A 108,292-nucleotide genomic window follows, 5' to 3' on the forward strand; every position below is an offset into this window, starting at 1 on the left:
AGAGAACCAGCCAAGTGACATCACAGGGGCAGGGAACCAGTCTCTGCAGCAGCTGCATGACCCCAGGCCGGCCTCACAGCCCTCTGCAGCGAGGGCAGCGATTTCTGCTCTCCATCCCTCCTTGAGCACAGACAGCACATCTATAAATTACGGGCAGTGATTTTAATTAGCAGGCTTCTCTGCTGCTGGTATTTTGCTGGCCACACTGCAGAAAGATTCACCTAAATGGCACACTGACAGGCTGCCTGTCACAAAATGCAGTAAAAATAGACACAAGGAAGACAAAGAAGGCCCGGAGAAAAGGAAATGGAAATGTTTTGGCAGCGAAACAAGATTATTAATGGACTGAGGGGGCAGATTGTTTTTTGCTGAAATCGCAGTCATATTTTGTATATAAATATTGGTGCTGTGCATGGTGTTGGGACAAGTAAAGAGCAAAGACAGGGTGCAGGGCGTGGAGGTTGCCATGCAGGTACCCAGTGGTTTCAGGTGCTTCTTGGCCTTCTGACACCCCTGCCAGCCGTGCTCCCGGGGACACACCAGCCCCAGTCAGCACTTTGGAGCTGGATGCCTCCATGTGGTCACAAGCCACACAGGTCCCACTCTCAGGGTGCACCCCTAGGACAGGAGCCAGGTGCAAGCAGGGCTAAAGGTGTGTCTGAAGCACACTCAGCTGGTGAATGGGAAATCAGGTCCCACCTCTTCATCACATACCAGAGAAGGCCTGAAAGCTGGAGGGATGAGGTGTCCAATGAGACAATCCCTGCAATCCCTGCAGCTCCTGTCCTCAGCTGATCTGACTCCTGCATTTTGTGGGCCAGGAGCTGGCTCAGTCACTTCTTTGTTCTGCAGCTTTGCTGTGGGTTTTGCTGCAGCATCCCTGGGCCTCCCAGCCTTGTCTTAAGCAAAATGATGAGTGACTGTCTCATGCTTGTTTCCTCCAACTCTCCCTGGGGAAAGGAGCCTGTGCAGCACTGACAGGTTTTTTAAGGCCTGTAGTGATTTTTTTGCCTTCTTATATGTGCGCACGTCACTCCATTTTTATGCAGAAGAATGAAAAGGAAAGTTCACTGTCTTGTGACTGCAGGTAAAGGAGTGCAGGGTATTCAGCAGTGTCACCTGGAGCAGGGTTTTCCCCTTTCTGACAGCACTTCACCAGGTTTCTCAGTAGGAATTTGGTTTTTGCTGCCCACCCTGGGCTTGTTGAAAGCCTGCTCCAGTGGAGGCAGGACTCTCTCTGCAGGGAGTACTCAGAGCTCTGCAGACCCAAGAGCCACATTTTCCTTCAGGAGAGGGAGAGGCTGCAAGCTGCCCCTCCTGCTCAGAGCTGCTGGGCACCATCATGGCTGAGCCTCACATGCCCTTCATGCAGAGAACCCCTGGTGAATATATTCTGTTGCAGAATGTCTTCAACAAGCCTTCACCATGGTGTGAATTATCTGAGTAGGCTGCAGAGCCGTGCTGTGGCTGTCACTGCGTGTGGAGAGGCGACAGATGGCTCTCACACATTTGCTCCTGGAAGTGCTTCCCCAGTGGCTGGATCCTCCCTTGCTGATCCACCCTCTCGGGGTCTTAATTGCTATTATGAATTAAATTTATTGTGTTATATTGATGCCATTTTCTGTACAAAGGAACTGGAAGACATTCTGCGCTGGGAAAATCTACTGTGAGAAGCCAATTTTCACTGAAGGACCCACAGCCTGAAAACTGGAGCCTGTGACATCTTATTCTGGTCTGCAGAGCCCCAAAGTTTGGTCCTGTACAGCTGATCAGAGGCTCTGGACTGACCTTCCAACGTGGTGAGAAAGTGAATTACTGAGCGAGCAGTGTCCTGTGGTCTGTCACACAACCATGGTCCCTGCACAGACACTCCTGGTGAGAGGTGCCCTGGTGTCACCCTGGGATCAGGGACAGAGCTCCTGCTCCTCACACCATGCCGTGACAGTTTCCTGCGTTTTTATGATGATTTTTCACTTTTTACCCATCTTCTCTTTGGCATTGGTCTCAGTGTGCAATGTCTTATTTCCCAGCCTGGGACAGAAATAAGGGGGCCACTTTAGTGTCTCACCAGAGCTAGTCTTAAATATCTGTTTGGACTTGCCAAATATTGGAAAGAGCTAGAAACCACCCAGGCCAAGCTGTAGAGTACTGCTAACTATGGACACTTGGAGTTACATCATTCAGCCCAGAGAGGAGTTATTTGATGCTTTCCCCTAGAAGATAGAGGTGTAAAAGCAGTAGAGCGTCGTAGACAGGTAGAAGAATTATAAAATAAAGGCATTATGAAATCAGGCCTTGCTCTGCTAAAATTGCCAAAGCTGGCCTGTCATTTCTTCTAAGTGCAGCTAAAAAGAAATTTGCAAGTTCCTGTGTGAAGCTATTTTGCAAGTGAGAAGTTCATTTGAATTGTCATTTAACACAACAATCTGTTCTGAGGGTGAAAAAAAAAAATGCACCTGTGTAAACAATGAAATTTGTCTCATGAGAAAGAAAAATATAAACATATCTAGAGAGAGAAAATTTGACAGACATATATGCTAACCCTTACCATCCAATGAACTGAGTTTCACTGTATTGCTGACCAATGGGGTTTAACACAGTGCCTTCTGATATCTCTTACAAATATGAGCTTGGTGAATAAAGCCTTGGCTTTCTGCGTGAAGAAAATGGAGTCTCGGCTGATTTATTCCAACAGGAGGTGTCCCCGAAGATGTGATCGACGCGAGACGAGTAGCCTGTCACAAAAGAAGGAGGTGAAGCGAGCCAAGCCGACCGCGGGATGGGATTTAGAGACGGAATACACAAAGATGTGAAAGGAGGATTGCGGCGAGACCGGGCACAGCACACGAACGCAGCCCTGGCCGCAGGACCAGCGCGGAGAGAAACCCCAGCAGCGAATGTGCAAAGCAGCGAAAGGAATTTACAGCGAAAGGAATTTACAAAGCAGCAAAAGGCCACGGCTACGGTCAGCAGCGGGGTCGGCGTGCAACAAGCAAAGACAGAGCCGGCGAAGCGGAGCCGGGCGGGCGCTGCACGGGGCTGCAGACGGCTCGGAAGGCACAGCAATGAACACAACAGCTGGGAGAGAGCGAGCAGCCGCTGGGAACAGAGCTGCGAGCGGCAAACGCCGTCCTGGAAGGCGGAGGATGCGCAGCCGAGAGAGCCGGGGAAGGTGAGGCATCGGAGGGGAGGCATCGGAGGAGCTGCCGGGAAAGAGGAGCGCGCAGCGAGTCCTGGGAACAGCAGTGACAGCAGCGGTGGGTGAGCGCTCAGCTGCTAAGGTGTGGGGAAACAAGGGGCAGGATGGAACCGTGAGGTGGCAATGGCACGGGGAAAAGTGCGCGTCACGGAGAGAAAGCCCAACTGAGTTAAAAGAGGCAAAGTGTTTTGGGAAAAGGAGAGATAAAATACCAAAAGTGCGTGCTGATGCCTTTGTTGCTGTGTTGTGTGGTCCAGGGGCTGGTCCCCGATTCGGCAAATGTTTTTAGTGGACCCTGAGGCTACACTCCGGTCCTGGGACAGTGCCTGTGTGTGTCTGTGTGTCTGTCTGTGTGTCCCTGCTGCGGATGCTCGGGAGCGCACGGTCCCGTGTCGCTCATTTTCCCTTCTACCCAGGAGCGGCCAGACTCAAACCGGGTGGAGAAACAACCAGCCAGGAGCTCGGAACCAGAACTTAGTTGCGTGCCCTTGCAAGATTTCCTCCGGCACGATTCAGTGACCCCCATCCCCGCTCCATGGGACGCGTGGCGACCGGCAGAGCGGCTCTCGTCCTCCTGCAGCGCTCGTAAACCGCAGAACCAGCGGGGCCGGACAGTGTTTTTGTAGCAAAGCTTCATTTCGGACCCAGCGGCTCCCCCGGGACTGGCCCCTCTGTGTGCGGGACCCGCTGGCTGCGGCACCGGAGAGCCGCGGGCGCTTGGTGCCTTTCCAGCATTTTCTATTCCCCCGCTAAGGTGTGCGGGTTTTAGGGTTTGTTTTTCATTGCCTTTTCTCTCCTCTTTTTCAGCCGCGAGTGCTTTAGGGGGAAGAGCAGAGGTGCAGCGGAGCCGTGGAGTTTCCCCTTCCCTTCCTGGGGCAGCACCTGCCCATCAATGGGAAACAGCTCATCTGTATTATCTGTATTTAACTGCTGTTCATCTAGGAGACCTGCTGTAGATATGGCTTGACCACTGCAGCTCTGTGTGGTTGTGATATTTTGTGAAAATCCCTTTGCTAGGATTTTCTTCTCCTGAGAAGCTGAAGGGCCTCAGCTTCAAGTGTAAACAATTTGTTATCTGCTGCTGTGGAATGCAGCAGGTGCTTCCTCCATTGGTCAGTGTGGGATGTTTCTACTTGGTGGCCAATCGAGGAGGCAGCAGCTCTGGGACTCTCTGGGAGTCACAGAACTTTGTTATTCATTCCTTTCTATTCCTGTCTCGCCTTCTGATGAATCTTTCTCTCTGTTCTTTGTAGTATAGTTATAGTGTGGTCTTTTTTAATATCATATATATCATAATATAATAAACCAACCTTCTGAAATAGAGTCAAGATCTCTCCTTCACTTCACCAAATCCTGATTACCCTAAAAACCCACAGTAACAGCTCTGTTCTTTTTATTTTTTAAAGTAAATCACGATTTATTAAAGGTGTAGGGGAAATACAACAACATGACAGCTCCTGGTTTAAGTATATAAAAATCAAAACAATTCAGAATACATTTAATGGTGCCTGTGATACATTGAAACACAATGTTTTAAGTCCACCCTACCTCCTCCTAGAACTTAAAGCAAGGAAAAGAAATTACAGAAACGCCCTTTTACCAACTCACAAAACTGCAACTAGCGGTGTCTACAGAAACAGCATCTCCAAAGTGTCTGGTTTGTAGTTTTTAACACCTGCTGCACAAGAATCCAGACAAGTCAGGATTAAGTCACTGAAACTCCTGCTGGATATTCTCTCTTGTTTCTTCCCCATGCTGCTGCTTGATTTGTGAAATTCCATTTTCTAGCTCTGACAGGGATATTCCACTGCAAAGCAATCAAGAAACAATATATTATTTTACAGTCATGAGACAGGCTTAACAAGTAAGAAGCTCTAGTAGTAGTTGTGTCAATTTTTGTCAACTATTTTTGTTCTGTATTGACACCTTCTGATGATTTCCTCTGACTAGTCAGTTTTACTGTTTCACAACTTTATGCATTAGTTGGTCAAATATACATATGTATATATATATGTGTGTATTACCTAGCCAAATAAATATAGGATTTCAGTCAGATTTCCTTCAAGAAGTTACAGAGTAGGTGTATGTATTTTATCTATACATGTTATATATGTGTGTATATGTGTGCCTATATTTGTATACATACACATTTACAAAACTCTACTAACTACTAGACTGCTCATGTCTGCTGAAAGAAGCTTTCACAAATTTCTTCTGAGTATTAAAAGGTTTTTTGCTGTTTTAGAGATGTGCAGAATGAACTGCCTAGAGAGTTGTAAACTACAGTGGGAAAAGCTTTGTGCACTGGAACGATGCCTCCTGTGATTACTGCCCAAGAAAAGAGGCCATGGGGTCATCAGGTCTCTGCCTTTTCATTCTGTAGGCCTCCATCTCCTCTTCTGTTGGCTCCCTGGCTTCATACTGGCTGTTGTATGGTCTCTTCCTCTCATCTAACTGCATGATTTTTTTGATGTGGAGAAGTCGAGCCTCTTCAGCATTTAGGGCCTTTTTTAGTTTTTCTTGCTTCCTTTTCTCTTCACCCTCACTGTCAGAACGTGAGCTCTTCTTGTGCTTCTTCTTTTTCTTCTCTTTCTGTTTCTCTTGGTGGATCTCCATCAGTGTTTTGGGTTTTGTCATGTGTTCTCCCTCCTTGGGCAGCTCTTCCATTAAACTTGCCTCTGTATTAGCGATTTCTTTCCCAGCTTCTCCTATACAGTAGGAGAACTTGACAAAGGAGTGACAGCACTTGTAACCCCACTTGCCTTTCCAGTACGAACCCCAAATGCTTGTGTGGTTGTTGATCTTCACATCCTCTTCATACTTAGAACGAGCAATAGCTTTCTGCTGTCCTTTGATGACTGTTCCATGCCTGGAATACTCCACATAATATTCTGTTTGAGCTAGCAGCAGTTCAGCTGGGGGGGCATCCAAATGTTCCTGTCCTCCATACTTCTCTAGGAGGCTTTCTTTCTGCTGGGCCTTGAAATCTTCTTTTTCTGCTTTGAAAGATTTATAAAGGAGCTCTAATTTGGTAGGGTCTGCTTGAAGATGAGCTTCAGAGCCTTTGTCATAAGCCTCCCAGGCGAAGAGCTGGGTCTGTGCCATTGATATGGCATCTCCTGTGTAGCGGACAAAGTTGTCACCAGCATAACCAACTTCATCTGGACTCTTGCCTGTGTTGGCATAAGGGTTCTCCCTCATTGATCTTGTTTTGGGATCATAATAAGCAGACTTTGGATTTAGGTTCCTCAAGTATTTAGCAATGTCTTCCCGAATACGTAAATTCCGGACTGTGATGCGTCTTTTGGAGTCAAAGTTCTGCCCAGGCATATCAATGTCATCTGTACATTTGTCTTCATCTTCACTGCTATGATCTCTTTCTGTCTGTGAATTTGATTCCTCTTCTCCCCCCTGGTATCTTGGGGAGCTCACTTGCTGCAGCTTCCCTGATGCCAACTCCTCCTGAAACTTCTTTGCTTTCAGTGCACATTTGGCCAGATTAACCTTGGCATATTCCTCAACAATTTTCATGTGCTCCTCTGGGTCATAACCATTCCACCGGTCTCGCTTCCCGTCGTAAGCAAACATCAGCTGAGGCTGCACGTGTTCATCTGGGGCAATATTCATGCCAGTGTATTTTGCTCCAACTCTCCTGGGTCTCTCCGTGCAGTCTTTCATTTTGTGTGTCAGCGCCCCGCAGTTCTCACAGGCTCCCTTGCGGTACCTCGTGGCCACGGCGTGCTCCCGGACTCCTCGTTTGTACCAATCTCCAGAGGAGTTATACTGCTTCTGCTTCTCTGCCTGAGGTCTCTGGTGCTTTAGTGTGGGTCTCTTCAAAGGATCTATGTACCACGGTACTGAGGAGACGTAATGAGGAATATGAGGGTTGATGTCTTTTCCTTCTTCATCCACTTCAGCAGGTGCATTTCCCAGTTTTCTCTGCTCTTCTAATTCTTTCTTTTTCCTCCAATCTTCCCTCGTCATCTTCTTTGGTTCCTCCAGGCTCACGTTTGCCCCTCCTGCACCTAAGAACATTTTGGGTTTTTTCCTGCCAGCACACAGCACCACCCCAAAACACCCCTCTCCCCTGTGCCTCTCTTCTCCTCCCAGGATTACTTACAGCAATTAATTTTAAGTTCTTAACTAAGTCCTATAGCCTTGAATTCTGTATGCAGCAGCTCTTTAAAGTTTAGAAGTAATGAGATCACAGTAAAAAACCTTTACTGCTGAAGCAAAGTCAGAATAGGACCTGACAGCCTGTGGGTCAGGGTGGTGGCAGCAGCCCCATTCAGTGGTGGCTGCAGCCCTCCTGCAGTGCCAGCTGTGCTTCTGCTGCAGCAGGGATCCTGGACAAGGGTGGAGTTTTCCTCTGAAGGTCCTGTGGAGGCGTAGGAAGGTCTGGTCTTCCTTAAGGGTCTGGTCTTCCTCTGGGAATCCAGTGGAAAAGGCTGCTGCGGTGTCCCAAGCTTCAGATTATATGCAGGTAGGAATGCTTGGCTCCTCCCCCTGGGCAGAGCATCTCCCAATGGGATGATGGAATTTTATCAGCCATGCAGGGACATTCAATAGCCCATTAACAGAAGATATCTCCCGGAGGGAGGACTGGAAGAGATAAAGAAAGCTGCCCCACCTGGTTGTAATAGCTGGACCATTAACAGAATCCACCCCCCCCCCAGAGTTATGAGGGAAGGTTCATGGAAGAGATAAGGAACATTCCCCCACCTGGATTTAACAGCTGGTGAGAGAATACATGCTCCTGGTTACATCTTGCATTGCAATCTAAGACAGTTAAATATCACTTTTCTGCATTGTAAGATGTACAGTTGTTTCCTTTTAAGAGATAACTCTGACTAAAACAGCTGTGGTGGAACACTGGCAAACACAGTGTTTCTGATATTGCCTACAAGTATGAGCTTTGTGAATAAAGAATTGGCTTTCTGCATGAAGAAAATGGAGTCTAGGCTGGTTTATTCCAACAGTAGAGATGCAGCAAAAGAATACAAGTCAGCAGCAATTAGGAAGGTTAAAAAAAGAAAGAGGAAAAAAAAAATCCCAGCCAAATCCCCTTTCATGTGTCCAGCCTGTTTACATTCTGGGCTAGAATAGTGCTGATCTGACTCACTGCTGGCATTAATGAAGTTTGCACCTCTGGGTGAGCAATTTAATTTATCTCAGCAAGCCAAAGCTCATTATAACAGTCCATAAATGCTATCAGATGAAAGCAGCATCCTTCAGCAATCTCAGGGATTAAAGCAAGGAGGCATTCAAGTGCCAAGGCTTCTGCTGGAAAGACTGCAGTCAGAGCATGTGTGCTGGAGGCTGAGGAAGCACAATGCCTCAATTACTGCTGCAGATTTCTCTGTGTGGAGACAGTGATCTGAGCCTCTGAAGCACTCCTCTGGAGCTGTGAAAAATGGGTATTTTATGATTGGCTTTTCACAAATATTAAAATGAATATTATATGTGTTATGTTAGAAAGTTATGCTGTATTAATTTTCTCAAGAAGTGTGTTAAATATAGTTTTAATTTATAACATAATGTTAAAATAGAAGCTATCATATGTAAGATACTTTTTTTAAAGAGAGGACTTGCACTGAGATAGCAGCCACAGGACACCTAAATCTTGCAGAGATTCCATTGTTCCATTATCAGAAGAAACAAACTTCTTCTCGCCTCGCTCAGCCCTGAAGACTGCACCAGGATTCAGAGGAAGAAGCTGACAATGACCAGACAGAATCCTTTGTTTGAATGGAATTTATGCCTCATGTATGAGGTGTGTGAATATGCAACAGGCTGCTGCTTTTAAGGTTTAATCCTCTGTTAACAAGGGTCCTTTTTTGGGCTTATTTTGCCCAGAAAAGGTACCTGGCCCATCCATAACTCTTTGTTTTTATTGTCTCGTATTGTCCAAATTTTTATTACTCCCATTATATTACAATTTTCATAACCATTTTATTACTATTAAACTTTTAAAACTCTAAAAAACAAGTGATCCAAGGCACAGCCACACTGCCCGGTCCTGCCTGCTGTACCCCAGGAAACCTCAGCACACAGAGGCAAGTCTGTGCATTTTCAGCGCGGTAAAACCCACTGACCAGATAATGAGGTTCTCATGGATGCACAGCGTGTGGATCTGCTAAGCCTGTGATTTTGGGACTATAATTGTCAGTAAATTATTGATGCTGTGGCATAAGGCTGAAGCTAAGGAGATTGATTCTCATTTCACACGATTTCTCCAAGGGCTGCAGTGGAGAAAGTGCCTCCTTCCAGAGGGGCAGACGGTGGGATGCTGTTCTGTGCACACCGGGAATCTGGCCCCATGCCATTCACTGGTGCTGCACATCCACAGCCTCTGCTGCTGGGGCTGTGTAGGGGAAGAGGCTGGAGAATTCCCACAGCCTTTGTGGGAATGATGCTCTGTGCTGGGAGGATTTCTGCAGTGAGCTGCCATCCACCGAGCTTCAGTCAGCACTTGACAACTGCCTCAATTTGTCTGTGATCAAAACAGCAGCGCAGGGAGCTGCAGCTGTGAGTGGCAGCTGTGTCTGAGGGCTTCTGTCAGATCTCTTCCACCTGCTGCTCTAGCTGTCAAATCTAAATGTCATTTACTGTGATTCAGGCACAGTAAGTGTCACCAGGAGGCACAGCACTCCTGGTACGTGTGATGCAGGCGGGACATCTTGTCTGTGTGTCCCTCTCAGCGCATCCTAACACGCTGCATGCAAGGGTGAAGAAAAGGCAGAGCAGAGGCAGGAGGAATCTTTCTCTGGAGTTCCCAACAACTGCAGGCAGATGGGTCGAGGTCAGCACTTGCTGTAGAGCCGGGATACCAAACTGCAGAGCCCTGAAAGGGTGAGTGTGGGTCTCAGCACCCCATGGGGGCTGACGGCAGCCCCACAGCTGCTTCCCAAGCCCAGCCCTTGCCCTGGCCTGCAGCTGGGGGCACAGGGAGCAGGGGGGCTCGAGCAGCGTGGGCAGCACCAGCAGAGCAGGAGAGGAGGATGGTGGCACCAGGTCAGGGCCAAAGCTGGGCTGGGGAACCCCAGGTTTAAGCACTCACCTGTGGGGTGGAGCCACCCCATGTCCAGCAGCCAGCCCCTGGCCACCACGGGGGTCTCAGGGAGCCCTGCTCTGCAAGGTGAGGCTTTTGTGGGCCTGAGCCTCTGGGGTTCTGTCCTGAGACAGCCCTGGGAGCTGGCACAGGCAGCTGCTTGCTGACAAGAAAACCGCTGCCAGTTGGGTTTTTTTTATCTTTTGCCTGGTCATTGTTCAAATGCCCTTGAGAGCAGAGGAGAGGGAGTGCTAGAGCCCTTCGTAGAAATAAAAGGACAAGGAACAAAGGGCCAGGCAGGGGAGCTGGCACTGCTCCTACTGTGGCACATCCTCCTCAACCCCTTTCAGGGAATCAGGGAGGACTGCAGGAGGAAACACAAAAAAGCAGGACAGCAGGAAAAAGCAGGACAGCAGCTTACAGGGAGGTGCAGGGCTGCTGGAAAGCTGAGTGTCTGGCAGACAGAGAATGAGAACAGCTACCTCGGGGGCCTGTGCCCACCTCTGGCTGTAAATCGCAAGTCAGCACCATTCAGAATGGCAGCAAAGCTCACATTTGGAGAGCTTGTTGGAAAATGGGCTAGAGCAGTGAGCAGCAATTCCATTGGGACAAATAGTTTTGTCTATCTAATGCTCCCTTGCTGTTGAGCAGCAGTGTCCTGTCCCCAGTGGACAGTGCCCTGATGTGCTGGGGGTCCCAGCTCAGGGTGTGCCAGCTGCACATGCCCAGCCCATGCCTGCACACCAGCACCTCCCTGCTGCTCCCCAAAACGGCCTCACTCACACCAACTCCAGAGCAGCAGCAAGCCAGGACTGACCTTCACCCTGCTGCTCCCATGCAGCGAGAAAATGGCCCCAACAGGGCACAAAGTGACATGGGTAAGGATTTACAGGGACAATGTTACTGACTGAGCTGATAAGGAAAAACTGACTCAGAAACATGAAAGAGACCAAGGCAGAGAGAGTCCTGCCCTGCCACAGGGACCTGCCATGTGCAGAAATGTCCCTGTCCTGTCCAGTCTGCCCAGAGCTTCACATATTTGGAGCAGTCTCAACTTCCCAAATCCACTGCCTTCACTGAGCGCTCAGTCTCTGGGGATCATCCCCTGAACTCTGGGCTGGACAGAGGCTCCCTTTGGTTTCATCCACCACAAGAGCCCTGACAGCAGTGAATAGAAATCACTGAAAGAAGGAAGGCTAGGAAAGCTCCTAGGAAGAGCAGTAGTAGATAGAGGATTGTTTTGACTGCTTCTGTCTAATCTGAGGTGTGGGACATGCCCACACATCAGGAAGGCACATCTGTATTTCCCAGGGCTGACCAACAGCAAACAAAGGGTGAAGCTGTACTGTGATCTTGCCATGCAACTGGGAATGATTTCCTGCTTGTCCCCACTGCAGCCACCCCAACACCCATAAATCTGCCACACACCATGTGCAGCCTGCCCCAGGCTCTATCCTCCTGCCTCCTTTCCTGTCTTTGTGCTCCTCTTCCTGAGCAGTCCCAGCGCTGCCAGGGTCAGGGCAGCCCAGCCTGGAGCGTGGTCCTGCAGGACACAGGCACAGCCGTGCAGAGCTCCTGCAGCCCAGCTCAGCAGGACACGCAGAGCTCCTGCAGCCCAGCTCAGCAGCTCACCCTGGGCCTCCTGCAGCCAGCAAAGGCCCTGGAGATGCCAGGGTTTGCTGATCCGTGGGCCAGCCAGAGCTGTCACAGTGCTGGCAGTGCCCTGTGCAGGGTTTTGCTTGGCTTGGGAATGACACAGAAATTTCCCAGTGCACTGATTATCCTCTAGGTGGTTTGTGTTTTCTTTTCGGGCATGGATATTTTTCTGTTTCGGGGCCTCTCTGATTTGCTCGCTTGAGCAGTCACCCTGCAGTGGCTGCGGCTTGTTAGGGATGGGCTCATCAAGATCAGATAAGTGAGGTGTGGATTCTGTTGTGCTCTGCACGCACAAAATGGCACCGGATCGGCATTCCCGATGGAATGGGAGTGTTCACACATTCCCGGTGATATCTGGGAGCCGAACTCCCGATGGAATGGGAGTGTTCACACATTCCCGGTGACATCTGGGAGCCGAACAGGGATCTGAGCAGTGAGCTCATGGAGGAGGCTGATGTCTGCTGGCAGAAAGGGAGGCTGGATCCAGCGATCTGTCTGCACACTGTGCCTGATTTATTTGTCTTTAGCTGCAGGATTAGAGCTCAGTTCCTCCCTCCGACCTCTGCGGAGCCCGCAGAGCCACGGCCGCCGAACTCCCCGCAAGTGTCAGGATTTCCGCACTATAAATTGTAGAAGTAACTCGGGGAAATGATGCTCCAGCAAAACTGCCGTTTCAACCATGTCCCCAGGAAGGACGGAAGGAGCAGCGTGTTTGCTCGAAAGGAATGATTTAGAAAAGAAAAGAAAAAAAAAATAGAAGATAAAAAAGGCGGCGTGGAGGAGAAGATGCTGCGCGGTGGCGGGGGCGGGAGGAGCGGGCCCCGGGGCTGACCGTGCCTCCGCCACGCCCGCCGCCGCCGCTCCGCGCTGCCCGCCCGAGCCGCTCCGCCCCCGCCGCGCCCCGGCCCTTCCCCGCCGCCGCCGCCGCGCCCGCAGCCGCTCTCCCGCTCCGCAGCGCCATGTCCGCCGAGCCGGCCCCGGCCTCCGCCGCCCCCGAGCCGGTCCCCGGCCCCGAGCCGCCGGCGGGCGGCGGGGGAGGCGGCGGAGCACCGGGCGCTGGTGCTGACGGGCTTCGGCGGCTACGACAAGCTGAAGGTGCAGGCGCGGCGCGGCGCGGAGCCGCGGCCCGGGGAGGTCTCGGTCAGCGTCCGCGCCTGCGGGCTCAACTTCGCCGACCTGATGGCGCGGCAGGGCCTGTACGACCGGCTGCCGCCGCCGCCCATCTGCCCCGGCATGGAGTGCGCCGGCACCGTCCGCGCCCTCGGCGACGGCGTCCGCGACCGACAGGTGAGGGCGGCCCGGCCCGAAGCGCCCCGCGGGTGCGGCCCCCGCCGACCCCCGGTGGGCCCCGGGCAGCGCTGGGCCCCCGCCAGGGACCCGGCCGACCCCACCCGCCGAGGCTTCGGCGGCGACCGGGCGGCGGACAAAGGCCAGGGACAAAGGGGCAGGGCGGGCCGGCATCCCCGGGAGAACGGGAGCGCTGCCGCCCGACGGGCCGGAGCCGGGGAGGCCGTGTGCCTTAGATTCGGGAGCTTTTCCTAAGTTTGGACGTGCGTTTTCCGTGATTGATGCTACTAAACGTTTCCCAAAGGCTCCTGCCTCTTGGCACGGTGATGGCAAGGAGCAGCAATAGTATTTTTTGATGTTCTGCTCCCAGCTTGGGCAAGGAGGGCAGGACGCGATCCTCATCCCTCTTGTGTTGTTGGGGATCAGGCATGGATCCAGTGGTTGGTTTGGGCTTCCACAGTTTGGGTTTGGTTAGCACTACAAAGCCAGAGCCTGGGCTGCCTGTGGTCTCTGGGGTTCCTGGTGTGTGCCCAGGTCTGTGGTGAGAGGTTCTGGGCTGCAGCTAAACCAGCTGTGGTCTCCTGCCCGAGTCCAGGGTGCTGCAGTCCCTGCAGACCTGTGCACGGAGAACATTGTGGATGCAGAAGCTCTGACATACCGAGAGCAAGGGTCTGATGTCTGCTGCTAGCCCTGGGGGCTTGTTTCAGACCACCTTGTCCTCTGATTTTAGGTTGGTGATAAGGTAATGGTCCTGGCCAGGTCAGGGCTCTGGCAAGAAGTGGTGAATGTGCCGGCCAGTCACACCTTCCCGATGCCTGAGGGGATGAGCTTCGAGGAAGCCGCTGCTCTTCTTGTTAACTACATCACTGCCTACATGATTCTGTTTGACTTTGGAAACCTGAGACCCAACCAGAGTGTCCTCATCCACATGGCTGCAGGTAAATAATCCTTGCCAGATCGTGCTGAGACTCTTGGTTTCACTGTGCAGCTTCTGAGTAAGTGACATGGGTGAGGAAATGATCAGAATGGGGCTGGACTGACAAAATGTCACCTGGCAGAGATGCAGGTTTCCTGCTGACCCCATTTCCCAGCAGCTGGGGTCAGTCTCTCCCAGTGTGTCCCGGGCACCAACCTCACCAGGCAGAGCCTCTGTTCCCCAGGCTGCTGTGCTGTGTGATTGGTCCAGGCAGGGATCATTTACTGAGTTAGTTTTTACATGAGGTTTTTTAATTTACATGAGGTTTTTCTGACTGCTGGGGCTGTTTGTTTCTGAATCTTTTTTACTGCTGATTTTCAGGTGGTGTGGGAACTGCTGCCATCCAGCTGTGCAAGACTGTAGAAAATGTCACCATTTTTGGCACAGCATCTGCCTCCAAGCACGAGTCCCTCAAGGAGAGTGGAGTTGCTCACCCCATTGACTACCGAACCATGGATTACGCAGAGGAGGTCCGGAAGATCTCTCCCAAAGGTATGATGTGGTGGAGGACTTCTGCAGCTGTCTTGCATTCCTTTCAATTGCAAAGAAACTTCTGTTTACTTCCAATTCCCTCTCTAGGTGTTGACATTGTCCTGGACCCTCTGGGAGGATCTGACACGTCCAAAGCTTTTAACCTCTTGAAGCCGATGGGCAAACTCATCACTTATGGTGAGTGTGAGCAAGGGGCCCAAAAAACCCAGGGGCTGTGTGATGGTGGAATGGGATCCACACAGAAATGCTCCATGTCTGGGTGCATGGCTGTCAGGGGGCTGTTCCTCACTGTACCCTGTGTTGCAGTTCTTTTATTTCATTAAGGTCTTCGGGATGCTTTGGCTCGGTGAGACACTGAGGGGAGTGAGATTGGTGCCTTGTCCCCAGAGCTGTGTTCAGCTGTGTTCACAGGTTGCAAGGCTCTTCCCTCCCATGGTGAAATCTCTCTTGGAGTAAAAGCTGGTGCTTGCAGAGGAAGCTGGAATGTCCTCAGGGAGGAATACTGGCATAGCTGCTTTGTCTAGGCTGAGTTAATGCACAGCCTTGCTTTTCTTTTAGAGGATGTGTGGGAGATGAGGTTTGAGGCTACTGAATACTTATCTCTCCATTCCCCAGCCCTGGAACACTGTGATTCTGTCCCACAGACAAAGCCCTCACACAACCCCCAGTGGGATTCCAGACACTTGCACCAGTGTGCTGCTTTGGTTGTCCCAGCCACTGCAGCTTGTGATTCCCCTGGAGGAGCAGGGCTGGAGGAGAAGGGGAGAGCTGTCCTGCCAGCCTGGATGTCACTTGTAACCCTTTCTTACCTCTGCCAGCCCTCCAGTCTAGCTGCACTGCTGCCTTGGGAGGGCCAAAGAGAGTAGTTGTTCTGCATTTTTGCCACGAGTGCTGATAATCCAAATTCTGCTTATCCTGAGGCTGAGGCAGGTGCCTGTTTCCACTGAGGGTCGACTGGGCAGGTTCTGCTGTGGTCAGTTCTCAGCTCTGTCCCTCCCTGTGCCTGGCCTGAGCTGTTCCATGGGATGCCCATTGGTTCTTGTGCTGTGTTCCAGCTTACCTGTGGCTTGCCTTCTTTTCAGGTGTAGCAAACCTGCTCACTGGGCAGAAGAAGAACCTCATGGCTATGGCTAAAACCTGGTGGAACCAGTTCAGCATCACTGCCTTGCAGCTCCTGCACCAGAACAAGGCTGTGTGCGGCTACCACCTTGGATATATGGATGAAGAAGTTGAGCTTCTCAGGAGTGTTGTAGCCAAGCTGGTTAACCTGTACAGCCAAGGCAAAATCAAGCCCAAAATAGACTCTGTATGGCCCTTTGATCAGGTGAGTCTGAGCTGACACACAGGCAGTGGTACAGAGGGAGCACCTTGTCCATGGGGCCTGAACTGTTGAAAATGTCTAATAACCATCTGTTCTCAGACATTCAGTGCCTTATTCCTTTTAAAATATTAAGGCTGAGTAGAGTGGCTGGGCTGTTGTGCTCCAATGCACAGGGCTGGGCAGTGCCAGACAGTGTCCCCGTGGAGCAGGGCAGGTGCTCAGCTGTGCTCCATGGGAGGGGGCTGGGTTACACATCAGACTGCAGCATGCCCTGAGTGCTCTGTGCCCCGTAATTAAGCAGACAGATGGGAAGGTTGTTGCTGCCCTTCCAAGAGTGCAAAAGAGCTCAGGCAGTGAAGCAGAATGAGGATATTAGAAGGGAACAGCAGGTTTTCCAGCAGCTCTGCTCTGCTCAGGGTTATTGCATTGATGTGTCCAGGCTCTTCCCTTGGGAATGCTGGGGCAGGACGTGCTGCAGGGGAGCAAAGAACTCAGTGATGATCAGTCAGTGTTCATACCTGAGAACTAGTCTGATGCAAAGGCTGAAGGAAAGCTTTGATTCCAAGCCAGGCCCAGGTGCTTAAAAATAATGATAAAAATGATAAAATTCTGTACATCTGTTGTTTTGTGTAGCTGGTGGAGGCTTTGTGCTGCTGGCAGGTGGCTGGATTCCTCCCGTTGGAGAGGAAGCTGTGGTGACTGGTGACACACACTGCACTTCCACATTTGTGTGGTCAGAGCCTCCTTGTGTGTGTTAAGGTTGTGTGAATTCGTGAGGATAGTTTCCTATAGGCCTGCTGGGGTAGTTGCCCAGGTCTGTCCAAAACACACCTTTGCAGAGGCACCTGCATGCTTGGGACATGCCTGAACTGCCAGGAAAGCTGCGCCCCAGTTATCAGGCTGCTCTGGGGGTGCTGAGGGGCCCAGGAAGGGCATGGATGCTCTCTGCAGTGGGTGGGGGTCTTACCAAACTCCTTTTGCCTCCAGGTGGCAGAGGCTATGAAGCAGATGCAAGAAAAGAAGAATGTTGGAAAAGTCATCCTGGTTCCTGAAGCACCCAAGGAAGAATCTAAAAAAGCAGAGAACTAAGGAGATGAATGCAGATTATGAATTCATGGTGTAACTCCCTGATCTCTTTGGGACCTGGAAATGGACAGATCAGTATCTCCCATCTTTCACCAGTACAAGAATATCATGGTTATCATTCAGACGAGGTTTGCATGCTTTTGTTGTGACTGACCCTTTGCCAGATATGCCTCCTGCTCTCTCTTTTGAAGCCTGTTTATTTCATACTGCTTTCTAACCACTTGTTTCTCCACTGAATTTCCAGACTAACCTTCTTTTTCTCTGGCAGTGAGGCTGAAACTTCCAAGCAGTTGGTGGCTAACAACTGCACAGCCTGTCACTGTAAAGTCAAGGCACAATGTACTGCAACAACTGCCAAGTGTGTCTGCAGAAACTGAGCCCTGCTGAAGCATTTGCACTGTCAGCTTTGGGAAGCCTGTTCAGCAGAGGATTGGCCAAATGTAGGATGTTTCCTCCACAGCCAAAGGAAAACCACAACTGGCCTAGTTTAATTCAAGCAGGGGTTTCTCTTCTGTTCTCTCTAACCCAGCTCTATTCCCTCTGCTTTTTGTAGGCCACTAACACAGCCAGATATTAACAGCACATGTTGGTTTTGCCTTGACCATCCTGGAAATCTGGAGTCTATGGCAGATCATACTCCATTTGCAGTCTGTAAATACCCTGACAGGCTGGGCTGGGCTATGTCTGACTACAGAAGAAAAGTTTCAATTAGATAACCTGATCCTGTCCATTTTCTATTTCCAAATTGTATAGAGAGATCTGAGCAGTGTCTGATTCTTAGAGACCATAAGGACTCAACTGTGTCTCAAATGACTGGAAGGATTGATGTTGGCTCTGTGCTTTATTCTGTTGGGCTCCAAGTTGGTATTGTTAGGGCTTCACCCTTGTCTTTGTATTTCCAAGGGCTGCGGTATTGAATTGGACTTCACTGAGATGGAAACAAAATAATCCCCTAGTAAAGCTTTGTGCAGTGCCCTGTGCACCGAGGAGGTGTTGCAGTTTGGGAAGGAACTTTCAAGAGCCACTCCTGTGGGCTGGTTGCCCAGCAGCCTGGGCTGGCTCTCCCAGTGGCACACTGGTTGGTAAAGCTGTTGCCAGGGTAGCAGTTAGATGCTAAACAGCCCAGCTGTGTGTCAAGCCTCTTGGTCTGCACATTCTGAGCAGTTTTCCATTGTGTCCTTGCTCATTTGCTGCAGCAGGGCTTGACTCTTCTCCCCTGAATCTGTGTCTTGGGGCTCCAGCACTGAGGGTTTAGCAGTGCCTGGGATGCTCCTCCTATACCAGAACTGTTTCCTCTTCTGCTTTTCTTTCCTTGTGTGCATTTGGAAACAAAGCTGTGGAGACCTAAGCCCCCAGGTCAGTGAGCACCTTGAGCCCTGGGTGATGCTGTCCTTCCCACTGGACCCTGCTTGCAGCTCTGGGCAACTCTGGTGCTGTCAGTGCTTACTTGGCCTGGGTTGTAGGTGTGGTGGGCTTTTGGGCTTCATTTTGGATTTGAAATGGTAAACCCAAGGGCACTAAGAGCTGCCCATCATGGAAGAACTTGTGCTTCAGAAGCAAAACCCTGAGACTAGAATCCTGCTTAACTAGCCCACAGGGAGGGCCCAGGGCCCAAGGAGGGCAGGTACCCGCTGGGCACAGAGCCCCGGCACCACCCAGGACAGCCCATGCCACACAGGGCTGGAGTTCCTCTCTGAATTCTCCCTCAGCCTGCTCAGTGGGACTCCTCTCTGCAAGTGCAGCTTGGGGTTCAGGTGCTTGGGCTCAGTCCAGAGTTCTTTAGAAATGCACTGGCACAGCTTCCAGGGGTTTTCCCCCCCTGGCTAACTTTAAATATTGCAACAATCCTGTTCCCTACAACCTCAGAGGAGTGCTGGAGTCCTCTCACAGATCCTTGTCAGTTCATCTCTTGAACTTCATAAACACAGGCTGACAGAACTCTCAAGCACAACTTTTTACCTTTCTGAATCCAAAATCTTGCTGCTTCTTTCAACCTGCCCTGTTGTGCTGATTAGGACTGAATCCAACAGTGTCTAATGCTGCTTTACCAGGTGTGAAAACAGAAGGACTGTCTAAATTGCTGAAATGGAAAGTCTGGACCTGTTCCTCTGAGAAACTGGACTTCACCTTGATGCCAGGGCAGCATGCTCAAAAGGCACACAGCCCTGCACATCTTCAGATTGTGAAAGGGAAAGCTGTCATGGTGTGTTTCATAGCAACATCCTCTCTCTCCCTGCTTTATCCTGAGCCAGTCTGGTGCTCAGTGCCTTACATGGATGGCCTTGGGTCAGGCAGTGTGGCAGGGCTCTCACAGCTCCCATCAGACCCCTCTGCCCTGCTGCCTCCTGTGTGCCACAGGAAACCGCATCTCGGTGCCTTCTGCTGCATCACTGGGATGTCACTGGGGCCTTTTCCATTCTGGCCTTTCAAAGTATTGCCAAAAACCACTGTTTTGACTCTTATTAGCTCTGTTTTGTGAACACTGGTGATGTTGTTGGACTTTCCATGAGTTAGCTGTTCTCTTCCCAGGTGTTCCAGCCTTTCTGGGGCTGACCTGGTGGTTCTGTACCCCCCAGTCCATAAGACCTGTTGTCTTTCCCAGGGCAGCTGTTTGGCTCCAGGGTGAGGCTTTATCAGCTGCTCCAGCCTTGGCTCTTTAGAAACAATCCTAGCTCCTGGCTCTTTTTGGGCTCACGTGTCTTCTGTAGAAATTCCTGAAGCCCTTATCAAGGCAGGAATGCCAAGCAGTTCCTGCCGGTTCAAGGTCAGCACTGAGTATTTTGTGTCTCTTGGTAGCAACAGTGTTTTCTACAGGAAGACCAAGATTAAATGTAACCTTGCAATCCTCCGCCCCTGCTCAAAGTTCTGCTCCAGGTGGGTGTGGTTGGTTGTGTTTTGGTTTTTTACTTTTCTTTTTTATGGGCCAGTAAGAATGGAACCTATGTAAAACAACTTCAAGTGTCTTAATGCAGTTAACCAGCCGGTTTGTAGACTAAGGACCAAAGCAAAAAAACCAAAACCAAACCCTAGGATAAAAATCATTCCATTCAATGTTGCTTGTTTAGGGCAAAGTTGTGCTACTGAGGAACTGGGAGATTCCTGTACTTAATCATGTGTGCCATTCCAGAAGTGCAATTTAATGTTTATTTTACTGATTGTCTTGACTCAAAGGTTGTGCCATGAGGAGTCCAAGTGGAAGTGTAAGGAGTTGATGAGTGGAGGAGGCACCCCCAGCCCTGCCTGCTGCAGGGGGCTCGGTGCCAGTGCCTCTCCTGTCATTGCTGTAGTGGCCTCCCAGCCTGGTGCTGCTGGTCTTGCACAAAATGCAACTCCTTTGCTATCACCAGGCAGCAGTTGCCACATTTTTGACTCTCTGAAGCTCACTTGTGTTGCAAGCTGACTGCAGGAGGAGAAGGGAGCAGAGGTGACAGAGGAGTATGGCACCTGCCAAGTGCTCTGGGAAGGAGTTCAGCTCTAGGTTTTGTTTCAGACACCTGTATTAAACTAGAATGATTGGCCAGGGAGAAGTAAGAAGCGCTGTGTGTGTGAGGCTTCAGCTGGTGCAGGATCCTGGCCTGCTGACAGCTGCTATCATAGGTGTTAAACCACTCAGGCTGCCTGAAGCCTCTGGTGTGCTGAGCCCTCGTGATGGCAAAGTGTTATTGGCAAGTAGTACATGAGCATGATGTGAAATGTGTTAGACTCTGAGTGAGCCTCTTGCAGCATATGGTCTGGTCTGTACTGTCTGAATTGTGTTGATTTGCAGATTTGTGATATGAGTGCTGCTCATCCTACAGACACATAGCAAATCTTTTGTTTGAAAAATATATTTCGCTTTGTGCGTGTAACCAAGTTGGACAGAAGACAAATGTGCCACTGCTGTTTACATGACTACAATGTGTACTGCTCCTCTGTCAAATGTTACCATATGCCTTATGTGTTTCAAATGTTAATTAAAAGCATAACAAAACCTTCCACAGTATGCTGCTCAGGTTTCTGTTGTCGTGAACCCTCTACCCACAGCAGCTTGAGTTGTCAAAGCGTAATGCTCCCAGCAGGAGATGCCTCTGCCCTCAGGGACAACTGTTAATTGTTGGCTTGAGTGTTGTTTCTGGAGGGCAGCCGTGGTGATTTTTGTTTGTGATGCCTTTGTCTGTGCTCTGCACTTCATATCTGGGTGTTTCAGTAGCCAGGTGGGACTGAAGTGGGTGCCTGGGCTGAGGGTAAGACAAGGCATGGACAGCCACCACTAAACATGAGAATAAATCCTGTTTATTTGTCAGTATAGAGACTGTCCCTGGGAAGCAGCTGCTGTGGGTGCTGAAAGCTATTAAATGTTCTCCTCAAGAGAGCACCAGGTCACCTGCTGGCCTCAGAGCAGGTGCTGGGAAGGGGCTGGAGCATGGAGCTGTCTGCTGAGGACAGCTCATCTCCGACCCCAGCTCTGGCAGCAGCTGAGCTGGAGCCTCTCTGTAGTGGCAGGAGGTGGAGGAGACTTCCAGAAGCTGGGGCTGGATGAGGTGCAGACTCCTGCCCAGGTTTGTGTGCTGCTGGAAGCCAAACAGGGCTCAGGCTGCAATCAGCTCTGTGATTTCAGGACATGCATCCAAGAGGAGCTGGACTTTCTGGGAAGCACTGATCGTGCTGAGGCCTGCATGGGGCAGGGACAGAGGTGCTGCTCTTTGCTAATGTGCAGAGTTCTGGCTACATCTGGGGAAAGCAGGAGCTCTTTCAACAAACATCTGCTTTTTCCTGAGCTGTCTGTTAAGCTGCAGTTTTCTCAGCAGGAAAAGAAGGTGAAGGGAAGCCACAGGCTGTGGCTGTGGGAGAATCACACAAGGCCCAGCTTATTGAGAACTGTGCCAACCTCCTGGAGGTACTGGGGGTCCGGGTAGCCATTCCTGTGGGGCAGAGAGGAAGCACTGTCAATCCTGCTGCTGTGTCAAAACCACAGCAGGAAGCAGCCCTTTATTTTTGCCCCACCCTTTCAGAGGGGCTGAGAGGGGAAGTCCTGCTCCTGGGATGTCCTGCTGCCTGCAGGCACAGTTTGTACCCAGCACGGGCATGGGGAAAGGCTGTAAGTGAACAGGGCCCACAGTTCTTGTCCACGGGGAATTACAGGTTTCCACATCACTTATGGATGTGGGATGGGCAAGGGCATTTGCTCCAGCTGGAGAGTGCCAGGGCTGGTCTGCCATGCCAGGGCTGGTCTGCAAGCTGAAGCAAAAAGGGAAGCACCAACTCTGCCACTGTGGGAGGGTGGAAGAGCCATCCCTGCCAGGATTTGTTTGAGCTGGAGCCCACAGTTCTCCTACTCCCATTGCTAAAAAACCCACAACCATAGCCAGAAGCTTAGGATGAGCTGGGCCATACCTGGCTTTGCCTCCATCCCAGGAGGTTTTGTGGGGGATAGGGCCCCATGTTACTCTTTCCTCTCCATTGGAGGACTTGATCTGGAATGTCAGCCCACATTGAAATGCTTGTTTCAGCAGCTTTGCTATCTTCACACCTTCCTTGTTCCCAGGCAGGAAGGCACAAAAATTCCCCCCTTTGTAAGGGTATCCTGGGTGAGGATCCCCAACCTTAGAACAGGAATAAGACATTTTAAACAATGGCTGGAGTGCTTGGCCTCTGAGGGGATTTCTAAGGTTTGTCTGGCTTGAAAACTACACTCCTGACCATGGTCCCCATGGGCTGATAGTCACTGTCAACTAAAACCAGAGGTCACACATGCTCTTGAGAAGCAGCAAGCTGCTCCAAAACCTGCTGTGGAGCTTTTTGCCTTTCACAGGTTAATACCTCAGCTGCTTTGCCTGTGGGGCAGGGAGCTGTGGCTGCTCTTTTCCCCCCCAGCCACCCTGACAGACCCTCCCTGGGTGGGCTGCAGTGGGATGGGAAGCTCTGTGGTGGTACCTACCCCCTGCATGCCATCAGGGATGTTGTAAGCAAGCTGAAGTGTTGTGTCCCCATAGTATCCAGGCAGGCTCTGAGACAGGGAGGAGATCTTCAGTGTCCCCAGCTTATTGCAGCTTGGGACACCTAAGGAGGACTCACAGCAAGCTGGCTGCATACTGTCTGCTGCAAAACATGTCCTGCACAAGGCGTGACCACAGGAGCCCTGGCAGGTCACACCTGAACCCTGGCAAGCATCACACTGGCCAAGAGGGATGGTGCTGCTTTCCTGTCCAAGGCTGGGGTCTCTTCTGTGCTGTGATGGGAGGTCAGGGTGCTCCTGCTCATTGCTCCTGCCCCCTGGGAGCTGGGCCCTTCCCTGATCTGTGGGCTCTGCTGCAGGTGCCACAGCTGGCTCAGCAGGCACGGCCCTGGGTAGCCAGGTGGGCAGAGAGTGAGGAGCTTCATCAGCTGCAGGGACTGGACAGAGCTGCTGTCCCATTGCTTCATTGTGGCCTCCTCTGCTCTTGTCTCTTGCAAACTGGAATCTGTCTGGCAAGATTTGTTTTAGCCGGGTGCTGTCAGGCTCCCCCAGAGACAGTTTTGTCTTCCGCTGTTCCTGGAACTCCCTCAGGCCAGGAGGGCTTGGCTTATCCCCTGTACCCAGGCTCAGAAGCATGCTTCCTCCTCTCCCAGCCCCAGAATCAATATAGCCCCTGGCCTCCTCCTGCCCCCAAGCCTGCTGGTACCTCCAAGGACTGGGGGACCTCTTTTCTTCATCCTCTGGCAACCAGGAAGCCCTGAGCATAGATGGAGAGTCTATTTCAGCGATGATGTTCAGGTGCTGTAGGGAATTCAGGCTGCCAAGAAGGGCTGCATCCAGCACTGGCTGCTGGCTTCTGCTTGGCTCAATGACGCTCCATTTCCCTGTACTCTCTGGTCCAGGAGATGGGGATGCAGACTTCAAGGCACAGAGCCTCCTGGAGGAAAACATGTGGAAGGCCTCAGTCACTCCTGGCAGCATCTCCTTGGGGCAGGCAAGATAGAGCTTGTACTTGTCTTTGCTGAGTCCAACCTGGAAGGATTTTCCTCGCAAGAGGCTGCACAGTTCACTCAGCTCACTGTCATCAGGACCACTGACAGCAAGCTCTGAGTAGCTCACACTATGACACACCAAGTCAGGGCACTTCTGCACAAGATCTTCCACCTTCCATTTAGCCTGGAGCAGCCCCTTCCTGTCTTCTGCCTGCAGCATCAGCACTGTGCAGTCCCCAGCGTGGCGCTCCGAGATGTGCACCCCTCCAGCCCTGCACAGCTCATCAATAGTGGCATGGCAGACATCTTTCAGGTAAAACCACTGCAGAGTGTCCAGGCTGATCTCCTCACTCACCCTGCTGATGTCTCCAGAGCTGCTTTCCTTTGACCTCGACAGGGAGAAGCTGTTGGAGCGTCGCAGCATAGGCGTGGATGCAGAGGGCTTGCAGCCTAAAGCAAAAGAGGTCCATGTCACATCACAGTTGCTGTAGATGCCAGCAAGAGAGTGGTACCCAATGGGACCTGAGACTTTAGAGTCCTTAGGATGCTGAAAAGTGCTGTTTTCTATGCCTGTAAAGGACAACAGCATCTTTTCTCCTGTGAGTCTGGCACCTCCTTCTACATGGCCCCTTTCTGTGGGGTCATTCTGCTGAGGCTCTGCTGCTGACCCCACAACTTTATCTGTCATACGGGTGGGAGGCTGACACTGCTGGGTCAGTGCCCTTGGGTCGCTCTGACCAGGAGCATCTGTCTCTGATGGATGTTTCCCAGAAAGCTGCTCCTGTCCCACTGGTGGACAGTCCTGATCCACCAAGAGGTCCTGGCCAGCCTGAGACCTGTCAGCTTTCGGGGTGCTAAAGTTGGCAGCTAGCCTGAACTCACCTTTCTGCTCTGGCTTGCTTGGGCTAAGTCTTGTGGCTGAAGAATGCACAGGAGATTTGGCCAGGCGTAGTGCAGCCTCTGTGGTGCCAGAGGGCTGGGAGCTGCTCAGCGTGTCAACTGTGCGTGCAGCACCTCTCCTGGTGACGGAATCCTCTAGGAACTGCTTGGCCTTGGACACATCGACAAGGTTTCCAACAAGATAAAGCTGCTTCACATCCTCATGGCAGAGCAGCTGGGGATACAGCTCCTGCAGCTCACATGTCAGAGCCCTGAGTGCCTGGCTGTCCATTCCCAGCCCTTCCTTGGCAATCTTCTCCTTGCGCAGGCTCTCCTCCAGCTGCTGGTAGAGCTGCTGCAGGGCCAGGCGGGCCTGTCTCAAGGCATCCGTGTCCCCAGACACACCTCCAGATGGCTGGAGGTACAACACAGCAATGCCGTCGCCACTGACATCCACCACATCCACGTGATGTTGGTGCAGCACACCCTGGTACTCAGCAGCACAGAACTTCTGCATGTACAGGTAAATGTCCGAGTCCATTGCGAGGGAAAAGTCCTCCAGCTTCCCCAAAAGCTTCACAGCTTCCTCACCTACTGGGCTCTGAGGTGATGGGACTTTAGCTGCCATTTCATGCACCTGGTCACAATCTGGCAGCTTTGCTGTCTCTTGTGCTGTCTCAGTGGAGTCAGGCACTTGCTGGTGATCAGGCATTCCCATCTCTTTGGCCCCGCAGCTGGAAGCTGGCAGGAGGATCTGGCCAGTGGCTTTGCTCTTGAGGTTCAGGCTGCCCAGCAGGTCTCTGCTGAAGGTCTGCAGCTCAGTGAATGGCCCCTGGACTATGCACTGCATATTCTTGGAGTCGAAGCTGAAGTGTACATTTCGGTAGTCTTTGTGCAAGTCCTTCAGGAGGGTTTTGCCCGTGGGCAGCTTGCCATAGTCAATTGTCATGCTCACATGTATGAAGATCTGCAAGTAGATAGCAAGGGAGTGAGAGAGCAAGGACCAAAACCAACCCCTTTCAAAGGCACAGAAGGCAAGCGGCCCCTGCATTGCTGTGACACACTCTTCCACCTCTCTCCCTCAGCATCCTGCTTTCAAGAGAGATGGGCCCTGACACAGACAGGACCAAAAGACCCAGACTAAGCAACTCCTTGACCTTGTGCACTTGTCAAAAAGCTTTCTGCAAACAAGAAATCAGAGGGGGAAATTGCACAGAGATAGGGCCACATTTATACACACTGGGAGCTCTTCAAAAAGCCCAAACCCAAGAGATCCACTATTGCTCCTGCATCTGAAATGCAGTTGCCCTCTTGCCTTTGCAGAGCTTCAGCTCCAGATCTTCAAGCAGTTTTGGCACCACAAGCTTGCATAAAGGTCTGCAAGGCCAGGCTAACTCCCATGCCCTTGATTTTGGGGCTCAGATATGAAAACACAAGACATGGCTACAGCCACGGTCTCTTGAGACTGGAGGAAGAGGCAAGAACTCTCCAGTGCTCCCTAGACACCAGCATGTCTGTATGCTAAGCTTTCCTGAGAAGGAAAGAGGAACAATACACTGTAAGTCCAGCTGATGACACGGCAGAGGCATTAACAGGATCCCCTGTGTGGCACCAGATGGACTGGGGAAAAGTGCCTGTTCTCTTCCAGCCTGACTACCCTTCATTTGACAGGCACAAATGCCAGATGACTGAGAGCACAGCCTGCCTGCCTGTCCCTGTGCTATTAGCACAGAAAAAAAAAAATCTTCATTTGAATATGGATGAAAATGGATTTAAGTGTAATTAAGATGAAAGGAGAGAGTGAGGTCTCCCTCTTCAAGCTGTCTGCCAGGCCCAGAGTCTGCGTGGGAGCAGCTGGGGCTGCCACATCCCCTCAATACCTCATTGGGGCTCAGCTCTGAAGCGTGGGGCGTCACCTCCAGCGGGTACTGCGTCTTTCCAATTGCCAGCACGTGGTTTTTCACCTTCAGGATCCTCTGGGCCACTGGTGGGAAAAGCCACCCAGACCTGCGTCAGCCCAGCCAAGGGACAGCAGTGGGGTGGGGGACTGTGGGACAGGGGATGGTAGGGCTGGGGACAGCGGGACAGGGACAGTAGGACAGAGAATGATGGGACAGGAGAGAGCAGGACAGGCAGTAGGACAGATGATGATGGGACAGGGGAGGGTGGGCGAGGCAGTGTCAGGGTTGGGAATGGTGGGATAGGAGACAGCAGGAGAGGTAATAGTGGGACTGGGGATGGTGGGACAGGGCGGGGGGGGCTGGGGGTGGTGGGACAGGGCAGAGTGGGACTGGGGATGGTGGGACAGGGCACAGAGGAGATGGGGATGGTGGGACAGGGCACAGAGGAGATGGGGGTGGTGGGACAGGGCAGAGTGGGACTGAGGATGGTGGGACAGGGCAGGGGGGGCTGGGGATGGTGGGACAGGGATGAGGGGCCTGGGGATGGTGGGACAGGGCAGGGGGGGGCTGGGGATGGTGGGACAGGGCAGGGGGGCCTGGGGATGGTGGGACAGGCCAGGCCCCCGAGGGTCCCGCGGGCGTTACCTTCCGGCGCCTCGAAGGTGATGAGGGCGCAGGGCAGGGAGCCGGGCAGCACCCGGACGTTGGCGATGTCGCCGCCGCCGTTGCGGGAGCGCAGGAAGTGAATGGTCAGCTTGTCGGCCGCCCTGTCGGGGGGCAGCTCGGCGGGGAAGCCCTGCACCCGCACCGTGCGGCCCGCCATGCCCGCGGGGGCGGCTGCCCGGGCCCCGCCACACCGGCGCGGCCTCCCGGGAGCCCGGCGGCGGCTGCCGCGCTTCACCACACCGGGCCCTCGCCGCCCGCTCCCACCGCTCCGGCCTCCGCCCCGGCCCCGCCGCCGCGAGGAAACGAAAGCGAAAGCGGGGCCGCTCCGTCCCGGGCCCGCGGGAGGGCGCGGCCCGGCCCCTCAGAGCGCGGTCGGGAAGGGCCCAGCGTCCCTCCGGCCCCTCAGAGCGCGGTCGGGAAGGGCCCAGCGTCCCTCCGGCCCCTCAGAGCGCGGTCGGGAAGGGCCCAGCGTCCCTCCGGCCCCTCAGAGCGCGGTCGGGAAGGGCCCAGCGTCCCTCCGGCCCCTCAGAGCGCGGTCGGGAAGGGCCCAGAGTCCCTCCGGCCCCTCACAGCACGGCGGGGAAGGGCTCAGCCTCCCCCCGGCCCTGCAGGCAGCGCCCGGCCCCAACTCAACAGACACGGTGGGTGCTCCCAACAGACACTTTTATTTCCCCCGTGCGGGTCAACGGACGCACGGAGCTCCTCGGGCTGACGGGGCCGGCCAGGACTAGCCCACAGCTGGCCAGGACTCGTCGGTGTCCTCCACGAACACGGCCATCGCTGTCCGTCCCGCTGGGACGTAGGCGAGCGCATCCACCTCGCCGCCGCCGCGGCTGGCCTTCTGGAAGTGGATCTCCAGGGCGTCTCTCATGGAGTCCACGCTCAGCACATCGGGGATGCCCAGGAGCAGGACGGTCCTGGGGCAGCGGGAGGGCTGGAGCTGGGCAGAGCAGGGGGTGAGCTGCGGAGCAGTGCAGGGAGAGGGGCTTCGGGAGCCCCCCAAGCTGTGCTGCCCCCACCCAGGCTGGTAGGTGCTGTTTGCACAGGGTTCCTGCCCTTACCTGCAGGTTAGAGATGTCTCCAGTCATGCATGGTGATATTCTGATTTTGTATTTCTCTTTCCCAATTGGCACCTGGATATATCCTTTTTCAATGAGCGGCTCTGCCACTGCATATGGAGAGAAAAGCCCTGAGCTGCCTAGGTCAGCTCCAGGGGAGGTTTTGTCCCTGGCACAGGCACCAAGGCTGACACTGCCCAGCTCACTGCTCAGTTCACCCACACCAGCACAGTTTTGGGGGAGGCAGGACAGCCTGGGGCTCACTGTCTCTTCCCTGTTCCTCAAACACAGCTTCATCTGCTCTCAGGAGATTTCCCCCCAGAGCAGGTCGGGCTGCTCCACCCTTGCCAGCCACCCAGGCTCAGCACACCCCACGCACCTCCATACTGTGTGAAGGTCAGCACCACCTGGTAAGAGTCCTCCAAGAACTCCCTGCTCTCCACCTCACTGCCCCCATTCTTTGTCTTGCTGAAGAAGAGCTCCAGCTTGTCCAGCAGTGCCTCCTTGGAGATGTCCAGCCTGGGCAAGTCAGACACAAGGATGCTTCTGCTGCTCTGAGTCAGCCTGATCTGTGGGTGGCACCGGCCAGTCAGTGCCAGGGCAGGACTGGCCCCAGAGCTCGGGGGAGCAGTGCTGGGTGTGCCCTGGTCGAGGCAGGCTCAGAAGGGGGAAGCAGCGTGCCCAGGGCAGCCCCATGGCATGGGCACCCTCGGGCCCTACCTCCAGGGCAGATGGCAGCAGGATGTCCATTGGCACTGCCTGCACTCGCACTCTGCACTGGTCGAGCTCCTCCAGCTCCCCACAGCTCAGCTCCACCGTGTGCTCCTTCATCTCTATGATCCTCTGGGCCACTGCGGGCAGGGAGAGCCCCCAGCACAGGGGAGTGACTGCCCACTCCCAGCGCTTTCCAGGACACGACACGGCACAGCAAAGGTGTTGGGGAGGAGGCACAGCCCCACACAAGGCAGAGAGAGGGGCAGTGCCAAACTCTGGCACAGGGAGGGGACACAGAGCAGGCCCCAAAATGACCGAGGACACCTGGCCAGAGCAGTGCTCCTCTCACACTTACCCTCTGCCTCCTCAAAGGTGATGAGAGCTGAGCCCCCTGGCAGAGGGCAGTGGATCAGTGGGGTGAGCATCAGCTTGTTCATGTCCTCCTTGTTTGCTGTGAGTCCCTTAAAGATCATTTTCTTTTCTGGCAAGGCAGACAGTATCTAGGTACAAATACAGACAGCACCTGGAGGAGACTGCCCCCTGCACAGGGCATGTCCCTGCCAATCCATGGACTAGAAATAAACTCATAGCTCAAATAAACTGCTGGAGAACCTCAGCAGAGTCTCTCCTAGTGTCTGGCTGTGCCTGGAATCCCAAAGCCATGACCAGAGCTCCTGGCCCTGGCAGAGGAGCTGTTCCAGTCATCACAGACTTCCCAGCTGCATTCACCTGCAGCTTCTCCAGCCAGGCTTGTGCCCTTGCCAGCAGACCCAAGTGCCCACACACACTCTGTTACCATCACAGGATCATTCCAGTGGGCCCTCTTCTTCAATTCTTCCAGTTTATTTTTCAGAGCCTGCTTCTCCTGCCTCAGTCTATTGTTCTCCTCCTTTATTGCAAAAATCTGGAAGGAAGGAAGGAAGGAAAGAGTGGGAAGTAGGGAACACCAGGACACAAAGGGCTGCAGTACTCTTCTGTTCTGAGCACAGCACTGTTCCTGGGCACACAGCTCCAGCCCATTCTCTGGCTCTTGACTGCCTGCAGCTCTGCCCTGGTTCCTCTCCTTTGAGGACAGCCCTCCCCTCACTGTGGCACTGCCTCATTTCTCAGCACAGGGCTTGTGTTTCCCATGAAACCTCCACTGGATCCCAGGCAAGTGATCTCAGAGCAGTGACCTGCATCATGCAGCTCCTGCCACCCTTCCAAACCTAAGACACATCCACTGAACACTGACCTGGTGGGCTCTTTCTTCATCTCCATTTAAAGGCAGTTGTTGCTCTAAAATTTTAAGAAGTTCTCCTTCTTTCTTCAGCTGTTGCGTCTTTTGCTGTGCATCTTCCTTGGCCTTTTGTAGCTTTGCAGAGTCTTGCTCCAGAGCACTGTAAAGTTCCTGTGAGAAGCACCATCAGACAGCAAGACACTGATGACATTACATCACCCCCACCAGCCACCCAGCCCCGGCACAGGCTGGGAATGAGCCCGGACCCTAGAACAGGCTCTCCTCTCAGGCTGGGAATGAGCCCGGACCCTAGAACAGGCTCTCCTCTCAGGCTGGGAATGAGCCCGGACCCTAGAACAGGCTCTCCGCTCAGGCTGGGAATGAGCCCGGACCCTAGAACAGGCTCTCCTCTCAGGCTGGGAATGAGCCTGGACCCTAGAACAGGCTCTCCTCTCAGGCTGGGAATGAGCCCGGACCCTAGAACAGGCTCTCCTCTCAGGCTGGGAATGAGCCCGGACCCTAGAACAGGTTCTCAGGCTGGGAATGAGCCCGGACCCTAGAACAGGCTCTCCTCTCCATGGGATTACTCCTCTCTGCCGCCTCTGACTCCTAGAGAAGACTCGAGCTCCTGGCCAGGGCCGAGCGGGCGGAACCCGGACAGTCGGGACGCGGCCGCCCCATCCCTCTCTGGCGCAGCCGGACCCACCTTGCATCGCTCGATCTCCTGCCGGAGCTGCTCGGGGCTCTTCAGGCTGTCCTCCTGCAGCCGGACGAAGGATTCCTAAAGACAGAAGAGGTCTCAGCCGCGCTGCGCCGCCCCCCGCCCGCCGGTCCCCGTGGCTCGGCTCCTCCTCACCTCCTCCGAATCCATCCCCGCGGCGCTGGCGGCAGCACAGCCCGGAGCCCCGGTCCCGCGGAGAGCCCTGCCCTGCCTGCCGGGACCGCTGCCCCTACTCCGTCCGTGCGACCGGGCTCCCCGTGTCCGCTCTCGCCTTTCGCTTTCGTTTTCGCGATCTCGCCCCGCCCCGGCCCCTCCGAGCGCAACCCCGACCCGCCCAGCCCCGTCCGGCACCTCCTCGCCTCCTCTCCCCCATCCCATCCCCGCCTGACTCGCCTTCCCTGAGCACCCGCCCGGCCTGCCAGGAACGGACCAGCTACTAAATACAGGAATAAACTGTTCTGAGCGGACCAGCTAGTAAATATAGGAATAAACTACTCCGAATGGACCAGCTACTAAATATAAACTATTCCGAATGGACCAGCTACTAAATATTAACTGGTCCATTCCTAACCCACTCTTGGATTTACAACTCGACCCAGCCCCTGCTCCCCTGGACTACAGCTTCCCCAGCTCTTGGAGACACAGAGGAAGCATGAGAGCACACCGCAAAGGCCACTGCTTGTTTGTTAAATAACAAAAAAATACATGGTTTTTAATAAACATTTATTGATGCAACCTCGTTACATCCTTAGAATCGCAGCTTCTGGAAGAACCACTTATTCTTGCCGGTTTTATACCTGAAAGAGAACACACAGGTTAAAGGATGTGTACCAGCAGGTAACAGCAGCAAACCTGCACCTGAGCTGTCCCAGCCAGACAGGATGTAGCACCTAATTTACCCAGAGGTAATTCACCTGGTGTCTATGGTCTGGGCTACAACTAAACCCACTTTAACTATTGAAATTCCAAGGGAAGCAAGTACCAGGTTCCAGATTTCTCATGAAGGACACTTGCACTGTGGCAGTTTCCACCCCAATGGGCACAAGCACAGGACACGGCCATCCCGCTGGACACCTTGTGTGGCAGGGGGAGATGCCCTTGGAGAACAGCTATGGGGCTGCCTGAGACAGTGTGTCCCACTGAGGCCACACAGCTCCTTCCTCTGAAGGAACTTCTGAACAGAAATCCATAAAGAAAGAGCAGAAACCCCAGCACTACCACACAAAGCAACAGCACTGCCCTGGCCCACGCAGTGATCAGAGAGAGGATGAACGGGCAGCATCTTGTCAGATCATCCTGTGGCACCTGAGAGGCCCTGCAGGTGCTGGCACACACACAGGTGAAAAGAACACGCTCAACACACACAGGTGCAAAAAAGCCGGGGTGGAAGTGCCGACTTGGAAATGCAGACTGCAGCACAGCGACACCGTCCCCTCACACGGGTAAACAGCACCAACAACAGGGAAGAGAGGAACTCCAGGACAGCGACACCGTCCCCTCACACCGGTAAGAGCACAAACAACACTGAAGAGACCACTCCAAGACAGCGACACCAACTCCTCACACCAGTAACAGCACAAACAACACTAAAGAGACAAGCTCCCAACTCACCTCTCCTCAAATTTCACCTTGGCCTCACGTCTTGCTTTGCGTTTCAGAGCGGGATCCCTGAACACGTCCTTATTGACCACTGTTTTGTCCAGGGGAATATCCACAGAATACCTACGAGAGAGCAGAACAGTTCAAACGGGGCACGGTACCTGGCACAGGGCTGAAAACCGAGCACAGCCAGGATCGGTCAAACACTCGTTCTCGTGTCCAGTCAAGGAGTTACAGCTCCCAAAGTCTCCTCAGCTCAGGAATCACCAAACCACTAAAGCAGTCTCAGTTCAGCCTATAAAGGAGCCACAACCTTTCTGAGGGGTATGCAGCTCTGTTCCATGGAGCTGCTCTGAGAGCCCTGAGACACAGTAAGAAATGGTTCTGCCAGCTTCAGACCCTCGGAGCTGTCTCAAACTGCTCACCTGCTGACACCCCCTGAGCAAAGGGAAAATTAGAGTGGCTGAAATAAGAGCCAGATGCCTAATCCCAAAATTTCATTAATATTTCCACTCAGCCTCAGACTCCAACTCCATTTTTGCAGAGCCTGAGCCTCACATTCTCTCAGCCATGGCATTAACAGCCCTGGTAACTCTCGGTGTCCAGCAGAGAACACAAGAACCACGAAAGCAGCCGAGACCCCTGCCGGTAGCAGCACTCACCGGGTGGGCATCAGGTGGTTGTAGTTGTAAACCTTCACGAAGGACTTGATCTTGGACCTTTTAGCGATCTTTTTCTTGCCCATGGCAGCAGTCACCTTACGCGGGTAGCGGTCGATGCCGGCCACCAAGGCATGGCTGTACGGCCGGTCCGAGGTGCCATCGTCGATGTTCTGAAACAAGCAGGCCGCGGCGGCGGCGATCGCACCGGGGAGCCGCGGCCCCGCAGGACCCGCGCCCGTGCCGGTCCCCGGGCTGCCGCTCGCCCCGGCGGGACGGGACGGACCCGCGCCCGTGGCGGCCCCCGGACAGCCGCTCGGCCCAGCGGGACGGGGCGGACCCGCGCCCGTGCCGGCCCCCGGGCTGCCGCTCGCCCCGGCGGGACGGGGCGGACCCGCGCCCGTGCCGGCCCCCGGGCTGCCGCTCGCCCCGGCGGGACGGGACGGACCCGCGCCCGTGCCGGCCCCCGGGCTGCCGCTCGCCCCGGCGGGACGGGACGGACCCGCGCTCGGCGCGACGCCGCCGGCCCAGCCCCACGCTCACCTTCACGATGACGGCCTTGCGCCCCGAGTAGCGGCCGGCCAGCACCAGCACCACCTTCCCCGGCTTCATGAACTTCCCCATCTCTGCGGAGAGAGCAGCCGGCAGTCAGACCGTGCCCGCCACCCTCGCCCGGGCCGCCACCCCCGCGGATGGCGGCGGATCCCGCACCCGCCCGCTCTCACCGAGGTTCCGCTGCAATGGCGCTTAGTAAGAAAAGAGAACGGGATGCTGGGCCGGGCTTAGCCTTCTGTGTGACTCACTTCCGCCCGTCACAGACCCTCCCCGCGCACGGCGCTGCTGGGTCCGCCTCAGCCCTCTTCCCCGCGCACGGCGGTGCCGGTGTCCGCCTCAGCCGCCCCTTTCCCGAGCACGGCGGTGCCGGTATCCGCCTCGCCCGCCCCCTCCCCGCGCACGGCGGTGCCGGTGTCCGCCTCGCCCGCCCCCTCCCCGCGCACGGCGGTGCCGGTGTCCGCTTCGCCCGCCCCCTCCCCGGGCACGGCGGTGCCGGTGTCTGCCTCAGCCGCCCCCTCCCCGCGCACGGCGGTGCCGGTGTCCGCCTCGCCCGCCCCCTCCCCGCGCACGGCAGCCGCCGTGTCACAGCCCCGGTAACGGACAGAGCACACGGGACGGCGGCGGGCTCGGCCCACAGGTGGTACAGCGGTATTTAATACACCCCGCGGGACAGCGGGCTGCGGTGACCCCCCACAAAAGCCCGGAACAAGGAGCTGGGTCCGTTGGACAATGCGCCCCGGCAGCCCAAGGGACACAGGCTGCAGAGCCGCTGCAGGAGCCCCCGGGCACCTCTGGCTCAGCCCCCATCTTCTCCTACCGGGGGAGGTCAATTCCCATGTGCCCCGGCAGCTCCCAAGGTGCCTCCACACCTGCCAGCTCTCTCCTACACGAGGGATCATGTGTGTGCAAGGTGCAGAGCAGAGACTGCAAGAAACAGCCACAAAGGAGCTCAGCTGCACATCCCACGGGCCTTCCCCCACCCACAGGCCCCCTGGCCAGGCCTTTGCCCCTCACTCCTGAACAGTCAGTGGCCACTGGGCAGGGCAGTTTGGCCCAAGAGCAGCAGAGAGTGGGCAGGGTGAGGTGCTGCTGCCCAGCCTGTGGCCTCCAGCCACTCTTTATCGGACAACACGCTGCCAACATCACGAGACCCTAAGATTTCCCTAAAAGCAAATATCAAAGAGACAAACTTGGTCTTACAAAAGCCAGGCTACTTGAGCCCAACAGCTGCCTACTAGTGGGAAAATAGATGAATGACAATAAAAACACATCAAAACGCATCTTTGATGTTTTTCAGCTGCCGAACAGCCAGGTCAACCGGGAGGTTGAACTTCAAGTTGCTCAGGCGGCTGAGGAGGGTGAGCGCGCTTTCGAAGCCGGTGTTGGCCATGTAGCTCCAGGGCTGGTAGTGAGACTGAACCAGAGCTCCAGACTTGCAGATGAGGTTGAGCCACGAGACCAGGCGCTGCTCGTTCAGCGCCATGCACACCAGCGCCTTCAGCTCCGAGTCCGCGCTGCGCTTGAAGGGGCCGTGCTCCGTGAGCACCGTGTGGATGGCTGCCAGCAGGCTCTGCTTCGGGGTGGCCACCACTGCTCCTGTCACGGGCAAGGCGAAGGACTGGGACAGCTTGCGAGCCGGCGATTCCACGAAGGCTCGGCCGTTCTTAGCGTTGTAATACTTGACAAAGAGTTCCCAGGGGTGCATGGTCTGCGGCGAGGGCGTGAAGGCGGGAATCAAGCACGCGATGGGGGCCAACACCAGGCTCATGCCTGGGGAAGAGGCGTAGAGCCCGTGGGCCAGCAGGTCCCGCAGGGCCACCGCCAGCTCCCTGCGCACAGCCAGAGTCAGCTCGTCTCTGCCTCCCAGGGGAACGTCCTGCAGCTCAGAGGAGCAGATAACATGCTCTGCCTGCTGGTGTTTCAGGGCTAGCTGCCTCACCCGCTCCACCGACAACTCCAGCTTCTCTATTAAGGGGGAGAAGTCCTGGTTGTCTTGGTCCTTCTGCCAGAGGGTGCGAGGGATCTGACCCGTGGCACAGCCAAACTGGCTGACAGCAAAGATCTGCAGCACGGCCAGCACGCGGCGCATGAGCTGCAGGCCCGTTTCTTGCATCCTTCTGGCATCTTCTGGGTTCACTGACCAGGGTAGAAAAAACAAAGACATAATCTCATTAGGGAGTCAACAACTCTGCTTGTTCATACACACAAAGGGAGTCCAAATATCTGAAAATTCCTTCAGGTTAGCATTCTGAGTAGCAGCAGATGCCTCATGCTACATTTTTGTATTTTCAGCAGGTTCAAGGGATAAGAAGGGAGGTCTCAAACTCTAAAGAACACTGGATCCCTCCCAGCTCACTGTACCTGCTCACAGAGCTTGGAGCCTGAAGAGCAGGAATTACAGTGTGTTTTACACCAAGTATCAGCAGTCTTTTCCTGACCCCCACTGAGGACTGGGCCCACCCTCCATGCCACATGCTCAGGCTCTGTGACTACTCTGGGGATCCCATGAAGGAGGGTAAAGGAACAGGACACAGGCCTTCAGCAGAGGGAGTGCCAAAGCACAGGAACCAGCTGCCAGGAAAAAGCACACAAGGACTGGTTTGTGCTCATCAAAGCTCCAGGGAGGAGCTGGAGCTTTGCTGACAGTGCTGAGCCCAGCAGTGCCCACCTCTGTTCCCAGAAGGCCGGGTGCTGGGTTTGTAGGAGCCTCCACAGTCACAATGGCCATCTTCTGCCTTGCCAGAGCTTCCAACTTCATCTACAAAAAGGATTTCATTATTTCACATTTGTGAATTTCAGCTGCATATCCCAAGGATTAAGGCCAACGTTCCTCAGACCCCTCTAAACCTCTTTTGTCACTCTATCAATACTTTTCCTCACCATCAGTTTAGAGAGATTTGTACTTTCCTGTGACCCAGAAGCTGTTCCTGCATCTCCCGACATTTGCGACTTTCCTCCTCATGACTGCGTCAGGGAACTACAAAACAATTCAGTCTGCTCATTCAAAAACTCATCACTGACCCTGAATGAAGTTGATGAACATTTCGAGGTCCCTTATCTGGGTCTTCAGCTGTTCCACCAGCTGCTCCTTCACCCTGGCTGGGTTCACAATCTGTGCTATGGCAGCATCCACCCGCTGCCGCAGTTCCTCAGGAGAGAGCGCTGCAAAATCTTCACTCAAGTCCATGTCCAGCTTCTTTATCAACTCATTTATAATCATCTGCAAAACACAAGTGAGCAGTGTGATTTCACCACGTGGCATTGCTCCCTGGGAGTTTTAAGACTCTTTCCCAGAGGTTCCCTCAGAAACAGGACACCTTTGCTGCATAGAAATAACTGCAAAAGACACATGACAGGTTCACACATGTAGACAAACTCCTGACACTCTATTATAGCTGCTGGTGAGAAATACAGACTGACGAGTGCCTACAGTATGTAAGACACTCAGAAGGGCTAGGAAATACAGCAGGAGGATTTGCGAGCCTTACCCGTTGTCTTTCCATAACCACAGACTGTGGCAGGGAATCATAGCTGCCCTCTTGGTAAGCAAAGGTCTCCAGGTCATCCAGCTGTGTCTTCAGCTGCAGGATCAGCTCTCTCTGTTTCTCCTTCTGGACCTCAATTTGCTCCTGCTTCTCTCGCTCACCCTGAAAAAAAAGTTATCAGTAAATAAATCTGAAGGCTTATTGTCATACCCAAGCCACAGAGAACAGGATTATGACACGACGAGTATCTCCTGCAGCTCATGTACTTCACTAGTCAGCACTGCAAACCAGTCTGAGAGAGAAATGTGTCTGAGCACCAAGCAGAGGTACCAGCTACATCACCTGATCCGATAAGGGAGGGGAAGCACCTCTCCAGACCGCTTGCACCCACGTCCTCTCCCACACAGCCAGGATCCAGGAAGAAAGAGGCCAAATAACACGCACATATCGCAAATCCTCTGAGTCAGCCGTGCTGTGCCAGGGCGTGGAGCGGTGACACACCGCTCAGGGCTCTAAGGCACATCCCTGCGAGCTGGCTCCGAGTCACCAGGAGCCTGTGCACGTCTCCTGCTGGGCTCCGCGCAAACCCGAGCACCGCGGGCGGCCCAGCCGCCGGGCCGCTGCCGGCAGCGGGATGGCAGCCGCCGCTCATGGCCCTCAGGCGGGGTTAACCCCGCACGCCCACCTCGGGGCTATGCCCAGCAAAGCGCGCCGGCACCGGCACTCACCGGAGCGGCGCCGAGACCGTGCGGCAGCGGCGCGGGGCAGCCGCGGAAGGCGAAGTCCTCGAGGTCGCGGAGCAGGCGCTGCTGCTCGGCCGGGCCGGCCCGGGCCACCTGCCGCAGCCGGAACTGCACCTGAGCGAAGTGCGAGGCGAGCGCCAGCAGCGCCCCGTGCAGCCGGCGCCGCTCGGCCCGCAGCCGCGGCACCGACTCCGGCGAATCTCCCCCCGTGGCCGCCGCCTCTTCGTCCTCCTCGTCCTCGTCCTCCTCCGCCGACACGGCGCCCACCGGCGCCCAGCGCTCGCCGGGGCCCAGCGAGCCGCCCTCTCCCTCCATAGCCGCCGCTACCGGCGCCGGGACGCCGCCGCCATCTTGGCGCTGCGGGGCGGAGGCGGGCGGGGCCACGGGCGGGGCCAGCGCGCCCCCTCGCGGCCCGGCGCGGCGGCGGCCCCGGGGACGCGCACCGGTGACGGGGCCGCGGGTTGGCTGCTCCGGTGCGCGCGCCCGCAGCCGCGCCCCCGGCCCGGAATAGCGCGGGGCGGGGTCGGCACCGCCATGGCGAGGTGAGCGCGGCCGGACGGGACGGGCGGCGCACCGAACCCGTGCACGGCGCCCGGTGCCCGGCGGAGGCACCGCCCGACGGGAGGCTCCGAGCTGGAGCAGCGGGGAGCGGCGCCGGGCCGGGCAGAGGGGAGCGGACACAGGCCGGCCGGGCCCCGCCGAGCGCCCGGCCAGGGGCGTGTGGGACGGCAGCGGGGAGAGTCACGGGGCCGGTGTCCGCTGCCCACCCCGGTCGGCACCCGCCCGGCTCTCTCTGCCCGTCCCGGGGCTCGGCACAGGCAGAGCCCGTGTCCGGGGCCCTTTCCTCGCCCCCGGCCCCCTGCGGGCCCTGCTGAGCTCTGCTGGGCACCGGGAAATGCCCGCTGGTGACAGCCGCTGGTGACAGCCGCTGGTGACAGCCGCTGCTCTGCTCTTGCCCAAGGCAACCCGCAAAGACACTGTGGTACGACCGGCCCCGGTACGTGTACCTGGAGTTCTGTGTCGAGGACAGCACGGACGTCAAGGTCGTCATCGAGGACCACCGGCTGGTGTTCAGGTGAGCTGCCGCTGCCCTGCCGGCCGGCACGGCCCTGCTCTGAGGGTGGTTCAGAGGAGCGGGAGGACTCTGTCAGAGGACAGCACGCGTAGCCTCAGCTCCCTCCTAAACCCGGTTGCAACAATGTTTTGGCAGTTGCAAAAATGCAGACGGTGTGGAGTTCTACAACGAGATCAACCTGTACGCCAGAGTCAACTCCAAGGTGAGGTTTCCCGCCAACAAACTGTTCTCTGACAGCCTCTGTCAGGCTCAGACTCAGAGCCAATCTGTGCAGTCTTGAGCAACACTGCTTAACACTGAATACTGCCCATTCTGAGAGCCCCAGCTGTTGAGCTGATACTCACACTGCTGCCTTGAGCCAGAAACAACCTGGCTCTGTGGGTCTGTGACCCTACAGCCTGCACAGGGCTGAGCAGAGAGGAGCCTGGCAGACCCTGAGGCACCCCGATCTCTTGGCAGGACTCCCGGGAGAAGCGCTCTGACCGCTCCATCACATGCTTTATGAGGAAGTGGAAGGAGAAAGTGGCTTGGCCGCGCATCACCAAGGAGAACATCAAGGTGTGCCTGGTGCCTCAGTGCATGTGCTATCCCCACTCAGCACCTCGTGGCTCTTAGGAACCAACCTGCCCCCAGGACAGACACAGAAGCCCCCACAGGGGATCCCAAGACAGAGCTCCCAAAAAGCCCTACCTGATAATCACCACTAGTGCACAGACCTCTGCCCTCCATGAAGGATGTTGCACCCCTTTTCCTTGACACACTCAGGATCAGGACCAATGCCTGCAAAGGGACACTTCTGCTTCCTGCCCCTGCCCTTCTCACAAGGCCCCTTGCCTGTGCAGGAGCTGCCCCTGGCCTGCAGGTCCCTGCAGTGCTGCTCCCCTCGCTCAGGGGATGCTCTCTGTGCCCACAGCCAGCCTGGCTCTCCGTGGACTTTGACAACTGGCGAGACTGGGAAGGGGACGAGGAGGTAGAGAGGGCCATGGTGGAACAGTATGCAGAGGTGAGCTGGGCCACCGGCCTCAGGATCGTGGGGCACATCGTATGGGTGTGTGGGATGGGGGGATGTTGGGCATTCGGGGATCCAGACATTTGTTTCCCATCCAGATGCTGGAGAAGGTGACAGACAAAGGCCCCCCGCCAGCCATGGATGACCTGGATGTAAGTACCACCTGCCAGCTGCTTCCTGATGCCCTGCCGAGCACAACCCAGCCTCAGCCTTCCACCGGCTCCGGGACACCGGCAGCACCTCCCGCTGCACCCCTCGGGCAGCCTGTCCTGGAGCCAGCGTGGAAACGCTCCCCGGGACAACCGGCTGGTGCCACCCGCTGCCACCGGAGCTGGTCCGGTCGCGGCCCAGTCGCCGGCACCTCGCTCGTCCTTCCCGCAGGATGACTGACGCCCAGGCCCCTGGGGACGCCGCGGCCGCAGGAGGCCAGCCGGTGCACCGGCAGCACGCACCGGGGAGCAGCGCGGGCAGGGCTTTCCGAGGAAGCGGAGCCGCCTCAGCTCGAGCGTCGCCGCGGGCAGCGCTCCCGACCCTGGGCGGCGGACGCGCTCCGGTCTCCCGTAGCCGGCTAACCTCGCGGGGCACGGGGCAATAAACGTGAACTGCCGCAGCCGTGTGCCGTGCGCTCGGGCCGCCGCCGCGCCGGGCACCGGGAGCCGCTCGCCCGCACCGGCCCCGGCAGCGCGCGCCGCCGGCGGGAGCGCGCCCGCGCGTCACCGTGCAGGCCCCGCCCCCTCGCGGCACGGCGGCCGCCACCGCCGGTCCCCGTCCCTGTCCCTCCGCGGCCGCCACCGCCGGTCCCCGTCCCTGTCCCTCCGCGGCCGCCACCGCCGGTCCCCGTCCCTGTCCCTCCGCGGCCGCCGCCAGTCCCGGCTCGCTTGCGCCGATCGGTCGCGATGGTGTTCCGGTGCCAGCGGGACAGCTGGGCCCGGCAGGTAGCGTCGGGCCGGGGCCGGGGCCGGGGCGCGGGGCAGGCCCGGGCGGGCCCTCACGGCGCCGCCGTCTCTGTCTCAGTTCACCACCAGGGTGGTGTCGTGCCGGGCGGCCGAGCTGCGGCCCGAGGGCGGCGGGGAGCCGGTGCGCGGGTTCCAGGTGGTGCTGGAGGACACCATCCTCTTCCCCGAGGGCGGCGGGCAGGTAACGGTAACGGGCCGGGCCGGGCGGGGGCCGGGCCGGGGCCGGCGGCGCTGATGTCCCGTGTCCGCAGCCGGACGATCGCGGCCTCATCGGGGACGTGCCGGTGCTGCGCGTGACGCGGCGGGGCCCCGAGGCCGTGCATTTCGTGCCGGCCGCGCTGGAACCGGGCGCCGAAGTGCTGCTGTCGCTGGACTGGGAGCGCCGCTTCGACCACATGCAGCAGCATTCAGGTCCGTCCGGTACCGGGGAGCGCGGTAACACCTCGCGGGGCGTGCCGGTGGGGCGGGGGGCGATCAGCGCCCAGCGTGTCCCCACCCTGGTCAGGGTAGGGAGAAATCCGACAGCTCTGTGTGCACAGTTTGTTCCCAGAACTACTGTGCTCCTCTGCGAGCTCTCCTTGGCTTGTGGACGCACCAAAAACAGGTTTGGAAGAGAAAGTTCAGCCTGCTTTGCAGCCCCAGCGTGTGCTGCAGTGCCAGGAGCCGAGGCTCATGAGGCCAGAGCTGTCTCCTTGCTGCTCCTGAGCACTGGCAGGAGCCCCTCAGTGCCCAGCACTCGCCTGTCGTGGAAAATGTCAACAGGAAAGACACAGCCTGACTGAAAATGCCAGTGGCACTCAAAGCTAGTGCTTGCACATCTCTTCCAGGGCAGCATCTTATCAGTGCCGTTGCAGAACAGATGTTTGGATTCAAGACCACTTCATGGTGAGCAGGATAAAGGTTCCTTTTGACCCGTTTGGCACGTGCCACCATGCTACCCTGCACAGAGCCTGAACACTGAAACACCAGAAGCAATTTGGACATTTCACTTGAGCTCAGACGTTGTGGGAGAGGTGACTGACCTGGAGAGAAGCTGTACAAAGTGTTTGCTCTGTCTTGTCCTCCTTAAGTGTTTGCTTTCCACCTGGTGCTTTGGACATAACAGGGAGGGGAGGGAAGTCTGTTTTGTTTCAGTCACCACATTGCCAGCAGTGGGACGCTGGTGCTGCACAAAGGGACCTCCCAGCTGGTCTCAGCTACAGGAGCAGATGCTCTTCCTTGGTGCAGGGAGCTGGGCCGTCAGCGCAGTGTCATTGAGCTGGACACCCCCTTGGTGACAGCAGAGCAGGTCGAGGCCCTGGAGAAGAGCGTGAACGAGAAAATCCGGGACAGGGTCCCTGTAACAGTGAGGGAGCTGGCTGCAGATGACCCTGAAGTTGAAACAGTGAGTGGTGGGAGAGAACTGATGGTATTCATGGGACTGGAAGAACTGAGCATAGATGTCACCTGCTTTGTCACTCTCCTCTGCCAGGTGAAGAGCCGGGGGCTGCCTGATGACCACGCAGGGCCGGTGCGCGTGGTGGACATCGAAGGCATCGACTCCAACCTGTGCTGTGGCACTCACGTCTCCAACCTGAGTGACCTCCAGGTGGGCTGCTGCAGCTGGGCTGCCTCTGGGAGCCACGCTCCACACAAAGAACAGCCAGAGTCCCTGGGATCCACAGGCTGCCCCAGACTGTGCTGATGGGGAAGGGGGTGGCAGCAGCCCCAGGAGGGTCACACAGGGCTGGGTGCCACAGGTGCTTTCGTTTCCTTGTTGCAGAGCTCAGCCCTGTGTGCAGCAGTGACGTTTTTGCACTGCCAGGGGTGTTGGCCATGTTCCCTCTGCTTAGAGCTCTGATAGTTTTGAGTGTTCATCATGGATGAGAAATCTTCTGTGCAGGAAAATGACGATGAAATCCTAGACCTGCCTTTGAGTATTTGTACTTTCTCAGTCATTGGTTGGAGTCTGTTTCCCAGCAGATACATCCAGATGCCCTGTAGAGTACATCCCATGGCTAGAAGATTGCATAAATTCCATTGTACCACCATCCCCCCCCCTTTTTTTTTTTATGTTGAACTTATGGCTGATTTTAATCTATTTATTTTCAGTAGCAGAGAGTCAAAATTCACTACAAGGCATAATCTGGCAGGAGCTGACCACCTATGTGAATTACCAAATGCTGTTCTGACCAGGTTAATTTTGTTTTTAAGGTTATTAAACTCCTTGGCGTGGAAAAAGGGAAAAAGAACAAAACCAACTTGGTGTTCTTGGTGGGAAACAGAGTGCTGAAGTCAATCGAACAAAGTCACAGTACTGAGAAGGCTCTAACCTCCCTGCTCAAGTAATGCCCTTTCCACTTCTGTTATTTCATCTTCACTCCTCCTCCTGAGAGATACCACATAAGCCTCGGGGTACATGTTGTGGGGCTGTGTATGATGCTGCCTGTTTTGCTCCTTTAGGAAATCCTTCCTTTGTCCTTCAGAGCAGTGATCCAAAGTCTCCCATTTCTTTCAGAAATGGACCAGGTGAGCACGTAGAGGCTGTGAAGAGACTGCAGAGCTCTGTGAAACTGCTCCAGAAGGTAGAAGAATGGCTGGGGAAAGTATTTCCTGTAGACCATTACTGGTGGTAACTGGGAGTCAAATCATTGGCTTCAGTTTTTGTGGATATTATGAAAAGTATAAACTCAAACCTCTGAGAGCACAACTGTGCTCACACTGACTTCTCCAGCTGCAGTACAGTTAATTTCCTTTTTTTTTCAGAATAACCTGAACCTGCTTAGAGACATTGCTGTTTTGATAGCCCGGGACTTCAAGAGCAAACCTGCTCCAAAGCAGCTGTTTGTACTGCACAGGTAGGGGGGAGCTCAGGGAAGAGGGGCCAACAGGATCCCACACGTTTTATGGCAGTTGGCTCTCTCACACCTTGTGAGAGCAGCTTGTTTCCTCAAGGAAGAATATAAACAAAGGAAATAGAATATTAAACTGCCTTGGCCTGGTGCAAACGTGTGCAGCTAAAGGAATCTGTAGTTCAGTCACTGAAGTCTTCTGGTGCTGTAGCTGAGAAATTACTGTGTCCATCTAATTCCTTCTGCACTTGGTATTTTCAAATAAAACCAGGGAGCTCTATTTCTTAAAGATAACACTTACAGAATTCCTAAAGGAGTGCTCAGCGAGGATTTACATATTTAGACAAATAAGAGCAAGAGGCCAAAATCCTGATCAGGCACTTGGTTTCTGATTGAGATTTTGTACTCTAGAGGGGGGTTTTGCTTCTTTCTGAAGTGTTTTTTTTAATCCATCCATACAGGAAAGAGGGTGATTCTGAATTTATGAACATCATTGCTAATGAGATTGGGACAGAGGTGAGTCACTGATTAAGACTAAGCTGACACCACTGTTTTTCCCCCCAGTTTTACACGGACAGAGGCTGGCCTGGCTGCTGTTCCTGCCACAGTCATCATCTGCAGATCTGGTTCCTTTGACAGGTACCTGAGGTTACCTGTCCCCAGCAGCCTCAGTCAGTAGGGCAGTCCTCAACAGTGAGAATTCAGAGCACTGGAGAAGAGCCCCCAAGAGCTGTACAGAGCCTCACTGGCTGAAATAGGTTAGGATAGGATTAGGTAGGAGCAGAATAGAAAGAACAGCAAGTTTCAGTCACAACCACCTAGTCCAGCTGCCAGCTGTATCCTTTTAATTTGGGATACCCCAAGCAGTCTCAGTCGACTTCCAAATTGTCAGTTTGTCATTTGTGTCCTGTGGCCAGTGTCTGTCCTCTTCTTGGACAAGGAGAGCACTGATTTATCTGGAGCAAAGCCCATCTCTGTCCACAGGAAACCCTGCTATTCCTGACTGTGGGAGATGAAAAAGAAGCAGGACTCTTCCTTCTAGCTGGACCTGTTGAAGCGGTTGAAAATTTAGGTCCCAGGTAACGTTTTGGGATTTGTTTAACTCGAGTAAGAATCCTGATGTTGCAGACTGAGCAGCTGCACAGATCCAGGCAGGGATCCGTGTGTGCTCTCTGGGGCAGCTTGGGCTCCAGCCTGTGGTGTTGCTGCTGCAGGGTGGCAGAGCTGCTGGGTGGGAAAGGAGCTGGGAAGCGCGGCCGCTTCCAGGGCAAGGCAGCCAAGATGAGCCGGCGAGGAGAAGTGCAAGCTCTGCTCCAGGAATTCATCAGCCATCAAAACCCTGGAGCATAAGAAACGATTCTCAAAGTAGGTTTGTCTTATATTTGTTTGCATAGGCTTCTCTACCAGAGAATAAAGACCTGAACCCAACAGCTGGTGTGCACATGCTCTGCGTGGGCTGCTCACAGAAATGGGGAGGGGATCTGCCATTGATGCTTTGCTGTGAGGGCTTATTTCTCAGGACAAATGGTGCAGGGATTAAAGTAGTCCTTAGTTAAATACTTTGTAGGGTTCCCAAACCCAGAAGGGGCCTCCTGCTGGCCGTACTTTGGGGCATTTTGCTTTGTGCCACTTGCTCAGGAGAAGTTGCTCGGCACAAATGCTCAAGCAAGAGGCAGCTGGTCCCCCGAGACACCTTGGGCTGGGCAAGGGCAGAGGGCAGCTGGAGGGGAGAGCAGGTACCCCACGAGAAGGAGATCATTCCTCACCATATACCAAGTCCTTTCCCTTGGTGGGGTGCAGTTGTTACTGGTCATTTTTTGACCATCGGTAGTTTTTTGAGCTGATGCAGCTGTAAACTCCCTCGGGATCAGGCAGAGCTGGTTCCCTCAGCTCACCTCTCCTGCCCAGGCAGGCTCTGGAGCTGCTGCAGTCTCCTCTGGAGGAACTAAAGGGCGCTGTGGAGCCACAACAGGGCTCAACAGGTAATTTGAGAATTTACCCTTCCCCTTCTTGCTAGAAATGGCCTGATAGGTTTACTCCAGATGCTGGTAATGAACAGAGAAACAGAATAAAAGAAACCTCCACCCTAAGGAAGTTTATCTGTCATGAACATAGGGATGGGAGCAGCCCCAGCAAATCGAGTTCCCAGCCATGGCTGCTGTGACTGCTGCATGCCCACAGCCTTGGCTGAGCTGTTGGAATGGCACCAGAACAGAGGGACCACCACTGAGGCCTGGGACTGCGTGTGGGGTCAGAGCTGCAGGGGCTGGTGCTTTGGGAGCGATCCTACACATGCACACAGAGTCTGGCAGGAAGTATCTGCACTTCTCTGTGTGTTTTGGACTATCTCAGACCGAGTGAGGATGTTTCCTGAGAAGGTTAATAGCTGGGCTGTACAGCTGCACAGCTTGGAGGGCAGCAGGTTGAGCCCACAGGACTTCCCGAGTGAGCACTGGGCTGGGGTACTGAGGTGAGAAAGGCATGACCCCAACCCCACACCATGGCAAAATGCCAGTTCTGTCCCCAACACCCTGGGGGCTCAGCACGGCCCCAGCTGAGCCAGTTGGTCCCAAAGCTGAGCTCGTTTCTGTAAGCAATGAGGTGACACAAGTTTGTCCCTGTTCCTGGCACAAAGTGCACCCAGAAACCTTGGATGAACAGCACAAAAAAAGCAGCTCATTGCCTCCACTGTGCTGTCGGTGTTCAGCTGCACCTCAGGGCAAAAGGTGAAGACCCAGGGCACTGGGCACTGCCCTTCCTATTGGCTTGAACATGTCTTGCAGCTGTTGAGGGTCTTCAGCCCCCAGGAGAAATGTCCTTCCTCTACCATCTGCAGGCCATGGCACAGCCCTGCGTCCAGGAGCTGATCCCCCATCCCACGGTGCTGGCCAGCAGGAGACTCAAACTCGCCAGCTAAACAACCTTCAGCTTTAATAAAACACCTCCTGTGCCCAGCCCCAGCCCCCCTGTGATGTGATGTGTGCACAGATCCATGTCACACATGTGCACACGTGGGCATGCGTGTCCCCCACACTGATCACAGAGGTGGACACCAAACGTCCCAGGCCTGGGTGTCCCCCACACTGGCACTTATCTCCACATCACAGTCTGTCCCTTCCTGTCACAGAGCTGCCTCTTCAGCAGACCCCAGACGCCCTGAGGTGAGAGCCCTGCTGCCAGTGGTGCTGTCCCCAGCCCTGCAGCACGGAGGTGGCCTGTCCCCACGAGCTGCAAGGGAGTGCAGGACCTCCCTCAGCTGCTGCTGGGTCCTGGGCAGGTGAACCCCACCTGTGGGTGCAGGAGGGACGGCAGGGGAGTCGTGGGCATGCAGGGCTCTCTGTGCCATCAGCCAGCCCCAGCCCAGCGGGACTGGCTCTGTGGGTCCGTATGGCGGGAGCCAGCCAGCAGCACCGCCGGCCCACCTCCACGGTCAGCTCCCAGGGCAGAATCAGCCCGTGCAGATCCGGTGCTGAGGTGCACCCAGGGCCTGGTAGCTGCCCCTGAGACACCCCTGGGGTTCCTGCCTGCCTTAGGCAGCCTTTTTGTGCTGTGTGGCCAGGAGCTGGGAGAGGCAGTAGGGGATGAGGCCGACGGTGGCCAGCGGCACGGCCGCGCTCTTGCAGAAGGAGAGGGCGTAGAAGAGCAGCTGCATGTGGGAGGGCGGCTTGAAGGCATCGAAGACGTGGAGGATGAGGAGGGAGGCAGCGATGCAGCCCAGGCGGAAGGGCAGCTGCTGGCCCTGCTTTAACCGGGAGCTCTCCTGGTACAGGTGGGAGTTGAGGGCCAGCCCCAGCCCGAAGAGGATGCCCAGGTTACGGAGGAGGCTGGCAAAGGGAGTGGTGTCAATGTGGACCCACTCGGGGTTGCTGCACCACTTCTGTGCCTTCTCCAGCGTCCAGAGCAGGTCCACGCCGAATGTCCAGAGCAGCAGGTAGAAACCCAGGGTGAAGCTGAAGAGGAAGAGGGTGATGCCCAGGTAGCGAAGGAAGCTGGCATGGTAGATGCAGCGGACATGCTGGAAGGTCTTGGCCACAGCCATCCCTGCCAGTAACAAAGTGGGAGCATTGGTCAGTGCTGCAGTGCTGCATTGGTCAGTGCTGCAGTCCAGCACAGTGGTGCTGCAGGGACAGGGCTGGGGGGTCTGATACACTCACCTGAGAAAACCCCTGCAATCACCTGGTGGGGGAAGTGAGCGGCAATGAAGACTCGGGACATGCAGACACAGACCTGAACTGCCCAGAACCCAATCCAAAGCACTGTCCACAGCACCCTGTGAGGGACAGGTGGCCATGTCGGTGCCAGGGCCAGCTTGCACTGCCCGTGGCACTGCCATCACGCACTCCAAACAATGCCTGGCTGTCACTGAGCCTGTCCCCACGCAGACCCCAGCTGCCAGCCCACAGCCTTGCACCTTGATGAGCTTGGCTGTGCCTGTCAGTGCTGGAGCCACCTCTGCCTGGCACAGGGGGTTTTGTCACTCAGCTTACCAGTATCCCAGTGTCCTTGACTGCTTCTCTCCCCCAGCAGCAGAGAGGAGGGCCGTCACCATGACGTAGTAGACGCCTGCTGCACCCATGGCATGGCCAGATGGGCTCCCTGGGCAAGAAGAGAGACCCAGGTCAGACTCTGCATGGGCCAGAGCTGAGCACCCACAGGGGTTTGTGCTGAACCACTGCAGCTTCACCAAGGGTCAAGGTCTGCTCCGTGCAGGGGCTGCCCTGCCTCCTTCCCCTGCAGGCACAGCCAGTGTCCCCAGCAGCACGGCAGCAAGGGCCCTCTCTCCAGAGCTGTCCAGGGGTGTGTGCTGCCTGCAGGCTGCCTCTTTGCCTGTTCAGGTCACCATGGGCAAGTACCCTCTGCCCCTGGCTGCAAGCCCCTCCCATGGCTCGGGCAACCCTACCAGGGCCAGTCTCGCAGGTGAGAGGGAACTGCTGGATCTCTGGTGCAGAGCTGTTGCCGTAATAGTCTGTGTCAAGGACCCACCAGTATGGCCTCTCCCCAAAGAGGATCCTGAAAAGAAAACAGAAGGGTTCTGGGGAGGTCCAGGGCACAACTGCAGCTTTAGATATGTCCTGGGGGATGGAAGAAGCAAAGGACCCACAAGTGATGCAGGGGATCCTGACAGACACAGCACCCAGCTGATGGCTTGGTTCTGACAGCTGACACTGCCTGTCCATGTCCCCATCCCCAGCCCTGAGGGAGAAGAGCAAGAACTTCCTGGAAGCAAGTCAACATTGCCTCCTGGGGCGAGGGGCTCTGTGAAGAGCCCCCCACTCAGCACCAGCCCTGGCTGATGGGAGGCTCTGTTTGCAGGAGGCTCCATGTCTGCTTGGAGCAGAGGGGGAGAGCTGTTGCTGCATGGCTTGGGAAAGAGCAACCATTGCCACTGCCCAGCTGGGGCTGAACTCTGTTTCTCTCCAGCCCTGGGGCTGAGAGCACCCATCTGGCCCGCATCAGTCCAGGTGTGCCAGCACAGGTGGGAGTGTTGGCTCGGGGCCACTCACCACTTGAAGACGAGGTTGAGCCAGTCTCCGATCACAGCCACCCAGATGAGCCTGATGCCCACTGCTTCACTGAAGTGGAACCAGATGGGGAAGAGGACAAAAAAAGCATTCCTGAGATCAGCAGCATAGGAGATGAAGAGGAACCAGTCCTGGGAGCCCTGGAAGCGCTGCTGCAGCCAGTGTGTGGTCTGGATGCCCAGGTCGTGCAGGAGGTTCATGTTGGCCTCCATCCTCCTCTGCTGCCCTCGGCGTGCCTCTGGCTGTCCCCTACTCCACCGTGCCACTGGGGTTTTATACTCTGCAGGGTCTCGTTTGCAGCAGGCAGGTCACTGTCCCAGCACTGATCTTTGGACCCAAACCCACTCTTTCCAAAGGTACATCACCAGGGGGTTGTAACAAACATGTTTGGAACAGCTTACGTAAAAGGGGAAAACAGGTTTCGAGGGCACGTGGAGCGCAGTGCTCCAACCCCAGTGCTGTCCCCTGCCCCTCACCATCCCTCACCCAGGGGCACCCTGCAGCACTGGCTCCTCCAGCTACCCTGCACAGTGGCTCAGCTGCTCTGACTGAGCCACAGCCCTTGCTCCGTTATCCCACACCCTGTGTCACCACGTGTGACAGTGCTGCAGAGCTGCCACGACCAGGGCTGACAATTGCTCTGGTGTCTCTGCCATCCCCCCATGAACCAACTCCAGAGCATGGCAAGGATGCCCAGGAGCATGCAGCAGCTGCACGGAGCAGAGGGCACGCTGCCCACCCCCCTCCTCATTCGCCAGGATAATTTAACTTTGCATAAAGGGAAACTTTCAAAGCCATTCCCGGAGGTCCCTGCAGTCCCAGGCAGCCAGGCCTGGGATGCTCCTGGCTGCCAGTCATGTTCTTCTGCTCTCTAGTGGGGGGCTAAAGGACCTTTGCAAACAGGGACTGCACTGCTCCTCCCAGCACTGCTCCCCTGGGTTAATCCCTCCTGCCCCATCAGACGCCAGCTGTGGGTACAGAGCCAAACACAGAGCTCATCCAGCGGTGCCCATGGCCATCCCCTCCACCCCAGCTGCACTCTGCTGTCCCTGCTAGCAGTGCTGGCACTGCAGCTTTGTCACCCCCAACTGCCAGTGCCTGGACACAGCCCCGTGGCAGCAGCACAGGGTGCCCAGCCAGCACCCGCCCCAGCTGAGCAGGCAGCAAGGCATTAATGATCAACAGCCGGTGAAATGCATCACTTATCTCCCTCCTGAGAAAATTCATGTCAGGATCCTTGAACCCCTGCCCTATGTTGTTTGTCTCTGGGAGAGCTGTGTCCAGTACTGAGTCCTGCTGACAAGCTGCAGCAGTTACAGGCCCCATCCTGCCCCTGTGCCCGTGCAGAGCCCAGGGAGCCATGGGTCTGACAGGCAAAACACCTGCAGACCTTGCTCCCTGGGATATGGGCATGGATGGAAGGGAGGAAAGCAGGCAAAGGCCACAGACGCAGACTCAGCCCTGCTGCAGGTGTGTCCCCTCCAGCCTGGCCGTGCTGCACCCAAGGAAGGTGGTCCCAGACCCTGGACTGAGCTCCTGACCTGCATAACATCCCAACAAAACAGAAGCATGCACAGGAACTGAATTACTCTTGCAAAACAAACTCCCCAACAGCTCATTCCAGGGTCTTCAACTGAGAGTGGCTTTGGCCAGCGTGAAGGAATGCAACAGACTTGGCTTCTGTTCCAAAAATATTTTGAAACCGTCAGCAATAAATTCTTCCCAGGAGATTTCACAGCGGAAAATGGGGCAAAAGGTGCTGGGGGATGGGGACTAGCACTCCAGTCCCCTAGGAAAAAGTCACTGCAGGAAAACTGGGGCCATAGTGGGGAGAGGCAGGAAGCAGGATGGAAGCAGCCACCTCCTCCCTCCCAGCACAGAGTGGCTCAGCCCAGTACCCCAGTGTGTTTGTGCAGGGCCAGGTGCACATGCCACTGGTCAGGACTGTGCCAGAGGTGCCAGGGTCCAGATGGTCCCAGCACTGCTCCATGCCCTGCCCTGTGGATAAAGCCCCAGCCCCAAAGTCCCTGCGTGGACCTGGGGCAGGGCAGGGCAGCAGGAGCTGCCTGGGCACTGCAGTATCTTGGGTGTGAAATAGACCTCCAAGAGCTTCTGAGACCCGGCTCGAGGAGGCTCCTACTTCACTGCAGGGTTCTGCATTCTGGCTGCTCTGACAATTGCTCAGGGTCCTGCTCATGCCCTGCACATACAGCCCTGCCAGCAGCACTGCTGGGGCCGTGCACTGTAAACTGGCTGGCTTTCCCAGGAAAGGACTGGGGCCAGGCTGGGGGAACCCAGTTTCTGCCCTGGGTCTGTGTGGCTGCAGTGGCAGCAGCTGGCTCTGGCACACGCTGCGCCCGTGCTCCCCAAGGCTCCAGATGCAGCTCTGGCCAGCTCAGCACCTGTGGGGGCTGAACGTGCCACGTGGAGTGCCCGTGTTTGGTCCAGAATGTTCCCTGACAGCTGCAAGGTCCAGGCTGGGCTGTGGTCACTGCGTCAGCACCGCACATGCGGGCACACAGCGGGCAGGGAGCTGGCTGGGCACGACCTTCCTCCTCTGGGCACAGCCCAGGGGCCACTGCAGCCTCACACTGAGCCATGGCCTGAGCTGCCCTCTCCTCCCCTGTGTGCTGCAGCAAGCTGAGCTGGCTCCCAGGGGCACATGCCACAGCTGCTCAAGCCCCTCTCAGCATTGTTCTGGACAGAGCCACCCTCTACAGCGAGGGCTCGGAGGGGATGGATACCCCCCGTGCCCCCAGGGACACTTTGGTGAGTGTTCAGCATCTGCAGCCGTGTGCCAGGGCTGGCACTGACCTCACCAAGCTTCTTGGTGTCCCCATGCCAGCCTGGCACGGTGGGGAGGGGCTCTCTGGGATCCTGCAGCCCAGAGCTGCACATGCAGCTGGGGGTGTGGAACCGAGGGTCCCCACACAGGGGGGCTGAGCAGGCTGGGCAGCAGCCAAGCCCAGAACTGATTAACACAGCTCGGAACAACTGTTAAACATTAACTCCCTTGTTTGCTCCATATTCCCTGGCAGGAGGCTCCTGCCAGCACTGGGGTCCAGGAGCAGCGCCAGGACAACTCACACAGCCGTGCCAGGCACTGTGCCAGGCTCTGGGGCAGCCCCACAGCCCCCGGAGCCCCGCAGAGCTGAGCCAGGGCCATCCCAACCAGGGCTTCAGCCGTGCCCCGGGAGACAGAGCAGCACCCGGGAGTTTGTTCAGGAAAAGCACTCGAGTGCCCGTTTATTGGGAAGGGCAGACACGGGGCAGCCCAGCCCGGGGAGTGCCCATCCAGAGACCCAGCCAAGAGCTCCTCCAGCAGCCTCCTAGCCAGCCCAGGGCAGCACCTCCCTCTGCAGAGCTGGCCCTCTGCTGCAATGGCTGCGAGGCTGGGCAGGGGGTTTGGGCATCCTGTGGCAGTTCCACAGCAACCCCACACCACTGACTCCTGCCACAGCAGGCAAAACCTCAGGTGGACGCAGCTCCGAGGGCAGCTGCAGCTTTGTGCCCTGGCCAGCACTGTCCCCCTGTGTGCACCAGGGATGGGAAGGCGGTGGAAGCCCCATCCCAGAGGAGGGGAGCGGCTGTGGGCACCGGGTGACATCCAGGGTGAGATAAAAAATCACACCCAGGGGGCTGCTTTTCACAGGCTTTGGGCCCTCCTTTGGCAGTGCTGAAACAAGAACTGAGCTTCTCGCAGCACAGGACAGCCTGGGCAGGGGGACAGCAGGTCTGGTGTGGGACAGAGACCCTCTGAGTAGGCACCCTGAGCCAGCAGCAGCCCCTGGCCCATCAGAGCCCGCCAAGAGGCGGCACCAGGCTGAGGTTGAGGAAGCCCCCGAAGTGGAAGGGGGGCAGGCGGGGGGCACAGGTGGCAGCAGAGGACAGGCAGGCAAGGGGATTGTCCCCACATGCCCCGACATCCTGTTCGCTGCTGAAGTACACACTGTCAGGTGAATCCACCGAGGGGTCCTCGTTGAAGTAGTTGTAGGGCCTCAGGAAAAAGCCAACACCATTCCCCACTGTCACTGTGTTGGGGATGTCTTCAGCACGAGGGACGTGCAGGAACCCCACTGTGATCCAGGCAACCAAGTCCTGGGAGAAGAGGAACGAGGCATCTGTCAGGCTGAGCAGGACTGCCAGCCCAGCAGCTGCTCTGTCTGGCTCTGGGACAGGTGCAGCTCCTGTCCAGGGCAGGAGCCAGGATGGCCCCACAAGGTTCAGCTTCTCTCCACCCCAGGGAGCCCAGCTTACCTGGTTGGTGATGGTCTCGTTGTTGATGAAGTCAGCAAAGGCCACAGTGGGCGTCCAGGGGTCGTTCTGGTTGTAGATGCTGGTGCTGGTGGGCTCCTGCTCCTTCCTCCGGGTGACAGCCAGCTGGTACCTGCCAGCACAGGGGTCACGGGGGCTTGTCCACGCCAGCCATGGCATTGCCAGCTGGGAGGCACTGCCAAACTGGGGCTGGGCATCCCCGGTCTGCCCTGGGGTGGGGAGGGAAAGGGCCAAGAGGGCAGTAATGGGCAGCAGCCCCAGCATCTCCAAGCTTTGTGGGGGATCCCTTGCTGCTGTGGCTTTTCCAGCATGCCTGGGGAACATGGATGGATCCAGGTGCAAATGCTGCCACTCAATGCCCAGCACACCGCCTTAGGCCCCAGCTGCTTCTGCCCCACACACACTTCCCCAGCAGCTCACCCTGGCAGTGAGACCGGTCTGCGCTTATCCCAAGCATTTTCCAAAAGGCATTCTGTCCTCATGGGAAGGCATCACAACCTGGCAATGGCAGTGCTCCCCTGAGGAATTCGTTCTGCAGCCTACTTCCCCTCAAAGGCAAAAACACACGGGGTTGCTCTAAATCAGTCTGACGCGGGGTCAGGCTCCTGCCTGTGAACTGCCATGAGCAGATGTTATTGAGCAACATCTCAAGGAAATTTCAGAGCCAAAAGCTATGCATGTTTGCTTTAACCCTTTGCTTAACCCTTCCCTGCTGCAGGCCTGCCCAGGGGTGAGAGCCTCCCTCCACCAGGAGCAGAAGCAGCTGAGGCCTCAGGCTGCACACCCACCTGCCCCAGCTGACAGAGCGTTCCATGGAGCTGTTGGTGGGCAGGTGCTTCCCAGCAAAGCTGATGATCTGGATCCTGTAGCTGCGTGGGTGCTCCCACTTGTTGGGATTGGGGCTGACAAAGGAGATGTAGCGGGGCATGGGGACATTGAGTGGGAACGCTGCCTCATCCTCCCTCTCCAGCCTTTCCCTGCGGAGGTATGGCCGCTCAATGGTGTTCTGTGCACTCCAGGGATCTCTGACAAACTCGTACTCCATATCCTGCGTCTCCAGGGAGTTCAGCTGCCCTGTGAAGCAGAAGAGAAAACCCTCTCAAGCTCTGCACCCCAGCAAACCACAGCCATGCACAAACGTGGCCAGACCTACCGTCAACATCCAGGTCCACCTTGTAGTGGATGTGGTGGAGGTGCATCGTCCCCAGCGTGTGGGGCCCAACCCTGTTGCCATAGTCAGTGCCTCGGCCGTGGAGGAAGGAGGAGCTGATGTAGCCTGTGGCGTGCACCCGGACCTCCACGGCCCCGCTGGCATGGAACATGAAGTCCCAGATGTAGTCGTAGTTGATGAGCGTGGAGATGGTGCGGATGACCAGCGTGTTTTTCCGCAGCCCGCCGTAGTAGAAGGACTGGGAGTCGGAGAAGTGGCGCCTCAGAGGGAGGGCAGAGTCGTGCTCAAAAATGCAGAGTGAGTTTTGGTTGGTTCTGGGAGTGTCTGACTCCGCCAGGTAGTGCCGGTGCACGTAGGTCGCCGTGTAGGGGCAGTCCAGGCCCTGCACCAGCTCATAGGCAAACCTGCCGATGCCAAAGCTGCCGTCCAGGTAGCGGGTGGACATGCCCCCGGGGCAGTTGGAGCCGTACAGGGCTAAGGCTTCCTGCAGGCTCAGCTCATAGGCAATCCTCTCCCCACGGTACCTGATGTCGAAGAGGCGCGGGCCGGTGTTGGGGTTCATGCCGAAGGCGATGCTCCAGCCCTGGAAGGTGACGCGGTTGTTCCTGACGCTGTAGCGGCGACCCTGCGGCTCAAACTGCAGCGGGCCCGGGGTCCCAGGCAGGCGCCGGGGCTTCATTGAGCCCAGCACTGCATCAGCCTGGGGCTGCTTCAGTCTCACCACCTCCAGCGTGCCCGCCACAAACTCCTGTTCCAGCTCCCCGGTGCTGGCAAAGTACCGGCCGTTGTAGAAGACTTTGCGCAGCTGCCACCGGGAGACCTGGAGGTCCCCATGATCCACCAGCACCTCCAGCCCCACTGGGGACAGGTAGTAGCCAGTGCCAGCCACATTGTGGAAAAGGACAAACCAGGTCACGCGGTCGCCGGACTCGAAGCCCCGTGGGGCTGTGGTGAGGGTGACCAGGTTGGTTCCGTCGGACTCGCAGCACGCGGCGAGGAAGCGCGGCGCCTTTTTCAGCTCCCTCTGAATGAGGGCGTTGATATCCGCGTACTCCCTGCCCGTGACGGGCCTGCGGTGGTAGGGCACCTTCCCCCCGTACTTGTGCGCCGTCACGTCCCGGTGGTACGCCGGCCTCGGCAGCGGCCCCACCACGTACTCGGTGATGTTGGGCTCCGGCTGCTTCCCAAAGTACAGCACAGCCAGAGCCTCCCGGGGGGGACGAGCCCCGCCGGCGTCCAGGAACCGCAGCACCTCTGCCTTGGCGGGCACCTGCAGATCCACCCAGGCGATGCAGTTCTCCGCGGGCTCGGCACGCGACGCGTCCACCAGCGGCACCCCGAGGTGTCCCTGCAGGTACCGCACCACCTGGGACATCTCCTCAGCTGTCAGGTCAGCAAACACCAGGCTCTGGCCATCCTCCGTGTCCTCCTGCTCCGGGGGCAGGTGCTGGCAGCTTCTGGGGCTCCTTTCTCTGGTCAGCAACACGCAGACCAAGGCGAAGATTGTGGCTAACGCCAGACCAAGGAGGATGAGCACTGTTTTCAGGCTCATGGCTGCTGGGGCACCGAGTGCTCTCACAGTCTGCCAGGACACGTTTCCAGCTGTGGAATCCTCACAGCAACTCACTAGGACAAGGGGCTGGGTTGGCTCGGGTTTATTTTCCTCCCCTGTTTCCTCAGCAGGAAACAGCCCCAAGGAACTCGTAGGGAGGGTGCAAGGGGACGTTCTCACACATTGCCAGGATTTGCTGGGAACCATAAAAGGCAACTCTGCTCTGCTTCCCTAGAGGGCCATAATTTTAAGTAAACTCAATGTTTGTACATCTGTCCTTCCCCTCTGGTCCCAGATCCTACACTGCAGAGCTTGGAGAGGATGGATGCAGTCCTTTAGGGGAAATAAGCACATTCTCCCTTCTCCCCTTTCTCTTAACCCCGCAGATGCTGGGCAGGCAGCAGTGGCTGCAGAGATAAACCTTCCCTGTGCAGAGCAGTGCTAAACACAGCACCACTGCCCCATCCTGACACAGCCCTGCCGTCACTGCTGCTGCCAACATCCCCACGGCGCTGCAGCCAGGAGGGAGGGGACAGCTTTGTCACCTTGCAAAGGTGCCCACTGATCCCGAGTTACAGGCTAGCACAGACGGGGCTGCGAGGAGGGGAGCACCAGAGCCCAGCCAGCAGCCTGGCAAACAGGCACTGGCCACGCTGCATCACCATCAGCTATGAAAGGTGAAACCATGAAAGCCATGAGATCCCTTCCTGCAAGGTCCTGTCCAGATCCCTCCCTTGTGCCCAGCACTGAGGGCCTGAAAGCCACAACCCACACAGGGCTGGCCATGACCCAGCCTCCCCCCAGCGGCCACAGGGCTTGGTGCCAGTGCCCACCTCCAGCCCAGCTTGTCCCTCCTGCCCTCCAGACATCCCCATGCCCTGACAACAGCCAGAGCCACGCTGGGCTGGTTTGTGGGCACAGGAAACATGGCAGAGAGCAGCACCACCCCCCAGGAGACGCTGCTGTAAGAATGAGACACTTGAGAGCTTTGGACCAGCACCATTTCATTATTTTAACCTGAGATACACACTACACAGCACTTGCTTCTACAGCAGAGGAACAGGATTTTCTCCTCCCTTTCCTCTGGCAATAGACTCAAATTCAGGAATCAACAGATAATGTAGACTTCCACCTCACATCATACTAGGAAAATCATGTTTCCCTTTTCAAGAGCACTATTTCAAAAGCAATGATAAAATGTGAAGTCACTGGACAACGGAAAATTGAGACAACTTCACTAAAAAGCTGAAAATTGGAGACAGAGCAGTCAGCCTGGTGTCTGTGACCACGTCTCCTCACCGTCCTGTAGCATTAAAGCCTGCTCATATTTCGAAAACCATCATAGGTGAATGGGGGAAAGTTTGGCAAACAAGAGGCAGTTTTGGGCAAGCAGGCGAGAGGGTTGATTTCACATGATGTAAAGTCCTGCTCACTGGTGAAAAACACACCATCAGGGGAGTATATAGAGGGGTCCAGGTCACAGTAGTTGTAGGGCCTCAGGAGAAAACCAACCGAGTTTCCCACGGTCACAGTGTTGGGAATATCCTCAGCGTGTGGAATGTGAAGGAAGCCAGCAGTTATCCAGGCAACCAGGTCCTAGGCAGGGAAGAGCCACAAGCCCAGGGTTACTTCAGAAGCTGCAGCAGCAGTGACCAAAATACACGTGGGGCAGTGGGGAGTGACAGAAGAGAAGGAGGGGGACCCTGATGGGCACCAGCCAGCTGCATTTCCACACACCGAGCTCCCCTCTCCTGGGAAAGAGCTCCTCCCTTCCCCAAAGACCTGCCACAGCCATGGCTGCAGCTATCCACCCTGTGGAAGGACCCTTGCTTTGACCTCCATGGCCTCACAGAGATTTTCATGATGTTTTGCCAGCATTTCTCCACAGGGAGAAACAAGCTTCTGCTCTGCACACCCTCTCTGTGTTCTCTGACCAAAGTACCAAGCAGACACACAGAGAAGGGGATGCTCAAACCCACTTTCCTGTGGGCTGCTGCTCTCAAAGCTGGGCCCATTGTCCCAGGGGTGGTGCTGGAGTCTCTCTGCTCCTTGGGGCTCCCGTTGAGCCTGGGCTGGGTGTTACATTCCACCCCAGGGAGCCCAGCTTACCTCGTTGGTGATGGTCTCGTTGTTGATGAAGTCAGCAAAGGCCACAGTGGGCGTCCAGGGGTCGTTCTGGTTGTAGATGCTGGTGCTGGTGGGCTCCTCCTCCTTCCTCCGGGTGACAGCCAGCTGGTACCTGAGGACAAGAAAAGAGAGGGGAGCAGCCCCCCGAGGCAGGGCAGAGCTAAATCACCTCCTGAAAGCCTGCAGAGCACAGGCCTGCACGCATGGAGCAAGCCCAGAGGAGTGCTTCCCTGTGCCTCCCATCAAGGGACATCCAGCAATGCCTTCCCAGCTGGCAGGGCTGAGAACCTGCCAAGCCAGCCAGAGCAGCCTGACCTTGCCCAGCTGATGGCCCTCTCCATGGAACTGGCCTCGGGGACGTGGTCCCCTGCAGAACTGGAGATCTGGATCCTGTAGCCACGCTGGTGGCCCCACTTGTTTTTGCTGTTGGATGCAAAGTAGATGTATCTGGGCATCTTGGACTGGAGCTGGAAGGCAGCCTGGTCTTCTGTGTCCAGGACCTTCTTGGTGAGTCGTGGCCGCTCTATCTGCTGCTCTGGGCTCCAGGGAGCCCGCGCCATCTCAAACGCCATGTCCTGGGCCACGAGGGAGTTTTTCACCCCTGTGAAGCCAAAACAAGTCTAATTTACTAGAGCACGAGCTTTGTTACTGCTCATCCTGCACAGTGGAGGCCCCTGGAGCAGCCTGGGTGCTGCACACATTTGCACATCACTGACAAGAGCAGTGTTGGGCTGCTCTCAGGCCCTGCCACAAAGAAGAGACAGGGGCCCAAGGTTTGGAGCAGCAGGAGCAAATTGATCTGGGGATGAGGTGGCAAAAGGCGGCTGAGAGCATTTGATGGCCAGTGCCTGTGCAGGTCTGGCAGAGGGGTTATTGCTCAGAACCTCCTGCCTGTCCCACCATGAAGCCCCTCTGTGTTCTGTCCCTTTAACATGTGAGTTCTCATCTTCCACAAAAGCCATTTCAGAGCTGAACCTGTGGCCATCTGTGAAGCTTTGAGCCCCACGGAGGAAGATCCATGCACAGCTGAGCTCTTTTCCTTTCTTTTTCTCACGTGAACAAAACTTCTAAGCCCACACTTCCCCTGGCAGTATTAACAGTGACAGTCTGATTTCATCTGCCTTCTCCCTGCTCCTGCAGTTCTGCCACCCCCTCACTGCAACACCACCCTGCCCCACAAGTGGAGAGGAAAACCTGTACAACCACCAGAAAAGTGGAGTTCCTTGAGAAGTATTTGGCGAGCACTTTTCAAAAGCAGAGACAAGATCCATTCCTACCTGCCACGTCCAAGTCCACCTCATAGCTGACAAAGTGGGTGTGTATGGTACCCAGGGTGTGCTCCCAAAGCCTATTGCCATATCTCAGGCCATCCCCATGGAGAAAGGATGAGCTTGGGTACCCCGTGGCCTGCACCTTGCCCTCCAGAGCCCCATTCTGGTAGAAGATGAAGTCCTACACGTAGTCGTAGTCGCCCATGGGTTGATGGAGCGAAGCACCAGAGCGGAGTTGAGCAGCTGAGGCTGAGCATCCCTGCGCTTCCAGGGTGGCTGCCAGCACTTCACTGTGAGCAGGGGGCTGCTCCTGGGCTCCAATAACCCTGTGCAGACATCCACTGCCAGACTGGGACTGCACACAGGAGCAGGGGACCTCGCTGGGTCGCTGCAGTGGCTTCACAACTCGGGATCCAACGCCCGGGTGCTCCCTCAAGAGAAGAAGGGGAGGGATCTGCAGGAGCTCAGCCCCACGGAGCACCAGGACAGCTGCCCTGCTTTACAGGGGGCAGAGAGACACCAGGAGGATCTTCCCAAGGGAGAAGGAGTGCCAGGAGCAGCACCAGGCTCTGTGAATGCAGGCTCACTCTGTCTGTGCTCAGACAGGGCCGACTCCCCGTCTGCCTGCCCGTGCCTATGGCAACACACACTGTGCCAGACGTGAGGCCTCAAGGAAACACAAACATTTTTCAGCTGCTACCCTTCATACTTTCCCTGAGCTGAACACAGAGCTCCCAGAAATTCTCACTGCTTTCCACTCAATGACCTTGACAGACTGCTTTATGTATTAAAAAATAATTTTGCAATGAAAGAAGAGGTTAGGAGAATAAAGAAGCAGAGTTCTGATGTCAGTTATTAGGGACTGTATAGACAAGGAGGCAAACCTCAAAGCTCTGGGGCTTAGCAGAACAATGGCAGACATTAAAAGAAGATCCATTCCTACCTGCCACGTCCAAGTCCACTTTGTAGTTGACAAAGTGGGTGTGTATGGTACCCAGGGTGTGCTCCCAAAGCCTATTGCCATATCTCAGGCCATCCCCATGGAGAAAGGATGAGCTTGGGTACCCCGTGGCCTGCACCTTGCCCTCCAGGGCCCCATTCTGGTAGAAGATGAAGTCCCACACGTAGTCGTAGTTGCCCACGGTGGCGATGGAGCGAAGCACCAGAGCGGAGTTGACCAGCCCCCCGTAGTAGAGCGACTGCAAGTTGGAGTAGTGGCGCCTCAGTGGGGAGCCCAGGTTCTGCTCAAAGATGCAAATTGAAGCCTTCCTCTTCTTGGGCCTCAGGCTGTCAGACAGAGAGTGTGTGTCCACATAGGTGGCCAGGTAGGGACAGTCCACCCCTGGCACCAGGGGCGAGGTGTAGCGCCCCAGGCCGAAGCTGCCGTCCATGTAGCGCGTGGACATCCCCGCCGGGCAGTTGGAGCCGTACACGGACAGCGCCTCCTGCACGCTGATCTCATAGGCAACCCTCTCCCCCTTGTGTCGGATGTCAAACAGCCGCAGGCCCGTGCTCACGCTCATGCCAAAGGCAAAGCTCCAGCCCTGGAAGAGCACCCGGTTGTTCCTGACGCTGTAGCGGGGACCCTGCGGCTCAAACTGCAGCGGGAACGGCGCGGCCGCGGCCGCTCGAGGCTTCATGGACGAGAAGTCCCCGTCCCACGGCGCCCTCCTCACCTTCTCCACGCTCATCCGGCCCTGCACGTAGGCGCTCTCCAGCTGCACCATGTCCCTGTAGTACTGCCCGTTGTAGAACACCCTGCTCACCGCCCACTGCGACGTGTCCAGGCTGCTGTGGTCCACCAGCACCTCCAGCCCCACCGGGTGCACAAAGAACCCGCTGACGTTCTGGAAGAGGACAAACCAGGTGAGCCGGTCCCCAGACTGGAATCCACGGGGAGCAGCTGTCACCGCAGCAAGGTTGGTTCCATCATACTCCATCACTTGCTGCATGAAAGCTGGAGCTGAGGGGAACACTTGGCTCTTCAGGAACCCTCCAATCTGCTTGTATTCAACAGCCAGCGTGGGCCTGCGGTGGTAGGGCACCTTCCCCCCGTACTTGTGCGCCGTCACGTCCCGGTGGTACGCCGGCCTCGGCAGCGGCCCCACCACGTACTCGGTGATGTTGGGCTCCGGCTGCTTCCCAAAGTACAGCACAGCCAGAGCCTCCCGGGGGGGACGAGCCCCGCCGGCGTCCAGGAACCGCAGCACCTCTGCCTTGGCGGGCACCTGCAGATCCACCCAGGCGATGCAGTTCTCCGAGGGCTCGGCACGCGACGCGTCCACCAGCGGCACCCCGAGGTGTCCCTGCAGGTACCGCACCACCTGCGACATCTCCTCAGCTGTCAGGTCAGCAAACACCAGGCTCTGGCCATCCTCCGTGTCCTCCTGCTCCGGGGGCAGGTGCTGGCAGCTCCTGGGGCTCCTTTCTCTGGTCAGCAACACGCAGACCAAGGCGAAGATCGTGGCTAACGCCAGACCAAGGAGGATGAGCACGGGTTTCAAGTTCATGCCTGTGGCTGGTCCAGCAGCATTCAGAGGCTTTCAGAGCAAGCTTTCCAGCTCCTGCCTCTGTCAGTGTATGCTGCACTGGATGGATTAACACACAAAGTACAAAAGACTGGGAGAGGCTAGGGGAGGAGATCTGAAACCCTTGGTGACCAGAAAGGGCAGATCTCCTCTCAGCTGCAGCCTCTTTGGTCCTCCTTCATGGCAGTCCCTGAAAGAACTTGTGGAGATGTAGGGTCAGTGACTCAGACAAGTTCCACATAATTCCGTTACTTTTTCAGTCCAGCCTGCTTTCCTGAGGCTGCCTGTAAAAACGGAGATTCTGCAGTCAGCCTGAGGTGGCTGTGACCACTGTGAGGCTCTGACAAGCTGGGAATTGTTGCCACACAATTTCACCTCTTTACAACTCACCGATTTTCCTTGTTTATCAGGCTGCTTCCTTGTAAACATTCTCCCTGGCAACACCATTCCGAGCTTGGAGTTACTTTTTACTTAATTTTTTTTCAGTCTTCTACATGGAAGTCTTTGCTGAAAACACATCCTTCTGTGTAGCAGTAGAAAAACTTTGGCAGGCATGGAGATGTAGCTCAGGGTGAGAATCAGGCCCCGACGCGCTGTGAACAACCAGCTCTCAGTTTGCATCTCAGAACAGCTCTGAGCCAATTAATCCCCAGCACTGCCCTGCCACAGGATCATCCAGCCTTTGTCTCTGCCTCCAACTCACAGATAAACTGAGGTGCAGCTTCCAATGGTTCCCTCAAGGACAGAAGGACCCTGAACCTGCACCTGGCAGTGCCTGCTCTCAGTGCTGCCAAGCCACAGCGCCCAGGCTGGGCAGCCACAGCTGCTCTGTGCCACCCCAACGACAGTCCCTGCCGGCCTGACAGTGCTGCTCACAGCCCTGGCACAGCCAGAAGGACTTGGTGCTCCCTCCTGCCACGCAGCAGATGCTCGGGGTAGACAAGACTCACCACCTTGGCTACGGTCCCGGAGCTGGTGCTGAGTAGGACAAGGCATCCAAGAGAACCATGGCTGGAGATTCAACCCAAAATTTCCACTTCTGCTGCCAGCCTTACCTCACCTCACCTCACCTCACCCTCGTCTTCTCTTCCTTGAGTCAGTTTCCTGATGGGAGACAGTGCCCACCAGCCCCAGGTTGTTCCTCTGCAGCAGATCCTGCCTGCAGCTCAGCCCCCCTGTGGTCCCCTGTGCTCAGACACCGGGCTGGGAGGCAGAAGGCCACGTCGCTGTGGGACACGCTCCATTATCCTCACCACCACTGGCAGCCTGAGCCTTCTCCAGGGCAGGCTGCAGCTGTGGGGCCAGGCACACTCCTCCTGTCTGTGCCAGCACACAGGGCTCTGCCTCCCCAGCCAGGAGAGCCCCAGAGCCACAGCTCTGCTCCAGCCCCAGAGCCACTGCTGCATGCAGGCACAGAGGCAGCCAAGGGGCTCAGCGCAGAACACAGCCTTGGGCAGGGACAGCAGGGAACAGAGCCACGGCTGAATGGGACACAGAAGCCACAGGTGGCAGAAATACCTGCTCTCATCAGCTCCCAGCAGCAGAATCAAACGCCTCTGAGTAACCCCAAACAAGGCAAACAGCACTGATTTCCTAGTCAGTCAGGTTTCAAGGATTACCTGGGGTTAGGCTTGGAAGAAAAATTCCCTTTTGGTTTTGGCCTGGAACATGGTGCCCATTTCACTTGGAGCACAGGAAACACTGCTTTCCTGGGTAAGGTCTGGAGCACAGAAACACTGCTGTCCTGGGTCAGGTCTGGAGCACAGAAAACACTGCTGTCCTGGGTCACATTTGGAGCACAGAGCAGCAGCTCTGCTGTCCTAGGTCAGGTCTGGAGCACAGAGCAGCAGCTCTGCTGTCCTGGGTCAGGTCTGGAGCACAGAGCAGCAGCTCTGCTCTCCTGGGTCACATTTGGAGCACAGAGCAGCAGCTCTGCTCTCCTGGGTCACATTTGGAGCACAGAGCAGCAGCTCTGCTGTCCTGGGTCAGGTCTGGAGCACAGAGCAGCAGCTCTGCTGTCCTGGGTCAGGTCTGGAGCACAGCCAAGACATACCTGCTGCCTCCCTGGAATGGGACAAGTGTTCTGCCACACACACCAGCACAGCCAAGGTGAGACTGCAGCAGAAGCTCCATGGCTGCAGGACAAAGCTCATGTGGACCTTTCCTTCAAGAAGCACACAAAGAGATTGTTCAGGTTTGACTTCACCCCTTGGGTTTGCATCTCCAGCTCCTCAAAGCCACGGCACAGGCTGCAATTACAGAAGGGCCCTTTCCAAGCAGCACAGCAGTAGTTTAGGAAAACTCCACAGGCCTTCCTGCCCCACAAATCACAACTCAGCCCTGCAGCTGGGCTGAGAGAGATCCAGAAATAGACTGTGGGAACACTCCTGGTTCTCTGCATGTTGGGGGCTTGGAAAGAAAGAGAAACCCTAATCTGTACTGACATCCCCATGACAAACCAACAACAGCACACACCCCAGGGCTGCTGGATAAGGATGGCAGCTTTGTGCACTGCCTCTGCCCCGCTGCAGAGCCTGTGCCATGGAGGCCTTGTCTGATAACAGCTTTTTCAGTACTGTCTGTTTCTGCTGGACTTTTCCAGCTCTGGTTTAGAGCCGTTTCAGAATAAACAAAACAGCCCTAAACCCACCTTCATCTTGCAGTAGGAATTTGAGGAAGCAGAGTAATTATCTAAGTCTGAAGAGCCAGAACCTGTGTCAATAGCTGCCTGATGAAAAGCAATGAGGGATCTTTGGGGGCCACACACACCATGGAATTGCTCTCCAAAAGGAGCCTGCAGCAGCTTAAAGCTAACCTAGAATTAAAAAAATTGCACGTCTCCGTAACCTGTAACTTGTTTATGACCTGCTCAGTGCACGTACTGCTTCCCACATGCCAGTCCCCAGTGTGATCAGCCCGTCACTGACCCACAACCCATACAGAGAACTCACATCCTACCCACATTTTATTTTGGCTACGTGGTTGCTTTCAGGCACTGCCCATCTTACATTTGCTAAATTGCCCACATTCCCCAAACATAGCAAGGGACACGGGAGTGCTGTTTTTCACGCACACAGAAAGGTAGAGGTGGCAAAAAATAGCATCTGAAATTTACTGAAACCCAAACCAGATGCAGACAGGTTTTGGCTTGGGGAAACTCGGAGACAGTAACTGTGACAGCTGGGGAAAGGGCACAGGAGGAAAACCCCTGCCAACACTCCTGAGCAAGGCCTGAGCGAGCCCCAAACCAGAGCTCAGACTTCAGAAAGCTCCCACTCCCAACGCCTCGCCTCATGGGGTCAGCTTTTGCAAAGCACAACAGCGGGACCTGCCTGACCCTTCCTCCATTCCAGCTGTGCTGCTGGCAGTGCCTGTGGCTGCACACAGCTGCCCAGCCATTCTTCTCCTCCCCTGCACTTGAGCTGGGATGTCCCGAGGGCTGGTGAAGCAGAGCCCTGACTGCACACTGCAACTGCTCCCACACAACAAACCCTCCCCTGCTCCCACAGATGAACCCCGCTCCCTGCCAGCACCTGCCAAGACGATTGTCCTGGATGCTCCATCCTTCCATGGGAGTGCTGGCACTGGCTCCCTGGCAGTTCAGATTTTTTAGCTGTGGTGAGGAGGAGCCCCTCATGCTGCACCACACCAAGTCCTGCCCGCAAGTCCTTCCTTTGGGCTCTGCTCCAGCTGCCTTGGCCCTGAGATCTGTGTGCAGCTCAGTGCCCCCTCCCTGCCTGGGTCAGGCACCTGCAGGGCTTTCCCACACCACAGGAACTGCCCTGCACAAGTGGCTGCTCCCGTTCCTGGGCAGCCAGAGGTGCCACAATCTGCAGGAGCTGCTCCCAGGGCCAGTCACACACTCTGCTGGGCAGCACCGTGACCAGGACAGCCACAACCCCAAACAGGCACCAAACCCTGCACCCTCTGCTGGCCCAGCCCTGCAGCTGGGGGCAGGACACTCAGGAAAGCCTCGAGTGCCCCTGGAGAGGGCTCCGTGCCCCAGCAGGCAGGGAAGTCAGGAGCAGGATAATCCCAAAGAGCAGAGGGCACTGTGGCTGGGGACAGCAGGGCAGCTGCCTCTCCTTGGGTACCACACACAGGGAGCAGCCAGGAGCAAGAGACGGTGCTCCACAGAGACACTGGGTGCTGCATCCAGGACAGCCAAGAGACACCTGGCCAGAGGACAGAGAAACCCTGGAGCAACTGCAGGCTCAGAGAAACACCACGTCTGTTTGAACTGGGACAGCACAAGTCCCACACTGGGCTGAGATGGGACAGATTCCATCAATCCTAAGCCCGTGGGTAAAATCATGCCCGACGTGAGGCATGCTGACGGAACAGAAACAACCCACATAGCAGATTAGTTTATAACAAAGAGGAGAATGAAGGGAAGGAACAACTGAATGTGAGAAAGGCAGAACCAGAACTGGCCACTAAAACTGCATGGCCTAAGAGCCCAGCATCACACACAGGGGGCTGCCTTGAAAGAATTCCAAGTACCTCATTTTAATTTCTTGACATGGTAAAAGTTTACATAGGTTCATCTGGCAAAGAAAGCTGAACAAATTAAAAGGAATCAATACAAAGAAACACAAGGGGAAGTGCTGCTCCCAGACAGCAGGTCAACGCAGTTGGTTTGTTACTGAATATTTATTAGCGGGAAGACTAAGAGTTGACTTACTACAAACAACAACAGAAGAGTCTATAGCAAGGGCCAGCAGCCCGCCACACTCTGGGCAAATCCCTGGGAAACCAGCAAGAGACAACATGGCTCTTAGATGTGGAAGCAGAGGAAAAAAAAAAAACAAACTAACTAAAAACAAAGTAAAAAAAAAAATAAGGGAAGAAAGTTCATTCCATTTGTCACTGTTGTTACAATGAGATTAACACAACTCTTAAGGCTACTGCACAATAAGAATATACAGGTGTAACAGCGAGACCTGGGAAACAGCAAGGTTCCTGAAACAAATGATTTAACGTTCCCTGATTAAGGGACTTAAGTAGAAATACTATAAATAAGAAAATTTTGAAGCCTGCAGCGTTATGGGCCCACTTGCCACACACAAAAACTGACGCAGTACAACCAGTCATTTCCAAAGGGGTTTGTAATGGACCACGAAATGTTCTGGCAGCTTAGAGGAGTCACGAGGCACGGGAGTGTGCCCTTTGCAGGGGAAATCTGCAAGGTCTGCAAGGTACCAGGTGGGTATCAGCCACCCTCACCGTCAAGCACCAGCTGTGGCAGCCAGCCTGCTCTGCCCAGGCACCAGGAAGCACTGCCAGGGACAGGGGGACTCAGTCTGATCACATGCAGAGATATTTTAGGACTTTAGCATCAGATCTCCAGCCCCTCCCTTCCCTCAGCCCAGGCAAAAGCAGCCCATGCTGAAGGGGCAACTGGGATGTATGTGAAAGAACATTGGTTTCAGCCAAGAAAGTGGCTCTAGTCAAATGGCAGAAGCCACCTGAGCTCAGCACAGCCAGGACAGCACCAGCTCTAGTTCCAAGCATTTGCCTCATGCTCTGCACTGATCCAGACAGAACTGGTGAGGCAGAGACCTGTGGGGCAGGCTCTGCTGAGCCAGGAGAGCGCCAGAAAGGGAGTGCAGATGGCTCAGTGGCACCAGAGCACAGCTGCCAAGGGGCAGGGTCCCTGGACAGTGCAGAGCTGGTGGCAGAGGGGCCTGGCCACAGCCAGCAGTGGGGAGAGAGCTCTCCTGCTGTGGCACTGCCAGGCTGCCCTTGTGCTGAGCTGCTGGCCCTGTTCCAGAGACCCCAGTGCAGCCACCAGACAAGAGATGGGACAGGACAAGGGCTTGGTCTACAGTGTTGTTCCCACTCAGGTAGGAAGCAAGGCATGAAGGAATGTCCCTGCCTGGCTGCAGCAGCCTCTGGGGCGTCCAGTGCAGCATGGCCTCTGCTACCAGTGACTAGAGGAAGAGGGAGAGCTCCTGAGACCTGAACAAAACCAATCACAAAACTAGGCAAGAATTTCTTTAGAGTTTAACTAAGAATGCAATACTATTTCCAGCCAGTTTCCCATCTCGATAGTCACGTAACAAACCAAGGCAATGACGGTCTTTAGTTGACTGAACAGTTCTCAAGTTCAAACGTTGACACTTAATAGAGGGTCTCAGCATTGCTGCTCCGAGGCCTCTTGATCTTCTCAATGTTTTTAAGGATCATGTCATGCAAAGTGACCTGCAAAAAGGAAGAACAGGATTCAGACAGGAAGCCAGCCGTCCAGCTTTCACCATAAGCACTGGTTACCACAGCAGCACCACTCCCCTTGGCACCACCTTGGTTAAGGGAAGGGCTTCCTTCAGCCAGACCTTACAGAAGCCACTACATGTAACACCAAAACCACTCATTCAGAAACCCTAGGATTAGCTTGTACTGCATGAAGAGCTGAGGATCAGATTCCCACAGAGGGAGCACGAATATTTTGCACTAGGGCCCAGTGAGCACTGCTGGAAACATCTGCACCTCCAGGAGAGGGTGGAGAAGCACTTCACTGGAGCCAAAGTGGGAAGCAGGCAGGCTTCCTCCAGGAGGGGCCGTGCTCAGGGGGAAAGGGGAGAGGAGCAGCAGCAGGAGCACAGTGTGAGCTGTGTGTTTTCACTCACATATTGATTCCTCAGCTCTGAAATGATGAGGCGCAGACTAATGTACTCCTTCTCGTCGATCTCCGTCACGGTGCGGCGATAATCCTCCTGCCAGGGGCACACGAGGCTCAGCCCAGCCTCCCACACTCTGCCCTCCACACACCACCCCCACCTTCAGCTCAGTCCCCCCCTCTTCCCCCAGCACCCCCAGCTCAGGAAGGACAGTGACAAAGCAGCTCACAGTCCCAGCATCGACATGTAAACCTCCACGTCCCGCTGACTCACCACATGAGGGTACTTGGCTATTTTGGAAACCAACTTTGCTCTTGTGATATAGTATCTGGCAGGAAAAGAGATTAAAGCTCAGATAAACAGCACCAGGATTATTTTCAGGCCCAAGCTGCCCTGTAAGAACAGCTGGAGGATCTTCCCCAAAAAAATTTCTCTTCCAAAGAGACCCCAAAAAGGAATTCTGTTCTTGCATGCCTACCTAGAAATCTGGTCCAGGTAAGATGCTGCCTCACTCTCCACAGTCCGAAGCTCAGCAACTGTTTCTTCCTGCAGGGGAGACAAGGAAGCTGTTACCTGCAGTAGGCTGCAGCTGGCCTTCAGGGCTCAGGAAGCACTGTCTCAGCAGCACCACATCAAGTTCAGGTTTGGGTTTTAAAATCTAAGCCAACCCCATGACTGCAGCTGCTGGATATCACGAACTGGAAGATTCAGAGGAGCCCCAGAGAGCCCTGGAGCACAGAGCAGTGCCTTACCTGAATAGAAACACCAAAGTTGTTCCCATCCTCTATCCTGGGAATGAGAAGCTGCACCCACATTTTGACCTGCAGTGGAGAGATCACAGCACTGACCAATGCCACCATCTGCACTAAGACTGCTCTCAGCAATGTCAGCAAAAGCTCCCAGGACCCTGCCTTGCAACACAGCTCATGAGGAACTGCTGCAGGGTCCTTGTGCACCTATAACACTTCCCAGATCACTTCCCACCCGGCTGGGATGCCATGCAAGCCAGCACAGGCCCAGCTTCCCATGGAAAGCTCTCCTCACCATGCCACAGCAGCTCCTGGCAGGAGTCTGTGCCTGGGCAAAAGAAAGGCAAGGCAAAGCCTCATGAGGCCTGATAACAGACATCCTTCTGCTCCAGGCGAACCACAGAGCTCCCCAAGGGGTTCACCTGCCTCCCAGCCCCTGTCAGACAGGACAAAGCCCTGCCTTTCCTCATCTGCAGCACAGAGGGACCTGCTCCTCCCACAGCTCCACCTTTCCAGGAGCAAAACCACCCCGCTGCCTCCCCCTGCTCCAGGCTCACACCCACCGTATTGCACTTCTCAATGAGCAGCCTGATCTCTGGTTTCACTTTCTCAATGATGTCCACCAGCTGCTGGTTGCTCTTCAGCATCCCATTGGGCATCACAAACACTTTGGTACCTGTGGCAGAGACAAACCCCAGTGTCAGGGACTCGCAGGAGCAGCTGCAGCAGGCTTGGACTGAGGGGCCACCTGAGCCTCACTCATCTCCCACCAAGGCCAGCAAGGGACTGAGCCAGGCTGTGGGCACCTGTAGGGAAGGGGAAAGGGACACGGGACAAGCAGTGACCACAAGGGAAGGAAAAGAGAAAACACAGAGCAGGATGAGACTGAAGAGCTGGAGGATGCTGAGCACAAAGGGTTTTCCTGGTGCACACAAGTTTGTCTCAGCTTAATGCAAAACCTGGAATCTTCTTCCAGACAAAGAGAGGAACTGCACAGAGCCACCAGGAGATCAGCTGCCTCTGTCAGCAGGCCAAGATCCAGCCAAGTACTACTTATGTCTATCAGAGAAGTACTAATTATGCTTCTAAGAGCTGGAACCTGACTCCTCCACATCAAAACATCTGTAGGTCAGGCTGTGGCCCACATGAGCAGCAGCTGCTGTCAGGGCAGGGCAACTGGAGCTTGCACAATTTGCATCTCCAAGGCTCAGTGCAGCAGTTCAGGGGGCAGGCAGCAATACAAGGGACTCGGGGATTCTTACCCTGAAAGGTCTCTTCGTGGTCTTCCAGCTTCCTCTTTTTCATATTTGGCTAAAATATACAAAATGTTTTACTCACAAACTAGTTGTAAGCTATGTAAGAAATGTTGCAAAGGGAAAAAAAAAGAGGAAAACTTAGAGCCCTGCCATGTTCCTGGTTTCTAAGCACTCTTCCTCAAATCCCAGGAAGAGCTGCAGAGCAGTGTTAGCTCCAGGCTCGAGAGATCAATCTCTAAAAGCCTCTGGGCCAAGGCCTGGTATTAAATAAGAACATCCTACCCCAGCACAGAGCAAACCATGCAGTTTTTACAGGAGCTGGGATCACAGCCAGCAGAGTAACCTTACCCCATCCAGTCCATCGTGGCTGTTGGTGAGAAGAATTGGGTCAGGCACTGGCAGGTTCATGTCCGAATGGATCTGAGTGAGATCATGAATATTCAGGATGGGCTCCTGCAAAGTAAAGCAGATTTGTTACCTGATCACGAGCTAACAAATTCCGCCACGCCAACCACAACAAGACAAAAGATTCAGGCCTCCTTCTTGTCCAAAATTAGGATGAATGAAGATAAAAGGTCTGGAAATAGACTGTGGACCCCCCACCCATGAGTGCCGGGCCATGGTGTCCCTGTGAGAGCCCGGCACTGCCAGGGACAGCCCACTGGGGAGAAAGATAAATGTGAGAGATCACACAAAGCAAACTGCACAAGGCAGCACCCCTCCAGAGCCAACAGCACTGCAGCTGCTGCCTTGTGTCCCTGCAGCAAGGTGAATTGCTCAGAAAACAGCCCTGGAGAGACCTGCCACAGTCCTTTCAAAATGTGGCTGAAAGTGGGAAAGGATACAGAGCACGAGGCACGCGCTACCTTAAGGAATCCATCGAGCTCTAACAGCTTCTTTGGAAAAAAGTTTGCTACGAGGTCTTCAGCCTAAGAAAGAAAGAACAAACAGTGATGTGCAAGAAGGCCACGTGGCTCCCACTAGCAGGCAAGAACACCAGGGAAATCATCTGTGCACGAGCAGGAAACAAAGAGAACCAAGCGCTTCCTGCTGCCAACACCAAACAAAGCCCAGGTGAGAAGAAAGCCACGAGGCTCAGGAGCCTCACCGCAGGGATGAGGGCATCGGTTGGGTGCCGCTAAGCTTCCAGGGCAGGCTCAACCCACAGTCGAGTGTGTCGGGAAGATAAGGCCAAAAAAACCCTCTGTCCTGCTCGCCCGCGGCACTCACCTCACTCGTGATGCGCTCCCTGAAGGAGTCAACCTACAGAACGAAACAGGGACGGGTCAGGGTCGCTGTGACCAGCGGGGCCCGGGGAGGCCGCGCTGAGCCCCGCACGACCCTCCCCGCACAGCCCCCGCTCTCCCGGGGGACCGGGAGGAGCCCGCCAACACCGAGCGGGAGCTGCCCGCAGCGGCTCCGTGCGCCCGGCCCCGGCCCCGGGCGCTGCGGGGAGCTGGAAACCGCGCGGCTCCCGGCGGGAGGGAGGATCCGCCGGGAGGGAAGACCCGCCGGGCCGCCCCCCCGGGGCACACGGGGCCCGGCTCGGGGCCGGCCGCAGCCCAGCCCCGGCCGCATCCCCGCCCCCCGGCGCTGCAGGGCCGGGCGGGGGTGGAGACACCGGGGGCTCGTCGGGGCGGGCGGGCCGCGCTCGGCGGCCGGGGTGGAACGACCGGGAGGCACCGTGGGGCGGCCCCGAGCCCGCCCCGCCCCGGGCCGGCGCCGGCAGAGCTCGGCGCGGGCCGGCGGGGCGGAGGGGGCCGCCGAGCGGGGCCGAAGCGGGCCGGGCGAGGCCGGGCGGGGCGGGGCGAGCGGCGGGGTCGGGCGCACCTTGAGCTTCACCTCCGGGTCCACCTTGAGCAGCGAGGCCATGGCGGCTCCGGTCTCGGGGCCGCTCCGCTTCCCCGGGGCCCGCACCGGAAATGACCTCACGCCGCGCGCCCGCCAATGCCGCGCGCGCCCGCCGCCCGCGTGACCGCCTCCCTCCCCGCGCACACGCACCGCGCGCGCGCGCGCGCACGCGCCGCCGGGCCCCGGCCGCTCGCGGCGCCGCCCGGGGCGGGGACGCGGAAAATGGCGCGCGCGGCCCCGCCTGCGTCACGTCCGGCGCGCGGCGATGGCGGGGCGCGCGCGGGCGGCGCGATGGAGGCAGCGCGGGCGGGCGGCGGCGGCGGCACCGCGCACGTCAGCTTCGTGTGCCAGCGCTGCTGCCAGCCGCTCAAGCTCGACACCTCCTTCAAGGTCCTCGACCGCCTCACCATCCAGGAGCTCACCGGTACCGAGCGCCCTGGGCTTGGGTGGGGCGCCGGGGCTCGGGCCTAGGCCCGGGCCCGGCTGACGCCGTCTCTCCCGCAGCCCCGCTGGTGACCGCCGCCCCGGCCAGGCCCGGCGACCTGCACGAAGAGGAGAGCGCCCTGACGGAGGTGCGGCCGGGCTCGGCGGCGGGGCGCGGCGGCGGCAGCTCCCCCGGGCCTTCCGGTAACGGTGTTTCCCTGCCTCCAGGAAGCTTTCGTGGAGAACCGGCAGGATGGCGTGTCCAGGAGGTTCATCCCGCCTGCCAGGTACAGCCGCAGTCCCGCCAGGCTGGGAGCCTGGCCTCTCCCTGCGGGCAGCTTGAGCCTGCGCTGGGGCAGCGCCTCAGAAACGTCCCCCCGTGCGGTGGGGCAGGCTGGATAGCTCCCGTGAGCCCCCAGAGCTTCCCCTGCAGGATCCCCGCGGCCCTCGGGCTCCTTGTCAGTTTGAACACACAGCTGCACGGTCCTTGGGGCGCTGCGGGTCAGCACAAACCCCACAGAGCCCCCGAAACACGGGGTGCCCCAGCCTCCCGCTCTCCCTTTTCCCTGAGGCAGCCCCAGATTCTGGTCTGGCGCTGGAGCTGCCTCCCCTCAGCACTTAGCACTCATGTCAGTCACGTTCTTTCCAAGAATGATGTCAACAGAAAGTGCCAACAGTTTCACGCTGATCGGAGAGGCCTCGGATGGCGGCACCATGGAAAACCTCAGCAGGAGACTGAAGGCAAGTGGGTCACGAGCTGGCAAACCCAGATCCTTGGGAACAGAGCATCTGTTTTTCCTGATGCTCTGCAAAACTGAAGTGCAAAGTTTCCCATAGCATTTGCTTTCCAGGGGCTTGGTTGGTGAGCAGCTGAGCAGAGACAGATTATTTTAGTCAGTATTTGGCCTGCAAAGAGGATTCCTGCTAACTGAAGCTGCTGAAAAGCAGCAGGCAGCTGCCTGTGGTTTCACTTGCACTGATGTGAGCCCTTCCTGCAGGTCACTGGTGACCTCTTTGACATCATGTCTGGGCAGACAGATGTAGATCACCCACTGTGTGAGGAATGCACAGACACTCTGCTGGACCAGCTGGACACACAGCTCAACATCACGGAGAACGAGTGCCAGAACTACAAGTGAGTGATGCAGGGCTGGCAGAGCTGCTGTGGCTTGAGGCACGGTCAGCGTGCAGAGCTGCGGGGGCTGCCAGTGCAGGACTCCCCAGCACACCTGTTCTGGTAATCCTGTTCCTCTCTAGGAGGTGTCTGGAGATACTGGAGCAGATGAACGAGGATGATAAAGAGAAGCTGCAGGCAGAGCTGAAGGAACTGGCCCTGGAGGAGGAGCGGCTGATTCAGGAGCTGGAGGATGTGGAGAAGAACCGCAAGATTGTGGCTGAGGACTTTGAGAAAGTCAGGGCAGAAGCAGAGCGGCTGGAGCAGGAGGAGGCTCAGTGAGTGAGCTGCTCCTGCAGCTTGTGGCAGGACTTGGGAGGCCAAAAATAAATGAGAAACATGTAAATGGTGACCTGAGAAACCTGTAAATGTGCCCACGTGCCAGTGGCTCGCTCTGTGCCGAAGGAAAGGTGGCGAGACCCAACTGGCCTGCAGAGCTGTCACTCTGAGGTAGAAGCCAGCACTCAGCACTTCTTGTCTTGTTTCTGCTCAAAGGTATCAGAAGGAATACTGTGAGTTCAAGAGGCAACAGCTGGAGCTGGATGATGAGCTGAAAAGTGTGGACAACCAAATGCGCTATGCCCAGATGCAGTTGGATAAATTAAAGAAAACCAACGTGTTCAATGCTACCTTCCACATCTGGTAACGTAGACACTGGAATATTACATCCATTTTCTTGGAATCTGCAGCGTGAAGCTGTTTAAGTCACTGCATTTGGTGGGAAAGGTACAAGGCAGCTCACAGTTACCTCCCAGCAAAGCGTGGCAGCTGTATAAAATGTGCCGGGCTGTGGGGCTGGGAAATGGCTCCTTCACCAGTCCCAGTAACACTTTGGGAACCCTTGTGCCAGCCAGCAGTGACACTGGCATTGGGGTTCACAGAGCAGGCAGCTTGGGGGGGCTGGCTAGGGATTTTTGTTGTGTTTTTATGACAAGAAGAGAACAAGTGTTTAGTGTTTGCACTTGTTAAGAATAGCCCCAAACCCTCCTTGTGCTTGGCTGGCACTGTGTGTGCTGTGCTGTTGGGACACAGCCCCTATTTGGTTATCAGGCCAGGAGCTTTTCCCAGCCTAGCACATTTATTTATATTTTTTCTTATCACAGGCACAGTGGGCAGTTTGGCACAATAAATAACTTCAGGCTTGGCCGCCTCCCCAGTGTTCCCGTGGAATGGAACGAGATCAACGCTGCCTGGGGGCAGACTGTGCTGCTGCTGCATGCCCTGGCCAACAAAATGGGCCTGAAGTTTCAGAGGTACCTGCAACACCACACACGGGTTGTTCATGGCCCAGAGGAAGACAGGCAGACTCAGGTGCCTGTGAATTCTGTCTCCTTTTTTCAGATACCGCCTTGTCCCCTATGGCAACCACTCCTATCTGGAGTCCCTCACGGACAAATCCAAGGTAAGAGATCCCATACAAATCATGGGACACTGATCTTGAGTGCCCTGGTCACACTGGGATGCAGGAAGCAAAGCTTGGTCTCTGTGGGTTTGGAGTCCAGGAGAGCTGGCTGCTCCAGCTCCTCCAACACGGTGACAATCTCACATCCTGTTTGAAGCCACTGGTGCTGCCAGCCAGCAGAACTGTTGAACGACACACCTGGCCAGATGCAGAGGCATGCTTTGGGGTGGTTGGCAGGCAGATGGCATGATTTGGGGTTGGTGGAAGTCAGGAAAATATGCCTGCACATGGTAGACACTTGCACAAAACCAGTCACACTTGCCCTGTGCCACAAGCCGTTTCTCAGCATCCCATGACAGATTGAAGCATCACATGAGGTTAAAGAGCTGCAGTGACCAGATCAAAAACAAGTGCTTGGTGTTCCTGATAGAAATCTCTTTTCCAGGAGCTTCCCCTGTACTGCTCTGGAGGCTTGAGGTTCTTCTGGGACAATAAGTTTGATCACGCCATGGTGGCATTCCTGGACTGTGTGCAGCAGTTCAAAGAGGAGGTGGAGAAAGGTGAAACTCGGTTCTGTTTGCCTTACAGGTGAGTGTTGCCACAAAACTGTCAAATTCAGCCCTGTGTGCTCCCCCTAGCACTGCTTGCTGTTTCAGCCCTGATTTTTCAGAAATCATCTGCACTTCTTTATGATGTGTTTGCTGCTTTCATTGAAACTTAAAACCATCCCCTTGGGTGGAGTCCTGAGGCTTGCTGAAATCCCTTTAAAAACAGGATAGTGTTATTGTCAGATTTAAAATGTAGTGCTTGGTGTCAGACTAAATGTTTGCAGTAGGAATACACTAATTAAAGCTTGTGTGTGATACAGGATGGACGTGGAGAAAGGAAAGATCGAAGACACAGGTGGCAGTGGTGGCTCTTATTCAATTAAAACACAATTTAACTCTGAAGAGCAGTGGACAAAAGCACTGAAATTCATGTTAACTAACCTGAAATGGGGCCTGGCCTGGGTCTCATCTCAATTCTATAACAAGTGACTGTGATCAGAACTCGGCCTGGCTGCCCTGGAGTGTCTGCATTGTGTTGGGAGAAAGGCAAATCAAGATGTCTCTTAATATTAACCAGTACAAAATGTTTACAATACCAAAAATCCACAAGACACTTTATTTAAAATGCCATTATTACAAGTAGTTTGTAGAAAAGCAATATGCAAAGTTGTATCATTGAGTTTAACAGAATAAAACCCAGGTATTAAATGGATTCTAAACTGTTATTTTGGGGGTTTGTGGCCATGCACATAAATCATTGTCAAATGAGCATCAGTTTGATGCTGCTCTGTTGCTGCTAATGCAAGCTTGGAAAAGCAGGACGTTACAAACACAGGGAATAATGTGGGAAAACTGCCAGAACTCTGCCTGGTCATTAAAGAATTTCAAATAAAGTATTTTCTAAGTCATATCAGCACTTCTTTGTGCTGCTGCACTTGAAAAGGTTTGATCCCATTACAGCCCTGGAATCCCTCCTGCAGGCTGCTCCTGTACAGGGCTCTGCTGAGGAAACAGTGAAACGATTCCAGGTGTTTCCAGCCAGCAGTGCCTGGCACAGCACAAACCCCTGGCACCGGCAGGGACACCCAGCCTGGGCACTGCTGTGGTGACAGTCACAGTGCTGGCACAGAGGGGACATCACAGGCAGCTGGGACAGGGGGTTTATAAAAGCAGCAGGAGGAGACAGAGCAGCCCCATTTGTGAGAGCTGATCCCACCAGGCATGGCAGCACCTTTCAAACACAACCACTCTGAGGGGTCTCTGATTAAAGGGAACTTAGATTCAAAACTTAAAAGATGCAGCTGTTACAATGAAGCCTTTAGGGCATTTCTAAACACTGTGGTGCTCTTGGGCCTCCTTTCAGAGCATGACTGTGATGCCTGACAGGACAAGCTTTGCTAATTAACACATGGCAGCCTTCAGGTAACCCTGAGCTGTGCTGGGTGCCTGGGCAGTGTCACAGAGGAGGGACAGTTGCCAGCAGCATGACAATTCCTGCTGCTGGGCCAGTGACTGGATGGCCGGGGTGGTTCTATTTGTGAGGAGGAATCCTGTCCTCGGGAGATTTGGTGCCACGGTGCTGCTCGGGTGTGGTGCTGCCGACGATGCGCCTCACCATGGCGTAGGAGAACTCCAGGATGCTCTGGGTAGTAATGCCAGTGATGCAGTTTAAATGCTCCACAACCTGGAAAAAAGAAAAGATACAGCACCTAAAGGCTGTGAGTTTACAGACTGACAAGAGTAACTGCTCCATGAGATTGCTGCTCTACCTGCCAGTGGGGTTTTGTTCTGGCTGTGAAGCACTAAAGGTGAGGACACTTGTAGGAATGTGCCCCCTGTTGAAGGAGTGACTAAATTACTCTGTCTGCTTAAAAAGGCAAAAAGCCCAGAAGTTTCTCTCCCAGTTTGGTACAAAAGACACCTTTGGGACTTCACCTCAGACCTGGAGCTGTCCAGCTGGACAGAGGCCAAGAGGTCCCGCCCAGGTAATTCACTAGAAAAGGAAGAGAACAGAGGAAATGATTGCTTTTGTGGGGTGTGTTAGCAGGAGCAGGAACCTCTTACCCCTAACTCAGTTCTTCTCTGTAAGAGCTTTGTTATTTTGCCTTTTACTAAACCTTTCTCTATTTCCAACACTACCTCAAAAGCCATCCCACTGATTTTACACCGTTCAAAGTAGCTAAGCCATCTCGAGTGTAATGAGTTTCTCTAAGAGCTCATGAGACCTAACTCAAAAAGCAACACATCAGACACTCCCCAGTGCCAGCACACAGCTCTGACAGAAACCCTCCTGCTTTGTGCTAAAAGACAGAGGTGTCCCTCCCAGTGCAGCCCAGCTGCTGTGCTGGAGCACAAAAACCACCTTGGCACCGTGTTCCCGTGGAGCCAACGCCTTCAGCAGTGACTGTACCTGCTCCCAGTGCCCGGGGCTCAGGATGAACACACCTGTACTGATGACTCCAACAGCCAGGAGCATGAAATCTTCCTTCACTGTTAAAAACTTGGCTCTGCAGGAGGAAGAGTGTGTTCGGGTGTGAAACGCTGCTTCAAAGTTCAAAAGCACCTGCTGCTGCAGCTGCCAGTGCCCAGGACGTGTGGGCTTACTCAGACCAGCCAAAGGCCACCACCAGAAGCTGGAACTGACAGTGCAAGGCTGGATTTTAACCAAATGAAACACCTTCCCTGCCCTTGAAGCAGCTGTGGGAAAGCATGTTGCTTTGAACTGGTGCATTTAGAAACAATGATGAATGCCACCCCAAACTATTTTTAAAAACATGGCATAATGAGAGTTACGCTGCTATTTATTAGGGTTTTCATTTCAAAGGGTTATTTTTATTATTTTAAATCATTGTCAGGTCTTACATCTGCAGTTTGCTTGGTGTGGCGTTCTCGATGGCAATCTTCAGCAGAGTGTCATAGATGGTCTCTCTGGTCAGGTAGCAGAAGTCCAGCAGCTGCACACACAGCTGGTGTAAGGGTTTGGCAGGAAGCAAGCAGCCATTGTATCCTGGCAGAGATCACACCATCAGTGCCACATTTTGGGTCATTACATTGAGTCTCAGGTACCATGGGAGAGGGAATGCTGAGGATTGCCCTGTCTCTGGATGCCACAGGATCCCTCAGCCTCAATGTGACTTCACTCTGAAATTCAGGCTGTCAGAACTGGGCCAAGAAAATGGTGAGTGATTGTAGAAAATGCAGCCTGGCACATTTGGGGGCTTTAAACTCTTAATATTTTACTGAGTCATGACTGGCTGTCCAACAACATTCTACAAAGGACAAAGTTCTCATCTAAAAAGGGAAGCTCTGGACAATCTGAACAGTTCCACGTGCAAAAATCTGTAATTTGAGACATTTCAGAGCAGCAACAGCTCTGTGACCCTACTAAAAACCTTCCTTCCCATTCTCCCTGACTGATGCTCTCACCTAGAACCTCCAGGAGCAACTCTACATAGGCCAAGGGAGTGGACACATTGATGTGGAAGTGCAGAGTGTTTAAAACAGCAAGCTCCGACTCCAGCAACTCCTGTTTAGTGTAGGAGTATTTTAAGGATTGCAGGAATGTTAAAGCTGTGTCACTGGTCACTCTCTGAAGAGGAAAAAAAAAAAAAGAGACAAAGTGTCTTCCAGGCAGAAAGGCAGGAACAAAGTGCTCTGTCACCTCTCTGCTCCTGCTGAGCACGAGTCCTTTGAGCTGGCATGCAAATCCAGCTCTGACCTTCCCCACAGGTTTCAGCCCAACAAACCATCCCCAGGCAGCTGTGAACCCCTGTGGACACACCAGTTTTGACAACCACAGGGCTGAGATTTTCCTGTGCTTTTTTTCCCCCCCCAGAACTGGGAACGCTTCCCAGCAAACTGTTCCTGGGTGAGCAGCAATTCACCTGCCCTAAAGGGAATGTCGTGTCCTTGGCATCTCATCAGCACTAGCGCCTTCCAAAAAGGAAATCTATTTTTAAGAGAGATTAATACACTGCAGATTTAACCAGGCTGCTAGAGCAAGGACAGGCTGAGCTGGCTTACACTGTAGTGCAGAGAGAGTTTGCTGGCAAGCTGAACACAGGACACGAGCCTCAGGACAAAGGTGTTGGTGATCTGATCCCTCAGAGAGCTCCAGCTGCTCCTCTGGCCCTGGCCACGGCCTCTAGTGCTCCCTCTGTCACCACACATCTGTTCTACCTGCTTGATCATGAACCTACAAAAGCCACAGCTGCTCAGAGAATGGTTCTGGCTGCTGAGAAAAAGGAACAAAGGCAATTCCACATACACGTGTATGTAATATATACATATATATGTGTATATATACGTATATATTATATTTTTTGGTTTTAAATATATTTTAATATATAATATATACATATATATTTATATATACCTATATATTTTGGTTTCAATATATTTTAATACAATATATATATGTATATCTACATATATATTTATTTCAATATATTTTAATATAATATATATGTATATATTATATTTTAGGGTTTTAATATATTTTAGTATATACATCTATATGTATATATACATATATATTATATTTTTTGGTTTAAAATATATTTTAATATATAATATATACATATATATTTATAAATACCTATATTTTTATTTTTAATATATTTTAATACAATATGTATGTATACATACACATGTATATTTATTTTAGTATATTTTAATATATGTATATATACATGTATATATTATATTTTAAGGTTTTAATATATACATATATATGTATATATACATGTATTTCATATTTTTGGGTTTTAATATATTTTAATATATAAATATATTTAATATATATTTTAATAATATATTTAATATATTATTTATATATTTAATATAAATAATATATATTTAATATAAATATATTTAATATATATTTAATATGTATCTATTACATATTACATATGTACATATATCTTATATATACATACATAAATATATACATATATCTTTTTTATTTTTAATATATTTTAACATATATATCTCTATATATTATATAGATATATGTGTGTGTATATGTATTAGAGTATATGCAGAGGTAATAATTTGGATGAAATGAAAGAGGAGACAAAGCTCATTAGTCATGTGTGGTTTTGGGGCAGACAGGGCTGGGCAGTACAACCCCACCAGGGGACGGGAGATGTGCTGGGTGTTCAGGACTCTCATTACCGTTCAAGTAACTCCACTGCCTGGTACCGTGTGGGCTGGTCCAAGTGCCATTTTTCAGACAAAAGGAATATAAATTCTGCAAAAAGCACAGCGGGCACTCATTTCAGGCTCCCGGAGCTCCCTGCCGGCTGCCCCGGGAGCGGCTGCGGCCGACTCTCACCCACGATCCGCGTCTCTTTGAAGCACCCAGCCTGCTCTGGCAGCTCGCTCAGGTGCTGCTCGTTCTCCGTGGCCAAGTGGATCAGTGTGTCCTCGATAATTTCAGCGGCAACCCCGCTGAACACCGGGCCCGAGTCACGGCCGCGGGCTGCCAGGGGCGCCGGAGACCCCATGGAGCGGGGCAGGGCCGCAGCCGCAACGACAGTGACCGCACCAGCGCCACAGGGAGACACCGGGACGGGGTCCGCCAACTCCTCCCGGCTCGGAGAACACCGGGACGGGACGGGCTTTGGGCAGGCCCCGGCCCCGTTCAGGCCCCGGCCCCGTTCAGGCCCCGGCCCCGTTCAGGCCCCGGCCCCGTTCAGGCCCCGGGTGTTTTCCATCACGTGACCCCGCTCCGCCAATCAGCAGCCGGCGACGCCGCAACCGGCACCAACCGCGCGCCGCTCGGGCCCTCCGATTGGCCAGCGCGCCCCCCGCCGGATGTGGCGTCACGTCGCCGCGCGGAGACGGCGGGGTAAGATGGCGGCGCCGGGGGAGCCGGGGGAGGCGGCGTTCGCGCGGCGCATCGACCCGGCCCGGGAGCCGGGGCTCAGCCCCGAGCAGCGCCGCCTCATGGCGCAGGTGGAGCACGCCCAGCGCCAGCGCGCCCTGCAGCGCCGGCTCCGCAGCCGCAACGTGCTGCTGGCGCTCGGCATCGGCGCGGTGACACTCGGCATCTGTATCCTCCGGGGAACGGTGGGGCCGGGGGGCTCCGCGGCCGCGCCCGCTGCTTTTCCTTAACTCCCCCCGCAGACGGTTACACCTTTTACTCGGTGTCGCAGGAGCGGTTCCTGGACGAGCTGGAGCAGGAGGCGGAGGAGGCGCGGGCGCGGGCCCGGGCGCGGAAGGAGGGCGCCGCCAGCTGAGCGGGGAGCGCCCGGCCCGGCCCGGTTCGGCCCGGGACTGACCTGCCGTCCGCGCCAGGCAGGATGGGCCTCGGGGTAGATGCCCCTGAGGGGTTCGGGCCTGCCCCGTGCTCTGGTTTGGCCCGGAGAAGGCCCCGAGGGCTCCCCGCAGGCAGGGCAGAGCCCGCCCCGGGGCCGTGCCCGCGGGAGGGACAGCGGAGCCCCGGTGCCGCCGCTCCCCGCAATAAATCCTCTCACTGGCCACCGCCTCAGTGCCCCGTGTCACGGATCTCTTGGGCTGAGCCCGGCTGAGGGGGATTTTCTGCTTTGCTCTTTATCGTCACGCAGCGAGGCAGGCAGCCGTACCCGACAGACACGCAGAGGCAGTTTGTATTCAATCCACGTTTATGAAAACGCTTTTCCAACGCCAGATCCTAACAAAGCGCTCCCGGATCGCGGTGCTGCAGCGGCAGGGCCGCCGGGAGCTGAAGGCGGCCGCAGGGCGGGCGGGGTCCGGGACGGGGCTGGGACGAGCCGGGGGTCCTCCGGGGGGCTCAGCTCCTTCCAGCCACCGAGGACGGCGACACCTCGCACGTGTCCTCCAGCTGGGGCGGGGGACAGCGGGCAGAGCCCCGTGGGACAGGGCTGGCACTGCCCGCCCCGGGCAGCAGGCACTTGGATGAGGTAGTTCATGGAGTCATTCTTGGCCGGCCAGCTACTGGGGAGAGAAGCGGCCGTGAACCGAGTGCCCCGGAGCGCCGGGATCCCCGCGGGCTCCGCCCTTGTCCCTTACCACGCGCCCGAGGTCGTCGGCGAAGGTGACGCCCTTGTTGAGGCGCTGCTCCTGCGAGCCCGTGCTGCTGCCGCTGAGCGAGTTGCGGCGCATGATGCCTGCGGGGACAGCGGCGGGTGAGGGCGCGGGGCCGTGCGGCTCACCCGGGGCCCTGCCCGCTGGGGAACGGGGAACGAGGAACGGGGAGCGGGGCCGCACCTGCGGGCGGCGCCAGCTCCAGGCGCTGCAGGCTGTTGCGGCGGGAGGGGTTGAAGCTGCCCTTGGAGAGGCGGCGCTGGCGGCCCGACAGCATGGCAGCGGGCGAGACGATGCCCAGCGGCGGCTGCTTCCCCATGCGCAGGTACAGCTCCTCGATCTCCTTCTTCTGGGCGCTCTGCAGCAGCTGCACCTCTGCCAGGTGCCTGGGGAGAGCACAGCGGCTGCAGCGGGGCCCTGGGGAAGGGACGGCGAGCTCCCCCCCGGGAGTGGGGGAACACGGGTCGCCTCCCAGGTGCAGCCCACCCCCGGCTCACTTCTGGCGCAGGTTCTGCAGCTCCTCCCAGATCTCCTCGTCCTCGCTCTCGGTGTCGTCGCTGCTCACGTAGGACAGGCTGCGGGAGTAGCTCATCCACACCTGGCTCAGCATGGCCTGCGGCACATTTTCCGTGCTCTCTTCCCCAGGGCCCTCCCCTGGGTCGCTCCCCGCCGGCGCGGCAGGCGCGCTGCCCCCCTCGGCTGCCACCTCCTCAGCCTTGGGCGCCTCCGGTGCCGCATCCGAGTCGCTGCTCGAGCTGGGGCCGGTGCCAGGCGCCGCGGGAGGCGGGGAGCCGCTCGCTGCCGGCTCCGTGCCCTGCTGCTCGCCGTCGCTGCTGCCCAGCCCCGCGGAGCTCACAGCCAGCTCCTTGGCTGGCACCACCTGGAACCGGCCCAGCACCTGGGGCTTGGCTTCTGCTGGGGACAGGGGCAGCTGCTGGGTCCAGGGCACAGGGGCTGGCCCGGGCATTGCGGTGCCCCGGCACAGCCTCGGCCCTGCCCCGCCTTACCTTCGTTGATGGGCGAGAGCTGGGCCTTGGGCACGCTGGGGGCTGGTGCCTCCGAGATGATCAGAGAGTGGCTGGGCTTGGGGGCACCGGGCAGCACCTGTGGGCACTGAGCACCGTCAGCAGCCCCACCCCACGTCCTGCAGCATCTGTCCTCCCCCCGTGCCCTGGGATCCGCCACCCGCTCAGCCCTCCCTGCATCCGCGTGGCTCCACGAGCCGTGAGGCTCCATCCCATCCCCGTGCAGCATCTGCAGCACCCACCCAGCCCTGCTGACACTGAGCTCCCCCTGGAGCAGCCCCGGGCAGCCCTCGTACACCTCACTCACCGTGCTGCCCTCTGCACTCCCAGATGTGGATGTGCTCAGCAGCTGCAGAGGGCTCCCCGCGGCCTCGCTGCCCGGGGGGCACGCTGGGGCTGGTGCCAAGGGAAGGGAGGATATGGGCACCCCAGCAGTGGGGACAGCAGCTCCCACTGACTCTGGGGTCCCGCTGCCAGGTGGGACGGGCTTGTCTGTGCTGGTGGGGTCAGGGTAGACAAAGCGTGGGGCACCCAGGGCAAGACTCTGCGGCCGTGGCAGCAGGGGTGGGTAGAGGTGCCCACCTGAGCTAGCAATGGAGGAGACAGTGTGGGCCACGGTCATCACTGCCAGGGAGAAGACATTGGCCAGGGACAAGAGGGGGGCAGTGGGGGACAAGGGTGTGCTGGTCACGGCGGGGCTCAGGGGACTGCTGGGCTCGCAGGGAACAGGGGGCGTAGGGACAGGCTGGGGGGACAGGAGGCCGTGGGGCAGGGCCGGGGGGACAGGCCCCCCTGGGGTCCCCTGGGGAGTCAGCGTTGGTGTCAGGGCTGGTGATGACGTGAGCCAGGAGGGAGTCATGGAGACGAGGGGCCAGGTCTGTGCTGAGCCTGCAGGGAGAGAAGCATCAGGAGCAGCCCCCAGGGCCACCTCCTGCCCCTGGCCAGGGGAGCAGCTGGCAGCCCCGGGGCAGTGAACACGCCCACACTGCCAGCACTGGTACCTGTGGGGGACCCCAGTGGCACCGGGGCTGCCAGAGGCTCCACGGGACTGGCCAGGTTGGTCTCGGATGGGGAGCGGCTCAGCAACGGCAGCACGGGGGACTGGACAGAGAGGCTGGGACTGGTGCAGCTCAGGTCTGCGGCAGAGGAGTGACAGCCAGGCTCAGCCAGGGCAGCACATGTCCTTTGAGACCCTCCGGGCTTGGCTGAGGCCATCAGCTGCCCTGCATGGGGCTTGGGGAGACAGGAAGGGCCTGCACAGGGGCACAGACGTACCACTGAGCGAGGAGGAGGAGGAGATGGAGCGCGAGAGCCCCTGCAGCTGCAGGTCCACCTGCGAGAAGGGTGAGCTGAGCCCAGCAGTGGGGCAGAGGCCCCAGCCAGGCTGTGCCAAGCCCCCACTGGGCCCCACCCTGGCCCCACCACCTGTGGAGACAGGAGCTGGAGTCTCTTCTGGGCTGGGGAGCACCTTGACTTGTCACAGGAGCGGGCAAGTGACCACAGGAGGACCCTGCACCCCAGCCCCCACCCCAGACTCCCTGGGGCCAGGCAGCATCCCAAGCCATGCTCAGCAGCAGCAGCAGCTTCCCCAGCGCTGGCAGGGCCAGGCTGGCACTCACGGGGCTGCCCAGAGCATTGTCAGCCTCGGGGCCCTTGGGCACCTCGGTGCCACCACGGCCATCCTTGCGGAGCAGGGTCTCCACGCGGTGGATGATGTCCCGGATACGGTTGATGAAACTCTCCCTCTCTGACTTGAGGATGAACTCATTGTGGACCTGAGGGTGGAGGGGTTGATCAGCACCCAGCCCGGCCAGGCAGACCCCCCCTTCACCCTCGCCCTGCTCTCACCATGGCAGCTGCAATTTCCTCCGGGTTGTCCCCATCCAGGTCGAACTTGAAGGTCACCATCTTGTTGTTGTAGGTCTGCAGCTGGCACTCCACCACTCGGTCGTTCTTGTCGGAGATCTGTGGGCAGCAGGGCTGGCTCAGCCCAGGAGAACCCACCTGGCCCCTGCCTGGCCCCTGCCTGGCCCCTGCCTGTCCCCTCTGGCACTCACGTTGGTGATGCGCAGCCTGGACCGGGCTCGGCGCCGCAGCAGCTTCCCCGTGGCTCTCTTGGGCGGCAGCTTGGTGCTCTGCTCGCTGGCCGACAGCCCCTCGTAGCCATCGCTCATGCCCGATGCCACATCCGAGGTGTAGCTGCAGGAAGCCCCAACTCCAGAGCATCAGCGTGGCCGTTCCCAAGCACCACACTCCCTGCCCGACCCCCCAGCCTCACCTGTCCACCGAGGAGGAGAAGCCACTGGCAGGGGGCAAATGTTCCGTGGGCAGCTGCACGGCGATGCTCTGCAGGGAGAGGAGGGGGTGAGCCGGTGCCACAGCTGCCCTGAGCTCCCCTCGCCCCGTGGGGCCGTGCTCACCGTGGGGAAGCAGCGCACGGGCCGGCTGGGGGGTGGGCTGGTGGGGTCCACTGCCACAAAGCTGCGGTGGGCCAGGTCTGGGGAGTCCAGGAAGCCCGAGGAGCTCAGGTACCCGTCGGTCTCACAGTCGGCTGAGGAGGAGAGCTGGCATGAACCAAAGCCAGTCCCTTCCCTGGCCGGGCAGCTGGGGAAGGGCTGGGGGCTGGGAGAAGCTGATGGACCCCCCACTCGCCTCCCACCCCAGCTCCTGTGCTGCCCACCCGGCTGTTGCCCCCTTGGTGCTACGCACAGGTGGCTGAGGAGTAGCTGGTGTGCCGGTAGGTAAAGTGCTGGTGCTGGTCAGCTTCGGGCTCCTCAGGCTCCAGGGGGAAGGTGCTGCTGAAGGCAGAGTCCCCAGAGCCGGGGGTGGCCGGGGCACACGTGGGGGCACCAGGAGGCAGCGGGGACTTGAGCTCCTCCAGGAGCTGCTCTGGCTCTGCGGGGGATGGAGCACCCTGGGCACGCTTCAGCTTCTCCCGCTTGCGCTTGATGGCCACCACACGGTCCCGCACTGCCTTGGCCACCAGCTTGTAGTCGGCCTCACAGACAAAGCCCAGGACCACCTGCACAGGAGGGAGCTTGTCACCTGTGTAGGGACCCCACGGCGCCCAGGGCTCCCCCATCTCTGTACCCACCATCTCCTGAGCCACCTCCTCTGCCACATCCTTGTAGAGCTCAAAGAGGAACTCGATGGCGTTGTTGTCCTTGTATTTGCCGTGCAGCTTCTTCGTGTCGTCCATGCGCAGCCAGAGCTTGAGCCCAGACTTGACTCCATCATCCTCCTCCGCCAGCTCCACGTGCACCCCTGTGTCCTCCTGGAAGAAGGAATGCTCCAGCAGGTCCTGGATGGTGTACCTGCAGAGGGCACAGCTCAGTGTGGGCTCGGGGCCAGGGGGGACCCTGCCACCCAGGCCCCGCTGTGCCCCCACCTCTCGTTCTTGTCCATGCGGATGCAGCCTTCGATGATCTCCTTCAGCTCGGGCACCTTCACCTTGTAGAAGCTGCTGGGCTTCAGGCCCTGGGGGCAATGAGAGTGAGCACCTCCTGTGCCAGCCCGCAGCCCGGGGCTCCCAGGGCCACACGAGCTCTGCAGTGGCCCCGGTGGCCAGGCCACGTGTGCCTGCACGGGCCAGGATGCCCCAGGGCTCAGAGTTTCCACCCCAACAGGCAGGAGCTGGCAGGAGCCGGCCGTGACCAGTCAGGGCAGCTGCAGTGCCCCAGGCCAGGGTGACCGAGCAGACCGCTCCCGTTCCACCCCATTAACAGGCTGGCAGTGGCTGGTGCAGAGCCAGGGATGTGGGGTCTGGCCAAGCTGTGCCCCACCACCACCACCCACAGCTCCACAGCCTGGCAGAGCAACCCCTCGCTATCTTTAGCCGCTCGCACCAGCCGCGCAGTGACACATTTTGTCAGCAGCAAGGCCTGACAGCTCCAGCTGCCCATGCCCCCGGCCTCCTGTGGGATCAGCCAGCAGCATCACCCCCAGCTGGGGCCAGGCCTCACCGAGGTGACCTTGCGGTAGATCTGGGCAGCGTTCTGGCACTCAGAGTAGGGGTACTCCGAGGTGGCCATCTCCAGCATGCACATCCCGAAGGCGTAGACATCCACTGCCTCGTCGTACTTCTCCTCGTACATCTCCGGCGCCATGAACTCGGGGGTGCCTGGGGGCAGCAGTGGAGCTCAGCACCCCCGGGATGCCCACCCCCCGCAGCCCCCGCAGCTGCCAGGAGCCCAGCCCCACCTATCACACTCTTGGCAAAGGAGGCTCGCTTGAGCGTGGCCAGGCCCAGGTCCCCGATCTTGACGGAGCCCGTGGGGCCCGTGATGAAGATGTTGTCGCACTTGAGGTCGCGGTGGATGATGGGGGGCGAGCGAGTGTGCAGGAAATGCAGACCCTTGAGGATCTGCCGGCTCCAGCGCTGCAGCACCTTCAGCTTCATCTCTTTGAAGCGCTTCAAATACCTGCCAGGGACCAACAGGGCTCAGACCTGTGGGGCCTGGACTCGTGCCCCAGCCTTGGCTCCAGCCCACCCTCCTCCCGTTGCCACCCGGACTCAGATGACCACACAACAAAGAGCAGGGACCCTGTTCCCTCCCCTGCATGCCCCAATCACGTTTTCAGGGTGCCGGACGTCATGAGTTCTGTGACCAGCACGATGCAGATCTGGCCTTTGATGGTTGACTTCCAGGAGTCGTAGAAGCGGACGATGTTGGGGTGCTGCAGCCCCTTCAGCATCTCCACCTCCTCGCTGAACCGCTGCCGCTCCGTCTTGGACAGCTTCCGTGTCTGTGGGAGCCAGTGGGAGTGTGAGGAGGGCACGGGGGGTCCTGCCGAGCACAGGGGGGTGCCCTGGCCACAAAAGACCCTCATGTCCCCATGAGGACGAAGCAAGGCAGAGGAGGCTTCTGTGGCCCCAGCACGGAGCTGCTGTCCCCCAGCCAAGTGGCACACGCATGGCTGGGGCCACCCTGGACTGTGGTCCCCCCACCAGCCCACCACCCTGGGTGGGTGCACGACAGACGGGGCACTGAGGAGCCTGTGCAGTTCCCCATCGCCCTGTGCTGGGGCCACCTGTCCCCACTCTCCTCACTCAGCTCCCAGCTGGAGCCCACCACGCTGCCTCGGGACAGGGAGCCCCAGGCTGCAGCTGGAGGGGACATGCGGGGGCTCTGCAGAAGCTGCTGCCATCCTGCCCTGTGCAGACACGATGGCCACGGCTCTTCTGCCCCCGGCGGGGCACCACCAGCACTAGGCTCTGTGTAGCCGGGTGCTGGGCCAGCCTCAATGAGGCCTTTGTTGGGGAAAGCAGGCGGGGGAGGCTCCAGCCCAGGTTTTTCCATGTTCCTCCTGCTCGAGTTAATTAAAGTGGAAACACAAGCCGAGGGTGCTGACTGCAGCTGGGGCAGGGGCCAGCAGAGGGAACAGCCCCTCATGCTGCAGGGACACAGCCCCGGGGTGCAGGGAGAGGGGAGCAGACTGGGCAGAGCTGGAGGAGCCAGGTCCAGCCCCGAGGGCAGCAGAGTGCTCAGCCCTGGGCAGGAGCAGGAGCAGCGACAACCCCACCTCAGCCTGGGGTCCTGCAGAGCTCGGCTGCTGCACAGCCTGGGGGCCTCCCAGCTGGGACCCCTGCCCAGCCCACGTTCAGAGGCCAAGGAAACTGGAGCTGCCCCAGAGCTCCCAGCACCAGTGCTGCCAGAGCTGTGTCGGCCCCTTGGCCAGTGGCCACCATCCATCAATCCCTCGGCTTTCGTAACATTTTCATTGCATCACAGGCGGCCCCATGGCTTGGCTGGAGCTGCTCCATAATCCCCCCACATTTAATGCGTGCTCAGGGACAGGCTCAGCCCAGAGGAGAACCTGAGCCTGCTGCAGCAGCATGAATGGGACCTTTCATAAGGAAGGAGGAAAACAGCACCCGAACCCCTGCAGGGCCAGCAGCACACACCGGCTTCCCTGCCCAGTGCCACGGCCACCACCACCCCTCTGGCCCCCTCCCACCCACTGAGAGGCGTCCAGAGGCTTCACTGCACCCCACAAACCTGCGAGGGCATGAGGAACCTGGCAGAGGCTGCGAACTGGGGAGTCACGGGTGGCCATGGCTCTCCCAGCTCAGCCAGAGTGGACCCCAACTGGAGCAGTTTTGCCACCATTGTGCCATGCCCGGCTCCAGGCAGAGCCCCGGCACAAGGCCACCTCTCCCACAGCGCCTGGAGTAAGGTGTGGGGGAGGCAGGCCTGTCCCCCGAGCTGTGCCAGGGCTGCTGGGCTCGCTGGGCATCGCTCCTTCCACATGACCCGAGTGGCAGCAGCTCCCAGCCCTGGGCTGATGCTCTCCCCGTTGAGTGTGGGCATCAAAGCCCAGCCTGGGCATGGCCTGGCTGGAGGAGCAGCAGGAGGGGCAGGGCAGACAGGGCTGCCAGCACAGACATGGCACACAGCACGGGCACACCATGTCCTCTCCTAAGAGCTCCCACACAGGGCGGAGGAGGACGCTGGGGGTGGTGGCATGGGGACCACGAGGAGCTGGGTGGCAGTGGTCCAGCCCATCCTGTGAGCCAGGAGCTGGCTGCTGAGGAGCCCAGCACAGCCAGCACCAGGAGCTGAGGCCAGTTGCAGGAGAAGGGAGGGTGGGGGTGGCTGTTGTCTCTGCAGCAGGAGGCTGTCCCCAGCCTGGCAGTGCTCAGGGCTCTCTGCAGCACTCACAGGGCTCTCCCGTCCCTGCTCTGCACTGGCATTTGCACTTTGGAGGGGCATTCAGAGCAACACCATGGTGGGGCACAGAGCCAGTGCTGGAAGGTGCCCAGCACTCTCCCTCCAGCCGTGGCCACAGCCACAGGGACTCCCAAGCCCCCCAGAGGAGCCAGCTCTCCGTCAGCAGTGGGTGCCAGCACCTCACTGCCCTCCCTGTGGATCTGCCCTGCCAAGCAGGAGCTCCTGTGTGCTCTCAGCCGTGTGGGCACACACACAAGGTGCCCTGGAGCCCCAGGGCTGCTGGCTGAGGTTACCTGGGTGCCAGAGCCAGGGGAGGCACAGCAGTGCTTGAATGCTCTTGCTCACTTGGGGAACCCCAAGGGGTTCCACAGGAAAATTGCACAGTCAGGTATTTACAGCCAGACCCCACTCTGGGCCTCTGGTTTCCTCCCCGCTTCCTCTTTCCCCACCGCCCGCAGCACCTAGGACAGAAATAGTGCCAGGCTAAAGCTGGAAAGCACAAACAGTGGGGCTGTGGACAGACAGACGCTGCGTTCAGGACAGGGGACAGGGATGGGCAGGTCCCCTGAGGGGTCTCAGGGAGACAGAAGACAGGCAAAACCAACCTCTGCCTCACCAGGCTCTGAGGAGGGAAGGTCAGGGCAAGGACAGCAGGGAGAGCTGGGGTTTGGGACTGGGATCCATCACAGCAGCTGAACCAGGTTCTCTGGTGCAGAACAGGTCAGGCCTGAGGTTAAGTACTCATTTGGAATTGAAAGGCAATAGAAGGAGAACTGTGAAGTGCACAGGACAAAGCTATTTTTAAAATGGCAGAACCACAACCATTTTTATTTGTGGTTCCAAATCCCGTATTTGTGTCACAGTGTCCAATTCTTTGCACGATTGCTGAAAAAAAACAAACTCCTAAATGTCTGTGTCTGTGCTCTCAGCCCCTCGTGGGACACGGATTTGGGTACAAGAGACACTGGATAAAGAGCAGTCAGTGGAATGGAGCCAAACACTGGGTGGGGAGGGGAGAGGGCAGGGGTGGGAGCAGGGACCTGTGGGAGGGTGCAGGACCAGAGGGGCCAGGTCTCCCCAGCACCATGGGATGCTCACAGGAGGGTCCCTGGCAGGGGACCCCAGCCTCTCCACCACCACCCCCAGGGGACAAGTGAGTGGTTCTGTCACTCCAGCCTGGCTGGCTCGCAGGACCAGCAATGGGGCCAGCATGTCCCTGCTGGACTGGGACACGGGAGCTTCCCAGCTCCCTGTTCCCCTCCACCTGAGAGGTGTGGGCTCATCCCCTCACAGCCCCTCCAGGACACCAGCACTGCCTGCACGCAGGGAGGAGCAGGAACAAGACCTGCTGCCAGCCCTGCTGTGTGTGCCAGGCCCCAGGGCAGGCAGAGGGCCACAGCTGTGACATGGGGCTGAGACCCACGGGGAAGGACACGGAGCCAGCTGAGGGACAGCTCACTCAGCCAGGGAAGGAAGGTCCTGGGCTCGCCAAGGACAGCCTGTTCCAGTCGGTGGTTGCCACCTGAAGGGACTCAAGAGAGCTCAGGGGCATTTGGACGGAGCTGTGGGGCTTTGTGAGGGCAGGAGAACTGAGCAGGCTCTGAACCGAACTGAACTGAACAACTGAAGCAATTGTGGAACCCATGGGGGTGGGGGCCAAATCTTCATCATCCTCACTAAGAGGCCATCATCAGCCCTCTAGAAACCACCCACCAGTCTCTCAGGATCTCTTCTTGGTCTGCTGGGCTGTAGCCACTCCAAGGACCCAGCCCAGGCAGCTACCTGCAACTGCACTGAGCTTTTAGGAACAAGACAACAAACTCGCAAGACACGTTTTTCTGTGTCAACAAGGACTTGGACCTTCCCACCACAGCAGCCATCCCACGGTCAGGAGCCTGAGGGAGACTTTGGACTTCACCAAAACTCCTCCCCAGGTGCTCCAAGGAGAAAAGGCAGCCCCACAGCACAGATCTCCCTGGGCACCTCCATGGACAAGATCAGGCCCATCAAAAGCACTTGAGGGGGCAAAGGCATTGTGGAGGCAACGCTATCACCACTGCTCTCAGCATCCTGCTGTCAGGCTGTAGGACAGCCAAGGAGATGGAGGAGTGTGGCAGCAGGGAGGAGATGGGGATGCTCCTCAGAGAGCTGGAACCACAGGCCCAGCTGCTTCCAGCAGAGAGCCCCTGGCAGCATCACAGAGAGCACTCACAGGTGACCGCGTACGCCACTTCAGCCAAGGTCAAGCAGGCAGAGAGCACCAAGGTCGTGTTGTACCCTGCTCCCAGCTGACAGCCAGCCCCAGCTCGCTGCAGGCCCGTGCCCCAAGAGCTATGGGAGCAAACTTTGGGGGCAGATCCAGCACAAGCACAGGCAGGCACGCAGAGAGGGCACCGCTGCCCTCGCTGTCCTCCTGGAGGGAAAGCTGCGAGCTGCTGAGCATCAGAAAGACACTGGGATGCTGAGCCCCAGAGCCACCTGTAAAGTGCCAGAGCAGGGACTGGCATCAAGAACGTGGGCACCCTGGCACGCTCCATAGTGCGGGCAGCAAGAAAGCAAATGGAAAACAGCACGTGATGAGCGGGAGAGCCAGGAGCGGCGGCACTAAGCAGGAGACTGGGGCCGGGCCAGCAGACCCACGAGGCACCGAGGCGCTGGCAGTGATGGGCACAGCGCAGGGCAGCGAGGGGAGCCCGCACCGTGCCCTGCCCTGCCGCTGTGGCCCGACTGCGGCGGGGCACCGCAGCGACCGGCAGAAGCGGCGGCTCGAGGGTGCCCGCCCTCGCCGGTACGGGCTCCAGCCCGGGGAGGCGCCCCGCGAGTCCCGCACAGCAGCCAGGCAGGGTCAGGGCCGGGGAGGGCTGCGCACGGCAGGGAAACCGCACGGAAGAGGGTCCGGGCGCCTCTCCGGAGCCCCTCGGCCCGGGCGGGGGGCTGCGGGTGCGGGCGGGCAGGGGCGGAGGCGCTGCCCGGGGCCGTACCTGCAGCTCGCACCAGGCCACCTCCACGGTGGTCTCCGTGTCCAGCCCCTTGTAGACGGTCTTGAAGGAGCCGCGGCCGATCTCGATGTCGAACTTGAGGAACCGGCCGTCGGGGGAGGTGGCGACCGCCCGCGTCTCCACCTCCTCGCTCTCCGTCTCCTCGGGTTCCCGGAGCCCGGCAGCGGCCGGCGGCGGCGGCGGCGACCCCCCGCGCTCTCCGTCCGGCGCCGGGTACCCGAGCAGCTCCAGCTCGGCCGAGCTCCGCCGGTTGAAGCGGGAGGAAGCACGTCGGGAATCGCGCCCCGAGGGCCGCCGGCTGCGGTTACGGTGCGGGGCCCGTCCGGTGAGCCCTGGACCCGGCTCCGGCTCCGGCGCGGAGCCGCTCTCCGCCCGCTCCGCCTCGGGATGGGACATGGCTCCGGTAGCGGCGGGCTCGGCCGCCAGCATCGGCTCCGGCCCGGTGGGAGCGGCCGCTCCCGCGCAGCTTCGCACCCGTGGCCTCCGCCACCCCGCAAGCAGGAGCGACCGCCGAGACCCGATCCGGACGGACACCGGCCCCGGCACCGCCGCCGCCCCGCCCGGCGGCACCGCCCCCGCCCCGCCCGGGCCCGCCCCCGTGCGACCGCCGCCCCCCGCCCGCGCTGCGCCACCGGGCAGGGGCTCCGCACCGGGCAGGGACACCGCACCGGGCAGGGGCTCCGCACCGGCACCGCACCGGGCAGGGGCACCGCACCGGCACCGCACCGGGCAGAGGCCCCGGGACGGCGTCCGGCGCTGCAGCTGTGGACACGGGTTGCGAGCAGCGGGCGAGCGCCCCGGCACCGCTCCCGGCCACCCCAGGGCTCCGGGATGTCCCTTCCCAGCCAGGGGACACCGCCCGGCGCCCACCCGCATCCAGGGGCTCCTCGCTGTCCCCTCCCCGCAGGACAGCCCCTTCCCTGCCGCCGCCCCCGAGGGGCTCCGGGGCTGCCGTGACTAACGCAGCCAGAGCAGGAACGTCCCCGCTTTTAACATTTCCTCGGAGTTTCTGCCTCTGGTTCCGGAGCAGCGTGTCCTGGAGCCGCCGGGACGCGAGTTCCCCCTCACGCTGCCCCGGAGAATCCCGCTCGGGGTCACTACGGTCCGAAATCCTGGAATTAGGGTCACGCAAATAGGAAGAGTCGAAGGTGTGTGTCAGCCCCGCGGGAGCCAACAGCCGGACAAGAGCGTGTTGTCTCTCCAGGCTGAAGGAGAAGGTTGTTCTGCCGGTGAGGCTGTTTACACAAAACACAAAGCAATCGAGGCCACCGCTGATTTCTTTTCCCTGAGGTCAGATTGTTTCTACTCAACGATACCGGAAACATTAAGGAGTGGATCGACAGGGGAGCGCAGTCATGGTCTCCTGAACGCCCGGCTGGCACCCGCAGGGCGATGCCGGGTGAGCGGAGCTGCTGACCCGCACTCCGGCTGCGGCCCCGTCCCGCACGGCTGCTCCCCACAAATCCCCGCTGGCAAGAGGGAGGGACAAGTATTTAATGAAATGTTCCTGGCCGACCGGCGTCTCGCCGCTGATCTCTGCTCTGCTACCCCCACCCGACCCACCTCTCCCTGCCCGAGGAGCCGGGCACCTCCTTCCCAACCAGGAGTTTGAGCGAAGCCTGCCTGGCAAGAGCTGCTCGAGCAGAACTGGCCGGTGAGCAGGGAGCAGCGACCACATCCCCACTCAGCCCTGCACCCCTTGGAGCACGAGAGGGGCTTGGTCCCGGCTGAACAAGCAGCACTGGCTGAACACCATGTGCAGCACCGGCCCCTGCAGGGCTCTGCCTGCCGCTGGGGCAGCGGGTGCCCGTGGCCACTGAGCCAAAAGGCCAGGACTGACAGGCCACCGGTGCAGAGCTTGCACTGGCCCTGCCATGGGTCACTCTTGGGTTGTGGGATGCAACACGGTTTGACTCAGCTCTGCTAAACAACGCTCTTTGTTCAGGCGAGCCTCACCCAGAACCTTCTCAGCGTGGCCAGAAAGGGGGGCATGTGCCCGAGGCCCTCTGGGTTGACTCTGGCTGCCCCCACACGGGGGTCCCTGCCAGGGCCCAGCACTGCCCAGGCTGGCAGGGAGCCCCAGCTCTCCAACAAGAGACACAGAGCCAGGTAGGGATCTCAGCTTGGTCCCTGGCAGGCTCATGTCTCCTTATCAAGGGTTTCCATCGTGAAACAAGATGCCTTGGAAGATCCCAGAGGAGCAGGGGAGTATCCCAGTCCAATGAGGCCCCTGCAGACAGGAGAGGAAATTAGGGGTGAAGTTTGCTCCAAGTGCTGCCCTCCCACACCTCCTTTGTGAGTGCTTTGAGAAATTCCCTAAATGATCTCCCCAAATGCCACGCCACACCAGAACTTTTTAGGGAGGTGGCAGCTCGGACAGGGGAACAGGTCCTCTCCTGAGCTGGCCAGGAACACCAATCTGCAGCCAGCTTGGCCTGAAACCAGAAGCTCATGTTCCACAATCAGGCGCCCACTGCAGCTCCCCAGCCTTATCAGGGTGACATTTCTGGGCTGCAGGTGCCAGTGCCAGGCTTCACTTTGAGGAACCGCCACAATCAGGGAACATAACCCATTTCTCGCCCGCATTTGGCTGCCAGAAAAGAGTACAGGGGACTGTGTAATCGCTCTCCTCAGAATTAGATCATGAATCAAAGCCCTGCTCAGCTCCAGGCTCCACCAAGCCCTGCCAGGAATTGTCCATTCTGATCCCAGAGCTTGGGGCAGGACCACAGAGGGGCCAGGATGGGTGTGGACAAAGGGGATGCACAGCTGGGGATGCACAGCACAGGATGCCTGTCCCAGGAGAGCTCCAGGGACACCCAGGGCTTGTTTCACTGTTGGCTTCACCACCCCACGCCCATGGGACCTGCTGTGAGTGCAGGGAGGCAGAGGTGGCACCCAAACCTCAGCTGTGGCTGTAACCCTGGGCAGATCACTGCAGAGGATTTCCTCAGCCCAGAGGCACAGACGGGACCCACCTGCACGTTCATCCCAGCATATAACGTTATCAAACTGAAACAGCTCTTGCTCCTAAGCAGCTGCATTAAGGAAAATCTTTCTCGGAATCTTTCCTCCTTCACCAGCGGGATCCGAGTGTGCCCAGCCTGATAGCGCCTTATCTTGGCACCAGCCCCTCTGAGCTCTGCCTCACCCTGGCCAGAGAGCCCTAATCACCACGGCCAGACGTGGCAAGGACCTCTGAGGGGCCACAGGCTGGAGGAGGGGGTTGTACAGCCCCCCCCAGCCCCCCAAAACCATCCTGAGCCACCTCCTCCAGCAAGCCCCTCCCCAGGGCTGCGTGGCTGGGCTGGACAGCACCTCCAGAGGGACATCTGCTCCTTCCAGGGTGGCAGCAGCAGCTGGCAGCAGCTCTGCCACTCCCAGGACCCATCCCACAGCCTCAGCAGTGGCACCTCCGTGCAGCAGCACTGCCCAGCCCAGGGAAGCTGGTCCCACAGGCTCTCACAGGCACTGCTGGATGTGGCCTCTGGTAACCAGCCCAGAGGGTGTGGAAAAGGAATTTTACACAATGTCCACTCCGCAGAGGGGACGTACTCTTCCTCCTCCTCCTCCTCTTCCCCCCCCCCCTCACTGAGTAAGCAACTAACTAGGAAGCTGAAAAAGAGAGGGGAATTGCTGCCAGGAGTGTCTTGGAATGAAAAGCTGGGTTTAGGCTTATCTAATGTCACATCAGCCATTTCCTAAGAAGGGAGCAAATTTAATTAAGAACACAGACTCCCTCAAGGACAGCCAGGTTACATACAGCACTCCCAGCCTGGAACACAGTGCTGGGAGGTCGGGACTGTGCACACAGGCAGCGAGAACAGACACTCCAGCCTGGCTGCTGAAGGGATCACATAGTCTGGGACCAAGTGCAGACACCTTCAGGCCCAGCACCCTGCTCTCTGCAGGGCTATAAGAGCAGCAGGGCACCCAGAGCAACCAGAGAGGGAAGGGGCAATGCAGGGGGCACGGGGAGGAAAGCAGAGGCAGATCCTGGACATGGAAACAAACCCAGGGCAGAGCGGGAGCACGAGAATCCTACACAGAGACTTTGGGGGCTGCAGACATAGAGGGATGGTCCCTGAGCAAGCAGAGGCTGTGCCAGCTGTGGGGATGCACTGCAGGGTTCATGGCACATGCCACGGCACAGCCTGGGCTGTGGGTTTGCTCAGCACCATCAGTGGCAGGACCCTGACAGAGCTCCTGGGGTGATGGTCCTCAGGAAGGACCCACACCAGCCCAGTGCCAGTGACCCACGAGCATTGCTGGTGCCTCTGTGCAGCACAGAGGTGCTGGCACTCAGGAATTCCTCCACAGCACACACGGAGGTGCTGGCACTCAGGAATTCCTCCATGGCACACACAGAGGTGCTGGCACTCAGGAATTCCTCCACAGCACACACAGAGGTGCTGGCACTCAGGAATTCCTCCACAGCACACACAGAGGTGCTGGCACTCAGGAATTCCTCCACAGCACACACGGAGGTGCTGGCACTCAGGAATTCCTCCACGGCACACACGGAGGTGCTGGCACTCAGGAATTCCTCCACGGCACACACGGAGGTGCTGGCACTCAGGAATTCCTCCACGGCACACACGGAGGTGCTGGCACTCAGGAATTCCTCCACGGCACACACGGAGGTGCTGGCACTCAGGAATTCCTCCACGGCACACACGGAGGTGCTGGCACTCAGGAATTCCTCCACGGCACACACGGAGGTGCTGGCACTCAGGAATTCCTCCACAGCACACACAGAGCTGCTGGCACTCAGGAATTCCTCCGTGGCACACACAGAGCTGCTGGCACTCAGGAATTCCTCCGTGGCACACACGGAGGTGCTGGCACTCAGGAATTCCTCCACGGCACACACAGAGGTGCTGGCACTCAGGAATTCCTCCACGGCACTGCTGAGCCTGGCACAGAGAGGAAGCCTGGGCTCCAGCCACAGCTCCAGAGCAACGTGCCCACTCCAGGGCAGCACATCCCACCAAGTCCAGCTCAATGGGCTCCTGCTACGAAACAAATTTTGACATTTCACAGCCCCCAGACTCCAGCATCTCACCTACACCGAGAACTCCTCAAAGCTGACATCAGCTGTCAGGAGCAGGTGAGCCAGTGCCACGTTGTCCCCAAGGGCAGGGAAGGCCAGACAGGGGCAGCCTGTGGGGTGCAAGTGCCATCTGCTCTGCTGCACCCCCAGATTGACCTGAGGTCATTCCAGCATTGTCCCCAACCTCTGCCAGTGGCACGCACACAGCCATCAGGGAGAGGTGACCCTGCCCCAGCACAGCCATCGGCCTCCCCAGGGCTCACAGGGCCAGCAACTGCACCTGGGCCACAATTTCTGACAAGCTGGGGACTTTGTTATCGCCTAGAGCTGAGTCATCCCTCTCCCAGCCACAGTGGCACAGAGCTTACCCCATCAGCTCTGCGCACACCCAGGGGCTTCCAGCAGGCTGCCCATGCTAATTTAAGGTAAATGTTGTCCCGAGAAGGGCAGGGAGGGTCCCCTTCTTTCTTCTTGAACAGTTTCCCACCCTGGAACCACTGCATTTCCCTGGGGCAGCGAGGAAATATGACTGAAGGGCAAAAATCTGGTACACTGCTCTGTTTTGACTCTGATGGAAAAATAAAGATAGATGAAAACAGCCAGGCTGCTCTATAAATACATCTCAATTTTAATCCCCTGAAATTAGCTCCCTGGCTTCCCCCAGCCTGCTTGGCAGCAAGAGCATTTCCTTCTGCCACTGAGGGCTTCCACAGGCAGCCCCCTGCTCCTGCCTCATCCCCTGGCACTGCAGCAGCACTGCAGGACCCAGGCACGTGGCTGGCAGGACACAGGGGAGCCCCTTGGAGGCCAAGCTTGAGCAGCCAGCGGGGGCTGCTTGGAGGCCATCACAGGCACAGGGACCAGCAGCAGTCCAGTTTCACTTCTGGGTGGTCCCTCCCAGAACTGCCTAGAGCAGCTTTAGCCTCTGGAACACATCAACAGGGAGAACAGACAGACAGAGGATCTCAGGATATTCCTAAGTCTTTGGAAGGGTTCTCAGACTCATCTTGCCCCGAGAAATCCCGAGATGCAGCTACTTGCAGTCACAGTTTGAGGCCAGGCCCAGAGAGGAAGGCTTGGCAGGGAGAGCCCAGACTGCAGCAGGGAAGGGGAGGAGGCTCCTCTCAGAAGAACTTGACTCCTCGGCCGTCATCCAGCGTGATAATCTCAGCCTTGTGCTCCTGCTGCAAGGCTTGCAGGGCACGGAGCAGCGTGGCCTCATCCAAGCCGTGAAACTCTAGGGAAGGACAAAGATCCCCATCAACAGGAAGAAAAAATGGCAATAATATAAACAAAAATATAAAAATAACAACAGGAAACCAACAGGCTTGTGAGGTGCAGGGACTGGGGGCAGCAGTGCTGAGGGCTCTCAGAGCACCACGGCACGACAGCAAATCCAGAGTGATGGATTCACTGACAGGTTCATCATCTCTGCTGAGGGAACACAGCCTAGAGGTCATCCTCAGCCCAGGATGAGTCACAGCAGCCTGCCAGGCAGGGCTGGGGCTTGGAAACAAAACACCCTCACCACACCAGATAAAATGCTAGGCACTGGGGAAGGGAAAATGCAATTCCAGAGGGGGATGTTCCTGCAAAGTGATAAAAGCCTTTGGAACAGCATGGGCCAGTGGTGGGAAAGGGTGAGTTTGCACCTGACATTTCAGAACATTTAATCTACAAAACTGCAATCTGACAATCCAATCAGCTGTTTGCATGCTCCAACCCAGTGTGCTCTGAGAACCTGCTGCACAGCACGAGCCCCAGGCTCACCTTCCTTCTCTGTGTCATCCCCACTGACCAGCTCATACAGCGTGAACACAGAGTTGGTCAGGCCATTCTTGGACACCTGCAAACACAAAGGCAACTCGGCAAATGTCATCCACGTGGCTGAAACCTCTCACGCACCCTGGGGCGTGTCAAACTGAGTGTGCACAGCACTTGGTAAGCACCCTGGGGCAGAGGGGTCAGGAGGTGCAGCCTGGGGGAGTGAGGACAGCCCTGCTCCTCCTGCCTGTGTGCTCCACAGTGAGGACCTGGGCCATGCAGAGGCCAGGCAGTGACACTGCCCTGTCCTCACCACAGGTGACAACACCACCCTCACGGCAAGTGACAGGCTGCTAATAACTCCTCACCTCTCTGCAACGCAGAGAAGGGCAAGGAGAGAGGTAAAAGCAGCCAGGAAGCAAGCAGTGCTCTTTCCCCAGTGGCAGCCAGGACCCCCCATGCTCACGGGCACATCCTGCCCTGGGTGTGCAGCCCCCGTGCTCTCACCCATTGATAGATGAGCTTGCCCCACTCTTCAGGTCTCTTCCACATGATCAGAAAGCTGGTTTTGTTCTTATCTAACCATTCCAGGTTCCCTAGAAGCAACAGGGAACAGGCAGAGCAGTCAGAAATAAGGACCAGTCACGCAGATTCCAGGCCATGTGCCAGACACAGAGCAGCCCTGCCCCACAAATGAACACTGCCGCGAACACAGCCCTGATGAGCACAGCCGTGATGAACAGTGCCGTGATGAGCACTGCAGCGATGAGCACTGCCGTGATGAGCACAGCCGTGATGAACAGTGCCGTGATGAGCACTGCCGCGTTTACTGACAGCGATTGCTCTGCCGAGCTCTCTCTTCCCTGCACAGCCCGCACCCACGGGACGCAGCTGCCCGGTGGCTGCTGCCCGCCCTGCCCTGCGGGCCGGGCACGGACGGACGGACGGACGGACGGACAGACGGACGGGGCACGCACCGTTCTTGCGGAGCTCCTCCAGCACCACCTGGATGGATTCCAGCGGCAGCTTCCCTGGGCGCGGGTTAAGGAGGCGTTGGCGGAGGCGGGGGCGGGGGCTCGGGGGGGCACGGGCGGCGGGGCCGCGGGCACCGGGAGCAAAGGATACGCTGGAGGCGGTGGTTGGCGAAGAGCGGCATGTCCTGGGCCTCCCGCACCGTCATGGCGGGCAGCCGGTGCTCCTGGCTGTAGGCGAGCGCCAGCGCGCACCAGGCCGACAGCTGCTTCTGCCGCGTCTCGCCGTTGGGCTGCAGCCTGCGGGGCCCGGGCAGCACGGGGCCGGGTGAGCACCGGCACCCCCGGTTCCCGGTTCCCGCGCTCCCCGCCCCGCCTCCCCCAGCCCCGGCCCCGGCCGTGCTCACGTGAAGAAGGGCGGGAAGCTGTACTGCCAGGGCCACACGAAGCTCATCGCCTCCGCCGCCGCCGCCGCCGCTACCGGAACCGCCGCCGCCGCTTCCCGCCCCGCCCCGCTTCCGGCCCGGCCGCGGGCCCCGCCCACCGCGCGGGGCCCCGCCCACCCAACGAGAGCCCGCCCCCGGAGAGTGACCACGCCCTCGCAGAGTGACCACGCCCTTCTTATAGCCCCGCCCCTCCCGCTCGGTTCTAGTGCCGGTTCTGGTGCCGGTTCCGGTGCCGGTGTTGTTCCCAGTGTCCCGCCGGAGCGTTCCCCACGGCAAGGAGCTGCCGGCAGGGCCGCGCCAGGAGGGCGCTGGCGGTGGGAGCTGGCCCGGGCCGGGCCGGGGAGGGATCGAGCGGCCGAAGAACCAGCGCCAGGCGTGGGGGGAGAAGCGTTTAATGCCGGGCCGCGGGGTGGGGAAGGCGCGGGAGGAACCGGCCGCCCCCGCAGCGCGGGTCGGTGGCCCCGAGAGCCCACCGGGCGGCCTCGCAGCCGGGGGTCCGTGCCCCGAGGCGGGCCGGGAGGGCAGCTCTAAGCCTGCGCCTTGCCGTCCTTGCTGCGCCAGATGACCAGGGTGACGAGGAAGGGGATGAGGCAGATGGGTGCCATGATCATGGCCAGGAGCACATCTTCGGGCGGGTCGAAGTACACCGGGTGCTCCAGGGTGCAGTTGTGGAAGTAGCGGTGGTGGCTCTGGAAGATGTACTGCTCGGCCAGCGCGTTGGGGTAGCTGTGGTTGAGGCGCTCTGCCCACTCCTCCAGGCAGCGCTGCAGCTCGCTGTAGGGCCTGGGGGAGAGCCGGGACAGCGGCACGGGATGGGACACCGGGGACACACAGCCGGGCACCAGCAGAGTGCGGAGTGCCCGGCCCTTGCCCCCTCTCTAGGGAGAAAGGTGCTGCTGCCCCGTACCTGCTGATGACTTTCCACTCGCACAGCTCCGACGGCATCACACTGCTCATCAGGTAGACGAAGTAATCCCAGCAGTGCTGCGTGATGACGGTGTAATTCCTCTCTGCGAGGAAAGGGGCTGAGCACGGGCAGCATGTCCCTGCCCCCAGTGCATCCCTGCCTGTCTCTGCTGCCAGGTGACACCTGGCATCTGGAGCCCTGCCCAGGCCGGTGGCAGAGACATCAGCACAGTGAGGGATGGACCCTACAGCAGCCCTGGGGCGCTGCCTGCAGCCTGCAGCAGCCCAGGGCAATGCCAGGAGCACAGAGGGAGGGCAGGCTGCTGCTGGCTGCCCCCACTGCGGGCAGTGGCAGGGACAGCTTCGTGGCACGGGACAGCTATTTTTGGGATGGCTAGGGGAAAGGAGTGGTCATTCTGTGGCACAGGGCCAGCCCGGGCCAGGGCACCACTTGTCCTACAGTGCTGCCCGGCGCTCGCTGAACCCCAACACTCACCCATGAGCTGGGCTGTCCTGTTGGACGGGGCCGTGGGTGGGCTTGTCCCAGTGTCCTGGCTGAAGCTCGTTGTCATGGCGTCCGTGTGACAAAGGCCTGTCCCCAGGAGCACTGCAGAGGGAGGGACACAGGGTGAGAGGGGACACAGGGTCTGGGGAGGGGAGGGGGTAAGAGTGCTGACAGGGCTGCATGTGCGGGAGCTGCCCTGGCAGAGGCTGGGGCTAGAGGAAATAACTGATTTTGGGTGTCCCTCAGGGGGCACTGGACCCGGCAGGTGGGGCACAGGGAGCCAGAGCCTGGCACATGCTGGGGCTAGGACGTCCAGCCCCCCGTAATGGCAGGGGCTGGCCAGGCTGCAGGCAGCTATCCAAAGGTTTGGAGGGGCCGTTTAGGGGCTACAAACCCTGGGCCATTGTCACAGCATGGGGGCAAATGGGACCCCCACCCACGGGGAGCCAGCGTGGTGCTGTGACAGCCGGACAGGGCTGGGGCGGAAGAGGAAGCACTGGCCACAGCACAGAGCCCTTCTGCCTGCCATCAGTTCCACACCCAGCGCAGCCTGCCAAGGGCGTGGGGCACGTCTCGCCTGGCCCACGGGAGCCCCGCGGCTCCAGGAAACTGCCCGATCCATCTTCCACCCTCGGCTGTGGTCCTGTACCGTGGGGCACTGATGCTGGCTCCGTGCTGAACTGCCGGACTGGGCCCTCCTTGGGCTGCTTGTGGGGAGCTCTGGCACAGCTGGGCACCAGCCACGGGGCGCTCCTGGGCTGGTACACTGGCTGTGCTAAGGGCAGCCCACCCTGTCCCAGTCTCTGTCCCATCCAGCCCCCCCTGCCTGGGCATGTGTAGCGCTACATCTCCTGTCCCAGCCGTGTTTTCACAAGGCTCCCTGCCAGATCGTGGCTGAGCGTGGTGGGAGCTCCCCGCAGCACCTGGAGCTCACCTGCCGTGCCCCCTGGCCGTGCCAGCCACGGCTGCCCCACCAACCCCAGCTGTGACAGCCTGGTCCCATTTCGGGGTGGGGCGATGGGGCGGGCTGAGTCAAGACCCTGGCCCCAGGCCCCACGAGTGGGAGGGCGGCCACGTGCGGGGTGGTTCGGGGTGCGGAGCCCCCGGGGCCGCGCCCCGCGCACTTACCGCAGAGCAGCAGGAGCCCTGGGGAGAGGCGGCCGGAGCTCATGTGCGTGCGCGGTGCCATCCTGCCAAAGCCTGCCGGCTAACGAGCGGGACAAGGATTTCAATGGAAATAACAGGAAGCAACTCCTTTCCTCTGACAGGGGCAGTTTGACTACAGGAGACGTGTGAAAAATGAGATTGCTCAGTGCTGCTCTGAAGCGGCTCTCCCGGCGGGACCCTGCGCTGTCCCCGTGCGGTGCCGGCCCCCGCGGGCATCGCTCCCGCACCCCGGCGCCCGGGACGCCCGCGCCTCACCCACCGGCCTGGAGGATCCACTCCCTGAACAGCACGTCCAGCGTTACGAGGCCGCGATTTGTTTACTTGTGTATTTCTCTTTAATCCTGTCTGGGCTGGGTTGTGAAATCCCTCGTCTCCTGCGTGGAGGGCAGGCAGCCCAGCAGCGGGGGGAGTGGACGGGAAAGCACAATGTCCCCGGCCGGGCGCTGCCGCCCGGCAATGGGGGCGGCAGGGGGACCCGCGGCCCCAAAACCGCAGTTTCTGGTTCACCCGGGCACCTGCCCCACAGGCGGCACTGCCGGGGCGGCCCCAGCCCTGCCCATGGCCAAGGAGGGAAGGCTGATGACACAATCTACCCCCAGGCACCAGGCCGAGGAGGTGGGGAGGGGGCAGACACTTGGCCGGCCCTGCCAGTCCTTGGCCCCAGTGCCTTCCTCTCGCACTGTCCAGCCTGGCGCCTGCTTGGCTGTGCCAGAGTTCCCCTTCCTGGAGCAGTTCCCGCCCAGGGGCCCGTGTCCCCCCCACCGCGGGTGACTTCAGCCCGCGGGTCGGTGGCATTCCTACACGGGACCTGTCACGGCTGGCCGGGGCAGAGCGCAGCCCAGAGCCTCCCCTTTAGCAGCCGCCTGCAGGCACGCAGAGCGGGGACAGGAGCGCAGTCCAGGGCAGCTCGGAGGGACCCTCCCGGCTGCGGATCGCGCTGCGCTTCAGCTCCCCAGCAAAGGTCCTGGCAGAGCTGTCTGATGCCTCCCGGGCTGCAGCAGCCACCTTCTGCGAGCGAGTGGCCACATCTGGAAGTCATCCCCGGCACCCCAGTGGCTGCAGGGCTGGAGCCACTGTCCCTCTTTCTGGTGGAGCCGGCGGAGCCTCCAGCCGGGTGGCAGGAGCCTCTGCCAGGGAGACACCCAATGATCTCAGCGCGGCCCCAGGGCTGGGACGGCCGCCCCCCTCCTGGCGCGTCCGGAGGGGATGGGCAGGGACAGGACGGTGGCTGCCTGCCAAGGGCCTGGGCTCCCCACCCAGCCTGGCACCCCCGGCGTTCCCTGCCAGCCCCCGCCTGGGTGCCGAGGAAGGGGATCAGCCCGTGCAGGGTCAGTTGCCTGGGACTCTTCTCCCGGTGTTCCCCCAGGCAGATGCAGGCATCTGGAGCCCCGTGCCCAGCCTCCCCTCGTGCCACGGGACCCACTCCATGCCCAGGGAATCCCAAGCTCCCCGTTCCTGCTCTATCCTGTCACCCTCACCCTCAGTCCTCTCCTCCCACTCATTAGCTGCCAGGACTGGGAGGGAAGGAGGCTGTCGTTGGCCCCTCAAAGACCTGGGGGCACACAGGAGATGGGCAACTTCTCCCTGGATTTGAGCTCCTTTCTGGGCTCCGCTGAATGGGAAAGCAGCTGCAAGGGGCACCAGGCAGCCGAGCCCCTTGGCCACACTGGGGAGCATGGCCTCTGTGCAGCTGGTAAAGTATTCAGCATGGACCCACAGAAAGAAGGTGTTGAGGACGGCCCCAGGCCAGGGCAGGAAAGCAGCTGGCCAGCAGCTGGGTGCCACTGGAGAGCTCGCTGTAGGTGCTGTGGAGGGGACAGCATGAGGTCAGCCTGCAGGGCTGGAGACACATCCCTGCAATGGCCCTGCTCCATCTGTGTATGTGGCACTGCTGGGCTGATGCTGACCCACCTGCTGATCTCATCCCAGTGGCAGCAGCTTCCTTTGGGGATGGCCATGAGGGTGGCATGGAAGGGGGCCCAGCAGTAGAGGGAGATCCAGCCCTGGTAGGTGTCCTGGCAGTGGGCTGGCACCACCAGCACCTCCAGAGGTCCTGCAGTGCATCAGACAGACCCTGGGATGTCACCCCACTCTCAGTTCTCCCCCCCTAATTGTGGTTTCAGGAGGGCTGTTTGGGGTCACCCCTGGACTCTGCCCAGGATGAGGCAGGCTCTCTGTTGTGCAGCTCAACACACAGCCCTAGAGGTCCCACATTAGGGCTGCCAGGGCTGCCTGTGGCTGTGGGGTATGGCCCCATGGGATCAGCCAAGGCAGGAGTGAGCCTCTGAGGCTCCTGCGAGCCCCAGCACAGATTGCACAGGTCTCACCCAGGTGGATGGGGAGGACATTCAGGATGGCAAGAGGACAGCTCTACTCACCATCCTCATCCAGTAGTCACCCAGAAGGACAGACTGTGCCATTGGTGGTGGTGGGACCTGTGGGACCACGTGAAGCCCAAGGGGTGCTGGACATTGCCCTGGAAGTGATAGAGCCCCCTACTACAGCACTGCTGCAGAAGCCAGGGCTGGAGCCACATGGGATATGGCATCTTCATCCTTGAGATCCCCGTGCTCAGTGTTCCCATGGCCTGCAGCAAAGAGACGCGGGATGCCAGGGCTGCACAGCCAGGAACAGCCCCAGTGCCAAGCTGCTGGTCCCAGTACATCAGAGACCCCTCCTCCTCCTCCTCCTCCTCCTCCTCCTCCCAGGCCGAGCTGAGCACAGGAGAGGTGAAGGGGCTGAGGGAGCAGAGGGCTCCTGGCTCTGCCTTGGCCCTTGCAGCCTGGAAGAGAAGTTTCTGAGCCAACACCAGCCCTGGGGGCAAACAAGTGCGTGGCAAACTCTGCTCAGGGATCCTCGGAAAGGCCAGGAGGGCCAGGCAAGCTGTCCCGCAGCACAGCCGCAATGGGACAGAGGAGACAAATAGGCTCTGTGGGGACTCGCTGTGTGCCAGACCCTGTCCCCAGCCCCCTGTGGCCTGCGTGCAGCACCCGCGGGAGCAGAGGCAGGAGCGGGCAGCAGAGCAGCCGTAGCCCGGGGAGCATCCTCGTCCTCCCGACAGCGGGATCCCTGCAGCCCCCTGGCTGGGGCTCCCCCGGGCACCTATCCCGGACCCCGGCCCGCCCGGCGCTGTCCGCCCGCTCCCGAGCCAGTGCCCGGCAGGGTCGGGGGGCGCCGGGCCCCCGCCCCACCGGACCCGGCGGAGCTCCCAGATGCGGGCGG

The 108,292-nt window shown here is 57.6% G+C and overlaps 17 protein-coding genes across 44 annotated transcripts; 5 read left to right on the forward strand and 12 right to left on the reverse strand.

The window, feature by feature from the left end:
* Nucleotides 1-2,554: 2,554 nt before the first annotated feature.
* LOC119712232 lies at nt 2,555-4,239 on the forward strand. Of its 5 annotated transcripts, none has more exons than XM_038163255.1 (2): nt 2,555-3,261; nt 3,616-4,239. In XM_038163255.1, exons 1-2 carry the CDS (start codon nt 2,780-2,782, stop codon nt 3,716-3,718), a joined length of 585 nt encoding a protein of 194 aa, XP_038019183.1. In that variant the 5' UTR covers nt 2,555-2,779; the 3' UTR covers nt 3,719-4,239. The 5 variants fall into 5 exon arrangements, with proteins under 5 accessions (XP_038019183.1, XP_038019181.1, XP_038019184.1 ...); XM_038163253.1 differs by having other exon boundaries at nt 4,007-4,239; XM_038163256.1 differs by having other exon boundaries at nt 2,555-3,257.
* A 1,285-nt stretch (nt 4,240-5,524) lies between these two features.
* On the reverse strand, nt 5,525-7,241 carry LOC119712215 (pre-mRNA-splicing factor SLU7-like). Its single transcript, XM_038163219.1, has one exon. It carries the CDS (start codon nt 7,232-7,234, stop codon nt 5,525-5,527), a length of 1,710 nt encoding a protein of 569 aa, XP_038019147.1. The 5' UTR covers nt 7,235-7,241.
* Nucleotides 7,242-12,865: 5,624 nt separating this feature from the next.
* VAT1 (vesicle amine transport 1) lies at nt 12,866-21,047 on the forward strand. The gene is given in 7 exon segments (XM_038163234.1): nt 12,866-12,930; nt 12,932-13,193; nt 13,924-14,131; nt 14,491-14,661; nt 14,749-14,838; nt 15,744-15,985; nt 16,970-21,047. Coding segments are annotated over 7 exon segments (1,140 nt in total). The 3' UTR covers nt 17,072-21,047.
* Nucleotides 19,956-27,950, reverse strand: LOC119712208. 4 transcript variants are annotated; one of them, XM_038163191.1, is made up of 5 exons: nt 27,421-27,950; nt 26,755-26,858; nt 24,878-25,841; nt 22,986-24,445; nt 19,956-22,650 (listed from the first exon to the last, which is right to left on the reverse strand). In XM_038163191.1, the coding sequence occupies exons 1-5, from the start codon at nt 27,596-27,598 to the stop codon at nt 21,994-21,996; spliced, it is 3,363 nt and encodes a 1,120-aa protein (XP_038019119.1). In that variant the 5' UTR covers nt 27,599-27,950; the 3' UTR covers nt 19,956-21,993. The 4 variants fall into 4 exon arrangements, with proteins under 4 accessions (XP_038019119.1, XP_038019118.1, XP_038019120.1 ...); XM_038163190.1 differs by having other exon boundaries at nt 19,956-21,969; nt 22,442-22,650; nt 22,986-25,841; XM_038163192.1 differs by having other exon boundaries at nt 19,956-21,969; nt 22,986-25,841.
* A 137-nt stretch (nt 27,951-28,087) lies between these two features.
* Nucleotides 28,088-31,449, reverse strand: LOC119712220 (interferon-induced 35 kDa protein-like). The gene is made up of 9 exons (XM_038163231.1): nt 31,289-31,449; nt 31,139-31,213; nt 30,448-30,603; nt 30,010-30,117; nt 29,569-29,713; nt 29,220-29,350; nt 28,879-29,068; nt 28,503-28,609; nt 28,088-28,381 (listed from the first exon to the last, which is right to left on the reverse strand). The coding sequence occupies exons 1-9, from the start codon at nt 31,301-31,303 to the stop codon at nt 28,169-28,171; spliced, it is 1,140 nt and encodes a 379-aa protein (XP_038019159.1). The 5' UTR covers nt 31,304-31,449; the 3' UTR covers nt 28,088-28,168.
* A 410-nt stretch (nt 31,450-31,859) lies between these two features.
* RPL27 (ribosomal protein L27) lies at nt 31,860-34,213 on the reverse strand. Of its 2 annotated transcripts, XM_038163265.1 has the most exons (5): nt 34,137-34,213; nt 33,955-34,037; nt 33,415-33,584; nt 32,765-32,875; nt 31,860-31,950 (listed from the first exon to the last, which is right to left on the reverse strand). In XM_038163265.1, the coding sequence occupies exons 2-5, from the start codon at nt 34,033-34,035 to the stop codon at nt 31,902-31,904; spliced, it is 411 nt and encodes a 136-aa protein (XP_038019193.1). In that variant the 5' UTR covers nt 34,036-34,037; nt 34,137-34,213; the 3' UTR covers nt 31,860-31,901. The 2 variants fall into 2 exon arrangements, with proteins under 2 accessions (XP_038019193.1, XP_038019194.1); XM_038163266.1 differs by lacking the exon at nt 34,137-34,213 and having other exon boundaries at nt 33,955-34,038.
* A 378-nt stretch (nt 34,214-34,591) lies between these two features.
* RUNDC1 (RUN domain containing 1) lies at nt 34,592-38,584 on the reverse strand. Its single transcript, XM_038163221.1, has 5 exons — nt 38,180-38,584; nt 37,455-37,613; nt 36,988-37,186; nt 36,635-36,724; nt 34,592-36,102 (listed from the first exon to the last, which is right to left on the reverse strand). Exons 1-5 carry the CDS (start codon nt 38,507-38,509, stop codon nt 35,237-35,239), a joined length of 1,644 nt encoding a protein of 547 aa, XP_038019149.1. The 5' UTR covers nt 38,510-38,584; the 3' UTR covers nt 34,592-35,236.
* Nucleotides 38,585-40,665: 2,081 nt separating this feature from the next.
* Nucleotides 40,666-45,493, forward strand: LOC119712222 (alanyl-tRNA editing protein Aarsd1-like). The gene is made up of 13 exons (XM_038163233.1): nt 40,666-41,091; nt 41,128-41,213; nt 41,293-41,415; nt 41,486-41,645; nt 42,062-42,119; nt 42,462-42,618; nt 42,706-42,822; nt 43,428-43,558; nt 43,732-43,798; nt 43,980-44,071; nt 44,527-44,581; nt 45,050-45,144; nt 45,280-45,493. The coding sequence occupies exons 2-13, from the start codon at nt 41,175-41,177 to the stop codon at nt 45,413-45,415; spliced, it is 1,230 nt and encodes a 409-aa protein (XP_038019161.1). The 5' UTR covers nt 40,666-41,091; nt 41,128-41,174; the 3' UTR covers nt 45,416-45,493.
* Nucleotides 45,494-46,134: 641 nt separating this feature from the next.
* On the reverse strand, nt 46,135-49,847 carry G6PC1 (glucose-6-phosphatase catalytic subunit 1). The gene is made up of 5 exons (XM_038163232.1): nt 49,570-49,847; nt 48,966-49,075; nt 48,553-48,661; nt 48,220-48,335; nt 46,135-48,106 (listed from the first exon to the last, which is right to left on the reverse strand). Exons 1-5 carry the CDS (start codon nt 49,797-49,799, stop codon nt 47,595-47,597), a joined length of 1,077 nt encoding a protein of 358 aa, XP_038019160.1. The 5' UTR covers nt 49,800-49,847; the 3' UTR covers nt 46,135-47,594.
* Nucleotides 49,848-52,807: 2,960 nt separating this feature from the next.
* AOC3 (amine oxidase copper containing 3) lies at nt 52,808-64,327 on the reverse strand. 9 transcript variants are annotated; one of them, XM_038163207.1, is made up of 6 exons: nt 62,902-63,900; nt 62,029-62,795; nt 55,016-56,120; nt 54,651-54,936; nt 53,845-53,974; nt 52,808-53,685 (listed from the first exon to the last, which is right to left on the reverse strand). In XM_038163207.1, the coding sequence occupies exons 2-6, from the start codon at nt 62,491-62,493 to the stop codon at nt 53,383-53,385; spliced, it is 2,289 nt and encodes a 762-aa protein (XP_038019135.1). In that variant the 5' UTR covers nt 62,494-62,795; nt 62,902-63,900; the 3' UTR covers nt 52,808-53,382. The 9 variants fall into 9 exon arrangements, with proteins under 9 accessions (XP_038019135.1, XP_038019136.1, XP_038019134.1 ...); XM_038163208.1 differs by having other exon boundaries at nt 55,016-56,103; nt 62,012-62,795; XM_038163210.1 differs by lacking the exons at nt 52,808-53,685; nt 53,845-53,974; nt 54,651-54,936; nt 55,016-56,120 and adding exons at nt 56,646-56,659; nt 58,098-58,181; nt 58,695-58,824; nt 59,028-59,313 and having other exon boundaries at nt 60,927-62,795.
* Nucleotides 64,328-67,145: 2,818 nt separating this feature from the next.
* On the reverse strand, nt 67,146-73,069 carry PSME3 (proteasome activator subunit 3). The gene is made up of 11 exons (XM_038163269.1): nt 72,967-73,069; nt 72,367-72,399; nt 72,003-72,065; nt 71,485-71,589; nt 71,143-71,191; nt 70,444-70,556; nt 69,884-69,952; nt 69,610-69,677; nt 69,405-69,459; nt 69,141-69,227; nt 67,146-68,715 (listed from the first exon to the last, which is right to left on the reverse strand). The coding sequence occupies exons 1-11, from the start codon at nt 73,006-73,008 to the stop codon at nt 68,635-68,637; spliced, it is 765 nt and encodes a 254-aa protein (XP_038019197.1). The 5' UTR covers nt 73,009-73,069; the 3' UTR covers nt 67,146-68,634.
* A 14-nt stretch (nt 73,070-73,083) lies between these two features.
* Nucleotides 73,084-77,246, forward strand: BECN1 (beclin 1). The gene is made up of 11 exons (XM_038163222.1): nt 73,084-73,411; nt 73,492-73,559; nt 73,639-73,697; nt 74,061-74,151; nt 74,409-74,545; nt 74,668-74,862; nt 75,080-75,226; nt 75,688-75,837; nt 75,926-75,986; nt 76,432-76,574; nt 76,855-77,246. Exons 1-11 carry the CDS (start codon nt 73,084-73,086, stop codon nt 77,021-77,023), a joined length of 1,548 nt encoding a protein of 515 aa, XP_038019150.1. The 3' UTR covers nt 77,024-77,246.
* On the reverse strand, nt 77,121-82,258 carry CNTD1 (cyclin N-terminal domain containing 1). 8 transcript variants are annotated; one of them, XM_038163237.1, is made up of 7 exons: nt 81,870-82,258; nt 81,710-81,785; nt 80,558-80,765; nt 79,961-80,123; nt 79,397-79,541; nt 78,980-79,041; nt 77,121-78,218 (listed from the first exon to the last, which is right to left on the reverse strand). In XM_038163237.1, exons 1-7 carry the CDS (start codon nt 82,039-82,041, stop codon nt 77,953-77,955), a joined length of 1,092 nt encoding a protein of 363 aa, XP_038019165.1. In that variant the 5' UTR covers nt 82,042-82,258; the 3' UTR covers nt 77,121-77,952. The 8 variants fall into 8 exon arrangements, with proteins under 8 accessions (XP_038019165.1, XP_038019164.1, XP_038019168.1 ...); XM_038163236.1 differs by having other exon boundaries at nt 80,558-80,768; XM_038163240.1 differs by having other exon boundaries at nt 78,945-79,041; nt 80,558-80,768.
* Nucleotides 82,259-82,331: 73 nt separating this feature from the next.
* LOC119712239 (cytochrome c oxidase assembly factor 3 homolog, mitochondrial) lies at nt 82,332-83,019 on the forward strand. The gene is made up of 2 exons (XM_038163268.1): nt 82,332-82,589; nt 82,664-83,019. Exons 1-2 carry the CDS (start codon nt 82,352-82,354, stop codon nt 82,774-82,776), a joined length of 351 nt encoding a protein of 116 aa, XP_038019196.1. The 5' UTR covers nt 82,332-82,351; the 3' UTR covers nt 82,777-83,019.
* A 123-nt stretch (nt 83,020-83,142) lies between these two features.
* WNK4 (WNK lysine deficient protein kinase 4) lies at nt 83,143-95,284 on the reverse strand. 4 transcript variants are annotated; one of them, XM_038163188.1, is made up of 20 exons: nt 94,241-95,284; nt 89,162-89,334; nt 88,789-89,009; nt 88,551-88,708; nt 87,977-88,065; nt 87,683-87,902; nt 87,298-87,610; nt 87,009-87,139; nt 86,867-86,934; nt 86,646-86,787; nt 86,437-86,553; nt 86,250-86,363; nt 85,864-85,921; nt 85,590-85,724; nt 84,896-85,476; nt 84,571-84,667; nt 84,061-84,478; nt 83,747-83,949; nt 83,549-83,646; nt 83,143-83,470 (listed from the first exon to the last, which is right to left on the reverse strand). In XM_038163188.1, exons 1-20 carry the CDS (start codon nt 95,132-95,134, stop codon nt 83,453-83,455), a joined length of 4,248 nt encoding a protein of 1,415 aa, XP_038019116.1. In that variant the 5' UTR covers nt 95,135-95,284; the 3' UTR covers nt 83,143-83,452. The 4 variants fall into 4 exon arrangements, with proteins under 4 accessions (XP_038019116.1, XP_038019114.1, XP_038019113.1 ...); XM_038163186.1 differs by having other exon boundaries at nt 84,061-84,475; nt 86,208-86,363; XM_038163185.1 differs by having other exon boundaries at nt 86,208-86,363.
* Nucleotides 95,285-99,916: 4,632 nt separating this feature from the next.
* On the reverse strand, nt 99,917-102,624 carry VPS25 (vacuolar protein sorting 25 homolog). Its single transcript, XM_038163263.1, has 6 exons — nt 102,454-102,624; nt 102,201-102,346; nt 102,053-102,106; nt 101,583-101,671; nt 101,082-101,157; nt 99,917-100,548 (listed from the first exon to the last, which is right to left on the reverse strand). Exons 1-6 carry the CDS (start codon nt 102,498-102,500, stop codon nt 100,436-100,438), a joined length of 525 nt encoding a protein of 174 aa, XP_038019191.1. The 5' UTR covers nt 102,501-102,624; the 3' UTR covers nt 99,917-100,435.
* A 244-nt stretch (nt 102,625-102,868) lies between these two features.
* RAMP2 (receptor activity modifying protein 2) lies at nt 102,869-107,505 on the reverse strand. 2 transcript variants are annotated; one of them, XM_038163260.1, is made up of 5 exons: nt 107,449-107,505; nt 105,032-105,110; nt 103,895-104,005; nt 103,400-103,502; nt 102,869-103,275 (listed from the first exon to the last, which is right to left on the reverse strand). In XM_038163260.1, the coding sequence occupies exons 1-5, from the start codon at nt 107,488-107,490 to the stop codon at nt 103,020-103,022; spliced, it is 591 nt and encodes a 196-aa protein (XP_038019188.1). In that variant the 5' UTR covers nt 107,491-107,505; the 3' UTR covers nt 102,869-103,019. The 2 variants fall into 2 exon arrangements, with proteins under 2 accessions (XP_038019188.1, XP_038019189.1); XM_038163261.1 differs by lacking the exon at nt 107,449-107,505 and adding an exon at nt 105,330-105,675 and having other exon boundaries at nt 105,032-105,182.
* Between the last annotated feature and the right edge of the window lie 787 nt (nt 107,506-108,292).

The sequence above is a fragment of the Motacilla alba genome, chromosome 27 (genome assembly GCF_015832195.1).
Source record: "Motacilla alba alba isolate MOTALB_02 chromosome 27, Motacilla_alba_V1.0_pri, whole genome shotgun sequence".
Taxonomy (NCBI): domain Eukaryota; kingdom Metazoa; phylum Chordata; class Aves; order Passeriformes; family Motacillidae; genus Motacilla; species Motacilla alba.

Coding starts and splice junctions, on each gene's coding strand:
- LOC119712232 (XM_038163253.1), top strand. CDS start 2,780: ATGGGATTTAGAGACGGAATACACAAAGATGTGAAAGGAGGATTGCGG. Junction 3,262..4,006: donor AGCAGTGACAGCAGCGGTGG/GTGAGCGCTCAG, acceptor CCTCTTTTTCAG/CCGCGAGTGCTTTAGGGGGA.
- LOC119712215 (XM_038163219.1), bottom strand. CDS start 7,234: ATGTTCTTAGGTGCAGGAGGGGCAAACGTGAGCCTGGAGGAACCAAAG.
- LOC119712208 (XM_038163189.1), bottom strand. CDS start 27,598: ATGGCGGGCCGCACGGTGCGGGTGCAGGGCTTCCCCGCCGAGCTGCCC. Junction 26,859..27,420: donor CACCTTCGAGGCGCCGGAAG/GTAACGCCCGCG, acceptor TTTTCCCACCAG/TGGCCCAGAGGATCCTGAAG. Junction 25,842..26,754: donor CAGAGCTGAGCCCCAATGAG/GTATTGAGGGGA, acceptor ATCTACTTGCAG/ATCTTCATACATGTGAGCAT.
- LOC119712220 (XM_038163231.1), bottom strand. Junction 30,118..30,447: donor ATGAAGAAAGAGCCCACCAG/GTCAGTGTTCAG, acceptor CCTTCCTTCCAG/ATTTTTGCAATAAAGGAGGA. Junction 28,610..28,878: donor GACCTTCACACAGTATGGAG/GTGCGTGGGGTG, acceptor CTCCATATGCAG/TGGCAGAGCCGCTCATTGAA.
- RPL27 (XM_038163265.1), bottom strand. CDS start 34,035: ATGGGGAAGTTCATGAAGCCGGGGAAGGTGGTGCTGGTGCTGGCCGGC. Junction 33,585..33,954: donor GCAAGGCCGTCATCGTGAAG/GTGAGCGTGGGG, acceptor TGCTTGTTTCAG/AACATCGACGATGGCACCTC. Junction 32,876..33,414: donor AACCACCTGATGCCCACCCG/GTGAGTGCTGCT, acceptor GCTCTCTCGTAG/GTATTCTGTGGATATTCCCC.
- RUNDC1 (XM_038163221.1), bottom strand. CDS start 38,509: ATGGAGGGAGAGGGCGGCTCGCTGGGCCCCGGCGAGCGCTGGGCGCCG. Junction 37,614..38,179: donor ACGGTCTCGGCGCCGCTCCG/GTGAGTGCCGGT, acceptor CTTTTTTTTCAG/GGTGAGCGAGAGAAGCAGGA. Junction 36,103..36,634: donor CCGGCCTTCTGGGAACAGAG/GTGGGCACTGCT, acceptor TACCCTGGTCAG/TGAACCCAGAAGATGCCAGA.
- LOC119712222 (XM_038163233.1), top strand. CDS start 41,175: ATGGTGTTCCGGTGCCAGCGGGACAGCTGGGCCCGGCAG. Junction 41,416..41,485: donor TCCCCGAGGGCGGCGGGCAG/GTAACGGTAACG, acceptor CCGTGTCCGCAG/CCGGACGATCGCGGCCTCAT. Junction 42,823..43,427: donor CCAACCTGAGTGACCTCCAG/GTGGGCTGCTGC, acceptor TTTGTTTTTAAG/GTTATTAAACTCCTTGGCGT.
- G6PC1 (XM_038163232.1), bottom strand. CDS start 49,799: ATGGAGGCCAACATGAACCTCCTGCACGACCTGGGCATCCAGACCACA. Junction 49,076..49,569: donor CTCAACCTCGTCTTCAAGTG/GTGAGTGGCCCC, acceptor TTTTCTTTTCAG/GATCCTCTTTGGGGAGAGGC. Junction 48,336..48,552: donor TCAAGGACACTGGGATACTG/GTAAGCTGAGTG, acceptor TGTCCCTCACAG/GGTGCTGTGGACAGTGCTTT.
- AOC3 (XM_038163206.1), bottom strand. CDS start 56,792: ATGGTTCCCAGCAAATCCTGGCAATGTGTGAGAACGTCCCCTTGCACC. Junction 54,937..55,015: donor GGTGGACCTGGATGTTGACG/GTAGGTCTGGCC, acceptor TCTGCTTCACAG/GGCAGCTGAACTCCCTGGAG. Junction 53,686..53,844: donor ACGAGACCATCACCAACCAG/GTAAGCTGGGCT, acceptor CTCTTCTCCCAG/GACTTGGTTGCCTGGATCAC.
- PSME3 (XM_038163269.1), bottom strand. CDS start 73,008: ATGGCCTCGCTGCTCAAGGTGGACCCGGAGGTGAAGCTCAAG. Junction 72,400..72,966: donor ACCCGGAGGTGAAGCTCAAG/GTGCGCCCGACC, acceptor TTCGTTCTGTAG/GTTGACTCCTTCAGGGAGCG. Junction 70,557..71,142: donor CCACGAAGAGACCTTTCAGG/GTAAGAATCCCC, acceptor TCTCTGCCACAG/GTACCAAAGTGTTTGTGATG.
- BECN1 (XM_038163222.1), top strand. CDS start 73,084: ATGCCGCGCGCGCCCGCCGCCCGCGTGACCGCCTCCCTCCCCGCGCAC. Junction 73,412..73,491: donor CACCATCCAGGAGCTCACCG/GTACCGAGCGCC, acceptor TCTCTCCCGCAG/CCCCGCTGGTGACCGCCGCC. Junction 75,987..76,431: donor CCCTCACGGACAAATCCAAG/GTAAGAGATCCC, acceptor TCTCTTTTCCAG/GAGCTTCCCCTGTACTGCTC.
- CNTD1 (XM_038163236.1), bottom strand. CDS start 82,041: ATGGGGTCTCCGGCGCCCCTGGCAGCCCGCGGCCGTGACTCGGGCCCG. Junction 80,769..81,709: donor GCAGTGGAGTTACTTGAACG/GTAATGAGAGTC, acceptor CCTTTTTCTCAG/CAGCCAGAACCATTCTCTGA. Junction 78,219..78,979: donor TGTTGGAGTCATCAGTACAG/GTGTGTTCATCC, acceptor TCTTTTTTCCAG/GTTGTGGAGCATTTAAACTG.
- LOC119712239 (XM_038163268.1), top strand. CDS start 82,352: ATGTGGCGTCACGTCGCCGCGCGGAGACGGCGGGGTAAGATGGCGGCG. Junction 82,590..82,663: donor CGCGGTGACACTCGGCATCT/GTATCCTCCGGG, acceptor CTCCCCCCGCAG/ACGGTTACACCTTTTACTCG.
- WNK4 (XM_038163185.1), bottom strand. CDS start 95,134: ATGCGGGTGGGCGCCGGGCGGTGTCCCCTGGCTGGGAAGGGACATCCC. Junction 88,066..88,550: donor TCTACCGCAAGGTCACCTCG/GTGAGGCCTGGC, acceptor CATTGCCCCCAG/GGCCTGAAGCCCAGCAGCTT. Junction 84,668..84,895: donor GGAGTGCAGAGGGCAGCACG/GTGAGTGAGGTG, acceptor CAGTGCCCACAG/GTGCTGCCCGGTGCCCCCAA.
- VPS25 (XM_038163263.1), bottom strand. CDS start 102,500: ATGAGCTTCGTGTGGCCCTGGCAGTACAGCTTCCCGCCCTTCTTCAC. Junction 101,672..102,052: donor GGAGGAGCTCCGCAAGAACG/GTGCGTGCCCCG, acceptor TGTTGCTTCTAG/GGAACCTGGAATGGTTAGAT. Junction 100,549..101,081: donor GGATGACACAGAGAAGGAAG/GTGAGCCTGGGG, acceptor GTCCTTCCCTAG/AGTTTCACGGCTTGGATGAG.
- RAMP2 (XM_038163260.1), bottom strand. CDS start 107,490: ATGGCACAGTCTGTCCTTCTGGGTGACTACTGGATGAGGATG. Junction 104,006..105,031: donor AGGGCTCCTGCTGCTCTGCG/GTAAGTGCGCGG, acceptor CTCCCTCTGCAG/TGCTCCTGGGGACAGGCCTT. Junction 103,276..103,399: donor GAGTGGAAAGTCATCAGCAG/GTACGGGGCAGC, acceptor GCTCTCCCCCAG/GCCCTACAGCGAGCTGCAGC.